The sequence below is a fragment of the Vigna unguiculata genome, chromosome 4 (assembly GCF_004118075.2).
Source record: "Vigna unguiculata cultivar IT97K-499-35 chromosome 4, ASM411807v1, whole genome shotgun sequence".
Classification (NCBI taxonomy): Eukaryota; Viridiplantae; Streptophyta; class Magnoliopsida; order Fabales; family Fabaceae; genus Vigna; species Vigna unguiculata.
Window position 1 is genome coordinate 39,251,871 of NC_040282.1, and position 130,211 is coordinate 39,382,081.

General features: G+C 31.1%; 19 protein-coding genes and 1 long non-coding RNA gene across 27 annotated transcripts; 10 read left to right on the plus strand and 10 right to left on the minus strand.

The window, feature by feature from the left end:
• The first annotated feature begins 548 nt into the window (after nucleotides 1-548).
• LOC114182303 lies at nucleotides 549-2,439 on the plus strand. Its single transcript, XM_028069152.1, has 2 exons — nucleotides 549-731; nucleotides 2,138-2,439. The coding sequence occupies exons 1-2, from the start codon at nucleotides 640-642 to the stop codon at nucleotides 2,340-2,342; spliced, it is 297 nt and encodes a 98-aa protein (XP_027924953.1). The 5' UTR covers nucleotides 549-639; the 3' UTR covers nucleotides 2,343-2,439.
• A 1,193-nt stretch (nucleotides 2,440-3,632) lies between these two features.
• On the plus strand, nucleotides 3,633-7,120 carry LOC114182299 (APO protein 1, chloroplastic). 4 transcript variants are annotated; one of them, XM_028069146.1, is made up of 5 exons: nucleotides 3,633-3,727; nucleotides 4,268-4,352; nucleotides 4,477-4,544; nucleotides 5,514-5,881; nucleotides 5,978-7,120. In XM_028069146.1, the coding sequence occupies exons 2-5, from the start codon at nucleotides 4,304-4,306 to the stop codon at nucleotides 6,810-6,812; spliced, it is 1,320 nt and encodes a 439-aa protein (XP_027924947.1). In that variant the 5' UTR covers nucleotides 3,633-3,727; nucleotides 4,268-4,303; the 3' UTR covers nucleotides 6,813-7,120. The 4 variants fall into 4 exon arrangements, with proteins under 4 accessions (XP_027924947.1, XP_027924948.1, XP_027924946.1 ...); XM_028069147.1 differs by having other exon boundaries at nucleotides 3,635-3,727; nucleotides 4,275-4,352; XM_028069145.1 differs by lacking the exon at nucleotides 3,633-3,727 and adding an exon at nucleotides 3,758-4,014.
• A 1,543-nt stretch (nucleotides 7,121-8,663) lies between these two features.
• LOC114182297 (TMV resistance protein N-like) lies at nucleotides 8,664-12,667 on the minus strand. Its single transcript, XM_028069143.1, has 5 exons — nucleotides 12,118-12,667; nucleotides 10,646-11,753; nucleotides 10,273-10,560; nucleotides 9,372-10,172; nucleotides 8,664-9,283 (listed from the first exon to the last, which is right to left on the minus strand). Exons 1-5 carry the CDS (start codon nucleotides 12,597-12,599, stop codon nucleotides 8,738-8,740), a joined length of 3,225 nt encoding a protein of 1,074 aa, XP_027924944.1. The 5' UTR covers nucleotides 12,600-12,667; the 3' UTR covers nucleotides 8,664-8,737.
• Nucleotides 12,668-13,723: 1,056 nt separating this feature from the next.
• LOC114182302 lies at nucleotides 13,724-15,657 on the plus strand. Its single transcript, XM_028069151.1, has 2 exons — nucleotides 13,724-14,027; nucleotides 15,149-15,657. The coding sequence occupies exons 1-2, from the start codon at nucleotides 13,846-13,848 to the stop codon at nucleotides 15,354-15,356; spliced, it is 390 nt and encodes a 129-aa protein (XP_027924952.1). The 5' UTR covers nucleotides 13,724-13,845; the 3' UTR covers nucleotides 15,357-15,657.
• A 985-nt stretch (nucleotides 15,658-16,642) lies between these two features.
• LOC114182298 (CLP protease regulatory subunit CLPX1, mitochondrial-like) lies at nucleotides 16,643-25,757 on the minus strand. Its single transcript, XM_028069144.1, has 15 exons — nucleotides 24,275-25,757; nucleotides 23,940-24,001; nucleotides 23,646-23,734; nucleotides 23,428-23,507; nucleotides 23,222-23,272; nucleotides 22,544-22,618; nucleotides 22,385-22,462; nucleotides 21,371-21,427; nucleotides 20,492-20,562; nucleotides 20,293-20,392; nucleotides 19,985-20,089; nucleotides 18,405-18,467; nucleotides 17,610-17,732; nucleotides 17,362-17,514; nucleotides 16,643-16,961 (listed from the first exon to the last, which is right to left on the minus strand). Exons 1-15 carry the CDS (start codon nucleotides 25,232-25,234, stop codon nucleotides 16,887-16,889), a joined length of 2,142 nt encoding a protein of 713 aa, XP_027924945.1. The 5' UTR covers nucleotides 25,235-25,757; the 3' UTR covers nucleotides 16,643-16,886.
• Nucleotides 25,758-33,893: 8,136 nt separating this feature from the next.
• LOC114181946 lies at nucleotides 33,894-38,431 on the plus strand. 3 transcript variants are annotated; one of them, XM_028068633.1, is made up of 3 exons: nucleotides 33,894-34,075; nucleotides 34,294-34,419; nucleotides 35,446-38,431. In XM_028068633.1, exon 3 carries the CDS (start codon nucleotides 35,612-35,614, stop codon nucleotides 38,027-38,029), a length of 2,418 nt encoding a protein of 805 aa, XP_027924434.1. In that variant the 5' UTR covers nucleotides 33,894-34,075; nucleotides 34,294-34,419; nucleotides 35,446-35,611; the 3' UTR covers nucleotides 38,030-38,431. The 3 variants fall into 3 exon arrangements, with proteins under 3 accessions (XP_027924434.1, XP_027924435.1, XP_027924436.1); XM_028068634.1 differs by having other exon boundaries at nucleotides 34,315-34,419; XM_028068635.1 differs by lacking the exon at nucleotides 34,294-34,419.
• Nucleotides 38,432-41,934: 3,503 nt separating this feature from the next.
• LOC114181017 lies at nucleotides 41,935-43,739 on the plus strand. Its single transcript, XR_003603720.1, has 3 exons — nucleotides 41,935-42,035; nucleotides 42,153-42,230; nucleotides 43,466-43,739. It is a non-coding gene; the product is annotated as an uncharacterized LOC114181017 (long non-coding RNA).
• A 1,985-nt stretch (nucleotides 43,740-45,724) lies between these two features.
• LOC114181036 (pentatricopeptide repeat-containing protein At1g33350) lies at nucleotides 45,725-47,733 on the plus strand. The gene has a single exon (XM_028067355.1). The coding sequence runs from the start codon at nucleotides 45,777-45,779 to the stop codon at nucleotides 47,343-47,345; it is 1,569 nt and encodes a 522-aa protein (XP_027923156.1). The 5' UTR covers nucleotides 45,725-45,776; the 3' UTR covers nucleotides 47,346-47,733.
• An 11-nt stretch (nucleotides 47,734-47,744) lies between these two features.
• On the minus strand, nucleotides 47,745-48,987 carry LOC114181037 (22.7 kDa class IV heat shock protein-like). The gene has a single exon (XM_028067356.1). The coding sequence runs from the start codon at nucleotides 48,853-48,855 to the stop codon at nucleotides 48,295-48,297; it is 561 nt and encodes a 186-aa protein (XP_027923157.1). The 5' UTR covers nucleotides 48,856-48,987; the 3' UTR covers nucleotides 47,745-48,294.
• Nucleotides 48,988-53,011: 4,024 nt separating this feature from the next.
• LOC114182510 (22.7 kDa class IV heat shock protein-like) lies at nucleotides 53,012-54,077 on the plus strand. Its single transcript, XM_028069394.1, has one exon. The coding sequence runs from the start codon at nucleotides 53,295-53,297 to the stop codon at nucleotides 53,844-53,846; it is 552 nt and encodes a 183-aa protein (XP_027925195.1). The 5' UTR covers nucleotides 53,012-53,294; the 3' UTR covers nucleotides 53,847-54,077.
• A 96-nt stretch (nucleotides 54,078-54,173) lies between these two features.
• Nucleotides 54,174-54,956, minus strand: LOC114180897 (kunitz-type trypsin inhibitor-like 2 protein; the record flags this gene model as incomplete). The annotated part of the gene is made up of 2 exons (XM_028067192.1): nucleotides 54,174-54,617; nucleotides 54,779-54,956. Coding segments are annotated over 2 exons (495 nt in total), but the record flags the coding sequence as incomplete, so codon positions are not given.
• Nucleotides 54,957-58,785: 3,829 nt separating this feature from the next.
• Nucleotides 58,786-60,215, minus strand: LOC114180898 (kunitz-type trypsin inhibitor-like 1 protein). The gene is made up of 3 exons (XM_028067193.1): nucleotides 59,915-60,215; nucleotides 59,686-59,833; nucleotides 58,786-58,999 (listed from the first exon to the last, which is right to left on the minus strand). The coding sequence occupies exons 1-3, from the start codon at nucleotides 60,210-60,212 to the stop codon at nucleotides 58,786-58,788; spliced, it is 660 nt and encodes a 219-aa protein (XP_027922994.1). The 5' UTR covers nucleotides 60,213-60,215.
• Nucleotides 60,216-64,920: 4,705 nt separating this feature from the next.
• Nucleotides 64,921-66,579, minus strand: LOC114181727 (kunitz-type trypsin inhibitor-like 1 protein). The gene is made up of 2 exons (XM_028068262.1): nucleotides 66,244-66,579; nucleotides 64,921-65,371 (listed from the first exon to the last, which is right to left on the minus strand). Exons 1-2 carry the CDS (start codon nucleotides 66,527-66,529, stop codon nucleotides 65,034-65,036), a joined length of 624 nt encoding a protein of 207 aa, XP_027924063.1. The 5' UTR covers nucleotides 66,530-66,579; the 3' UTR covers nucleotides 64,921-65,033.
• Nucleotides 66,580-73,620: 7,041 nt separating this feature from the next.
• LOC114181016 (kunitz-type trypsin inhibitor-like 2 protein) lies at nucleotides 73,621-75,250 on the minus strand. Its single transcript, XM_028067331.1, has 2 exons — nucleotides 74,906-75,250; nucleotides 73,621-74,216 (listed from the first exon to the last, which is right to left on the minus strand). The coding sequence occupies exons 1-2, from the start codon at nucleotides 75,198-75,200 to the stop codon at nucleotides 73,870-73,872; spliced, it is 642 nt and encodes a 213-aa protein (XP_027923132.1). The 5' UTR covers nucleotides 75,201-75,250; the 3' UTR covers nucleotides 73,621-73,869.
• Nucleotides 75,251-81,571: 6,321 nt separating this feature from the next.
• Nucleotides 81,572-82,887, minus strand: LOC114182636 (kunitz-type trypsin inhibitor-like 1 protein). Its single transcript, XM_028069548.1, has 2 exons — nucleotides 82,541-82,887; nucleotides 81,572-81,936 (listed from the first exon to the last, which is right to left on the minus strand). Exons 1-2 carry the CDS (start codon nucleotides 82,830-82,832, stop codon nucleotides 81,617-81,619), a joined length of 612 nt encoding a protein of 203 aa, XP_027925349.1. The 5' UTR covers nucleotides 82,833-82,887; the 3' UTR covers nucleotides 81,572-81,616.
• Nucleotides 82,888-88,269: 5,382 nt separating this feature from the next.
• LOC114181438 (protein PLASTID MOVEMENT IMPAIRED 1-like) lies at nucleotides 88,270-91,236 on the plus strand. The gene has a single exon (XM_028067897.1). The coding sequence runs from the start codon at nucleotides 88,553-88,555 to the stop codon at nucleotides 91,106-91,108; it is 2,556 nt and encodes an 851-aa protein (XP_027923698.1). The 5' UTR covers nucleotides 88,270-88,552; the 3' UTR covers nucleotides 91,109-91,236.
• Nucleotides 91,237-94,697: 3,461 nt separating this feature from the next.
• LOC114180899 (protein PLASTID MOVEMENT IMPAIRED 1-like) lies at nucleotides 94,698-96,674 on the plus strand. The gene is made up of 3 exons (XM_028067194.1): nucleotides 94,698-94,940; nucleotides 95,659-96,035; nucleotides 96,269-96,674. Exons 1-3 carry the CDS (start codon nucleotides 94,698-94,700, stop codon nucleotides 96,672-96,674), a joined length of 1,026 nt encoding a protein of 341 aa, XP_027922995.1.
• Nucleotides 96,675-98,912: 2,238 nt separating this feature from the next.
• On the minus strand, nucleotides 98,913-99,720 carry LOC114182613 (subtilisin inhibitor CLSI-II-like). Its single transcript, XM_028069511.1, has one exon. The coding sequence runs from the start codon at nucleotides 99,687-99,689 to the stop codon at nucleotides 99,072-99,074; it is 618 nt and encodes a 205-aa protein (XP_027925312.1). The 5' UTR covers nucleotides 99,690-99,720; the 3' UTR covers nucleotides 98,913-99,071.
• Nucleotides 99,721-104,768: 5,048 nt separating this feature from the next.
• On the minus strand, nucleotides 104,769-105,526 carry LOC114182768 (subtilisin inhibitor CLSI-II-like). Its single transcript, XM_028069707.1, has one exon. It carries the CDS (start codon nucleotides 105,488-105,490, stop codon nucleotides 104,876-104,878), a length of 615 nt encoding a protein of 204 aa, XP_027925508.1. The 5' UTR covers nucleotides 105,491-105,526; the 3' UTR covers nucleotides 104,769-104,875.
• A 2,336-nt stretch (nucleotides 105,527-107,862) lies between these two features.
• LOC114182286 (U4/U6 small nuclear ribonucleoprotein Prp31 homolog) lies at nucleotides 107,863-112,555 on the plus strand. Of its 3 annotated transcripts, none has more exons than XM_028069124.1 (8): nucleotides 107,863-107,995; nucleotides 108,117-108,182; nucleotides 108,301-108,438; nucleotides 108,950-109,842; nucleotides 109,961-110,031; nucleotides 110,483-110,585; nucleotides 110,742-110,817; nucleotides 111,998-112,552. In XM_028069124.1, exons 1-8 carry the CDS (start codon nucleotides 107,993-107,995, stop codon nucleotides 112,103-112,105), a joined length of 1,458 nt encoding a protein of 485 aa, XP_027924925.1. In that variant the 5' UTR covers nucleotides 107,863-107,992; the 3' UTR covers nucleotides 112,106-112,552. The 3 variants fall into 3 exon arrangements, with proteins under 3 accessions (XP_027924925.1, XP_027924927.1, XP_027924926.1); XM_028069126.1 differs by having other exon boundaries at nucleotides 107,907-107,995; nucleotides 108,301-108,419; nucleotides 111,998-112,555; XM_028069125.1 differs by lacking the exon at nucleotides 107,863-107,995 and adding an exon at nucleotides 108,544-108,624 and having other exon boundaries at nucleotides 111,998-112,555.
• Nucleotides 112,556-130,211: the final 17,656 nt, after the last annotated feature.

Below are 130,211 nucleotides of genomic sequence, written 5' to 3' on the forward strand. Positions count from 1 at the left end.
CTATCTACATAGACATATCACAAAGGTGATCAAAACAAACCTTTATGATCATTGATCAAAGAGTCATAATGATGACTTAAATGACACATACAACCAAAAGAAAGACTGCATACAAGGTAAAATAGTGAAAACCGACATAAAAACAAACACAAGTTCAACTTACAAGATTGAAATAATTGATCAGACAAAAAAGAAAATGCTCTCCAAAAGAATCATCTTAGCACCTCCGATCTTAAAACACATTCATAAAAGTAAAAAAAAATATAATTTTATTATTAATAATTTTTTATTGTGTAATTATATGAATTAAAAAATAATTAGCAAGTGAAAAATAATTGTTTCATATTTTAAATAATTATTTAAATTTAGAGAAGGGATTACTAAAAAGGTAAATTTGAAAAAATTTGTGTACATTAAATAATGAATCCTTCTATTAATAGTAAGTATACATACAAAATTAATTATAAGGTAATTTTTTTTTTCTAAATTTACATGAAGATTTCTTAATTACACTAAAATCAAGTTTAATCTTTTCTGATAAACCAAGCACTGTCTTTCATTTCCTGTAAAACATACCCTAACCAGCAATTGTGTTACATTGTATCAGTGATTCCGCAAAAACCTAAGAAGGGAGAAATAATGAGTAACGTGATCGAGAAATTTGGCGTTAAGATTGTAAGGAACCCTCCTGAAGAGAACCTCACTGAACTTGGTGTTAGGAAATGGACAAAGTATGCATCTTCTTCTCACTTTTACCCTAAATTTCTCGTATTTATTCTTTGATATTCTTCAGCATTGAATACCAAAGGATTGTGTTTGATTTTATTTATGATGCTTTCTATGTAATGAATCTAATTTTTCTGACATGAGAAAATTTTAAATTTCACTATTAAGGTCTGGAAATATGTATTTTGGACTAATTTCTTCAAGGCCTTTCGTTAATTTGAGCCTTTTTCTTAACATGTTTTGATGGATTTGAAACTGTGTAGCAGATGGTTTAATCTGAATGGATGTGTGGATGGTTTGGATCGTTTATTATTCAAATGCAACCTGATTTAGGCATTGATAAACCTTCCGATAAACATTAATAAGATATGAAAATACAAAAGGAAGATTGAATTAAACTTTTTTCAAAGGGAAAAAATTACTTTTAGAGAAGTTAATTGAGATTTTTTTACTGTATTGTGCAAATGTGTCAATATAGAGACAACAAAAAATATCATAGTGATGCCTGACAAAGCTAACTGAGTATCCTTGAAATCTGCGATGGTTAGCTCTAGATCAGTGATGAAATTGACAGTGACATATTTAATTGTGTTGCATTTTTGACTCCTTTTATGATTGCTATCTACTTTCACAGTGATTTTTCTATATTTTTAGGCACAGGATAAATGATTGATATTTGCTAGTTAGTAAGTTTTCTATTACCCTATTAGGTGTTTCATAGTTAATGTTAGTAATGATGTATTCATAGTTGTTGGCCAGCTCTAGTTTGAAAAAAAAAAATCAAACATATTCAGATCTTTCTGCTACACATTTTCTCTCACGATGTTAAACGGAATGAGGGAACAGAGGACCACTAACTGCTAAACAATGTCACATACCATGTTCAGAGATATGAAACCCTTATGTTAATCATGTGCTTTGAATTTGTGGTTTGGTGGATCAAAATCCTTGGTGAAAGGTATATATTTACCAAAAATCTACTGCAGAAACGAGGTTCAATAAATGATGCTCAACTTGTACCTGGAATTCATTCATTACTTTGTCATTATCATGGATGACATTGTAAATTTGAGACCACTAATCCAGATTGGTGAACAAACATGTGAAGAATGTGCGCATGTTTTTGTCTGATTTATAAATTCTTTCTGTTTGCTTTCTGCGAGGCACACTCTGCTTGCAGTTATGCACTCAAATGTAATCACTTATTAATATTTGTCTTGGTTAGTTTCAACCATAAACTTACATTGAGACATGTATTTTTCACTGGAAAGTACATGAATTGATTTTCCAATGAAAAATCAAACGGGCCTGGAACTTTGAAGACGAAGCAGTTACATTTTCTTGAATTATATGTCTGTTCTTCTTTTATGAAGTTCTTTCTCTCTGTGACTTGCATTCTGATGTATAACAGATGGAATTGCCCTCCGAGCAAATTCGGATGGACATATGGAAATAAGGAGACTTGCTATATCTTGGAAGGAAAAGTGAAGATTAGCCTATATGGGAAAGAGGAGTCAGTGGAAATTGCTGCTGGTGATTTGGTTGTGTTTCCAAAAGGGTTGACTTGCACTTGGGATGTATTAGTTGCTGTTGACAAGCACTATAACTGTGGATGAATCTACAAGTTCATATTCATAGAGAATGAGACAATAGGACACATTCATGAATAAATGGCTGTGCTGTGGTTTTGAATGAAATAAGAACTTTGAAGAAGTGTATTTCAGTTTCTTTGGTACTCGTTTTTCTTGTTTGATTTTTCCCATTTGCCCTTAAAAATAATTCATAAAATTTTTTAATTGTTGAACTAACTGAATAATAATATGACATAATTCTTCTGATAATTATAATTTTAGAATTTTAAAATTAATATTAAACGCATACCATCTTCCCATTACAAAACTACTGAATCTTTTATTTAAGATTTGTTGTCAAGAAAATAAAAACAAAAAGGGTAATACTTCCTCTTTACAAGAACCATTTTCTCATTTATTTATAACATTCGTCTATAATAGAATAATGCATTTATTATTTTTTTTGCTAAAATATTTTTTAAACATATAAGTACTGGTAGATAACAAAATTTCTCTTAATTACTTTGCTTTCAAATGTGTAAGCACAATTTTAGAACAACAAATACAAAAGCACTACAAAATTTGTTTATTTTTAACTAATTTAAATAATTTTTTTTTTCTAAAGATGTTAAATTGTTAAAAAGGGTGTTATAAACAAGGACACATAGAGTAAAGTAATATCTAACATTAATGAACAGAAGTAGTAGTTTGGTACTTCTTATTCCTTAATCAGGAGGTTTATGATTAGATAATAGTAATATATAAAGTAATATATATTTGACATTACGATGAAAAAAATATCAATATTTATAAAATTTATAATAATAAAATAGTGTAATATTAAAGGAAAAATTATTAAAAAGAAAAATAAGTTATGAAAAATATATGAATTGTATATTTGAATTAAACTTTAAAAATAGTCTAAAAGATTTGAATTCAATAAGATATTGACTTAAATTAATTGAACTAAACTCAAGTGAATTAAAAATTCATAAACTGTTTAAATGACCAGTGACTTAAAACTTTATGAATGATTTAAATTATTATAAGAGGAAATCTAATGTTGAAGTATATTCTTCAATAAATTTAAAAATCACCTTAATAAATCAATTCAACGTAATTTTTATTTTAAACAATTTGATTTTTGTATGTATCTCAATTAAGTTCAAATATTTTTGAAGATTCATCATAGCACTAGTTTTACGCTGTCATCTCATTAGAAATCTTCATATGAGTTAGTTAATTTTTCCATTAATAATTTTTTAAAAATATATTAAAGTGTTTCAATTGTTTTTAAAGAATGCTCTAAACTAATAAAATTAATTTTATAAGTGAAAGAAACTTTCTGATCGAAATATCACTTTGGCGTGCCACATGTGCTCTGTTTCGCGCACGTCTCAGAAACAGAGAAGAAGCGGCGAAAGACTGAGGTATGGCTATTCATCTTTCTTCATACCCATGATTGGAACTAAGAAACGGCAGCGTTTTGATCGTGGATTAAATTCGAAAGTTCTTGAAGTAAAGAAAAATATAAACTTTGCAAGTATAAGCCTGTAAGATGTTTGTAAAAAGGCCATTGTGGGGAAAATAGTTGTGTTGGTTTGGTTTGGTTTGGTTTGGGTTTACAATTCTTAGAAGTGAGAACCAAAGGTTGTATGCTGTTCGTTTTTTCAGTTTTTTTTTAAAAATTGGACATACCACCTCCGTGGGAACAATGGTAAGGTTCTATCTCTTCTGGTAACATTTAACAGTTCCCCGATTAATTTATGAACGTCCCAGAAGTTTAGGAACATGAATTAGCACTAATCAGTTTCTGTGCTCAGGCAAAATTTAAAAATCCAAGCTCTCATCTTCTGTCACCAGCATCAGTTGCTCCGCTAAATCTATATTATTTTTCCCTGTCTTCTTCCTGTGTTGATTCATTGCTGCAAATACAGCTTTGTTTGATTCCAAAGCCCATCTTGTTCTAGTTTGCAGTGAACTACAGGAACAGAGAACAGACATACATGGGGTTGCCGCTACTTTCTTCTGCGTTATGGGATCCTTCTCATAGCTGTGAGTTACGCTTTGCTCTTAATTTAATTTTATTATATTTTGCTTTTAACAATATTTTGGATACAATCCAAAAAGGGAAACAACAACAACTTTATCTTGTTTTAATGTGATTTTTTATTTGCAGGTTTTTCCCCCAATGTGAAGCTTATCTGGCCCCATCTATCTTCTAAGTCATATTGTCTTGGGTTGAAGGTTGCATTTGCTTTTCTCCCATTTATTTTTATTTAATAATATACACATTTCTAGAATTGTATTGGTTCATTCCTCAAATGGAATTACGTGTACAAGCCTTGGGGAAGCAACTGCTAAAGGAAAAAATAAGCGTCACATTAAATTAATCTGTTGACTGAGAAATGATTTCAATGTCAATGTCTTTTGGAGTCCTCTATCTTAAGACTACATCTTTATTTTATTTGGTTGGCTTTTGTTGTGGTGGTGTGGTGATTGTTTATCTCGGAGGTTATTATGGACTGTTGAGATATTTATAAAGCATTAGCTACAGATCAGTGATTTTTGTTTGTACTATCTTGAAGATGTAGTTCTTGGTTGCTATTACTGTTAGAATTTCCCAAAATACCTTCTATGCTGTTTCAAGGGATATCCCGGTATTTCACTTTTTTGTTTTAACCTTTTCTAGTTATTCAATGCAATTTGTTGTTCCTCAATTGAATTTGCTTCTTGTGCTAGGCAGAGTTGTAATATTCTCTAATCTAACTGCAAAAGCTATTAATCTTCACACAATATTGGTTAGGTCCTGTGCACTTTAATTATTATACTCGGTCCTCCCTTCATATTCGTAATCTACTAGTTTCAACTTCTAAGTGTGGATTGCAATGAGTTCTTCTGGATAAACCTTTGAGAAAATGTTATTTATTTCTAATGTAGTGATTCAAGTCACTTATGTGCTATATATAATGGATGCGTGTTTGTAACTCTAGTTGCCAAGATTCTTAAATTTTATGTAGTCTAATTTTCTTGAAATTCAATTTTATTGTGGCCTTACTCCTACTGATTAGCTGCAGAAAATTCTGATTGCTGTTATCCTTTATCTGACATTGAAGAAAGTATTTTCTTAGTCTTCTAAATGAATTGTTGTCCTTATTTTTTTTCTTTCCAAACATCCTTGTTGGAACTTACAGTTTAGTTTTGCTTATGTTGCAGTTTAAGTGCCAGCAATTTTGCAAAGGTAGATCAACAATGCCGGGAGTTTTAGTTTGTTCCAGTCGAAGGCCCAAAAGCAAAGAAACTGTGTGGAAACGAAAAAAATTACCACAAAATGAGGATTTACCGCCAATTTTACCAAAGAATAAGAAAAAACCCTACCCAATTCCCTTTAAGGATATACAACAGGCTGCAAGGGAGGACAAGAAACTTGCGCAGATGGGAATAGAGAAACCTCTTGAGCCTCCGAAGAATGGATTGCTTGTTCCAGACCTAGTTCCTGTTGCCTATGAAGTGTTTGAAGCTTGGAAGCTTTTGATCAAGGGTCTTGCCCAGCTCTTGCATCACATTCCTGTACATGGCTGTAGGTAGATTATATTATATTTTTTTGATGAATGTCTTAGTTTCTTTGCATTTGTTTTGTTGATACAAGAGTTATATTCTTACCAATTGAATTCATGCAGCGAATGCTCAGAAGTTCATGTAGCTCAAACTGGTCACAACTTTCGGGATTGCTCTGGTCCTAATGGTAGGGAGCGTCGGAGTTCTCATGCTTGGGTAAAGGGTTCCGTCAATGATATACTTGTCCCAATTGAGTCCTATCATCTTTTTGACCCCTTTGGTAGGCGTATTAAACATGATACACGATTTGAATATGACCGGATTCCAGCCATTGTTGAGCTATGCATACAAGCTGGTGTTGATATCCCAGAATATCCTTCACGCCGAAGGACCAATCCCATACGGATGTTAGGGAAGAGAGTAATTGATAGAGGTGGAAATTTAGAGGAACCTAAACCATGGCGCTTTGCGGACCCCTCTTCACTCAATGACTTCGATACTTACAGAGCTTTTGAACGATTTTCTCGACCATCATTGTCAGATCTACCTAAAATTGCCGAAGAAACAATGGCTGCATATGAAATTGTGAAAAAGGGTGTCAGGAAGTTGATGAGGATGTACACTGTGAAAGCGTGTGGTTATTGCACTGAGGTTCATGTGGGGCCATGGGGTCACAATGCTAAGCTTTGTGGTGAATTTAAGCATCAGTGGAGGGATGGGAAGCATGGTTGGCAGGATGCTACTGTGGATGAAGTTTTCCCTCCAAATTATGTGTGGCACGTGAGAGACCCTAATGGGCCTCCCTTGGCATCTGCACTAAGGAGATATTATGGAAAGGCTCCTGCTGTTGTTGAAGTGTGCACGCAAGCTGGAGCACAGATACCAGATGAGTACAAGCCCATGATGAGGCTTGACATTATAATTCCGGACCCTGAGGAGGCAAGAATGATTGCATGATGTGATCTGAACGTGCAGCTATCTTCGTCTGTCATTATACATGCATATTTCGTAATCCTAGAGTGAAAAACGCATTCAATGATCTACTAGAAGGGGAGGCCTTGAAATCAATCTTCAAGATTACATACCTGATTTATATAATAGGTGCTAGATTCCCATATATCCAATGTTAGTGTACATGTATGTAAAGCCAATAGTAGAGCAAGTAGGTTTTATCAGATAACTTTGGTTCGTGAGTTTGTAAAATGTCTTAAACTAGTGAAAAAATATGTTCGAAGATCAATGCATCTGTTAATTTATTGTCACAATTACGGTATAGTCAGATGAGCTTTTATACATGGCTAGTAGTTACATTTTCTACCCAGTCATAAACATAGAAAAGTTCCCCCGTTCACAACCCTTCAATTAGTAATAGGGCAAGTCCGTGGTACTAACATAAAATCTAACTATAGTGATCCTCATTGTAGAGAAAGGTGATTCTGTAGACATGAAATAAAAATTTCTCCCCTGCAACATACAACTTAATGATGTAACATGCTGTAAGTTGGTGTTTCCCTCTTGGAATATCTACATCACTATGTTATCATCACACTGGGTCAGAATTCAGGAGGATCATCTAGCTATAGTATTGATTTGTCAACCATTTCCATCTTTACTTCATCCTAATGTGTTAGTTGAATACCACAGGAATTAAAATCAATACAATAGCTAGGGATCAGCAGGGCTTGAAAAAATTTTATAATGTACTGAAATAAGGCTTCTCAAATCCCTTTTTCCTCTCCTTCCGATGTATATTTACTGTGTTCGTGACCTATTACTAGTGGTTCGTGTATATGCTTTCTATTTATTTTCTTATTGTTTGACTACCCCGACTCCAGTTAAGACCAATGTTTTATATCTTACGTGGTTTAATAAATCCTTGAGATTAGTAAAATCTTGTACATCTTTGGCCTTCTGTTAGTGATTAGCTGATGGTAATACATGGGTTCGTCATCAATATCTCCTAAATCATAATCAGGAAATTTGTCATCCAATCGCTTTTAACTGGAATTTCAATATATTTCTTATTAATATTACGAGGTCTGCGTACATTGATATAATTTAGGTAATACTAATCAATAAATTATTTACATATCTGTGCTGAATAAGTACTTGGTCATGATATTTGGCATGAATTCCTACAAATGCAAGGAGAAAAAGATAGACAAACAACCTCTCCCCAACAAGTTCAAATTCTCAAATTCTCAGTTGAGTTTTTTAATGTTATTTTCTACTAAATATTAATATTGGTACTTTAAAAATCTTTTTAATATATTTTGAAACATCAAAATCAATGCTCATATGTATATTTTGAAGTAAAGCAAAAAAACAACAAAAAAAAATCAATAAAAAAAATCCAAATTCTTCTACAACCTACTATCAGCAAGTGGCTAGAAAGCAAAGCCAAAATGAAAACTTTAACCAACTGTTAAGAAACGGGACAGTTATTTCACTGGCTAGAGCATTCGTATTGCTATTACAAAAGCAAAAAGTCAAATTTGAATTTTCTACTTAATTTGTTCAATTTCTTTTTTCGGTTCCTATGTTGTACTTCAAAATATATTGATTATGATGTTTTAAAATATACTAAAAACCTTTTTAATATACTATTGTTAAGATATATTTAAATATCTTATTTTTCTGTTATTATTCTTCATATATATTTAGGACTTAGTCCATATATTCTTTATTATAAATTAAGTCTCTATATGTATTTTCTACAAGAGAGATTAATCTTAATTCCTATTTTTTCTATATTAATAATTATAAAAAATTTCATTAGAAAGATCTAAGTCTAAATCAAAGTTCAAATCCAAGTCAAGAACCTTTTTAACATACTATCAGAAAAGTTATCAGAAACATCAAAGTCCAAATCAAAGCCCAAATCAAAAGTCCAAATAATCAAAGTTCAAATCCAAGTCCAAAATAATAGATGGAGAAAGAGGAAGGATCATTTCTAGCTCCCTCTTCTTTGTATAAGGATCAGTGAACATGATATCTTCATCGCTATTTTCCTGCTTGAATACATGGATTCCGCTTTGTATAGGCACCGGTGTAGGCATTGAGGCTGCTGTCAAATCAAAACATGTAACCTTCACATGGTTCCATTCATTTTCTAAAGGCACTTCATACAGATTGTTGGTAAAAATTAAATTTCGTAGATCGAAAAGAAATGTGTGTTCTGCTCCCAACTTCAAGAACTTGAGCCTATCAAAGAAACATACATAAACTTTGTCATTGATGAGCAACATGGGTTTAACATAATCACTAATGTCTCTATCCTTCGGTGCAACAAAAAGACAAAGAACTTTGCCAGGGAACTTGTTGCGAATCCAGAAAGAACTCGATGGTCTATAACTTGTGTGATTGAACCATTCAGGGTTCCTAGATCCTGGCAAAAGTAACAGAGTTTTTCGAGTCTCATGCAGATCCTGTTAATCATAAAGGAGTTAATAAGTTTACAAACATTAGGTACAAAATATGTTATAAAAAAAAAATACATAAAAAACAAGACAAAACCTGGTTCAGGAACATGCTTATACTCGAGGATGTCAGTGACAAACAGTTTGTTGCATTGAAATGTTTCAACTTTGGTGGAATTCCTCTGATTTCCCGAAGTTGCCTGCAACAACTGACGTCAAGCTTTTTTAAAAATTGACATTCTTTGATGCATTCAGGAAGGTGTGTGAAATTATTGTTCGATAGGTCTAAATCTATCACATGAGCAAACCGTGTGAAACCTATTTGAAAAAAATCATCACACAGGTTGCATTTTGACGCCCAAAGCAATTCTACTTTTGAAGGTACCATTGAGCCATCTTTTTCTTCATCCTCTTCCCGCTTTGTCCACTGCCACCCTTTCCATCCCCAAGCCTCAATAAGAGTCAGTTCTGGCATCATGACAATGCTGCTTTGTAACTGAACAATTCCACAGAATAGCAAGGACAACTTTCTAAGCCGAGTTAGATTTTGAAATGAAAGTGGCAACTCTTTTATGAGAGTTCCTAGCAACCGAAGTTCCCTTATGTTTTCCATCTTTCCTATAATTTCTGGAAAACTCTTGAGACTAGAACAATGTGAAAGTTCAAGTTTTTCAAGAGAACTCAACTTCAGGGGTGGAAAATTCCTAAGCTTGATGCAACCAGAAGCTTCCAATATCCTAAGTTTATGCAGCAGACCAACCGAATTATGAACTCTAACTAAATTTACGCAATTTTTAAACGAAAGTTCCTCCAAATTTTGGAGATTAGATACAGCATCGGGTATCTGAGTTAAACATTCACAGCAGTCAAAATTCAAAACCCGTAGATTCCTGAGCTTCTGCAAAGAAAAAGAGAGAATACAAATAAGTAAGGTCTGAATAACCTTAAAATGAATTTATTAGTTTGCAAGATGTGGAGAGTGTACAATGTAAACTTGCCTTGCTTAAGCCACCCATCTGAAATGACATGAAGAGGCTATGCGGTAACTTGCATATTGCAAGTTGTTTTGGTTGAAAATAAGATGGTAAACAATGTGAAGGATATCTCCACCATTCCAACACTCTCAAACTATTTGGAAAACATTTGGGATCATCAGAAAAAATACCATTTCTAATAATAAGTGTTTTGAGGTTTTCCGTCTTCTGGAAGGCCATCCCATCCCATTCTACCATTTTCTTTTCAAACAAGGGGAAATCCAGACATATGATTTTAATTTCACTTGTTCCCTGTGAATGCAGAAGGCTTGAATCAGTCAAAAATTACAATGCAAGTATATACAAGACTTCAACACATTAGAAAAAGTTCACTCACAGTGTTGTCTTCCAAAACTTGGATTATAGCATTTGGTAACCATAACCTACTGCGCTTCCCTGGTTCTTCTGGTGATTCTTGTCTGACAATTTCCTTACCCATGTCCTCTACCAAGTCATGCAATGTAACTCTGTCATACTGATCAATCTTTATGAGAGATTTTTCAGCCAATACACATATCTGATATTTCATACAAGCACCATGATGAGCATGAAGTATATCTTCAACTTCTGTTAGTTTATATCCTTTGAAGCAACAAGCAATGTCAAGAAAAACTCTCTTCTCTTCTTCCTGCAAAGCATCAAAGCTTACTTTAAGAGTCTCTTGGATTCGATTGTTTGGAATTATTTTATATTGATCTATGACAGATTCACATTCTTGTATACTTTTTCCACACAGGTTGGCACCTATTACTTCCAAAGCCAATGGAAGGCCACAAGCATAAGTTACTGCACGATTCAACACCTCCACGTATGCCGGATAAACATGTTCTGATTTGAAAACTTTCCATGTAAGTAATTGAAGAGCATGGTTCTTGTTTAATTTCTTCACCTCATATGTTTCTTGAACATGATGAGATGTCAGCAGATGTTTGTCCCGAGTGGTGATGATGACTTTGCTTCCACGACCAACCCAGTGAGGCCTTCCAACAAGTGTCTGTAACTGCTCGTGCTTGTCAACATCATCTAGAATCAAAAGAAGCCTCTTTTTCTGGAGTCTGTGTTGTATCATTGAAATTCCTTGCTGCTCACTTGGAAACATGATTCTCTTATCTCCAAGTATTTCGGAAAGAATGATGCTTTGAAGATGATCTAACCCGTGTTTGTTTGATTTCTCTCTCACATTTTGAAGAAAACAGGAACCATCAAAATGGCCAGCAATCAAATTATAAACTGCTGAAGCAAGTGACGTTTTCCCTACCCCACCCATTCCATAGAACCCTATCAAGTGGACACCATCACCAGATCCAACATCCAAAAGCTTCATCACTTTTAACACTTGTGAATCTAATCCAACCGGGTAATCCACCACATGTAAAGGAGCACGATTAATCTCACCAGAGACCCACTCAACAATCCTCCCAATAAACTTGTATTCATATTCTTCTCTGTTCCAAACACAATTTTTAGAGCATGTTTGGTTGAATTCCTATGTATTTCTAGGAAAAGAAAATAAGAAAGAACAACTAACTAAACATCTATATAAACTAAAACAATCTTATGTATAAGTTAATTTGTAAAAGTTTCTTCATTTAGCTTTCCCAAAATCAGATTTTGAACTTTTGTATAAGCTAGCAGTGAGAAAATTATTTGACCGTTTTTCTTCTTTTAAAAGTGACTAGGGAGAGGTTAACCTAAAATTCCCTTGATCAAGAATAAAAAGTTGTCGAGGTTAACATTAATCTTTAGATCACAGGTGCAGTGAAACCTAATGAAACAAAGAATGATGTAAAAAATTGGTGAGGTGGGTACCCATATTTGTAATGAAAGCCAGAGAAGTTAGCTACTTGATGAAGAGCCATCTTCCATTTCTCCAACTTCTCCTTATTATTATTAGCTTTGAGCCTTTCCTCATGCCTAGCCAATGCTTCACCATAACTTCCTTCTTGGTACCTCACAAAAGAAGGATCCACGTTATAAAAAACTGGCAAAACCAGCAACTTTTTCTCCTCAGCACGTTCAAGGATGTAAACCAGTTCATCCAAACAAAATGAAGAAGAAGCATAGGTGTGAGAGAGCACAGTGATGGCAATCCTGGACTCTTGAATTGCCTTCACAAGTGTTGGTGCTAGTTCATCTCCACCCTGAAGCTTCTCATCATCAATGAAAGTGTGGATTCCCCTATCATCAAGAGCTTTGTAAAGATTGCCAGCAAAACCATAGCGTGTGTCTGAGCCTCTGAAGTTGAGGAACACATCGTAGGTGAATTTTTGGGAGTGTGATCTTATAGCCATGAACAAAAGTTGCTGTGATTAATTACGGTTGACTTGTTATGGCTCTCCAAAACCAAACCTGCTGAATGTGATGATAAATATGAAACGCATAAGAGTAAAGTCTTAACGCCGAAATCTTTTTTTTTTTTCTCTCACCCTACAAATTTTTCCTATTTTACTTTTTATTCTCTTTTTTTTTATATAAATACAAAAGATTAACTTTTTACAACCAAAATTTTGCTTTGAGTATTTTTTTTATTTAATTTTGCTTTGAGTTTTTATATTTTAAAATCACTTAAAAATATCAATTAAATTTGTTAAGATTCAATTGTTATAGTATCATTTTTTTAAAAATAAAAAAAATGGGACAATTATGGAATAAAAATTTTCATAGATACTTATTAAAAATATTCAAATTCACAATTTTTTTTTTTTTTTACTTTTACATGTAAACTATGACCGAAACAAAACAATTACATAAACTGAAATAACGATAAAATCAACGAGCAAAATTTAATTACAAAATATAAGTTTTTAAAATATTCAAATGAAAATAATTGTTTAGTAAATATTCAATTAAAAATGTCAAGAAAATTCAAATCTTCCTTAAGCTGAAATTATAATAAAAAATATTTTAAAATAATTATTATAATCGTTAGCAGTCTTATGTCAGAATTCAATAATAAATGAATCATAATATAAAAGCTTTTTATAGTCATTATTTGCCTTTTAAACATATTTTTAAATCCTGAAAAATTAATATTATTTATTCAATAAAGAGTTAAATATATCATTCTACTTCAAACTATTTTTAAAATTATATTTTACTTTTAATTAAACTATATACTTTATGAAATATAGTGTTTTTATATAATAAATAGAGTATTACATTGGATTATAATAAAACATCAACCTAATGTTTGTTAAAAATATTATTTTACATTACTTTTATAAATATTAGAAAACATATATATAATTTTATTTATAAATAAAATACAATTTTAAAAATAATTTGAAGAAAAAACTCTTAAATAAGTAATACATTGTTTTTTAATATTATTAATAAGTAAAATAATTTATAGAGGGAGTTTATTATCTGCTCTGCAATGAATCATTTGTATTAATGTCTAAACTTTTCTTTATAGAAAATAGTTCCCAAGTGGCATTTGAAATATTCTGCCATCAGAAAAAGTGGAAATTTTTTCCATTCCACACTGTTCAGAACACAACTTTTTGCGAAACACAGAAACTGCAATTTGGTAAAGCAATGAAGCTCTCTGTGCTGCGTTTGTCACTTCTTGTTCTTGTTCCTCTGCTTCTCTCCCTCTTCTTTCTTGCACTCATGCCTAAGGAAACCGCCATGAAAACCTATGAGGTGTTTGGAGTGAAGATAGAGAAGAACCCACCTCAGTCCAAACTCGCTGAACTTGGAGTCTCAACTTGGAACAAGTAACTGTTTCTTTATTTTCAATTTTTTTTCTCTTCTGTTTTTTCAAGTGTGATCTTGTTACTCGTTTTTCACTGCTGCCCATGATGTGTTTCCTTCAAAGTTTCAACCTTTTCTGCTCTGCAAATTCTGGGTCTTGCTCATGTCTGTGTTTCACTCTCCTATCTCAGTGGTTACTGTGGTGGGTAGGTAGAGGGAATTAGCTCATTGTTATGATGGTGTTATTTTAATCCTTTGTTAATCATATAGGTGTGGGTTAAACAAAGAAATTAGTGTGAAGGCATCCTCATTGCTAGTATTGTTGGTTTTTTCTTTTCTATTCTTTCGTTTTATATTTTTTTGCAGTAAACCATTACTATACAGAAGATGGGATGGAATTTTAAGAATACTGTATATTTTAAATTTTTTACGTGTTACTGGATTCTTTTGTTGATGCAAGCAGTAGCTTAGTTTTTAATTATCTGTCTGCACTTGCAAATTTTTACCATTAATGAAAAACCTTGCATTCCATTGCTTATTATCGGAAACACTTTGCACTTGGACAAATGTCATAATTATTTTTTTCTTCTTTCTTAAGACCGACCTTAATGCTTGCTTAGGCAGAAAGATAGATGATTCCTTGAGGAATGAAAAGTTCTTTGTTGAAATTTAACTCAATTGGATATGAAGTTGTATCATCAGTGTCATCAGCTGAAATAATCTGACAGATGAAAAGGATAAACAAGTCATAATTTTATTTTTTAGATCTGAAGGTAAATGGAGTTCACATGTTCCATTCATGATGGAGACCTAAATGTCAAATGTGATATATGAAAAAGTTTGAAGAGCTTTGTGATAGAATCGAAATTGTTCTTCTGAAATTAAGCTAATTAACAATTAATCTCCTGAAATTAAGCTAATCAAATTCCTGTAATTAGGTTATTAAATCTTCTGTAATTACATTGTGCATAGTTACATACCTAATTTAGATAATTTTGTTATATGTATTCATTTTATGCTTGAAAATTGTATGCTTTTATAGTTTGATGCTGAATGATAGAGTTGTAATTTTGTAGTGCTTTGGTTCTATGCTATCTTTTAGATTTCATACTAGCTTTGACACATGGGTCTAAATATTGAACAGGTGGGAAGGTGGTCCAACCAAAATTCCATGGTCCTTTAAAGAAGAAGAAACTATGTATCTGCTGGAGGGAAAAGTGAGGGTTACTGTTGAAGGATCTGTTGGGTCTTTTGAAATTGGGGGTGGTGACTTAGTTGTCTTCCCCAAAGGAATGAACATTACTTGGGAAGTGATTGAAGCTGTGAAGAAGCACTACAGCTTGAAAAAATAATGTATACCAATAAACCCTTCTACTGTTGTGGACTAATGATATGCCATGTATATGAACTTGATCAAGTAATTACCAATAACTACAGGGATGTATCAAAGTCCTCACTTCCATAACATTCCTTGACAATGATCCTGTTGAAAGTAATATCCTGATTGGATTCTCTGCATAATCTACATAGTTGGTTGAATCCATTGTTGCAGATTCATTGTCCATGAGGACAACGTATTCTGCTAATAGATTCTTCTGAATGGTTTGTAGCTATACAATATGTTGTTTGCCATTTCTGTTGGAATTGCTCTAAGTCAATGAATTTAATGCAAAAGAATGCATCTGTCATGTACATGATAGAGAACTAAGAGACAACCTTAAACAACCGTTCAAGTTTTTTTACAAGATTGCTGGAGAGCAACACTAAAATATGAGGATATATCAGCAATGCCATTTGTTCAGAATTGATTAAGGAAATCTTAAACCAGAGTATACACCAAAATGTCAAGGAGACTTTATCACAAATCTATCGCTAGTGGTCGAGAATGTAAAAATCTCAACCAATTGCATAACAAGCAGATTCAAGTTTTAACAATGTACAGAATTTCACTATCAGTACTACTTTGGATGGGCGTCACTTTTTAGAAACTCAATTTAAGTTATCACTGAATGTAAAAACACTTTAGTTAATAATCTTATAATTTTGTTCAGCAATCTCCTATGCCATCTTGGAATGTTGATTATGGGTATAATGTAAATTCCAAACCAGAAAGAAAAGCAACCAATCAGCCTTTTCTATGGTTTTGTCTGGATAACATAGTAATCAATTTTACCTTAGAAGCCATGGTGATACCATCAAAAAGTAGAAACGGTTATTTATTAATTTTACCTTCATAAAAAAAATAATTCATGAGAACTGACTAATTCGGAGCTTCTGAACTCTGAATATCTGGTTTTGGTGGTGTCAACCGTCTAGTATTTTGAGGCTGCAAGGTTAAAGTTTTAACCAATATTGAAGATCATGAATTAGCTTTCTATATACTGATTTTTTTACCCAGATGCAATCTAATAATCTTACAACAGAGAAAACGCTTACTACACCGAACAAATGCAAAAATAAAAATCTTGATGTGAAACATTTTGACAATCTGAAAGAAGAATCCTTGGCACAATAGCTAAGATTAGTGTCATGTCACATGTAAAGAGGTCACAAGTTCAAGTTTTGAAATCAGTAAAAACACTGCCTAAAATTAAATCCATAATAGGTTATTGCTCAGCGGGGCACCAGTAGAAGAAAGTAAAAAAAAAAAAGAAGAAAATACTCATTGAGACTTCCTAAAAAATAATTGAAAATTTTGTATAATGTGCTGCCTAAATTAGCATTGCTGCACTATACCTTTCTTTTTTCTTCTATTATTTCTTTCCTATCCAGTGAACTTAGATATCAGTAGCTATGCTGTTATACAAGGGATAATTACAGCAACTCTTTTTTTAAGAGTTTTGTACAAATAACAATAACAAATTATACACTGATTAATGAGATTACAAACTCATGGCTCTTGATGAAAGCTCCAAATCCCCCTCATTTAAGTCTGATTCGCCCACGTCAACATTAACCTGTAAAAGATCAAGCAGGTTTAGACCAAACTCAATACAGCATCCTCATAGCTCATAATGCATCAAACGAAGGAAAACATCTCCTGTACGGGGCATGTTATTATTACATAAGCAGGGACAACTACAAGGTAACATGAACTATTGAAATTTAGATTCTCGACTACATTTTACTGTATTGTTCCTCTATTGTGTCTTTAAAATACTCTGATGTGTATTAGTTTAGAAGTTTTAAAATATATTAAAAAGATTTCTAAACTATCAACATAGTATATTTTTAATGCTCAACTGATAATAGCATCAAAAAATTGGATAGAGAATCTAGACTCAAACAATTAATAGTTTTTATAACCAATCCTCCAACATAAAATCCAATGCATTAACCAGTGCATGGAGATCATACCGCTGAATCTTTCATCTTAGCTAGGTACTGCTCCAAAGCACCATCTCCCCGGAGAATTTTCCCTCCACAACCAAGGGAAGTTAGTGATCCTACTGACTCTTCATCAACAACAACTGCATCAATTCGATCACTTCCTGTCTTAATATCAGGAATCTGGTGCACATGAGCATGGTATGTGTCAGTAAAAATCTGTAGAGAATTATGACAGTTTCTGATAGATATATAAGAATAAGCAAACTGTTCAATACCTCAAACATCGCCTCAGTTAAAATGCTTTCCAGTAGGGCTCTTAAACCTCTAGCACCAGTATTTTTAGACATTGCTTTCTTTGCTACCAGCCTTAGAGCTTTCTCTGTAAAGTGTAACTTGACCTGGAGAATAGGGGTAAAGTTTGAGATAAATAGATTTCCTTGTGTCCACTTTACAAGCTACCCGCACTCTTGATTGAAAAAAAAAAAGGAATTAATAAATGGACACACATGGGACAATTTGAATATTTTTAGCAAAAGGAAAAAACAAGTTGACAAGTTTGACCCAGCAAAGAAGAAACCCAAATGGCCAAAAACAATGGCAGACTAAATCAACCAAGGGTAGTTTGATCAGTCTTCTATGTCAGGTTCCAATATAGGAAGACAAAAGTGGTTTTGAGACAAGCTCCATGCATCATCAACAGATGAAAAAAAAAAGGAGATTAAGGGATATTTTTATGTCATGGTAAGAATAGGAAGAGGGAGATAAAGTGATTAATTATACAAAAATTTGAAATAAAAGATATATGAAGTGAGTGACTCATTACAAAGTTATATTAGTCTGTCATGGACAATCATTAAATCAATCCTTCTAACCAATGTAAAGTTTGAACAGTTTGCTTCTCAGTATGCCTAAACTTTGTTCCTTCGATATGGATATGGTGGCCACATGAGTTCAGGTTTCACACCAAATAGTAGTCACATGCACAGAATCAGGCACTCAGACCGCCATAGACACAAAAACACACAATGAGAGGCACACACAGAGAGAGAGAGAGAGAGACAGCTGCTTACATTATTCATGCTAAATAATTTCTTGTACTGCTTGCCAAGAGCATTTTTTGGTTCAGTGAGGACCTGCAAACCCAATAGTCATATGACTATATTTTCAAAATCTAAATATGAAGTAACATACTAGAAAGAAAGGGATTCCCATTTTTCAAAATCCTTTCTACTTTCCCAAAAACGTTTCGATATCCATTTTTTTACCAACACTGAAAAGGGAGGGAACAAAGTGTCAACATCAAATAAAAAGAGACCACCTTTTTCATATGGGTGTTTCAATGATTCTAGGAAAGTTACGCAATTTAAGAATTATGAATCACCAAAGTTACAATAGCTCCAAGGAAGTCACACAATCAGTGAACTAATGTTAAGTATCAAGTACTTGCGGAATCCATCATAAAGCTAGCTATTAAGAAGGAAGAACCAGACTCTTTAAATACTCTAACGAGCATCCCATACCACACGATATGGGACTTGGCACCCCAATTTTGCTGTAAGTATAAGTTAAAATCAGTTCAGACCATTTAAGATTTAAATATTATATATACACACACACATAGAGCGAGAGAGAGAGATAGAGAGGATGGATGAGGGCACTGATGGAAACCCCAACAAGGATTTCACTGCAACTGTATTATTTGATGAAAAAGGGAATCTACCACAGTTATTGCATTCACTGAAAAAGATAAACTAGAGCCTATGACTTCTATCCAGAGAGACACCCTCCTAACCACCCTTGTTCAATGTTCTTTTCTGCCTTCCCTCATTCCCCTGCTATTCTATTACTGCAAGCTGTAAAACAGAATATGCTAATAGAATTCTTTCAGCAAATGCAGTAACTGTGTGCCACCTCACTAACTAATTATGCCTATTGAACTCTCTTTCTTCTTTCTAGAGTATTCTTTCATGTGATGGGCTTTTTCCCAGTTCGGTCCAACATCTGATCCCATTCTTGCTCATTATCATAATTGGGCTTGAAGATCCTGTCAGACACACCCTTTCTAACACTTTTTCCCATTGATTAAATTTTATATAAAACTACAAAATCAAGAACTTTATTGAATAAGATAAGATTTGAGACAAAAACAAAATTGCAATTTCAAACTACCAATGAAAGAGAATGTCCCTAACATTCCTTTCTCTGTGACACACATGTATTGACTTTTCCTTTTACATTTTATACCCACATCATAAGTGCCTATTCTAGTCATTAAAATGTTTAAAAAATCCAATTGCTTTCCATGCTATTAAATATGAACCGTGGACTTGACTAAAGACCGTATGACTATACGTTCTTTTCTTTATCAAATTTATTATTATTTTATAAAAATATTGAAGTTCATTTTTAAAAAGCCTCGATTCTTGAGAGAAAATGAAGATTTAAAGCTTTTAGGAGGCTGCAAGACCCATATGGATTCTCAAGTCTTTATATGTAGAAAGCATCACAAATCATAAATGACAGCAGAATTATCATAGGATGGACCACTCAACAGGCAAGCAGAATCAGTCATTTGAGCACTAAATGGTTCAGAGAAATCGGGAAGTAAAAGATATGAGATGATTAAAAGACATAAACAAGGTAAGAATACCATCATAAGTTGGTCTTCAGTTAAAGCTGACAAGCTGACTAAGATGGGGAATCGTCCAATAAACTCTGGTATGAGGCCAAATGCAATAAGATCAGCACTTTCTACCTGTAAAGTATTAAACACAACATTTTAGTCTCACTATGATAGTTTTTGGCTATGACCGTTCTTACTATTGTGCTTTAATCTGGTGTTGGAGTATAGGAGAAAGCACACACCAACATGGTAGTTTAGATGCATTATTTACAAGCTTCAATTATTAAAAAAAAAAAAAAAGATCAGTATTTCAGATAATAAGAGTCAATACTCACTGACTCAAGTAAAGATGATGTTACTACAGAATCTGTGATTCCACCAGTTCTCATATTGGCACGAACTGGTGCTCCAAAACCAATTGAAGAATCTTGTCGTCTGGTGTATTAGATAAATAATACAGGTTAGTGAACACTCTGGCAGAAACAAGGCAATGGTAAAGCATCTATGATTAAGACAAAGGCCAAAAATATCTACCTTTCTGAAATGGTTTTTTCAAGATCAATAAATGCTCCACCACATATAAAAAGAATATTTTTTGTGTCCATCTGCATAAGATAAAAAATGAATGGAACATTACTGAAGGAATTAACAAGTGTTACTAGCAATATGCAAAACTGTACTAGCCACTAGGTCACGAAACTAGCCCACGTAGATCGACTATTGAAAAGTACTATGTTGGGAGAAACAAGAGTTTTCAAAACAAACTCCAGCTATCTATGTAACTTTTAAAGTAAATGTGTTCATCATTATTAACCAACCAATAAGGTGATTGTAACATTTTCATTTTTTTCTTTATTTTTTCCAATAAGGAAAGAAATGATACATTAATCATAAAAATAGAAACATGTTTATAAATTATACACAAGGTAGTATTTTAGCATGTGTAAAGCTCATTATAAATATTAATTTTATCTAAGATTTATAATAAATAAATATTTTTCAATATATAAATTATATTTTTTAACATAATAATTTGTTAGGACATAATAATTTGTTAGGAATAAATATCTTTTAACATATAAAATTATTTTAAATTCATAATAAACAATTGATATCATAAGGTTAATTATAATATTGATAATCTCTTGTAAAAAACATTAAAATTCAATCTACAAATAAAGATAAAAAGGATAGATTGTAAGAGATAAGAGATGAAGAAAAAAAATTCTAAAACTGCTCTTGTTGAAAAATAAGTCCTAAAAACGCTGTTCAAGATAGCTAATCTAGTTTATGTAGAAAGAGTATATCACAGGATTCAAGACAATGTCAAACTAGCATGAGAACACTTGTTAATCACATCCTGGTGCATGCATGAATAACATGATTAGTGATGTTATTTCCAACACAACATACCTGAATGTTATCCCCCCTTGGATGCTTCCTGGCTCCTTTCTCAGGAACATTTACTATCTAGACAATAAGAAATAAGGACAAGTTTAGGATACTGCAAGTAAGAATGGCACCAATTTAGCACCTACCATTCAAAACATTCAGAACAAATAATCAATGAACAAGTGAAAATATGAAAATGTTCCACAAAACAGAAAGGTGATCTTACAAAAAAGAAAAAACAAAACTATTGAATTTGGAATATGAGAATTTGCATTTATATTGCAAACAAAAAGTACAAATAAATCTAAAATTGAAATCAATCTTAAAAATAGTCACTAACAAGGACTAAAGAAAATACAGTTTTAGAATCATAGAAGCAAATTGCTGTGGGTGCTTTAATGGTCTAAATAAAATGGGCATCTTTTTCACTTAACAAGAGACTACTTGGTAAAAACTGCACATTTTCCTCAGATGTCAAGCTAGAATACCAAGTTCTTTTGGTTTGCCCTCAACAACAGTTCGGAACACAATCTTTGGAAAAGAAAAAGCAAATGAGCTATATTACTGTTACTTTATTTTAATTGGACAGAAGAAATTGTGAACACAGCTTTCCTCTGTAGAAAATAAACTCCAATGAATAACCTTTGCTTTTACTAAACCCAATAACCAACACCATTGCATCAATTCAAAAATCTTGTCTCATGTTCCAACAACTCAGTCCTCGATACACAGGAATTATAAAGCACGTCAACTTCATCTCACTGAATATATTAGAGTTCGTCCTAGGAATCTCAAATCATATCCTACCATGCAAAAAAAGAAAATATACAATGTACTTTCTTAACATAATTGAAATTACCATTAATGTATCAATGCTATTGCCTACTATCGATCAATTACCAGTTAAATACCCTAGACACAAGATGAAATACCTATGTGAATAAATTGCTTGTCAAAAATGAAGATTTCAGTTGCAGAATGAATGAGGTAAACCACACCAGTTAGCAACAACTGCATTTAGGATCTTTTACTTACAGTTCCTTCCAGCATTTTTAATAATGCCTGCTGAACACCCTCACCAGAAACATCCCTGCTGATATTTAAGCTCTCAGCCTGTGACAATATTTACAATAACTTTTAAAATCTTTAGTGGGTAAGAAGTATGAACTTGTCAAATTAAATTAGCAGAGAAACCTTCTTAGTTATTTTGTCAACTTCATCAATGTAAATTATTCCTTGTTGAGCTGCTGCAACATTGAAATCTGCTGCCTGTATAGAAAAAATAATCAGTATAACAATGAAATGGGACAAGTGAGATAAAAAATAAATAAAATTGGCACATAAGAACAGTAGATGCAGAGATTCAAACACTAGCTTTCTTCCCTGACATGCATATACCAATGAGGGAAGAAATCCAACCTAACAAGCATCTCACTAGATAACAACCTATATAAAATACAAGGATATAAAGATTAAAATTTAGAAAAGTTAAGAATATTTTAATTTTTACCATTTAGAAATTTTCTAACCAGACAACACAAGTCAATAGTTATTGATTATTGTATAAGAAAATAGATATCCACAGAATAATGAGGGAACAGAGTACTATTTTCTTGTCTATAACTAATGTAAATTGCTAAGGATTTTGGGCTAACCTTTATCATTTTCAATTAAGTTTATAAAGCAAGGAAGCTTCCATGAATGTAATAAACTCTATTATGAGAAAATCCATTAATCATCAACTGTACAATATAAGTGAGCAAAACCTAAGAATTTCTAGGACACTGAAAATTGATAAACAGGGCAATTCCTAGAAGTGAAAGAATTGATAATTTAAGAAAACATCATAATTGTGCAGAACAGCACACATACCGCTAGTAGTTTGTACAGTATTGATTCAACATCTTCTCCAACATAACCAGCCTGCAAATTGAAATCCTCTTTTAGGTTTTGTCCAAGGACAAATGAGAAGAAATCAGATATTTGGCGCAGGAAATTTGACAAATTTGCATCATTTACTTGCCTATGCCGTACTTTATTTTCCAAATTCTAATATGACCTCATCAGTGAATACTTGCCTGTGTTAAGGTTGTTGCATCAGCAATGACAAATGGCACATTCACAAATCGAGCCAGTGTTTTGGCAAGTAATGTCTTCCCTATTTGATAAAATGTAGATTAGCATAGCACGCACACTGTAATTTCAAATGTAAGAATAAAAGAGCAAGCAATGCGGACACAATTAATTCTCATCTTACAAGAAAAGAAGAAAATAAATGAGTCAATGAATGTCATACCTGAACCTGTTGGACCCATCAAGAGAACATTACTCTTTTCTAGATCCACATTATCGTCATCATCTAATACTTCTGAATCTACAGTTGACCTAGTATTGAACTCCACCAATTCAATCATAGTAAAAAGATAATGTGAAAGAACAAACTATGATTTTGACATTTGGCAAAGTCCTCATATATCTATCATGACATATAGATTTCTTTATATACATGAAGCAATCTGTATAAAAACGGGGAAATAAGGAATCAAAAGAATCGGCTGCAGTTCCACCAACTGGTAGTAAAAGAACTAACCCTTTCTGTAAAGTGGCATGGTATATTCTTTTATAGTGGTTATAAACAGCTACAGAAAGTACCTTCAACAGAAACACGAACCATTAATGAGGTACAGTCAAAACAATGCATTTGCAGTGACTTGTAAGATATCAGCAAGTTTAAGTGTTTCATGCAACGAATGAAAGAAAACCATCGGAATCAAATTCAAAACTATGACAATGAATATAGAAAAGACACGCATTTACGCTAATTTTCTTTCTATCATTATTCTGCATCCTAAACTATCCAAAAGGGGCACATTGACACATAATTGCACATCAACAAGGCAAACAAAACTCAATAAAATAGGATACCTTCTTGGCTCTCTCTTGGCCAATAACAAACTTGTCAAGACCCTTACATATCTCCTTCGGTGAGGGCAAATCCTTCCCCAAATTGGATCCTCCCCAGGAAGTCTTCTCACCATCGCCTCCACCACCACCACCACCACCACCTGAACCACCATTCCGGGGGCCCGTAGCCCGGATAACATTAATCCCAGGTGCAAAAGGTGGGCCTGGAGGAGTATGCACAGCCAACCCATTCTCATTCCCATTAACACCAGGCCACGACTCAGGTGGCTCCCCACTACTACCATTACCGCCACCACCACCACCATTGTATGACATCAAAGTCTCCCACAATGACACTTCAAGCCATTTACTTGCATTATTATTACTCTTCGGGCCAGATTCCTCTCCTCCATGAATACCCCTACTAGTACTACTACTACTACCTTCTTTGCCACCACCTTTCCCATGTGTAATCCTCCTAGGAGAATGTCCCTTACCACTTACATTATTAAGACCATTATTGTTAGTGCTACTGACCCTACCAATCTCCACGAAAGTACCTTGCAAAGGTGTAGTGTCATAAGGGCGAAAGTAATAAGCAGTTTTGCAACTCGGGCAAAGGTTAACCGCTTGGTAACCCTTTTCTCTCTCTCCCTCGCCACCCAACTCAGAATTAGACTCACTTTGTGGGGTGGGAAAATGGCGATTAGAGAAAACAAGGTTCATGTCCTTAGTGCAACGTGGGCAATTAGCCTCAGCCCGGATCTTCCGGGTCGGGTTGTCGTCCGACCCGCCACGGTCCCACTTATACCGCTCCTGAACCCCCACCTGAGCCTCCCACCGCCGGTGGCCGGATATCATATTCAGCTGGGTCGAAATTGGGCAAAAATTTAACCCGATTCGCTGGTGCCCACGTGGCAGAAACCCCGAAAGCGACGCCATTTCCTTCGCCTTCTTCCATCTACCAAAGAGTCGCGACATGGGTTGATGACTTTGATCCGAAAAGCCAAAATCGGGAACTTGGGACTGCAACCAGATAATTAGGTTTGCGTTAATTAGTAAAGTAATGCTTTGAATTTGGATAACCCAGTTGTGGAATTGGCTTGGAATGGTGAAAAGGATAAGAATTTTGGATCTATGTGGGCGGATAAGAAAGTGGGTGCGCGTGAATTTATGGGAGGGAGAAGAATACGGGAAGAAAGAGAGAAAATGAAGGAGAAGTTGGATTTGAAGGGAGAGGATTGAGCAAGAAGATAGAGCTAAGGAGTGTTTCTCGGTGAAGGAAAGAAAACTGCCAACACAAAGAACATGACACACGTTTGTGTCTCTCTCTATCTGTGATTTGAGGAAGTGTATGAAGTGGGTGGGTGATGGTTAAAGTGCTGTATTTTTTATTCTATTTTTTAACACTTTCACCATTTTGTTAAAGCTAAATTCTTAACTCTCACCATCTTCTTCTTCTTCTTCTTCACTTCATCTTCTCGTGTTGGATTGCAGCCATTTCCTACATTTCTGGTTTGGTTTCTATAAATAATGGAAAGCAAATATAGCAGCAAAAAAAGATTTTTCAATATTTTTAGTGGCATTTATTGTTGGGTGTGTATGCATGAAGATGTAGATGCAGATCCAAGCTATTACATATGTATAATTAATTCCACGTGGATCACATTAATTGATGAAATTCGAGGCATTCTATATTTTAAAGATAAATCACGATTCCTTTGTGTATACAGTATATACCAAATACTTCTTATTTATTTTGTTTGGTAAATTTTAATCCTAAGATAATGTTTTGATTTAATCTTTTAAGAATTCACTTTTATTACTTCATCTGTATCATTGTGTAAAAAAAAAACGTCTTTTTTCTTCTAACATTTCTTTTATCTAATATTACTTTTAAGTAATTGACATTTTAAAATTAAATTAAATTATTTTAAATTTATATCAATATGTAAAAAAAATCGTGTATATATTTTCCATACACTTTTTTTGTCTTATTTTGTTCTTAAAAAATAATTTCATTTCAATTGAAAAAATTACTTTACCATATTTACTTTTTTGCAGAATCTTTTTTTATTTTTAAATTAACTTTTTCTTCATTTGATCGTTTTTTAAATTTAACCACTTTTTAAAACAAAAATACTATCTATAAAATAACTTAAAAATAAATATAATAAATTGTAAAAATTATATATATATATATATATTATTCACTTTTTTAAACAATTTTATTATTTTTATCATAAAAAAGTGAATATTTTTCCACTAATTATTTATAATCATTTTAAAAAAATAAAAATAAGTAAATATTTTTTCAGAAAAAAATAGTGGAAAATTAAATGATTAAAATTTTATTTTAAGAATTATGTAATTATTGTTAGGTGAAAAGTGTAAATTGATTACATAATAAAAGTTACTTACTTGCTGTTTTAATCTTTTTGTGTTGATTCTATTCCCTGAGTCTAGCAGTTTGTTTCAAGTCAAAGTGTCGGACACTTTTTTCCAAATTTGCTGTTGTAATTTCTATTGAGTATTGTTTTCAACCAGTATTATTTAGTTTACATGTTTTGTAATTCCTTTTAAGGTTTAAGTACAATGCATTGGTTAAGAAAATTTAATTTTTTTTCATTTTTCATTTTCATTTTAATTTTTTAATGATCATTTATGTAAATTTAATTTATTTAATGGGAATTACTTTTAAAGTTAATTACAACTATAAAATTATTAAAAAATATTAGTACTACACAAAATATACATTTTATATATATATATATATATATATTTATTGTCCTTAGTATCAACTAAACAAAAAATAATGATGAAGATCCACTTATACTTGCATCCTTACTTACGTATTCAGTTGTGATCATTACGGAGGGGAAAAAACACAAACAACCAAAAATAGTAACCTAGTGCTAATTTCAAACAACAACAAAAATGGTAAACTAGTGATAATTTCAAACAACCAAAAATTGGAAATTAATAGAATATAAAGTATGTTTTTGTTTCACACCAAATGGATTCATAATTGATTTTGGTGTATATGAAATCATTAAAATATTGTTCATAGGTTGTTTGGTTTGTTTTCCAAAATCAATTTGTAGTTAAAAAATTCACTTTCCAATGAGAAGTCCTTAATTGTAGCTTCTCCATCAACCACGATCGATTCATTCACATCAATTAAAAATGATTTGGCAACGAATATCCACATGCTCAAAATCTACTAACACATATGCTATTCATGCATTCTCATTATAATTCAAACATAATGTTATACACTCCAACTATATTTATTATAGGCTCAAATCCAAAAGATGTATGCATTGAGTTGAATTCTCATGTAGTCCTGCATGTTTCATGTAATGATGTAGCGTAAAAATTAAGATCGACCTAGATTGACCATGTTTAAAATCTCATATGACAATGTTAATTTACTTTCTATGAGTAGACTTCTCGTGCCAAATATTGTCATATGATCTCCTTCAACTCTCACTCCTTAAACTTCACATTCTATATGGGTTTATGGGTTTAGTAAAGTTAGGATGATTGCACCTTAGATACTCCTACTCAATGCACACACAACACTAATGATACCATATTCCTCCTTAAGAAAAACATTGTCCATACAATACACACAATTCTAATAACACTTAAATTCAATAATTCCATTATCTCATCACATTAAACATCTATTATGGAAAGCATTCCTCCAACAACATAATCATTCCTAATATATCACATCGCAATACTGAAAGTATTAATTCACCAAAATCGTTTGGTGGATATAGAGGACACCTGACACTAGATCAGACAAAGAGCTTCTGGGAGAATTTTTCAAACTTACGCCCAATGAGTTAATATTGTTGCCCAACAAGCCGTCCAACGTGCAATGGTATATATGGTGCCCAACGATGACTAAGTAGCGTTCAATGCCAATCACTTATGGAGTTCATTGTCAGGTGAGTATCCAACAATTTCACTAAAGCTCATTGACTTCATATTTAAGGGTAGTGTCGGTACAAATCCAGTACACAACGCCATATAAGAAAACCATTGAACATGAGTATCTCAACTTGTTCAATTAAGCATAAAGTTGCTCCTTACAACTACACTCCTTCATGATGGTCTTCCTTTACAAACAAATTTTCAATTAGAATTTTAGGCATATCCTTATGATCATAAACAAACAAAGTTTCACTTTAAACTATTTAAAGTTACATGTGTTAAACCACAACCCACATACAACTAAAAATGCCGATTAATCTAAAAAAAGGAAAAGTAGTGAACTTACTCTATTACTCTATTATTAATTTTGATGGAATTGATTTGTATATTTTGATGTTATGATCACTTATATGGTTTATGCTAGAAAAATAATGTTTTTTATAAAATTAAACTCTATTAATAAAAATTTTCATTTTTAACTTTGTCTTTTATTAATAAAATAATCAAATTTCATATTTAAAAATTATCAATACTATTTTTTAAGTTTTTTAAATTTAAATTTTATAATTATATAATTTTATGATTTTATAATTTTAATAAAATTAAAATTAATCTTTACAATGAACCCAGAGGACAAAATTTCTCGTGACAAAATATTATGAGGGTCTTTTAAATAGGATGAGATGACATGTTCATTTTCACACCACATTTTTCAAAGACCATATAAATTTAGTAAAGAGAGAATTGAAAAGTTTAAATTTTATTAGGTACTTGCAGTTTAATTAACCAAATAAATATAATTTAACTTTTACACCGAAGAATAAAGAGAATCACATATACATCTAGTCACATTTTGTCATGTACGAAAGAATATTGAGTATTAGGCATGATTTATTGTGATCGTGCTATATTCATGTGATTTAATAATAACTTGTTAATTATGTTTTTTTTTTTTTTATGGAAAGACATGGACTTTTAAGAAATAAAATAGTCAATAATATTTTTGTGTGTTTCAAATTAAGAAAATGATCTACTATTTATGATGAAAATAAGTAAATGGTAGGGACGCTGAATTTGTCTTAATTATTCAATATGCTAAAGCTCAATTTATAAAATATTTACAATTCTTTTTTCGTTTTTAAAATTTGCTAAATAAGGAAATGACTAATTTTTATTTTAAGATTTATAAATTTATCTAATATTTACATAAATTAGTAAAGGGTTGGAATACCAAATTTTTCTTTATACGTCATGGGTTCAAAATACATATTGAAAAATGTTTAATAAAATAATAAGAGTTAATATAATTTTTTATCTCTCAAGTTAAAATTGAAATTAGTTTATTTTTTAACTTTAGATTAATTTTATTTTTTATTTTAAAATTACGTGAATTTAGTCATTTTAATCTATTATTGATAAATTTAGTTGAGTTGTTAGTTTTAAATATGTTTGATAATAGTTGTTGAATTATTTACATCATTTGACACATACTCGCTTAAGTATTAATTAATAAATTATCATAAAACATATTCAAAATATTAAATAAATTTAATAAAAAATAGTTAAAATAACTGATCACACGCAATTATAAACTTGAGAAACTAAATTAAGTTAAAATTAAAAAAAAAAACTAATTCTAATTTTCAATTGGTTGGGGTTAATCCTCAAGCACATATTTAACTCAAATAATAAATTTTTTTTAATTAGTGACACGTCTTTTATTTATTTTATTTATGTATCTTTTATGTAATTCTAAAAATACGGATTGATTCATAAAACCATGATAGGAAAAAGATATTTAGTTATTAGACAATTATGAAATTATAGAGCTAATATCATGCTATTTTAAGAAAATTCTCCTAAATGCATTTATTGAGTGAGATGTAAACGTTTTGGAGTTAATACATGGATTAGAATAACCTAACCCCTTTTTCTCTCTCTCTCTCTCTATATATATATATATATATATAATAATAATAATAAATTTATCCATACCTAAACATAAAGAGAATCATTGTTTTCATTTATATATATTTTTTCAAGTAATTAAAATTAAAATAATTACATTTTCACTTTTTTTCTATATTCTTGTCTAAATTTAATTATTTTATAAATAAGATAACTATTTTATTAATTTACTTTAATAACTATTTTTTAAAAATTCAAATAATTATTTATAAAATAAACTATATAATAAAAGATTATACAAATTATTTATTTTTATAATTATTTTAGTACAAAATATTTTATAATTTAATAAATTTTTGCTAGAATAAAAAAAATGGATACATATAACGAATGTGGTTTTCGGTCTATATGTTATACATTTTTAGATGAATGGATATGGATTATGGAGTTTTTAAGTTTAAGGTTTAGAATGTAGGTTTTCAATTTTATTAAGGAAGTCCTCTTATTTTTTGTTGAATTATATCATCTCCACTTGTATGTAAAATAAATTTGTATACCTATATATTATAATAAAAGTCTGTTTTGGTCTTCATATTTTTTTTTAGTTTTATTCTTTTAATATATATTTCTAAATTAAAATAATTACTTTATCAATATTATTTTTAAGGGGTTATTTATTTAAGTTTAACTATTTTTTTTAATTTGAGTATTTTTTTAAACTCAACAATTTTTAGTTAAAAAATATTAACGAAATAAATAAAAAAATACTTACAATAAAATCATAAAAAATATTTATATTTAATTTTATAATTTTAATTATAATAAAAATAAAAATTTCATTACTTTAATTATCATAAAAAAAAACTGAAAAGCATGTACTTATCATACATGTTTTCACTCATCACAGGGGACTCTTCTTTTTTGTACACATCTCAAAATACCAATTTTACCCTTTAAATATAATAATTTATTAAATTTTTAAAAATTAACCGTTACTTTTACAAATTTTTTATAAAATCGACTATCTCTGCTTTTTCTCTTCTTCTTTATTTATCTTCATCTGTTTTGATATATTTTAATTTATTTTTAATAAATATAATTTTAGTTTATATATTAGCTTAATAACATTATAATATTATTACCTATTAATATAATATCACACATATTTAAAAAATACATACACACAGGCGTCATCACGCCTGTGTTTATGCTGGTATACATAAAAGAATTAATGTATTCATCCTCCAATGAATTATTATTATTTTTTTTCATTTATATGAAAAATAGCCTCAGTATAAAAGTTGTTTTAAATTCCATCATATCAAAACCACATATTAAATCAAAGTTTATCTCTTCAATGTTAAAAACTTCAATCAAGAACTAATGAAAAATATGGATCACAGGTTTTTATGATTGTGTGATGGGTATTGTAAAAAAGAAAAAAAAAAGGAGAAAAACTTAATTTGATAACAGAAAATCAAATTTATAACGTGTTGTGGGAGTTATATAATATATAACATGATCCATTCATTTTAAATTGTCAAGAATTTTTTTTTTGGATATATTATTGGAAAGAATAAACATAAATAAGTGTGTGAATATATTAATTATTGAAGCTTATTTTTTTCAGAAAATTTTCTGAATATTTTTTTTATTGTCAAAATATTATGATGCAATATTAAGTGAACTTACAACTAAAACAAAATCATCACCATAGTAGACTAAATTTAACAATATATTAACCTACTATGTAACTTTTGTAATAAAAAAAAATTAGAGAATCAATTAATAATTACAAAACGCGAAAATATAATATAAAATCCATCATTTAAAACTCTTAGTTTTCTTTGATCTCTTTGTATTCTTACTTATCTTGACTTTAATAATTGCAAAACAGAAAAATATAATATAAAATCCATCATTTAAAACTCTTCATTTTCTTTGATCGTTTTGTCTTCTTTGTATCTATCTTGACACTAAATAAATTACAAATGCTCCTTATATTCACACCCTTATTTATGTTTATTCTTTCCAAAAATATATCCAATAAATTTTCCTAACAATTTTAAATGAATGCATCATATATCTCCCACAATACATTATAAATTTGATTTTGTTTTATCAAATTAAGTTTTTCTCCTTTTTTGGTAACAATACCCATCACAATAATATATATATATATATATATATATATATATATAATTTTCTATTTATGAAGTTCATCTCCATCAAAATATAAACTAGTTATTTTATTATGAAAATATGTGATCTATATTTATCATTAGGTCTTGGTTGAAGTTTTTGACATTGAAGAGCATTGATGCTTGAAAGATAAACTTTGATTCAATATGTGGTGGTTGATATGATGGAATCTAGAACAACTTTTAGATTGAGTTTTTTTTTATGACATAAAAATGAAAAAAACAAAAAAATCACGTGGAGGTTTATAAAACCATATTCATGAATATATTAATTTTTGTTATGTATATAATTTATTAAAAAACTAAACGGCTTATTTAAAAACCGTAAAATTCACATCCATTGGTCTAAAATTTTACGACATATGAAAACCAAAAAATCACAAAAATCCCTGTATTCCGACCCTTTACTAATTTCTGTAAATATTAGATAAATTTCTAAATCCTAAACTAAAAGTTAGTCATTTTCTTATTAATTATATTTTAAAAATGAAAAAAATAATTACTAATATTTTGTAATTTGAGCTTTGGCATATTGAATAGTTAAGATAGATTCAGCATCCCTCCCATTTATTTGTTTTCATCACAAATAGTAGATAATTTTCTGAAACACATAAAAATATTATTGACTATTTTATTCCTTAAAAGCCCATGTATTTTCATAAAAAAATATCATAATTACCAAGTTATCATTAAATCACATGAAATTTCTTTTATAGTGACAACAGGTGAGTGGATGCATGTGTGATTGTCTTCTTCTTCAATGTACAAATTAATTATATTTAATTCAATAGGTGATGCTTTATTAATATAAAATTTATCTCATCCAAACTGATATATTTTTACTACTATTTGTAACTGTTCACATGCTCATTGAATACTTTATTTAAAATAATTGTTAAAAAATATAATGTTGTAAAAGATTTATTAGAAAAACAAGATTTTTTTTATATCAAATAATGAAACTAAAAATAAAATGCTAAATAGTTATATATATATATATATATATATATATTTTATCGTGTGAATTTTTTTATTATGAAGAATTGTTTGAATTTATAAGAATAGTTATTAAAAATAAAATTAGAAAATATTTTTTTATTACGAGTAATTATTTAAATTTGAAGAAGTAGTTATTAAAGGAAATTTAAAAAAAAAAGTTATTTAAATTTTTAAAATTAGTTATGAAAAAAATTAAAAATGAAAAATTATAAAAGAGTGAATCCTATACTAGAATTAAAAGAAAATTAATTATTAAAAAACAAAATTGAAAAATAATTTTTTTATTATGAAAAATTATTTAAATTTTAAAATTAGTTATTAAAAAAATATTTATTTGAATTTTTAAAAGTAATTATTATTATTATTAAGGATAAAATTGAAGAAATTGTGTACACCAAAAAAAGTTTTCATTTATTAATAATATATAAACAAATATATTTTAATTTTATACTTAATTTAAAAAATTTAAAATTACTGCATGTGAAGACAAATTTGGACACATGATTATATAATTATTGGTATTAGTTGACGCCAAATATTATAAATTGTACCAAATTTGTTACAAAATTCATTGAACAAAATAGAAAAAACATATTATTGTGAAGAGAAGTTCCTCTCCAAGTGTGTGACCCTGAAATGAGAGAAGGTAAAAAGGCATGAGCAATTCTCAGCGAAGACACCAAAACTAAGAAGAAAAGAGCGAATGGAACCAAACTGCTTCCCGCAAATTCATTTATTCTTTCTTCTTCTTCAATGATCTTTTGATTCCGTAAGTTTCCACTTTTCTTCTTCTTTACTTCAAAACACAACCTGAAAAAATTCTGCTATTTCTGCTTCCTTAACCCCTTTTACTAAATTTCCTTTTATTCGCTCTTTTCAATTCAAAGTTGTTAACTTTATCTGATTTTAGGGTTGCGCTCTTCTTAGTTTTCCATCATTTCTATTTTTCTCTTGTTAAAGGTTGATATTAATATTTTTATTATTTAGGGTTTTGTTTCCTTTTATCAGAATCTCGCTGTCGGCTATGATCGTTAAGTGCCGGAACTACTTTTTCTGTGGTTTTTTCTGTGGAAGATTCGGCGTGTTGGAGTTTTGAGTTCTTTTCTGCAATTGGTAATTTGGTTATGCTGTTGCTGCTCTTTTTTTTTTTCTTTTTTTTTTTTCAATTTAGTAGGAGGACTGATTTTGTTTCTTGTTTTTGGATTTTTGTGGATGTTTATTTCATTAATGTTACTTGTTGTTTTGATCTTTTTGTGTTGATTCTATTCCCGTGTGATGTGCTGTGCATAATAACATAAACATATAGTGCAATTTGTTTTAAATCGAAGTGCCAACCAATACCTTTAGTTTACATATTGATTGGTTTAATAGGTTAAGTTGATGGTAGTAGGGAATAATGGGAATTGACGGAAAAAAAAACTACGGATTCATGATCTGACTGGTTGGTTTGGTTAGGGCTTTAAAACATCAATTTAGTGTAATGAAACCTTTCCATTTTCTTTTTCTGAAAGCTGTAAATGTAACTGAGATTCTTCTTAATGAAATTTTATGCAATTTTGTGTGCTGCATTATTTTTTTATCAAAACGTTTAGGTCCCACTTTTATAAACTGTTGCAGATTTGTAATTGTTGTCCAATGAAGAGGTGCATTTGTAATCTTGAGCGTATAGTAGCATTACTCAAATATTATCATCTTTGTATTTTCTATAATTGAGTTTCGCAGAATATAATTTGCTGTGCAAGGTGTTAATTTAAGACTTGACTAGTTGAGGGAATCTTGTGAATTTATTCCCTTTTAGTTCTCGGTCTGGGTGTTCTTCTCCCTTTAATTTTTCTCTTTTAATTTATAACTTTGAGTGCTTCGTGGTTTTTGAATTGTTAAGCATTTATAATTATGTGATGTAATCATAAATTACTTAACATATGTTAAGATTTTAACATATTGGTCATCCTACTACAATTAACAGGATTTGGTGTCAGCTGCTCTGTGCTGGTATTTTGTGATTGGCAATTTTGATTAAATTCTACTTTTTGCTTGCATCAACTTTTTGCATCAACTTGGCATGTGTTAATTAGGTTTCTTCCTTTCAATCTACTTTAGTTGTTAATTTATTAACTAAAACTTGCTTTGTCTTTGCAGGTTCGGTTGCCATTGACAAATTTCTTTTCAAAGCTTTATGGGAGTTCAAACTATGTAGAAATGTTTAAAGAAACATGATATTTTTAGATTGAAATGTTGATATTGTTATATCAAAACAAATTATTGAGAAAATAGACAAGGGCATTGAGAAGGCAGGGCGAAAAAAATGGAATGCAATAAGGATGAGGCTACCAGGGCTAAAGAAATTGCGGAGAGGAAGTTTGCTGCAAAGGATATATCAGGTGCAAAGAAATTTGCTTTGAAGGCCCTAAATCTATTTCCTGAACTTGAGGGTATTTCTCAAATGGTAGCAACACTTGATGTATATATTTCTGCTGAGAATAAAGCAAACGGAGAAGCAGATTGGTACGGTGTACTTGGTGTGGATTCCCTTGCTGACGATGATACAGTAAGGAGACAATACAGGAAGTTAGCTCTCATGCTTCACCCTGATAAGAACAAGTCTATCGGTGCTGATGGGGCCTTTAAACTTGTGTCAGAGGCATGGAGTTTACTATCAGATAGGGCTAAAAGAACAGCATATGATAAGAGAAGTGGAAAAGAACGGAAAGTTTCTACCAAGTTTGGAGGTTCATCAGCACAAAAAGGCACTAATGGTAGTTACAATTTTACCAAGACTACCCCTTCAAGTGCAACTGCTCAGAAGAACACCGCTAAAGAACACACTTCATCTTCTGCTCATAAGTCAAAATCTAATACATTTTGGACTGTTTGCACTAGGTGCAAAATGCAGTACGAGTATCTTAGAGTTTATCTAAACCTTAAGCTCTTATGTCCCAGCTGCCGTACAGCATTTGTTGCTGTAGAGACTGCTCCTCCACCTGCAAGTGGTATTAGGCCTGCAACTCAATGGAATTTTACACAGAAGAAGCAAAATTCCAATCGCCAAGTACCTAGTAAAAGCAAATCAAATGTCGGAAAGCATGACATGGCTGCCCCAAATGTTGGAGCAGGGTCTTATAATAATACTGACACAGCCAGTTTCCAATGGGCTCCATTCTCAAAGTCATCTGGTGTTTCCAACGCTGCTCAAGCTGCAAGTGTGGTTCAGCAAGCATATGACAAAGTGAGGCGAGATCGTGAGGAGGCACAAGCGGCTAGCAAAAGGGAAGAGGCCTTAAAAAGGAAGCAGCAAGCTTCTAAAAAGGGTTACTATAATCCTGCTAAGAGAAGAAGAGGGGGCACAGAGGATGCAAGTGCAAGTGGTGGTAAGGAAAACCGAATGGGTGGGGGAACAAACTCATCTAAACAGGCTAATTTTGAATATAATAGGGTTAATGGAATCAACAAGGCTGACAGTGTGGGGGATATCTCCCCGGTTGAACTTCGGAATCTTCTTATGGAGAAAGCTAGAAAAGAAATTAGCAATAAACTCCGGGAAAATCAGTCAAATGCTGTTGATAAAACATTGAAGAAAGAGAGTGGAAATAACTTCTGTAAAGTAAACGATAAAGGAGAAAAAATCCTAAGAAATTCTGAAATGTGTGCTCAAGATAACACTGCCATCAAGTCGTTTGCAGGCTCTACAATTGCTAAAGGTAATAGAAAATTTCTAGAAACAACAGCTATAGATGTACCAGATTCTGACTTCCATGATTTTTACAAAGACCGAACTGAAGTATCTTTCACTGAAAACCAAGTATGGGCTGTATATGATAACGACGACGGGATGCCTCGATGTTATGCTATGATTCGTGGCATCATCTCCCTGAATCCATTCAAGATAAAGATCAGTTGGCTCAACCCAAACACCAACAGTAAACTGGACCCCATTAAATGGGTTGCTTCAGGATTTTCAAAAATATGTGGGGATTTCAGATTGAGCAGACCTGAAATCTGTAGCTCGCCCAACTTTTTCTCCCACAAGGTTAGATGGAGAACAGGTGCTGATGGGGCTATTTGTATATATCCCAGGAAAGGGGATGTTTGGGCCTTATACAGGAATTGGTCTCCTGACTGGGATGAGCTAACACCAGACGAGGTTATACACAAGTTTGATGTGGTTGAAGTACTTGAGGATTTTATTGAAGGGCATGGCATAGATGTTATCCCACTGCTCAAAGTGGCTGGATTCAGGACGGTATTTCACCACCACTTAGATCCAACAGAAATCAGGATCATTCCGATGGAAGAGATGTTTCGATTCTCTCATCAAATACCTTCATATGTACTCACTGGTCAAGAAGCTCCAGATGCTCCAAAGGGTTGCAGGGTGTTGGACCCAGCTGCTACTCCAATAGAGTTTCTTCAGCTAATAGAAGTTGTGAAGGAGGAAGAAGACCTGGCAGACAAAGATGAAACTGATGTCAAAGAACTAAGTGATAACATGAAAAAAGATAGAAATGAGGAAATGATCGACTATATGGGAAAAATTGAGGAAGAAAAGGAGGGGAAGGATGAAGACATGCAGGAAGTAGATACAAGTGAAAACATGACAAAAGCTAATAATGAGGAAATGATCAATGATGTGGGGAAACATGGGGAAGGAAAGCAGGGAAAGGACAAAGATATGCAGTCAGTAGAAACTTTGGAAGAGGACAGAGAGAAACAAGATATGCAGTAGCTTGTAGCGGCGAAGGAATGTAGCATGCTAGATGTGATGAACTTTTGGAATCTCTGGCTCGTGCAAGGATGAACAATACTAGAAAGCCAGAATTAATTTGACAAAACAGGATCCAGATAGAGTTGACATTGTGATTAGTTATTATACAAAGGTAAATTTTTGTCAAATTTTTTCTAGCTATTATATGTTATTTGCTGTCACAAATTCAGGGATTTCACTTCTTTTCTAACATTTCTATAGCTCGTACTCATACACCTATTTAAATTTTTAGGGTCTTACTCAATTTTGTTTTTGTAAATCAGAGTAGTGGTATGTTCTTCAACTGCTGTCTATAAGTTTGTAAGATATTTAGCTCCGTTCAAAATTAATACAGGCCTTACAAATTGATTCCAGTTTCTCAAATCATGTTTTTTTGAATCAGGATCTAAATGTTGTGTTACCCTGATTTCTCTCATTTAATACGTGCTGCGTCTAATATGCGTATTTAGGGCATGGTGCATCAAACAACATCTTTTATGCAGATTATAGGATCTTCATCTTCTCTCTACTAATTAAAAAATTACTTAAAATATCGGCTAGTTATTACTTAGCGTGACTTTAAACCTATCTAAATACCATATTCTTCACTGCATATCAATTTCAAGCATACTGGGTTTTATGAAGTACTATATATAATTATTATATATGGATCTCGTTGTAGGCTTTAAAGTGAAGTAAATTTTTAGGTTTAGCGTAATAGCAATGTCAAAAAATTGGTAACTTGACAAGTTTTTGTCTAAAGTGTTAAGAGATTTGATAAGTCATTTACTAGATATGTTTCCTGCCTAAGATTTTGTACTATCTTTGCTTTTTTATATATTAGATTTTGAAAACAAATTTACGGAAATTAAAAAGAACAGTTGTTTTGTTAAGGACATTACATTTGATAAATATATTATTTTTTGAAAGTTACATGTAAAAGGAAAAAAAATGCTTTTTATACTTTTGTTCTTTGTTTGGAAATTCGTATTTAGTTTTAATACTTTAAATTTTGGAATACGTGATTTCAAATATTTTCATAATTAAACTTAACATTTAAAAACGGGCGCATATATATATATATATATATATATATATATATATATATATATATATATATATATATATATTCATGCTAATATCATCATTTTTGTTAACTAATTAAATAATACTGAATTGTTTATATCTTGTTCCATTCTTCATAGAGAATTTATAAAATATCCCACTTTTAAGCAAAATGGACAATATAATAATAATTTTAAAGATTTTTTTATTAGAAATCTTTTACTTATTTTTCTATTTATCTTTTTCTTTCCCATGACATTTCTTTTACATGTGTTTTTTCACCCCCTTCCTATCCTTCTCCCTACTCAAGACGAATACATTTTCAAGAAAATATACCATCAATTTCTTCATTTTATATTAAAGTTTACAAATATTTTGGTCTTTAACTTTATTTGTATAAATTTATTCTTGGTTGTTTCTTATTTTGTTAAGAAAGACCCACACTTTTAAGTCTATTATCGTATTTTTAGATGTTAATGTTCAGTTCCTCGTAAAGTTACATAATTTGAATTTTTGAACATGAATTTGTGAATGTTATTCATGAGATAAAGAAAAAAGAGACCACCATCTAGACCTCTAAACTTGTTTCGTCCAAAAGACTTAGAGCTATTCCCTTGAAGAGATGAATTTGAGGGAGAGAGTAAATGAATTTGAGTGGATATAAGAGTAAATTGTGTATTATCTTTTTAAAGGGGTTTAGAGGTGATTCTTAGTGAATTTGGAAGTAAAGTTTTTGAGTGATTTAATTAATATGATAAATTAAAAAATGTCTTAATAGATATAAAAGATATATTAGCATATTGCCCTTTATTTAATAAGTAATATAAATTAATATTTTTATGAGTTACGATTATTTTATTTCTTTTATTACTAAAATTGAAAAAAATAAATTATAAACACTACGTTCAGCCTCCTCAAACCCCTGCACTGGCATCCTCCACCACATCCTGAAAAAAAAAAAAAACACGTTCAGTCACAAGCCAATAAGCAGATTAAATCTAATGAATGAAGAACATATCCATTGCATAGGGATCAAATCTACACACAAGGGATCAAATCCCTTTCTCTCCAACTTCACTAGATCTATTCCAAACAATCATGAGATTGGATTTATCTGCTACAAGTAACATGTTGGAAATAAAGCATGACCTAGGGCAAAATATAGTCTTTTCTTCGTGTTGTGTTCCTTTGAGGTTGAGTGGTTTAACGACGATGGATTGTTAAGTTCTTTATCTATTCGCTTGCAAGGTTTTGAGAGGAAGGTATAACAATGATATGCGGGATGCACTAGAATGGTAATCTCGCCACTGATGCGCAGATTTGAGTAGATTGACGAGGTTAATAACAATTTTACTCTCTCCTCTCTCACGTGCATTGCAAAGTTGGAACTCATCCACTCATGGTGTGTGCGAGGTCAACGTGGAAAGATGGGTGTACAAGGGATCCGATCCCACTGCAATGTAAGGGATCCATGTGAAGAGAGGAAATGAGAGATTTGATCCCGACTCTATCGGATCTATGCTACTTTGTGAGGGATTCAATCCCACTTGAATGGATTGGATATGGGCTTCGATCCATGTGTCATGGAGCATATCTATATGCTTGGTTAACTATATATATGTATGTATGTATGTACACACATATTTTTTTTCTTTGTAGTATTTTTTTTCTTCAAATTTAATGGTTAAAAAAAATTATGAAATAAAAATTTATTCATACAAATATCAATTTATACTTCTTATTAAACTAAGGACAAAATGATAATCTTATCAATACTTCTATTAAAACATATTTTTTAATTTATCACATCAATCAAATCTCTCACAAACTTTCACAAAAATTACTTCCAAATTTACTCACAATCATCTCTAAATCCATTAAAAAAACAACACATAATTCACTCTTAAATCAACTCAAACCCATCCACTCACTCTCTTTTGAATACTCTCCCCCAAGTGAACACAACCTCAGTCATGCTCTCAAATCTGCTGGTATTGCACGAAATTACAAAAGTGATAAATCCCAAAAATCCTACAAATCGCGACTTTCGAGTTCACCCTTCGAACGAACATGAAAATCACCTACCAATTCATCTTTTCTTTTCCTTTCAAACAGAAAATGATCGCAAACAAACATAACGTTAGTTTTGATCTATGTGGACTAGAGAAAAAAATTAGGGTAATTTTTATTTTATTTTAAAAGTTTATAAGACTAAAATACCTATAAAAATTCTGAGCCGAAATTAGGATGAAGCTTCTTTTTAACATGAAAAAAAAAATAATAAATCAAAAACCTGAAAATTGATTTGAAATTAACAAGGTAAAATAACGTTTCCCTGTCATCTTCACTTTGCATACACATTACGAAAATACACAACTTCATATATTCTTCTCTCATCAACAACTTTTTTATAAAAAATAGCTTTCACCTCAATAGTTTCATTCCATGTAATTTAAGAGTGGATGTTAAGAAAAATTTAAATGTTTTTTCCTTTTTCAATTTTTAAGAAATTTTTTAAAGAAAAAACCGTGAAATAATTTAACATCCAACTCAAACCAATAATAATATGTTATATTTTAATTTAGGTAAAAAAAATAAACAAACAAAGATTTTAATCAATTTAATAAAAACAATGTAAAACAACTAAAATATAGACCCAAACATCACATAAGATCATCTCTTTCCATGCTTGATATACTAAGTGTAAGCCCCTTTTTCTGTCCCAAAAAGGGTTGGGCCTGGCCTTTCGTAGGCCCAAGGTCAGCCCTTCTGAAGGACCCCAATACCCTGCCAGCCCCCTCACATTCTCACTTACCTCTGTTTCAGAAAAACAATTTCCTCTCACCTCTCTCTATGACAACAAAAGCTCTGCTAGGGCATAGAGAAAACTCCATCTTCGAGCTAGTTCAGTCGTCCTCTTCCGGTAAGTTACTCCTCGGACCTGTAGTGGCCTTTTTCCTTCTCCTTTTCTAGTTGAGTGTTCTGTTGTGTTTAAGACTCATTTACTCACTCTAGTTTGGGTCGTGGGGTTTTGCTTCAGTTCACCATCCTAGTCTGTGGAGCCGTCGTGCCTAAGTCGTGCTCTTTAAGTTGTTGTCCCTTTTCTTGCATCAAAAAGGTAAGGGAAGCTAGTCTTTTTTGTTCGTAAAATTTTAGTGGTTTTCCATATATTTGTGCTCTATTTCGTGAATGGGATGATTTAAAAATGTTGTGCTTGTATGTGAATGAACTGTTTGGTGGATGTTATTTGTTTGTGGTGCTGCATGTGTGAAATAGTGGGGGAGAACTGGTATTCTCGCCTAAACGAGCTCGTCTCGCTCAGGCGAGAATAGCAGAGAGCTCGCCCTGGTGCTGCTCGAGCATCTCGCTCAGGCGACCAAAGCTTGTTTTGAGCAACGCGTTGTCTTGCTCAGGCGAGAATGGCTCGCCCAAGCGAGTACTCGAGGAAAGCCAATGTACTATGTTTGCCTCCTCGTTTAGGCGAGGGGTTTTATATTTTTGGGCGAATGACAATCTCGCCCAGGTGAGCTGGACTCGCCCAAGCGAGGGCTCGCAGAGTGCCACTGTTCCAGGCCTCGCCTAGGCGAGAAGGCCTAGCTTAAGCGAGACAGTTGCTGTAGCTTAGGCGAGGGCTTCTAGCCCAGGCGAGAATAGTGCAGATTTATGTTTTTGGATTCGTGTTTACCTTGGGTGTGGCTAATTATCTCGAACATGCAAGATTAAGGTGTGATTGCATGAGTTGTATGAGTTGTATGCATTGAAATCTGTATGGGAGCATGAGTAATATATGAAATTTTGTTTGGTTGGTTGAGAATGTGCATGAGAAATTAATGTTGAGATAACAAGTGGTGGTTATGAGTTACGAAACATGAAATTGGTGTGAGATAGGCGTAATTCCATGAGTCTCGTGGGGAGACTTTATGGTGGCGTGTAGTGTGTATATTAAGATATGGATTCAAGTAAGGACCGCATCCCGAAATTCTAAAGGGTCAGTGAGTCTCATGTAGAGCAAACTGACCCAAGTGGTGAGAGTAGCGGGAGGCCCTTCTATGACCTTGTGTGTGGTAGGGTGAAACCCATTGGCAATGGCTCTGGAGAGCAGTAGAGGCCACCACAAGTGCAAGCGTCCAGTGAATCCGATCTTAGTATATTTATCTGGATAATTGAGTCATAGTGTCCTGCTTGTTTGCTATAACATGATTCTCTGTGCCTGTTGTGTTGCATGTTAAGGAATGTTTAAGTACTTGTCCGTTATATCATGATAAGATTAAATTGCACTAGCTTACCCTTGCATTTCTGTTTATGTTCCTGTTGTATTTTCTCTTTTGCGATGATCACCCTTGGTGGGAGCAGATGGAGGAAATTCTGGGAGTAGGCCTGGTGGTGGCAGTGGCGCAACTTAGCGGATCTGTTTGTGTGCCTCTCAGGAGCATTCTATGGTCCTAGTGCCTATTGTAATCCCTTGCTCTAGGAGCTTTTCTTTTGTTTAACTGTGAACTTTGTTGTTTCTGTTTTGACTATGACGTAGTTATATGCCTAGAACCCCTTTTGAGTACATTCTTGAATGACTGTAACAGTTGGGTTTCTTATGTATGTTGTTCCAAATCTGACTGCTCTTTATTATGACTGTGTGATGTTTTATTTAGTAGATTTTGTCTATTCAAATGGGATGTCACACTAAGAACATGTTGCGATTATTTTCTTTATTTCATTAGGATATGAATGAAGTGGTATATAGGTAAAGGACTTTTTTTTAATAAAATATTATTAGAATAAGTAACTAAATAATAAAATTCATAGAATCTTATATTCAAATCCATATAAAACATATTCATACAAAATATATTCATTAAGTAGTTCATATCCTTGTTATGGATTATAACTATGTATAACAAAGTTGTTCAAACCACATAAATCATAAAATTTTAAGTTTTCTTTTAAATTTGGTGAGAAGTTTTTTTACCCATTAAGTAGTTTTTAGCACAATTAATTTATATTTTTGTTCGATGAATTTCGCTTAAATAATTCCCTAGATTTTTTTTAACATTGTCTTAAATGCACAAAATGATTTTAGATCCACCAAATGGATTTTTGTAAGAATTTGTAGTACAAAACTTTTCATTTTCACAAGATAAATCTCTACAGCATCTTCAATTTAAAATCAAAATAAAATTTTATTAAATCTCAAACCGAAATAAAATTCAATTTTTTCAACATATTTCAATTTCTCATATTCTCCTATCAATCAACTATTTTAATTCACTTTAAATTAAAAATTTCATACCCACACTCTAACATAAAAGTATCAATTCTAGTTATTTTACAAAAATTATCGTTCCAAATCAACTAGTTTCACAAATTTAATTTCAAACAAAGCTACCTATTTTCTGTTCAATTCATAAAACAAAATTCAATAAATTACATGATATCACTTGTTAAGAAAAACTCAACAAGTTATGTATGTATTGAGCAAGATCAAATCCCATTTACATTTAATGATTTCTTCGCAAAATATACTTCTTAAATTCATCTTTAACTTTTAAATTTTTAAAATAAAAACGAGATTGACTTCTCATATATTGCGATAACTTGCAAACTTAAGAACTAGGGTTGAAATGAAAATGTTAAAATAAAACACTATCAAATCCCTTTATTAGTGAGACTAAACTAACTAACACATTATATTTTCATTAAACTTTCCAGAATTTTAATACATAAAATACTTTTTTATACTATTTGCACTAGTTGACTACTCATTTTAAGTATATTTTGATCGTTAGAAATATTAAGTTTTAAATCTGTAAAAAAAAAATTGAAAAAAAAAATACTAGAGGTAAAGTGTATATAAAATTTTGTTTAAGTGTCAAATCTTTTAATTTTCTTCATGCCCGTGAATGATTTTCGAAAATCAAAACTCATTTTATGGATATTTTGGTCATTAGAAATGTTAATTTTTAAATTTGTAAAAAAAATTTAAAAAAATAAAATTGTGGAAGAAAAGTGTATATGAAAATTTGATAATGTCAAAATAGGAATATTTTTTAATTTTCTTCGTGCCCGTGAATGATTTTCGAAAATGAAAATAAATGTTCACCCTAACCAAAAAGGGTTAACCATATAAATTGGTGCTTATAGTTGTAATAAATTTTTATTTTGATTTTTAAATATAACAAATTATTAAAGGGTTAAATATGGTCTATGTTCCTCAAGTTTTACTTAAATTTGAAATTAGTTTTTTTTTCAAAATATTTAACTAATTTAGTCTTTTATTTCTTAAAATATCTGAATTTAGTTATTTTAACTAAATTTTATTAAGTTTATTTAACGTTTCAAGCGTATTTCATAATAGTATTTGAATGATTTACATTTGACACATTTTCACTTCAATATTAATTCAAATATTATAATACAATACATTTAAAATATCAAATAAAATTATCAAAATTTAATAACTAAATTAAATTCACATATTTCTAAATATAAAGAACTAAATTAATACAAAATTTTAAAAACAACTAAATTAATATAAAATTTATAAAAGTAACCGATTCAAAAATATATTTAATCCATTAATAAATTTATCCATAACGTATCAAGTGTGACAGTGTCACCAACTCGTGTTTTTTAAGTATTTGATGTTCTTCGTCTGAAGAAAAAATTGCAAATGAAGCGAAACCTGAACGAACATGTGTTGGAAACACTGAGCAAGTGCAATCATCTGAACCATCTGAAGCAACTTCAGGGTTACCTCACCGCTCTCGGCCATGCCCACACCCACTTCTACGCCTTCAAGCTTATTCGCTTCTGCGCCCTCACTCTCTCTGACCTCTCCTATGCACGCCTCATCTTCCACCACCACCCATCCCCCAACACCCACCTCTTCACCGCAATCATCACCGCCTACGCCGCCCACCCCGCCAACTACCCCTCCGTCCTCATCCTCTTCCGCCGCATGCTCCGCTCCCAGACCACGCGGCCCAACCAATTTATCTTCCCCCACGCGCTCAAAGCATGTCCGGACTCATGCGCTGTTGACTCCCTGCATGCCCAGATCGTTAAATCCGGGTTTCTCTTCTACCCTGTTGTGCAAACGGCGCTTGTTGACTCTTACTCCAAGATTTCCGGTGGTTTGCCGGATGCAAAGAAAGTGTTTGATGAAATGTCTGAGAGAAATGTGGTGTCTTTTACCGTTATGGTTTCTGGGTTTGCTAGGGTGGGGGATGTCGAGAGTGCGGTGAGGGTGTTTGACGAGATGCCCGAGAGGGATGTACCGTCGTGGAATGCTCTCATTTCCGGGTGCGCTCAGAATGGGGCTTTCACTCAGGGGATTGAGTTGTTTAGGAGAATGGTTTGGGAGCGTAATATGCCGAATGGGGTTACTGTGGTTTGTGCACTTTCGGCTTGCGGCCACACGGGGATGCTCCAGCTTGGGAGATGGATACATGGTTATGTGTACAAGAATGGGTTTGTATTTGACTCGTTTGTCTCGAATGCGCTTGTTGATATGTATGGGAAATGTGGAAGCCTTGGGAAAGCAAGGAAGGTTTTTGGGATGAATCCGGAGAAGGGGTTGACTTCATGGAACTCGATGATTAACTGCTTTGCGTTGCACGGGCAGAGTGAGAGTGCAATTGCCATTTTTGAGCAAATGGTGGGGTCTGGTGGTGGCGTGAGACCGGATGAGGTCACCTTCATTGGTTTGTTGAATGCTTGTACTCATGGTGGATTGGTTGAGCAGGGTTATAGGTATTTTGAGATGATGGGTCGTGAATATGGGATAGAGCCGAGGATCGAGCACTACGGGTGTTTGATAGACCTTCTTGGTCGAGCAGGGAGGTTTGATGAGGCAATGGAAGTTGTCAATGGTATGAGCATGGAACCAGATGAGGTTGTTTGGGGTTCTTTGCTTAATGGATGTAAGGTGCACGGCCGGACTGATTTGGCTGAATTTGCGGCCAAAAAACTGCTTGAAATAGATCCACACAATGGAGGTTACGGTATAATGTTGGCCAATGTATACGGGGAGTTGGGACAGTGGGATGAAGTGAGGAATTTGAGGAGAACACTGAAGCAGCAAAAGTCTTATAAAGTTCCAGGGTGCAGCTGGATTGAGGTCGATGACCAGGTTCATCAGTTCTATTCTCTTGACAAATCGAATCCAAAGATAGAAGAGTTGTACGGGCTCTTGGAAAGTCTAGTTGGTTTTAAAAATGAAGTCGTGGTTGATCTGTAGTCCGTGACCTGAAACTGTTTTGAATTCACCATACATTTGGAGGATTAAACAGAAGACGAAGAATCAATGTACTTCAGTAAATAGAAACCCAATTTTTTGACAAAAGACAGTGCTGACCTTGCAACTGATTCCTGGTACATACAGTCACATCACATGACCAAGGATTTTTCTAGGGACACCAAATTTTTTTCGACGTAATTATTCGCTTGTGTCCTTGCAACTCCGAAGTTTATCAAGAACAGAGAAACAGAGGAAAAGAACGGCCATGATTTTATTTATTTTGGTTTGACCACTGTATCATATCAGCATGCTTTCTAAACCTAGTCCAGTTTTTTATTCCTGGGCTGTTTTTTTGGCAACGTAAACTACAGATGGAAGACATACTCACAATCTTTGAATTTCGTTTCTCTGAAAGATGTAATTGAAGGATGCTTTAGTATATCTGATTCTCATGCAAACATGACAAAATTCTTCAGCCACATTATACAACCAAAGGTTTGCAGTTTACACCGTGTAAATGCTATTGAATGCTAGAATATTTATTTTGCACACCATGTAATGACATAATCTGTGTCATATCTGTTTTAAGTATGTCTCACATTGTCTTGATGGAAGCGAAGATTTTAAAAGCTTTAATAAATGGATAACATTCCCCACTAACGGAGCCCATAGTACTTTGTTACGTGTTTTCTTTTATTAATGTGCTCCATGATTGTGTTATTCCCTTACTACTTTATTTAATAATCAAAGGCTAAAATTTGAGTTAGACCACAAAATAAAATCAACCAGCTAATCAGACAAGACCAGTGTTACATGATAACAACCAAAGATCTTTGCGGAACTCTTTTATCCACAAAATCCTTGCCCAGAGTACATACCCCTTTTTATTGATCATTAATTGGCACACAAAAAGTCCACTGGAGTATAGTTATTATCATTTATTAATAATTCAAATATCTTGCTTGCGTTCATCATCCCCTCCAATGTTAACCACCCTTGAAGCTTTGGTCTTTTCAGGTGACAACTTGGCCATGGTGAGAGTAAGCACTCCATTCTCTAACCTAGCCCTGAGAGAATCAAAATCTACATTCTCTGGTAACTTGAACTGCCTCCAGAATTTGCCGTAAGATCTCTCCATTCTATGCCAGTGATCCCCTTCCTTCTCCTCCTCCTTCTTCCTTTCTCCACTCACTTTCAGCTCTGCATCCCCCTCCACTTCTATCTTTATGTCATCTTTCTTCAACCCTGGCACATCTATCATTATAACATGTCCCTGTGGTGTCTCCTTCCAATCTACTCTTGCAGGTGACACAGCCATGGAAGCCTGATCTTTGCCAACCCCAAATGGGATTTGCTCTAACGCACGAAATGGATCAAGTAAACGATCAGACAATATGTCAGCCAAGAGTGCATCAGGACGATCTGTAAACGGTTGCATAAACCCTTTTGCCTTGGATGGAAAACCAGCAAGAACAAGCAAGATCAGTGGTACTAGTACTAATTTTCTCATCTTTGTTTTGAGATGTGTATGTGCCTTCTGTTTGGAAAATTGAGAAGCAGATTGTGTTTGATTTTGGTTATATCTGAAGTTTGTCTTGAAACTTTATATATACTAATCAAGTTTTACCAAGTCATCTTATTCTTTTCCCTTTATTTATGGGTTTCCATTAGATTTAAGAGTTACCCATAGTTTTCTTATTTATTTTAATTATTTAATGTATTTAATGAAGCCTGTCTAAAGGCTTTTACGTATATTCCGTAACACCAGAAATAATGATTTATTAAATCATGTTTTAAGAAGTTCTATTCCTTATTTCATGCTTTTGATTGACTGTAAATTTTATTCGAGTATTGTAATGTCCCATTGGTATCAGAGCTGATTAGATGTCACATTAATTGCTATTGTAAGCTTAGAGAGTGAGTATAAAAAGTTATAGCAGAAAAAAAAAATATAGAGTGAGAAACAAGAGTGTTGGTAGTGATAAAACATATATTATAAGAGGGAGTTATGATAATAAATTATAATATTATATGGTGAGATTCTAACTAAATGAAAAACTTTATTATAAATATAAGGAGTTGTGAATAACTTCACATTTAAAGACTCAAAATTTAAAACTTCGTTCACTAGGATTTACTAGATGAAGCTAATGAAGAAAATCAAAGGAAAGATAACTTGATACTATCGCGAATCTAACAAGGAGTAGATTATTTTATTTTCGGTAAAACTGTGAATTGCAAAATTGTTAAAAATGTGTAGAACACTTTAAAATGAGAAGACACCAAAATCGAAGTTGCAATTTTTGCAGAGATTATGACAAATGTGAGATGTCAAACTTAGAAAGCATTGAACATTATTTCACTTGTATTATTGGTCTCATAAAGAAGAGGTACGCAACAGAAAGGTAGTAGAGAAAACTTTGCGTACCTTCTCAATTTAATATGTTTTTTTATCAACAAAAAATAAATTAATAAAAAGCATTTAGGATGCTTAAACCTTTTACAAACAAATATAAACTTTTGTCCTATATTATTAAACAATACTTATATGGACACCTTCTCAATTTAATATGATCATATAATGAATATGATAATAAATTTTCACAATATATACTAAAACAAAAAAAGATAAATGAAAAAGCTCTGAATAAGAGATTGTGTCAATTTTAGAGGAAAAGAATGTAGTAATTTCAATTAATGGAAAACAACAATTTAAGTCCATACGTAACATTTCAATTTTCCCCTTTTCTGAGGTTTATAACTAACATGAATATACTTATTAATTTCATAATTAAAAATAAGATTTATCATTAATTTATTTGAACCTCAATGAAAATCATTATTTTACAACTATAAATTTTATTAAAAAGAAAAATATAAGACTAAAAGACTATCTCAAATATCTTTCAATATTGATTACTCTTATTAGTGTTATACATCTTCCTTAATATCTGTACGATCATTAACTTCCGTGGTACATGATCATCGTAAGTGAAAGTCAGTCATACCCACAAAGTAGAAGGATGACCTAATAAACAAGTAAAAACCTCAATTTTGAAAATAAACTCAAAAAGTGTTTAAAATCCCAAACATATGAAAAATAATAACTATTTTCAAAATCATTTTCTTTGTTAAATTTAAAATATAGGGAAGTTCACCAAGTTAGACTCCTAGGAAAAAAAATCACAAATAAACAACATAAAAACTGTCTTTCCTAGCCAAAGTCTTTCTAAGATCATTTTCACACATTTCAACACTTATTACAAAATTTAGATAACTAAAATCAACTACAAATAATTTTTAAAACACAACAAAGTCTTGAGTCATAGAATTCTCAGTCTAGAGACATTTATCTTTTGACCTTAAAACCCAAAATCCAAGTATCAAATATCAGTCAATTGATTTTTATGTCTAGATATATATATATATATATATATATATATATATATATATATATATATATATATCCATCCTCTGACATTAACACTCCAAAGACCCTCACAAACAAACATTAGTCAAAGAGTTTCCATTCTAGAGAAGTTCGTCCTTTAATCTTGACACTTAAGAACATCAAAGATCAATGAATAGAGTTCTCTATCTAGAGAGATTTGTCCTTTAACTTTGACACTTTAAAGACTCTCGCAAATAAGTCTCAGTTCATAGAGTTATTAATCTAAAGACATTTGTGCTATAACCTCGACACTCAAGGACTAAATATCAAACACCAATCAATAGAGTTATCACTAGTGCAGAATGGGGTTTTTAACTCGCCTTATAGGCTTCGGTTACTGCGGGACCGAAGCCTATAAGGAGGCGGTGGCATTTTTGAAATTTTTCTCAGCATTCTGCCTCGGGTCCCAAACTAACCGAAGCATATAACCCATCTGTGTCACCCAGATTTACAAAACTGCCACTGACAGCGCACGCTTTGGCCTCGGGTGACAGAAAAACGAGGCCTATAACAGAGATTTGGCCTCGGGTGGCGAAGAACCGGGGCCTATACACTTCCATTTGGCCTCGGGTGATTGACAACCGGTGCCAAAATGCGTGCCCTTTTTTCTTCTTCTTCTTCCCCGCCGCAGTCTCCATTTCTCTAAACAACTCCATTTCTCTCTTCTCTCTCCCTGCAACCTAGCCAGCCCTTTTTTCTTTTTCTCCTTCCCCGCCGCAGTCTCCATTTCTCTCTTCTCTCTCCCTGCAACCTACCCCTCCACCGTCGCTGGTTCGCTGGTTCGTCCTCGCCGCTGGGTCGCTGCCGCCGCTGTTCGCTGCACCTCCATTTCCTCGCCGCTGGGTCGTTGCCGCCGCTGGGTCGCTGCCGCTGCTGTTCGCTGCACCTCCATTTCCTCGCCGTTGGGTCGTTGCCGCCGCTGGGTCGCTGCCGCCGCTGTTCGCTGCAGCCGCTGGTTCACTGCAGCTCCATTTCCTCCACCTCCATTTCCTGATTCGTTGATTAAATTTTATATGTAGTTTTTAGGGTTTGTTGAAAAGGGTGGTTGAAATGCAAAGTGGAAGAGGGGCTGAAACCAGATCTGGAAGTGGATGGTAATGAGGATGATACCACAGAGGGGTTCTTCCAACTGCAGTGGTGCTCGAACGACTTACCACAACTGTAGTGGTGGTCCAAAAAAATGTCCCCTATGGCCTCGGTTCTTACGTTACCCGAGGCAGAAAAAGCGTTTTATGATTCCGGTTAACACCCGAGGCCAAAAGTCATACCTTTTGGCCTCACCCCAATATGCCTCGGTTCTAAAACCGAGGCAGAATAACAAAAACAACCGGGGCCAAAAGCCCATTCTGCACTGGTGTATCTATCCAGAGACATTTATCCTCTGACTTTGACACTCCAAAATGTCAAAATGATATGGCCAATCTTCTCAAACTTGTTAACACAATGTAATTGGAAGCTCTAATGTTGGATTGTTTATACCATATCAAAATAAGGTAAAGGAAAGATAAAACATACAAACACAAAGATTTAGAAGTTCGATTCTTTGCAATCTACATCCAGTTTTCCTAGCAACCTTAACCAGAGAATTTTTTCACTATTTCAAAAGAATTACAAACATAACATCTAATCAATAATGACTATTTTAGTAATCAATAATTTTTATTTTTGTAAATTGACATCTAAATTGGTCATTATAATTATTAACAATTATTGGTCACTAAATTAGTTTGATTAATATTTAAAATTTTTAAAAATTATTAAATAACAATTAATTTTAAAAATAAAAAATAATTAGTTACTATTTTAATTTAGATAAATTAAAATACTAGATTTAAAAAAGTTAATAATCCAAACGGACGGTAAAAACTATTGAAGATATAACGTATAAAAGTAATAAATTAACAAAATGAACTAGAAAAAAAAATGGATTGTGTGATGTCTGATGTGATAATTTAGCAGACTAATTTTTCTACATATAAGAAATAAAACTCGTAAGCAAATGGTCTCTCAACTCGGTCTATGCTATTTTGATAAAGTTTATTTTGATAACATTTATTTTTATTTTTCAACTCACACCAAAAAAATTTCTTTCTTTTGTTAAATAACATCTTTTTTCCATTATTAAAGTGCCACCACATATTCATTATTATTTGTCAAAAAAAAAACTTTGATTAGAAATCACTGGAACACGTCAGAACATTCTTGCACCCTCTCTCACATCCAGAACCCTCTTCTCCTCTTCCAAATATGAAACACCAGAACCTTCTTCTTCTCTCTACATTATACTACGACACTTCAATTCCACCATTGCATGTTTCAACAACCACGTTAACCCTTCGCCACATTCTCTCTCCCTATATATACAGAACCACCATCCACCTTAATCTTCAACCAGTTTCAAAACAATCTTCAAATACAGCCAAAATCAAACACAGAATCTGTTTCTCTCGACTCTCCAATTCATCAGCGAAAACCCATTCACACATTTCAAAGCTCAGATGAGAAACTTCGCACTAGCACCACTGATCTTGCTTGTTCTTGCCGGTTTTTCGTGGAAGGCAAAAGGGTCTCTGCAACCATTCACGGATCGTCCTGGTGCACTCTGGGCTGACATATGGTCTGATCGCTTCCTTGATCCATATCGCGTGTTGGAGCAAATCCCATTTGGGGTTGGCAAAGATCAGGCATTGTCACCTGCAAGAGTGGATTGGAAGGAGACAGCAGAGGGACATGTTATCATGATGGATGTTCCAGGGTTGAAGAAAGATGAGATAAAGATAGAAGTGGAAGGGAACAGAGTGGTGAGAGTGAGTGGAGAAAGGAAGAAGGAGGAGGAGAAGGAAGGGGATCACTGGCACAGAGTGGAGAGATCTTATGGCAGATTCTGGAGACAGTTTAAGGTTCCAGAGAATGTGGATTTTGATTCTCTCAAGGCTAAGTTAGAGAATGGAGTTCTTACTCTCACCATGGCCAAGTTGGCACCTGATAAGATCAGAGCTTCTAGGGTTGTTAGCATTGCAGAGGATGATGGAGGAAAACAAGATCTTTGAATTGCTCATAAATGGTGAGAGCTATGTATCCTGTCATGAACTTCTTGTTTGTGTGATGGTAAATGATAAATGAAAAAGGAAGGGTTTGAATTTGTGGATAATAAGGTTCTACTAAGATCTTTTGTTGTGAGGATGTTACTAAGTTATCATGTTGCTGTGGTCTTGTTTGATTTACTTGTTAGAGTTAGAATTTTAAAGGATAATGAAATTATAACGAATAAATTTTTACAATTTTTATCTCTAAGTTGTAAAAAGAAGTTGGACAAAATTTAATTTTATTCGAAGTTGAAAGAGATAAAAGAGAATAAGATCTCACAAAAGCAACCATATATAACAATTAATATCTCTTATTAACTTGGATAATGCAAATAACAAGAAGAGCATATGATTACATTAACTCAACAACTATTAAGCACAGTTGAGATATTTGATTCAAAGTACGGACTTAATAACCTCATTTATCTTCAAAAGCCTCTACGAAGACAACATCGAAGGGATCTGGGTCATCCAGCCTCAAGCGTGTTCCATCCTCACCGTTCTTTGCATCAAATCTCCCAATATTCAAACAAGTTTCTCCGCCATCTCGACAAAACACAAGCTTGTACCCAACACCAAATCGGTACTTCTGAATCTGAAATGAGCCACTAACAACTCGTTGCTGAGCACTAATTCCCACGTATGGCACGGGGAATTTGAAGTCCAAAATCACCTCCCACTTGCCGGATTCTGCACACTCTGGCTTATTTACGAACTCGATAACCAGATTCTGACCTATACCATATCAAATTAGTAACCCAACATTATCATTTTTAGGAAAATAATTCAATTTAGAAACTACTAACAAAAAGACGTATGAGTTCAATTTTTCTAATAATATTATATTTCTTTTCACTAACAAAATCTTATAGTAACAAAAAATGATTGATGAGTACCTGTGAGGACTACAGTGCTGTCTCCGCCGGTGGTGAATTTGACAGAACGGCCACGGAAGACTTCTGAGAAATCTTGCAAGACAAGTCTGAGTTGCCGGTTTTGGCAAGTTTCAATCCGCCACCTGGTGGGCCACGGATTGATGGTATGATGTAGTATTGCCGATCTGTTTCCACGGTGTTATTCATTACGTCCAGAACTGGCGTAGGAGCATTATCTGAGAAAGCTGAGGGAAGGTTCGTGAGGAATGCGAGGAAGGAGAAAGCAAGAACTAAGGTTTGCTTCATGCTTGATTCAGTGGGAGGGTGTTCTTGATGTTGTGTTTGTGTTTCCATGAACGGGTTTTGCTTCTTTATATAGAAACAAGGATGAGAAATGCACCCATAAGGGGCATTGTCATTTTTGTTTTAATTTTAATTAAATTCGTGTCAAGTTTAATAAGACTTATTCACCGGTCTTTCCAGAAAAGATTAATAGAAATATCCAAAATTAATGAAACATGATTGTACTTCATAAACACGAGATTTGATGAGTTCATGAGTTTTTTTCTTTACAACATGTCATTATAAGAATTAGATTTTGATATAGATAAATCTTATGATGAATTAGGAAAATACAATATTAATAAAATATGAATTTAATCTATATATAAAATTTATATATAACGAATTAATACGATCTTTTACTCAAAATTTTAAAACACTGATTTTATGAGTCATATAATATTCAACTTTCTTATTTTTTACTACATAAAACTTAAATTCATATTCAAATTTTCAACATTTATATTAATCTAAATTAAAAGGATGTCAATTTGATGCAATTTTAAAATATTAAAATTTTTTTGTTTTAATTAAAGTCATGCTAATTTATCATAAAGTCACGATAAAGTAGTATTAATTTTTATCGTACCAATTTGACACAAATTTATTTTTATATTTTTTTTTTAAATTAAAGACATTTCAATAATTTTAAAAATAAAATTTACTGGTTTAATGATTTTGCCGAATATGCTGTTATAGCACCACGTTTTTCTTATTAGAAAAAGATAGTACATAGTTAGGTATGGAAAGTCCAATTATGAGAGAGAAAAGGAAGAAAAAAACAAGAAAAAGAAGAAAGAGCTCAAAATTGAAACATAGGCAGCAACAAATGTACACGGATGTTAAGAATCGACGTAGCAGCAAAGGTGTATTATTGAAGTGTAGGAAAAATACAGAGGTATTAAAGAGACTGACAAAACATTTATAACATTTTTTTAATGTTTTAATAATTTTAAGACCGGAGGTTTTTTTCTTCTTCTTAATTTAACAAATGAATCTTAGTTATTTATTTGAATAATTAGATTAAAATTATTAAAGTATAGTAATAAAAATATATTTTAAATATAACTCGATTTTTAATGAAAAAACATGTATGTGCAGAGATATTTCAAATGTACAGGTAGAGAAATGTGAAAATTTTTGTGGTTCATATGCCACTTACAATTTGGAGGGAATATAATTGTTTAAAAAAAAAGGAAATGTGAAGCAATTATTGGTAGTTTGATCAATAATGCTGTGAAATATGATATAATCACATTTTTTTTAAATAGCTTTTTTTATCCGAAAACCAAACTTTTTGACCCACAAAAAAAATACATTTTGAAAATTGGAATTTCAATATTTGTTTTAACAGATAAAAAATATATACTAATCGATTTACTTATTTATGTCGTGTCTGATAATATAAGTATTTGTAAGCTTCATAAAAGAATTGGGTAATTATTATATCTAATTATACTTATACTACCCTTTGGAATGGAAGATAATTATGCTCAATTTTATGTATATTTTTTATTCTTTAATGTTATTCAAGTCAAATTAATTCAACTTCTTTTATTATATATATAAAAAAATATCAACTTATCCTATGTGCCAAGTAGGTAAGATATTAGATAAATGCAAGTACAATAATTGGATAAGGATGAAACTCGACCGAGTAATTTTGATAGATTTTTTATAATAGCATAATTGTTAAAAAACTTTTTACCCACATACTATATAGTATGATTTACGTACTACTTTTGTTAATTATTTACTTTCATTTGAAAAAGAAATTAGAAATTAAAAATTAAAAATATAACAAAAAATAATCAATATTTATAACGTTAGTCCTATTTAAATTTTATTTTTTAATAGTTTAAATAAATTATTAAATATAACTGTGATTACCATTTTAATATATAGAAAAGAGAGATTACCATTTTGCCCTTTAAGTAATAAGTAGTATAAATTAGTATTTGTATTAGTTATAATAATTTTTTAAATTTTTATTTAATACAACACTTTAAATAAATACATAAAAAAATTAATAGAATAAATTAATTTAGTTGTAGGAAGGAAGTTGTAAGAATGGAGTCACCACAAAAAAGGAGTCCAATCCACTCTCCACCCCCATATCGAATCCAGCGAAGAGGAGCTCCGTTCCAAAAATTATGAGGGATCGAATCTACAAATTTGGGATCGATCTAACACGTGAAAAAAGAGTAATTTTTGCTACATACAACACGTGGAAAAAAAAAAAGGTGACAAAGGATAATTTGGTGAAACAATCCTTCAAATCCGCCCGATACACACTAGATAAAAAAAATCACTCATCTTCCAAATCACTGCAACTACTCATCCTTGTATGGTTCCAAATGAACATCTACTTTCCCTAATAACATTTCCAAGCTTGGAGTATTACATGTAAATACTCCATCTTGTTTACGAAGTTTATATGAACATATAAAATTCACGATATTCAACGGATTAAACGGTAAATATTAAGTTTTCCTCCATGGGAGGCTTGTGAAGTTCTCCCACACTACCCTGCTACATTTAATGTTTTGCATCGCAGAATCAAGTGGACAGGTGTAGGCGTCTTAACAATTTTACCATAGTTAAATTACTCAAGATACTTGATTTTATATGTTTTGCTTCCATTTTAAAATATATATATATATATATATATATATATATATATATATATATTTATTTATTTATTTATTTTATATTATTATTTTTTACGTCAGACTTAATTATAAGTTTTTCAGTAATTTCCCTTTCATCATCACTATTGTATAAAATAGGTATGATTAATTTTTTAAAATTCTCATAAATGGGAGTATATTTAATTTTGATTTCAAATTTTCTTGGTATTGAATGTATAAAATTTTCATATTTCTAAATTGAGTTATAATATACTCGCTTGATTTTATATTTTCAACGTAACAATACAAACTTTGACATTAAAAAAATGAAATAATGAAAGAAATTGTGAAACCTTAGGTATATTCACCAAATAACATTGTTTCATATATTGTTTTTTTTTCAGTATTTAACTTTAACAAAATTATAATTTTATAAAAATAATTAAAGTTTTAATGGTTCCTTTTTATTGTTATCCAATGAGTTTGCAAATTAATCATTTGTCTTTTTAAAACACGAGTTCGTCTTTATACAAAATGTTTTGTCCAAGTGTGAAAGTTGAACAGCAGAATATAAACATTTGCATCTTCTCTTTCTCTCCTTTCTTCATCACTTTCATGCTTGTGTAAAAAAATACATCATCAATTAAAAATATCATCGTTCTATTAACAGATAACTAAAATCGAATAAAAATCACATGCCCTTTAATTCCATGCACACTTACTCTCTTCAAAATAAAAATTAAATTTATTATATAGCTATAAACACACATTCTCTTTCTTATTATAGAAAATGTAGGACTTTACGACATGCGTATCTCATCGTACTGAACATATAAATGGATGATTTTTGTTTCTGAACGAATTGTAGAGTTAGAATATATATTAAACCTAATATTTTTCTTTCTATGAAATTGGAAAGAAGAAAAGAGAGAAAGATCTCACAGAAGAAAGCATAGTCATGATCTCTTATTCACTTAGGTAATGCAAATCACAACAAGTAGAGCATATACGATTGCATTAACTCAACATTTATTAACCAAATTTGAGATATTTGATTCAAACAACGGACTTAATAACCTTATCATCATCATCATCATATGCCCGTATGAACACAATATCGGAGGCACCATATTCTTCCTCAGTCAGAGTCAAGCGTCTACCCTCCTCACCGTTATAAGCATCAAACCTCTCAATATTCAAACAAGCTTGTGCTGACTCAGTCCTGCAAAACACAAGCTTGTACCCAATTCCATATTTCTTAATGTGAAATGTTGGGTATTGGACTCCCTTCCTATGTGGAGAAAAAGACTCAAAATTTGAGAAGTCCATGTCTCACTTAACCTAGTGGAGAGGGGCTATAAAATAAAGAGAGAGGCAGAACAATAGAATCAGAATACACTGAAAGCCCTAACACATAGAGGGAGAGGTAGAGTGAAAATTCTGTTCACGTTTTTCATAGAGCTGTCGCAGTAAATTCGGCGCTGCGGATTCGTTCACCGTTGGATCGGGCTGAAATTTTTACAGCAGGTTCGGAACTCGTTGCTCTTCATTCTGACCGGTCGGATCTTTGATACGAGGTCTGAGTTGGGAGATATTAATTTCGCACTGCAGCAGTGATTTGTAGAGGTTTCCTCTCTTGTTCTTCTCTATTTGAAAGCTTTGTTGTTTTGTTATTTGGTTGGGTGTTGGCACTAATTTGTACTATTGATTGAGACTCTCTTGTACTCTTGTTGATCATAGTGGAACTATTTCTTTGGTCTGGACGACTCGTGGTTTTTACTCTTGATTTGAGGGGTTTTCCACGTTATAAATCTTGGTGCCTTTATTTGTGTTTTTGGTGATTTATTATTGCTGCTTTTTGATTATTGCTCCTCATAGATTCTTATAAGTTAAGAGAAATTATATCCGCTGCATTTTCTGGTATATTATTTGTTATTGTTTTCCCCATCATGAAATTTCCCATCAAAAATTTCTTGCCCTGGATGGTCTTCGGCACCACCAATTCCCACACATGCCTTGTTTATTGTTACGTCCAAAAACACCAACCACTTGGATGATTCCGCACACCTTGGCTTATCTACGAACTCGATTTCCACTTCCGTACCTATTCTCATGTTTCAAATAATTCAAATGAGTGATAAATAACAAACTATTCAGTTTTCATCCTTGATGAGTGAGTGAGTACCTGTGAATATATCAGAGGTGTCGGTGTCTCCAGCTACGGTGAATTTGACCGGGTTGCCACGATAGAATTGTGAGTATTCTTGAAAGACAGTAAGAGGGCACTCTGAATTCGCAGTTCTGGCATATTTCACACCACCACCTGCTGGGCCAAAGAATGATGGAAAGATGTAGTATTGGCGAGATGGTTCAAGGGGGTCGCCATCTTTGTCCACAACTTGCTCAGCATCATCTGAGAAACCTAAGGGAAGATTGGTGAAGAAAGCAAAGAAGGAGAGAGCAAGAACTAGGGTTCGCTTCATGCTTGATTCACTGGGAGGTGTTGTTGTTTCAGATCTTGTGATGGATTTGTTTTTGTTCTTTCCTTATATAGAAACAAAGATATGCTGCTATGTACCACCCACCACGTGTTTGTACTTTGGAAAAAGATAAGATACTGCATGGGTTAGATATGTACACTTCAATTTTGGTCAGTGATGTGGAAGAGACTGATAAGACAGTTGAAATTACTCGTAAGGGTGTATTTGTAGAATATTATCACTTCCATTTCTGGAAATTTTTTTTTATAAAAATGGATTTTAAATCTAATTTAATTTCATAAAATTATTACGTTGAGGTATATTTATTTTATGTGTGAGATAAAAAATTAGTGGGTAATCTATTAGCGATTTGATATGGGATTTGGAATAAAATATCTAAAAAAGTTCGTTAAGATAGACTTCGACCTTATTTTGATATTATGTTAGAAGTGGACTTTAAGCTTAACTCAACTTCACAAAATCAACTGGTAAGGTAAAGATTGCATCCACTTATATATTGTGAATTAGTCTTATCGACTAATAAGACTTTCGACATAATCTTAAATGTTATTTTTAATTGATTTTTTATTTTTAATATTTTAAAACTATTATCTCATATAAAAACAAAATTATCAAAAATTTAGTAATTAAAATATTATTATCTTCCATTTTTTTAAATCTTATTCTTGATATCTTAACGTAATGTGTAATTACGTCGGTAAGTAAAATATAAAAGTGAAAAACAAAAATTATAATATAATTTTCCTTTCTGGTGTGTGTCTGCAGAAATGTAGAATTATTGGCTTAGATGGGACATACAATTTCGAGAAACAGACTTTTGTAATTGTTAAAAAAAAAACAAATGTGAAGCAATTATTGGTAGTTTGATCGGTCATGTTGTAAAATATTATACCGCCAGATTTTGAAACAAGTTTTTTTATCTGAAAACTACATGTTCTTTAACCCTTTGAAAAAAATCAGTATTTTCAATATTGATTTTAACGAAAAAAAAATAGAATCAATTTTACTTATTTATATGGTGTCTAATAACTAAATATTTGTAGAGATGATGACGGAATTAGATAATTATCATTTCTAATTATAGTTGTACTTCCCTTTCGAAGATAATTATGCTAAACTTTTTTTATACTTTTTATTCTTTAATGTTATTGAAGTTCATTTATTATATGAAAAAAAAATCAAGGAGAGTCTATAAGATGCATTATTTGAGTGCTGAGTAGGTGGTAAGATATTAAGTGGAAGTTCAATAATTGGATATGTTTGGTATTTAAAAGTTGTGCATTGCAGAAGTATACGTGGGCGTTTGTGGGCGTTTGTGGGCGTCTCAATTATAATTTTCTAATGTCTTTCATTCAAGTTTCAAAGAGAGAAAAGAAAGCATATCATTGCATTAACTCAACACTCATTAGCTGTACAGGGGTGCTTGTCAAAATTATGGAGGTGTAGGAAGAAAAGGCATTCAGGTTGTTTATGATATGAGAGCACGTGTTTCTCCTTCTACTTCCAATTTTTCTTCGACATCCCAAATTCTTTTAAAATACTTAAAATGAGTTTTTGATTTTTTGACAAATACACTCACATACAGGTACTGGATTTGAAAATGTGGTTGAAGAAGTATCAGATTTTGAAATCCAGTTAAAAAAGTAACTAGATTTTGAAATTCCATTAATCTGACAAATTCAAATATATATATATATATATATATATATATATATATATATATATATATATATATATATTAAATATATATTAAAAAGTTTCAAAATATACAAATTTTAAAAAAAGAAACATTAAAAAATAAAAAATAGAAAAACAAAAAAAAGTATAGAAAAAGTATTTAAAATTAAAAAAAACCTGTAAATAAAATTAACAAAATCAAACAAAATAAAAAATTAAATTAAAATATATAATTATATATTTTTTTAAGTTTAATAAATGTATAATAAAAAAACATAAAATGTAAAATAGTATATATATATATATATATAATTTTTTTCTTAATTTTATTTAAATATTAATTATTTTTTAATTTAATTTTATTATTTATTCATAAATGTGTGAATTTAATCTTTTTTAATAGAATTTTATTTTGATTATTAGACATTTCAAACACATTTTATAATAGTGGTTGAGCATTTTTTTAGCTAATATTAAAGCGAAGATGTGTCAAATGGTATAAACAACTTCAGTTGTATAATAAGATGCATTTGGAACGTCAAATAAATTTATCAAATTTTGATTAAAATGATTAAATTCACGCATTTATAAAGTCGTGAGATTAAATTGAACAAAAGTTTTAAAAATTGACTAATTCAAATTTTCACTAAAAGTTAAGGACCAAAAAACATATTTAACCCAAATTTTTATATGTCAAGCACGTTTTAAGATGGTGTTTCAATTACTTACACTATTTAGACAAGTTTTAACTCAAATGTTGTTTAACAAGTTCAAAACAATTAACGTATTTAACTTAAAAAGACTACATTCATTTATTTCTATGATTTGAAACCAAAATGTATCAAAATTTTGAACAATAAAAAATTCCAAATTCACATCCATTTTTAAAGACTAAAAATATTTAACCTAATATAAATAATTAAATAGATCAATACATAAATTAAAATAAATATAAATAATAAATAATAAATAAAATGAGATTAACGACATGTCACTAAGTAAATATAAAAAAGAAATTAAACATAAATAAATAAGTAAATAAATAAAATAATAAATGTCAAGTCTCATTATCTCAATGATCGTTGAAAATCTAAAAATATGTGTTCTCTTTCTCTTATCTTCTTCTATTTCTTCCCTTTTCTCTCTTCTTTCTTCCTCTCTCTTTCTCCTTTCCTTAAAACATTTTTCTTTCGAGCCCTCCTATGACAACTTATTTATTATGTACCAAGGTATCCAACTCTAATAATTTCATGAGTTTGTTTTTGTTTTTGGTAAGGTTCAAGTGATATCGATCAATGGCAAGTGATGAAGCTTTAGTTTTGTTGTCATGATAACAAAAATTTTTATAACTAATATTAATAACTACTTTAAAGTTTAATTAATCATTAATTATATATTTTTTATTTATAATAGTAATTATTTTAAAGATCAATAATTTTAAATTTATAAATTAATATATAAATTAATTATAGTGATCGATTATTATTTGTCTTTAAAATAATTGTTATTTAAGGATTTTTTTTAATAAATTTACATGATTTCTTTGTAGTAAATTTACACTATTTTTCTTGGAGTAAAAAGTTGATTCCATTCTATCCTCAGATTTTAAAAATGTGATAAAGGATTATTATTATTATTATTAATATTGAGGTGTAGTATTCATTACAAAATAAGTCTTTTGATTAGGATAAGATTTTTTTTAGGTGCGTAGCATTTATTTAATTTGTTTTTCTTTTTCTTTTCATTTATAAATTTAATTTATAATATTACTTTTAATGAATTAATTTATATCTATAACAATAATAAAGAGAATTTCCTCTTTTGTGTCCACATTTCATAATACCAATTCTATCTTTTATAATATAATTATTTATTATTTTTTAAAATTAATGGTTATTTTCACCTATTTTCTATAAAATTGTTTATCTTATTTTTTTTATTCATCAACAATTAACTTTTCTATTCATTTCACTTCATTTTTAATAAATATAAATTTATTTTATATATTAACTTAATAACATTACATTATTATCACCTACTAAAATACTATCATTCATTATTTATATATTGTATTTTAAATTTTTAAGTATTACATTGGTCATGGTTTGGTCTTTGTTGTTATTTTGGTCTTGTAAACTTTTATGTGGAATTTGTAGTTCTTGATGGTTTTTTAGCCCTTATATTAATATTAATATTAATATTATTATTATTATTGTTATTATTAGTTAGTTAGTTAAAATAATAATAATAATATTAATACTAATTTTTTTAATAATAATAATAATAATGTTAATCGTAGTATATAATAATAATAATATAAATAATAGTACTAACCACCTTATGATAAACCCAAAATAAAAACAAAGTAATAAAAGAAGTGTGAATGCCTGTGCAGTAATTACTCGTTTTAAGGAAAGGAAAGACGATGAAACCCACAAGAATCAAATGGTGGTGTTGGATCTGCTTTTCAAAACATCACAAATCACACAACAACCACTCCATGAGACACATCACGCCATTTCAGAATAGATAGATAATTGAAGTAGATAGTTGAAATCAAATCATTGTATCATTCCATTTGACCACAAAATTAAATAACACATATGTTTAATTAAAAAATATAATTATTTTAGACAGTCAATATAACCAACTATTATCATAAGGTGATAATACTTTTTTGGTCGGAAAATGAAATGAGAGGTTTCTTTAAAAAAATATATATAATCTTTTGATAATTCAAAATATTAACATTTTAGTATTAATTATTGGAATATTATTAAATTGTTACAATAAAATTTAAAATTGATGCATTTTTTGTTTTATATGTAGTCAAACTACAATTTTTGTATGGTCATGTTGAATTTTCTTTTTATACTTTTATTTGACACTCCTAAAAAGTATTATTTTATTTTTATTCATGAAGTATGATATTTTATTATTATTAATTAAGTACAATAAAATTTATTTTTATTAAACCTAATACTCTTCTAATGACTTTGAAATTGGAAAGGAATGAAAGAGAGAAAGATCTCTCTTATTGACTTAGGTAATGCAAATCACAAGAAGAAGAACATGTATATGATTGCATTAACTCAACATTTATTAAGCATAGTTGAGATATTTGATTCAAACAACGGATTTAATAACCTTATCATCATCTTCAAATGCCTGTACGAACACAACATTGAAGACATCTTCCTGAGTGAAACTCAAGCGTCTTCCATCCTCACCGTTCTGTGCATCAGACCTCCCAATATCGAAACAATTTTGTGAGTCATCGACGCAGAACACAAGCTTGTACCCGAGTCCTTGCTTCTCTATTTTAAATTTCCCATCTAAAATTGGCCCCGTTTGTCCACTAAGTCCCACATATGGCGTGTAGATTTCATTGTCCAAAAACACTATCCATTTGGGGGATTCTGCACACTCTGGCTTATCTACGAACTCGATATCCAGGCTGCTATCTATACCATTTTTCCAAAAATTTTAATTAGTAACACAACATAAATTCTCACTACAATTTAGCCACTCAAGAACATTGACACAAGTAAATCACTAACACATTTTTGTTAGAGTTATGATTCTCTACTGAGTTTTTTGGTGTTATTTTCTAAGCATTAAAAATATATCGATGAACACTAATTTTAATGTTTTAAAACATATTAAGAAAATGTGTTAAATATATATTGAGTCCCTCAACTTTAATGTAAAATTGGAATTCATCTCAGTCTGAAATTTTAATATATTTTGGTCCCTAAACTCAAAAAATAAATGGATATAATCTTTTTAATTCAATTACGTTAATTTTTTGTATGTATCAAACACGTTTCGTAATAGATATTGAAGCGTTAACGTGTCAAATTGTACAAACAACTCAAATACTAACACAAAAGTATCAAAATTTTAAAGTCTGAAAATCAAAATGCATCAAAATTTCAGACATGAACAAATTCCAATTTTGCGTCAACTTTCATGGACTAAAATCATTCCTTAACCTAAAAGAATTTTTAAAAGAAAAATGATCTTTTGACTACTAAATTTTGACAACTTTCTCTTACAACTTTAGCTGTGATTTTTTTAGTGATTTTCTATTTTTTCATTTTCTCAATATTCAAAAATCACTTAGAAGATAACATCTCGTATTATAAGAAAAAATTGTCAAAATTTAGTAGTCAAATGATTACTATTTTTAAAATATCAACGACATTATGATTGATGTATCTTAAACAGTATGTAAATGACAACACCAACAAGTTCAGCCAAGAACCTGAAGTCGTTTGATTATTAATTTCACTGTTGATTAGCGTGGCAAAAGAACATGAAAGATGTTAATAACCTGTGAGGATTAGAGGGGTTGGTTCAGCTACGGTGAATTTGACAGGGCTGCCACGGAAGACTTCTGAGTAATCTTGCAAGACAGTAAGAGGGCACTGTGAGTTTCCAGTTTTTGCAAGTTTCAATCCACCACCCTGTGGCCCACGGATTGCTGGTAAGATGTAGTATCGCCGATCTGTTACCACGGGGTTCCCCGATATGTCAAAAACTGCGTCATCGGAGAAACCTGAGGGAAGGTTCGTGAGGAAAGCAAGGAAGGAGAAAGCAACAACTAGGGTTCGCTTCATGCTTGATTCAGTCGAAGGTGGTGAGCTTGTGTTTTCATGAACTGGTTTCGGTTCTTTATATACAAACAAACAAGGACACTGTTATAAACCACGTTTTTCTAATTCAAAAGACACACAGGACATAGTTTGTTGAGTTTGGTGGGTTTTAAAAACTTGAAATTTATTTATGTTTTGGAAAAAAAAATTATGATTACCATTTTTATGATATTGATTCTTTATTTATTTTTTTAACGTGGTTTAGTGTATGTATTTGATTAATGAATTATTATTTTATTTTTTGAAAAAATCAATAATTTATATTAAATTACGTTAAAAGATAAATAAAGGATGAAAATAAAAAATAGAATCATACCATAATTTTTTTAATTTTTAATAAGAATTTAAATGTAACTTTTTACATTAGGATTATTTCTTTACCCAGTGTTATTGTTCATTTTCTAATTTCCTTATTACAATGTTACTTGTTTATCTTCCAAACTTGTTAATATTCAAAACTTTCAGATTCAACAGATATTTGCACGAGTTTCCAACCAGAAATATCTTATTCAAAATAAATAAATAAATAAAATGAGGAAACATTGGCAAACATTTTTTAGATGCCAAATTATCGGCCTACATAGGTTGTACGTAGAGTTGAATTGGATGACAGAAAAGAAAAAAGAAAAAAGAAAAAAGAAAAAAGAAAGGGGCTAATTGAAACATCGGCAGCAATAAATATAAACAGATGCTAAGAATCGACGTAGCAGAAACAATTTTTTTTTTTATTTAACAAATGAAAATTGGTTATTTAAATAATTAGATTAAAAATAATAAAATATACATTATAAATAATTAGATTTTTAGTGAAAAATAATGTAAAGATATTTCAAATTTATAGGTAGAGAAATGTAAAAGATTTGTCGGCAAGATGGTCTTTCAATTTAGAGAAAGAGGAAACAGTTGTTAAAGAAAAGAACTCTGAAACAATTATTGGTACTGTGATCAATAATAATGCTGTCAAATATCATATACCATATAATTACATTGTGAAACCAGTTTTTTTATTCGAAAACCAAATTTTTTACCTTAAAAAATACTTTTTGAAAATATGTATTTTAAATATTGGGTTTGAGAGAAAAAAAGAAAATATAATAATCATTAATTATATTTGTAAATATATGTAAGCTTCATAATAAAATTCAGTAATTATATCTCTAACATCATATTTTATACAATTATATTTTATTTTCCAACTCATCATCGTACTATAATTTTATCATTATATACATTTTTATTTGTTGCAATAAAAAATTTTAATGTAATTATGATGAATTCTTTTTAATCACCATAGAACATATATCAAAGTTTAAAAGATACAAGATCTATGTTAAATTTTTATTATTATTATTTTAATCTTTATTTTTTACATGATTTTGTTTAAGTGAAGTATTTTAACTTTTATTAGTGTATAAAAAATATATTCATTAGAATTTAAAAAATTGAAGTAAAAAAATATTTTTAAAAAATATTTTAATTTGAATATTTGTTTTCCTTTCATATCTTTTAAAATATTTTTAAATTTTATCAACTAGGTTTCATTAATGTTTGCAAATTTGATAAATATTTTGGTTCTCATGAAATTTTATTTGGTATTTTAATTTGAAATGTATATGATTATAATTTTTTTTCTAAGTACTTGATATCAAAGAAACAACTCTCCTTTTAATATTGAATATTTGATAATATTATGTTTTCTTTTCTGTAACTTTTTATTAATTTATAAAAATTAGTTAATTAATATTTGAAACAATAAGAAAACGGGTATGAGTATGGATACGAATATACCCATTACTTGATAGAAATGAGACAAAAATTTGATATCCGTCAAATTTAAATATAAAATGAAAATGAATTTTTTTCATAAAGATAAATATAAGATAACAAAATTTGTACCGACCTATCCCGTCCCTACCTTGGGAGGAAGGTTATTATAACATATCTTTTTATGCTTTTTCTTTCTTGAATGTTACTCAAATCAAATTATTTCAAATTCATTTATTATATAAAAATAATAAATGAAATCAACGAGAGTATATAAGATGTATTATGCCACGTGATGAGTAGGTAAGATATTATATCAATGCAAGTACAATAATTGAATAAAGAAGAAATTGGACCGGTTAATTTATAGCATTATTATTAAGAAGATTATTTTTTGTAATCTTTTTACTTTCATTTTCGTCTATCTTTATAAAGTAATAGGTTAAAATTTGGTGATTAGAAATTGAATTCTAATATAATTTTTCAACTTCCTTTTGAAAATGAAGTCATAATAAAATTAAAAAATAAAAATGTAATATTAAAAATAATCAATATTTCATAAATTTATTCCAATTTAAAATTTATTTTTTAATAGTCTAAATAAATTATTAGATATAACTAATAGTGAGATTTTGTATAAAAAATATTACAATAAAAAATTAAAATTTAAAATAATAATTTTATTTTATTTTATTCATAATTAAATCTACTTAGTAATTTAATTACATAAAAATATTTCGAAAAGCTATTGGTAGAGAAAAATAAAGCATTTATAACTAAGATATGGAAAAAAAAATCATTATCTCTAGACAATATTTGACTATGATATTTAGAAAAAAAATTTATATATTCAAAATGCTTTCGATCTTATCATATATTTTATTGTATATTTTTTTATTGTGTTATTTTGTTTAATATGTATCAAATTATTTATAAAATACACATATTTCATATATTTTTTAATATTTTTATTGTTTGTTTTCTTTAATCAAGCATAACACTATTTTGGTAATTTTTTATATAATTATTTTTATTTTTAATTTATTATCAAAGGGTAATTTTATCACCAAATGTATAAAAGGTGTTTTATTTAATATAATTATGTTTATTATCATTCATCCTAGATTAAAGTTAAAAAGATATAAAATTTATATCTAAATTTTAATTATTATTAGTTTAATATTTTTTTCAGTCCAATTTTATTGAAGTGATGTATTATAACATTTAATAGTTCATAAAAAGAGAAATATCATTAGAATCCAGAGAAAGGAAGTAAAGACACAATTGAAATATTTAAAAACTTGAATATTTAGTTTTCTTTTATAATTTTTAAAAATATTTTTAAAATTTATCAATTTTGTTTCAATAACCATTAAAAAAAATTATTGTTATGAAATTTTATTTATGTGTGATGGTGTAATATTTAATATAGTTCTTTCACTTTTTTTTTCAATTATAATTGATACTTTGATTACAAATTTATGAAATTATATATTTTTAAAAATGTTTGATAGTGAATAAATGAGAATATTTGATAATATTATATTGAATAGTTAATTTTTTATTTGATAATATTTGATAATATTATATTGAATAAATGAGAATGTTTGATAGTCAATTTTTTTTATATTGAATATTTGATAATATTATTATCTTTCTTTTATCATAATTTTTATTTTTTTATAAAAATTAATTAACTAATAAAAAAATAGTAAAAAAATGAATATGACTACCCGTTTTCCATATATATATATATATATATATAGGGATGAAGCAAAAATTTATATTTATCGAATATGAAGATGAGGATACATTTTTTTACTACAGATATAAGAAGGAAATAATGAAACGTGTCCTTGTCCCATTTCGTTTCATCCCCAAGTGAAATACTTCTAGAGAAAATATAAACAAACCTTAATGTAATATTTGTTTTTGGGTTAATGATGGTTAAAAGGACTTGATAGATTGTAAAAAATTGAACATAATCTCACGTTGATCTAAATCAATATAAATTGTTGATGTTTATATATATCTCTTCCATGACATATTTGTTGAACTGATTGTGAAGTTCCATTAAAACAAATCAAAAGTTTCTTAAAATTATTGTCCATTTATTTTGCTTTATCACTTGACCAACTTTCATACTTTTATATATTTATTCTGGTACATGACAAACAAATCACAACACTTACTAGTACAAAATCCACATTTTATGATAACTTATTAAGTCAATTCTAATTCACTTGTCATAATATGTGATGTGACGGTAGTACTGTAAATATGAGAATACTTTATATGTCGATTATCACTAGAACCGACATAAAATGTTAGTGTGTTAATAGTTTTGTAATAAAGTAAAATTATTTTTATATTGATTCTACAAAAAGTTGGCGTAGTGATAATCATATAGGTAAAAGACTTTTTATATCAGTTCTAGCTATAACCAACATAAACAATTGCAGTATGGACCTAAACCTGTCCAGGGGTAGCAGAAGAGGAACGAGGAGGCGGTGAGACACTAGGGTGCTGCTATTTGAAGGTGAGACACTGAGACAGAACATGGCCCTTGACATTGCACCATTGGCAGCGACCAAGAAACGGTTTGCGGTTGCCAGGGCGTGAAGTTGAGGATACAAAAAATTGGCCATACCGAGTTTTATCATAATGGTTGGGTCGAGCATGTGCATGCAAGGCTGTCATGGGAGTAGGAACCTGCCGTTGAACAGCAACAAGAGAGAGTTCATGAATGAGAAGCTTCTCGAGAAGGTCATAAAAAAGAATGGCAGTGTCCCTTGCATTGACGCCATCAATGACAACTCTATAGCCGTCGTCGAGACCACGTAAGACATGGTCAGTCATGTCTTCAACGGAGACAGGAGAGCCAAGTGATGCAAGGAGATCAGCAGTTTGCTTCAGAGAATGCATGTAGGTGGTGATGGATTGGGTACCTTTGGATGCCGTGTGGAGACGCTCTTTCAACTGTCGAACGTGACTGCGGGATGCCTTGGCATAGGTGCGTTGGAGAAGAGTCCAGAGATCATGGGATGTCGTTTTTTGAGACACCAAGGAGGCCACTTCAGGGAATAGAGTGGTGAGGAGAGCACCATATATAAGACGGTCTTGGCGACGCCAAGTTTGATAAGCAGGATTTGAAATTGTCACTGGAGGGTCATCAGTGGTGGAGACCGTTGTCGCTAACGCAGGAAAGGATCCATCGGGATATTTGAGAAGATCATGACCATCAAGGAGAGCTTCAACTTGAAGTTTCCAGGTAAGGTAATTGGAGGGAAGAAGCCTGGTGACACTGCTGAGAGTGATGCAAGTGAAGGGTTTAGAGGGCTCATAAGGGTTTCTAATGGAGGAGTTGTCGGTGGCCATGAGAGGAAAAAAAAGAAGAAAAAAAAAGAAAAGAAAGGAAGGAGCGGCGTCTTGTGCTAGAAAAGTAAGGAATGAGAGGATCATGTATTAATTTGATACCATATAGAGATATAGTTTGAATTGATATTTTATTCTTGGATTGCAGTAGTATAAATATACAGATTGGTAACGTAAATTGGAAAGAATCAGGGAACAAACTCCACCAATTTAGCACTAACAATTAACCTAAATAAAGAGAAAATCTGATATATAAAATCTGACTAATAAAAACTCATTATTATAATTTAAAACTAATTATTATAATTGATAGGGGTCTGGTAGAGATGAGAGGAAGGGTGTGCTCTGTGTATGAAATTGGAGAAAATTTGGAAGGAGAGGTTGGGCATGTGGTTTGTAATGGGAAAGAAAATACCTTTTGAAAAAATTGGAGGACAAAGGAGATGGATAATGGCATTAGAGATTTTTTGGGGGTTCTATTAGACGATGAAGGAAAGGTTGGGTGCCTTGTTGTAGGTGAATAAGCCAACCCTATCACTTTCTATACCGATTATGGTGTCATAGAATGTAAACTTGCTAAATCAATTTCAAAATTGTAATGAAAAATGAAAAGTTTATATATTGTTTGTATTTATGTTAGTTATGGAATCAATATAAAAAATAGGGTTAAATATGTTTTTAGTCCCTTAATTTTTAGGGAATTTTGGAATTAGTCAATTTCAAAACTTTGAACCAATTTAGTCCTCTATCTTTCGAAATACATGGATTTAGTCCTTTAAATAAAATTTTGTTAGGTTTATTTGATGTTTCATACGCATTTCAGGATTGTATTTGAAATGTTTATACTGTTTAACGCATTTTTGCTTTAATGTTAAGTCAAATACTATTATGAAACACGCTTGAAATGTCAAATAAACTTAACAACATTTGATTAAAATGACTAAATTCATGTATTTCGAAAGATGAACTGAAGTGAGAAGACATCCTTACGCAAATAACTTTTCAAGACAACATAATTCTAAAGGACTAGAACTATATCAAATTATTTATACTTTAAACATATGATTATACTAAACTATGTAACCAATATATGTAAATATTATGTAAATGGATTAGTAATATAATTATATTTATTCTTTGTTGATTAGATAAAAAAAAAAAAAAAAACTTACGTTGCTGTTTGTTGGTATAACTGTGTGTTTGATCAATGATAATCCCTACCATGTTATGTTAATTGACCGTTTATTCCACCAAAAGGTCCACACATTAAATCATGTATTCTCTCTAAATATATGATAGTAGTCTTTATTGTAATGACTTTCTCCATAACTTTTAAGAGATAAAAATAGAAATACATAAAGTTGTTCATAAACTAAAATGGCATTATACGTAACTTAAAAATAATTTTGTTAAGAAGCTACGTTAAGAAAACTCAATAAATTAATTTACGAATAAATTAGTTTTCATTTATTGAGATACTAATTTCATTTTTTTTCCTCCCCAAAAGTTCTTGAAGAGAAATTCGGCCATACATATTGTAAGTGGTGTAATGTAATAATCATAGCGATGATATCTCTTCTCGTAGTGTAATATTTTCTTGCTACAATTAAAATAGAACTCACACACTCTTCCACATTTTGATTTATTATAACCTATTGTTTTTAATTTGAGAGCCAGTTTCCACTAATGTAAGTAACAATGTAAATAATAAAAAAAAAGTATGACCAAGTATAAAATAATCAAACCACATGAGCATAATTAAACGTTACATAGAATTGGAATCACTAAGGGCACAACACAACACTTTCAAACAGTCAACAAAAAAATATAAAATACAATAAACTATTAATGAATATAACGATAGCTCGAGGGTCACGAGGACTAATATTTTATTATATTTATTTTATATATGCTATGTTTGGTGTTTAAAGTTGTGCATGACAGAACCACGTGCGTATCAGAATATTAAACCTAAGATTTTTCTAATGTCTTCCTTTCATACGAAGTTTGAAAGAGAAGAAAGAGAGAAAGATCTGACTCAAGAAAGCATAGCCGTTATCTTCCTTATTCAATCTATGGATGAGTTTCACTTAGATAATGCAAATCAAAACAACAACAACACATGATTGCATTAACTCAACACTGATTAACTAGAGAAATTAGGTTCAAACTACGGACTTAATAACCTTATCAGCTTCAAAAGATGGAACGAACACAATATCGAATGCTTCATGCTCAGTGAGATTCAAGCGTCTTCCATCCTCACCGTTCCGTGCATCAAACCTCCCAATATCCAAACAAGTTGGTGAACCAGTGATGCAGAACACAAGCTTGTACCCAAATTGGTATTTCTCAATGTGAAATTTTCCATTAAAAGTTTGTTGCCCTGGATGACCTTGGGCACCACCAATTCCCACACATGCCTTCTGGATTTCTTCGTCCACGAACACCGACCACTTGGAGGATTCTGTGCACCATGGCTTCTCTACGAACTCGATATCCAGTTTGGTACCTGTAGGGATGTTTTCAAAAAGTTTAAATTAGTAGCAGATGAGAGTCTCGTCACTGTATTTTTCTTTACTTGGAAAATACAGTTAAAAAGTGGACTTTTGATCTAACTCAAACTTACAAAATTAATTTATAACATGAGATTTACACCCATTTATATACTATAAACTCATTTGATCAGTAATTAATGTGGAACAATACATTAATGTGTACTTCAAGAATGGGTGATATGATAGATTTAACAAATAATAAATTTTTCCATAACTAGTTACAGAATAGGGATTTTTTTGTATTTTCATATCTAATTAAACTCAAATTTGTAAAAATAGATCTGTTAAACCTTTTTTGGTAAAATAGGATAAAGTCGACATGATGGAGGACGATTTCACCTATAATGTCGTCCTCCACCACGATAGCTTAATTCTATTTTACAAAAATAAATTCAACTAACCCGTTTTTACAAATTTTAATTTAAATGAACCCTGAAATACAAAAAAATCCAAAATAGGTCCAATAAAAAAAAAACTTCATTAAAATTGACTTTAACACGTAACTCTGATATCATATTAATTTAAATTTAACTTAATCTTATAAAATTCACTTATAAAGTTTGTAATTAATTACTAATTAGCTAGTGTAAATCTTGGCTGCTGCATAGAAAGATAATTAAACTGATAAACTATTGATGAGTACCTGTGAAGATGATTCCAGGGCTGACTCCGGGGATGGTGAATCTGACAGGGAGGCCACGGAAGACTTCTGAGTAATCTTGGAGGACAGTGAGAGGGCACTCTGAGTTCCCAGTTTGGCCAAGTTTCAATCCACCACCGGGTGGACCACGGATTGCTGGGAAGATGTAGTATGTGAAACCTGGGAAAATGGGGTTACTGTTTATGTCCACAACTTGTTCAACATCATTTGAGAAACCTAAGGGAAGGTTGGTGAAGAAAGCAAGGAGGGAGAGAGCAAGAACTAGGGTTTGCTTCATGGTTGATTCAGTGGAAGGTGTTGTTGGAGATGTTGTTGTGGATTAGTTTTGGTTCTTTATATAGAAACAAAGATGGTGCTATAGCAGCACGTGTTTCTTCTACTTGAATAATGATAAGATAATGCATGGTTTAGGTATGCACAGTTCAATTTTCAAGAGAGAGAAAGAAAAAAAAAAAGGAAAGAAAGAAAGAGCTCAGAATAGAAACATGTGGCAGCAACAAATGTAAAAGGATGTTATGATGGACATAGCAACAAACCTTTATGGGAAGAATGGACAAAGACTTGTGAAAGGGATTGACATGACATTCATAACATGTAGGTAAATTATTTTAATATATATATTTTTTTAATTTAACAACTGAATAATGGTTATTTATTAAAATAATAAAATATATTTTTTAAAATTACTCAATTTTTAATGAAAAAAATAATGTGCGTGTAAACATATTTCAAACGTTATAGGTGGAGAAATGTAAAGAATTCGTGGTAGTTTTAAATAAAGAAATGTGAAGTAGTTATTGGTAGTTTGATCCATAATGCTGGGAAATATGATATCATAAAATTTTGAAACGAGTTTTTATCTGAAAATCAGCATTTTCAATGTTGGTTTTAGCAATATATATATATATATATATATATATATATGTACGAAGATAATATATTTGTAAGTTTCATAACAGAATCGGTAATTATGATTTATAATTATACGAAGATAATTATGGTAATTTTCTTTTAAAAATTCTCATATTACATAAATTTTTTTATAAATTAATAAAGACTTTTTTTCTGTTATTTTTTAAAAAAAATTTAATTGATAAATAATTTTTTTATGAATAATTATTTTTTACAAAATTATAAAATTTATAAATATTTTTAATAAAATTTGTTGTAAAAAATATTTTATACAAAATATTTTATAAAAAAATTGACATCAATTTTCTGAAAAAAGTTATAACAAAATTTATAAATATTTTTTTAAAAAAATTTTAAAATAAAATTAACAAAAATTATAAGTTTTTCTTAGTAGTGAACTTTTTATTCTTTGATGTTATTCGAATAAAATTAATTCAAATTCATTTATTATAAAAGATTAAAAAAATAAATCGAAGAGACTAATGCGACATATTTAGTTAGTAGGTAAAACATTAATCAGATCAATACGATGCAAGTACAATAGTTGAATAAGGACGAAGTTGGACCGAGTTATTTTAATGTAATATAACTAAGTTAAGAAAGTTACAAAATTGAAATTTATATATTTTTATTTATTATATAGTTTTTCTAATATTAATATATATATATATGGGTTTATTTTGTAATTTGAAATCGTAAAAACTTACTTGATACAAATTAAAACAAGATTTTTACTTTATTTTTAATTTTACATCTTACACTCTTACCAACTTAATTAGATTTATTTTATTGAGACGAGTGTCACAAAAGAGAGCATAACCTTCTTTTAATAATTAGAAAAGATATAATATAAAAAAAAAAATTAGACATCAGAGATAACATAACTAATCAGCTTTTGATGAAAAGCGAAGTTTTATTTCTTATTTTAAGAAAGGTTAAAATCCACGAGCTTCACGAAGCACAGCAATAATAATAAATCAATTATAATATTAAAGCTCGTGGCGAGGAATATTTTATGTTTCCCGTGCAACACGACCTTATTTGTTTTGAAGAGGGATAGGATTTTGTTTCTCTCTAATAAAACATTATGTTGAAGTATAATAATAAAGTCCCGAGTGAATATATATTTAATGAACTTTATTAAATACATTTTAAGTTTAATTTAATTTTATAAAATTGAATTATAAAAAAAAGATTTATAGTTAGTAAGAAGTGGATTTTGAATTTAATCGATTTAAATTTAATGATGAGGTTTATATCTATTTATATTTATATTTAGTAAATTTATTGATTTTATTTTTAGTCAATTTAAAGTTTATAACACAATCTATATATTAAAATAATAAATATTTTAGTTTTGAAAAATAAAAGAATAGGAAATATAAAATTATTTAGCGGAAAATTAAAAAGTAATTTCATCCTCTACCATATTAGTTAGATTCGGTTTGCCACCAAAATATTTTTCTGTCGATTTATAATTAATTTTGTTTATAATTTCAACATATTAAAAGTTACAAATTCATAAAAACAAAATTCTGAAAAATTTCTCCTAAACACAATTATATAATCATATATGTAAAGCATTTTAGCACTTCTATTCTCTCATCCAATGAGTTACCTTGGAAGATAGACTCGCTTAAGGATGTCAACAAAATCTGTATTTGCGGGTATCTGCGGATAAAACCTGCAACGGGTTGAAAACAAATATTAAAAATGGATATCCGTTACCTGCGGGTACGAGTATTTTTGATACCCGCATGTTAACGGGGCGTGTATGGGTATCATAGTATCCATACCCGTGAATACCCGTACCCGCTAAACTTACACCTCTTGACATTCTTCTCTTTCCTTTCTTTGAAATTGGACATATACATCAAACCTTATATAGACAATGACATTTATGATATGTTTGTTGTCAAATGATGAAATCAAAATAAGAATATTTGGCACGTGGCAATTGAGGTTTATTATTTGTTTATTTTTCAGAAATCAATTGAAGAAAGTGAGTTTGTTGATCAAAACACTAATTAAAGAATTTTCATTGTGTTGAACGTCATTTTATATTTACTTTTACAATTATTTGGACTTGTATCAACTTGAGTTTATTTGAAATTTATTTAAAATTTATAATAGTAATGTATTTTATTTGAATTTATGATTAAATATTTGTTTTTTAAATAATTTTGCAAATACCCGCGGATACCCGTGGATACTCGCGGATATGAAAAAAATAGGCAGGTACCCGCATAACGGATACTCGACGGATATGGGTACGGGTATGGGACAAATATTTATCCAGCATGTAGGGTACGGGGCAGCTACTACTCGTACCATACCCGCCCCGTTGACATCCCTAGACTCGCTCAGAAGTAGCATGGCTCACCTAGTGAAATTATGTTATTTTTCAATTAAAAAAATTGTTTTGCATGCTAGGAGCATATTTCTAACAAATTCGACCAGATGCCAACATTATTCTGTTCTCTAGATTTTTAAGAAACTGTTTTTGCCCAACGATTTCCTCTCGCTTAACAACCCAACTCCTGAAAAATATTTACTTGCGCTTAGTGAAAAGAAAGCTAAGAGCTCTTTAGATTGAAAAATATCTACTCACATTCAATATCACTGAATTCTCACTCAACAAGAATGCATAATTCAAAAACATATATATATATGTTGTTCTAGTCAAAAGGATAAAATATGATTCAACCAGACAATACAATGAGTGATCTGCCTTTCCGTAACATCAATGATCCCTTTATCCTTATTTTTCTTGACCTCTTAGCTTCACCCTCCTTTATTTCTCCTTAACCTCCTTTTTAATTTTGTCATCTGCATCAGTTGTTGCTCTTAAATTGTCCAATCCTTCAGGTCGATTGATCAGATTTTACCCTTTTGACTAAAATATATGTACTTAATTAGCTTATTGGGTTTACCCAAATCATTTACTCTTTTCTTATCCAAACATCAAATCTAATACAAAACACACTCCACATAGTCCAATTGACAATACATATACATCATAGATCAATTCACTCAATAAAACAACATAAATACCCAATCACAAACAATTTCATATATCTCATTCATTTATCAATCTTATCATCGTTATCGTCATAAATCCGAAATCAACAATAGTATAACTTTTACTAGCTTTTCTTACTTGATATTAACTTTCCGCAAGGCTAGGTTCTAGAACTCAAGAAATGGAGTTATTTACAACTAGGGACCTATAGCAAAGTTTCCAAGACATAAATTTAGTTTATAGTAAAACATGTAACTTTTTTTAAGTCAAAGTCTAAATAGCTAACTTTATAAATTGATTATAATTTTTTATTCTTAATAGTGACGGGTTAGTGACTAATAATTTGTAGTTTTGTAAATTGGTATTTATACCGATGACTAACAATTCTGAATCATTAAAATTAGTTATTGTATAAGAATTTTTTGTATAGTTTTTATTTTTTTTCTTTTAAAACAAATATTAATAAAATAAATTAAAGTTATATAGAAATGTAAATTTATATTAAAAATTTAAAATTCTTTAAATTCATTGAATAATAAAGTAAATTTCAATATTATTTCAATTTTACAAACTAATTATTTTAAAATTTTAATTAGTACTCCCTTTTAATAAAAAAAATTAAATATTCTTTTTGTAATTTGTTATATTATTCAATTAATTTAATTTTTTGGGTATATCAATCAAATCAACTACAATTTTTTCATAATTTTTTTTCTTAATCCAAACAATTATGTAAATAAATTATTTATTAATAGTAAACTAATAATTTATTTTTCACTTGGAATATTTGATTTGAGATAAAAAATAATAATTGAATTAAATGCACTACATAACTACATTATGCATTAATTTGTTATTAATGCACCTCTTTAATAACAGTTATTACTGCAATTAATACGATTAATTTTCACATCAAAACATTTCTTTTCTAAAACGTTCTGATTGTGAAATAAATTATTTATTAACTATTAATTAATAATTTAGGGTTTGGTTATTTATGATAAATATTAACATGTTTAATTTTTAATACAATAAAAGAAATTATAGCCTTTTTTGTAAAATTTTAGTTTCATTAATTTTGTTTGAACTCCATTAAATATTAATGTAATTGAATATGTATTTGGTCTTGATTAAAAGTGGCAAAACTAATATAAGGTTCACGGATTGGGTTATGAGTTATTCCTTTATTATGCTTTCAAAATATAGAATATGGGATGATTTTGATATTTTGAAATATGTTAAAAAAGAATTTTAATATATTAATATTAGTATAATTTTAGTGTTCAATAAATGATAACACACAAAAAGAAAAATCCAGAAGACAATATTGATAAGAATTTAATTTTGAAAGAAGCACTAAGGATTTTAAATTTACAAAATAAAAGTAAAGATTCGTGGAAGATTATCTGTGTATTAATTGTAACGTCTTATTTAATAATATAATACTACTAAAATAAAATATTTCATTATAAATATTTAAAAAACAAATAATTTAAGATATGTAATATATTAGTATTTGAAAGAGAAGACTATATATAGTAATATAACATATATATATATATATATATATATATATTATAGTTTGGTTTGTTCTAAACACTATACCTAATATGATCTAATATCGTCCAATGACTTAATGTCTCTACACCTATATCTTCATATGTTCACACCAATACGATGATCATTGTAAAGAGAAGAAAATAACACACCACTACACTAAGAAACACATGAGGGTAAACTAATTTGCAAAAGAAGCATCATACTTAAATTAAACATGTTATGTTGTATCAACATACACAATAAGTTAAACAATGGTAAAAGACATAGCCACACAATTAAAGACTCTTTTATACTCAATTTATCCAGATCCATGCATCTATATCAGATTTTGACAAGTTGTGCACTTGTGGTGTTATACTCAATTTATCCAGATCCATGCATTTATATCCCTCGTCTTAGGCCATGGGAAAGTTCCTAGACTAGGACCTCATACTATTCTCACCACATAACTCATCCTCCTCTATATGAGTTTGGATGATTATTAGAGTGTCAGATGACCTCCAATATTGAATCATGTTGGGTCTTTCGAGAGAAATACAATACCAATGAGCATGAACCCAAAGGGATTGACATCATCTTAAAACGATGGGTTTGAGTTTTTATATAGTGGTCAACTTTATCATTTTTACTCAATGTGGGATTTAGACTCGCATTTGGATTCCGAACAAATTCCTACATTAATACATACACTAAGTGATTATTCTAATAGTCGATTATAATTTTTTATTCATAATAGTGACTATTTTAGTAACTAATAATTTTAATTTTATAAATTAATATCTAAATTGACCACTATAATTCTTAACAATTCTTAATCACTAAAATTGTACTAATTAAGAGTTTTCTTACCATATATATTCAAGACAAGTCAATTTCTACCATAATTTTGTCTTTAAAAATATATTAGATAGTTAAAGAAATAATGTATATTTAAATTATTCTTAATTTTGACTCTTTAACTCTTGAGCCAGACATTAACCATTAAAAATCTCTTAGACGTTATAAGTATTGAAAAAGAACCACGTGGTACCATAATTAAATTCGAAGTCTCGATATTCTTAATTTTGGATAATTGTGTTGTGTGTGAGTCTATAGTTAGAATATTAAACCTAATATTTGATTGAAGTTTGAAAGAAATGAAAGAGAGGAAGATCTGAGGCAAGAATGAAAGCATATATAGTAATTATATGTCTTATTAATTAAACTGTCTCTATGAACTCAAATTCGAAGGGTTCAGTACGAGTGAGATTCAAGCGTCTTCCATCCTCACCCTTGCGTGGATCCAAGAGGCCAACATCGGAACAAGCTTGTAAACCATCGACGCAGAACACAAACCTATACCCATGATCGGATTCTTCAATGTGAAATGTGCCATTAAAAATTGTTTGCCCTGGATGCCCTTCGGGACCACCGATTCCCAAACCAGCCTTATTCGTCTCTGGGTCCAGGTACACCAACCAATCCGGGGATGCTGCACACGGTGGTGGTGTATCTATCACCTTGATCACAATACGGGTACCTATACCAATGTTTCCAAAAGTCGACAATTAAATATCGGGTTAAATATGTTTTTGATCTCTTATGTGTTTCAGTGAATTTTGGAATTAGTTCAGACCAATTTAGTCTTTTATCTCTCGAAATAAGTGAATTTAATTTTTTTAATAAAATTTTGTTAAGTTTATTTGACATTTGAAGCACATTTGACTTAACACTAAAGCAAAAATGTGTCAAACAGTATAAACAATTCAAATACAATTCTGAAATACGTATGAAACATCAAATAAACCTAACAAAATTTGATTTAAAATGACTAAATCCACTTATTTCGAAAGATGAAGGACTAAATTAGTCCAAAGTTTCGACTAATTCCAAAATTCACTGAAAAGTTAAGGAAAAAAAACATATTTAACTCTTAAATATTTAAACTATTCAAATATTATTGAATAATATTATAATATTTTTTAATAATTAAATTTTGATAATATTCTCTTTTAGTCCGAGGTGACATATTTTAACTAGTTTTTTATTTCTTTATATTTAAAATCATTTAGAAGATGTCATCTCAAATTGTAAGAGAAAATTGTCAAAATTTAGTTGTTAAAATATTATTTTTCGATGAGTACCTGTGAAGATGATTCCAGTACTGATTCCAGGTATGATCATTCTCATAGTGAGGTTATGGGCCTGACGTGAGGGATTTTGCATGAGAGTAAGAGGACAGTTTGATAACCCAGTTTCGGCAAGTTTCAATCCACCACCGCTATTTTTGCTACCGAAAGCTGGAAAGATGTTGTATTTGAGACCTGGGAAAACGCCATTCCCTCTTATGTCCCTGACTTGATCAACAGAGAAAGTTAGGGGAAGGTTGGTGAGGAAAGCAATGAAGGAGAGAGCAACAACTAGGGTTGGTTTCATGGTTGATTTAGTGGATGTTGTTCTTGGAGATGTTGGGGTGAATTGATTTTGGATCTTTATATATAGAACAAGGAAACTTCTATCTTAGACATCATAGTTTTTTTTTTAATAACATTTGACACCGTCGATTATTATTATTCATTTTATTTTCCTTTAAAAAATATATTAAAGTTAATTTTTGTGAAGAACATTTTACTTTTATAAAAATTGTCAAATAATAATATATCAAACAATTTTTTATATAAAACAAACATGTCGTTATAGCATTATATTTTTCCACCTAAAGAAATAATAATCAAAAAACATATTGGAGTTCAATTTCGATAATAAATGCACAACATAACGTGTCATGTCAAGATAAAATAACACTCAAGTCATCTAATTAGTTAAGAGAAAATTTGGACTCATTAAAAAGAACAAAACCTTCTATTAGAGCATAAAAAAATATTTAGGGCTCAACTGAACATAGTCAAATTTAGTTAAATTTATCTCAAATTTAAAACTTAATTAAATCTTTATTTTATAACTCAATAAATTAATATTTTTAAGGCTTAATAGGATTTCTAGTCACCAACATTTGAGAGATTTATTCAATGTGGTTCCTCAATTTTTTTCTTCTTCAATTTCAATTCTCATTTTATTTGAAAGGAAAAAATGTTGTCCTTTTGTTAAATTGATGCTGAGAGGTTAATACTTTGGAAGTTAATAACTACGAGTGAATCTAAACTTCTCTAACCAACCCTTCACTCCCTCAGAAATCATGGAAATGCAGTGATTAGAAACAAAGAATGAAGGGTCAGTTCGGAAAAGCCTAGAGTCATTAACACTTAATCACATTTCAAATAGTATTAATGTCAATCCAATAAAAATTCTAGGTTAATTTCTTTCAAATTAAAATGGAACTAAGAAAACAAAATTGAGGAATCACATTCAATAAAATTTTCAAATATTAAGACAAAAAAATCTATTAAACATATTTTTAATTACGTATTTTTTTCTTTTTTTAATTGAGCATATTAATGTATAGTATAATATTACTAGAAAAAGGTTATAAATTTAATTAATGCATTTATTGTATAAGTTGGCAACATATTTTTTTTTAATGAAAGAGAGTTTATATGTTTACAAGACAAAAATATATACTTAATAACTAAGAAAATCAATGTTTCCATTAAATTTTATTTTGTAACTTAAAATACTAGAATATATTATAATATTATTAGTATAGGTTCTCAACTAAATGTATCATTGTTTAAGGTGTCGAAGTTTTTTTTTTTAAAATTAAAAGACAATTAATATTTCACCACAAAAAAAAAATAAAACATTAATTTGGTTTCTATTTTCGTTCAGTTTTATCAATTGTGTTTAGGGATGGTAAATAAACTCGTCCCGTGGGTATTGCCCATACTCATCTCCATTTTGACGGAGAATCCTTGCATTGGCTCAGCATAGGTACGGGGTGTTGAAAGGGGGAGCCCGCTTAATAATACAAAGCTAATTTTGATGATGTTCAAAGTCATTGTATCACTATTTTAGTGTTTTAGACTTAATTCTAAACTTATCTTGTAAATAGGTGATGCATATATAGGATTTAATGTAAACTAAGTTGAGTTGTATAGATTAGTTGTCAGTCTATTAAATATGTCATATGCAGAACTTGCTGATGGATTGGACATTTTACTAATGGATTATTAGAGGACACAGCATTGATGCAGTGAAAATTCACCCACGATACTCGATTTGGTAATTCCTTAATCCATTAATTTCAGCAGCAGAACTCTGATTTAAAAACAGTTTTGAAATCAGTTTGGGTTTTTTCACGAATAACTGAATCACGAAGAGACTTTTTGAGGGATTTCTTTATGGGATTAAGATTCACAAAGTTCTTACTTTCTTGGAGATCATTCATTTGAATATTCAAGAGGACTGATAATGGATTCAATCTTGGAGGGTCAAGCTTGGATCTAGGATTAAGGGTTACATATGCACATCCACTAGGTGTATTCGTTCCTTGCTCCTTTTTATTGTATTTCTGTTTACAGTTGATTCATTGTGTGAGTGAAGGTCTAGTTGCAATTGTGTGGAGGCATCACATCTCTTGATTTGTAGATCAAACTTCTTAATCTTTAGGGTCTTGAATTATATAGATGCTCTTGTAATTCTTGTAACTCTTTTGATTTAGTGGAATCCTCCTAAGCTTAGGTTGCTTAGAAGAATATTGGACGTAGATGCATCTTGAATCAAACCCGTATAAAAATTGTTGTGTTCTTTGCTTTTTTCATCTTTTATGCCATTCCTAATTGATTAATTGAGTCCATTCCTAGTTGTTTGGGGTCATAAAGATTGAAAAGGATTTCACGATTCATTTAAAATCAGTAAAAGATTGGATAACCAATTCACCTCCTCTTGGTTGAGTTATATATATATATATATATATATATATATATATATATATATACTCTTTTAAGTGTTTTTGTTAGAAAATTAATTTTTTAATTTAATTTATTTCAAAATATTATTTGTGTCATAGATTATATGAAAATAACTTAATTATATATTTAAATATAAATATCTATTAATATTTTATTTTATTTTTAAAATATATAGTAAATAAATTAAAAGGTTAAAATAAATATCAAATTTATAAAGATTAACGGTACAAGATAAAAGTAAATAAAAAATGAATTAGAAAATAAAATAATAAAATTAAAGAATATATATATATATATATATATATATATATATATATATATATATATATATATATATATATATATATATATATATACCGGATGTCCACATCCGGTAAAGAAAAAACAAAATGAAGTTCTAGATGTTAACATCCGTATAACAAAATTGAATACTGGATGTCAACATCCATAACAGGTTAAAATTGAAACAACAAAAAAATACCAGATATCAACATTTGTAGAACAAAATAAGGTACTGGATCGTGACATCCATTTAAAAAAAAAAATTGGTGTGGATCAGTCAGAGAAAAAAAGTAATTGCTTTTAACTGAAGGGTAAAGTGGGAACTTAACAAATTTTTTGGAGGTACAAGAGAAGAGAAGTAGTTGGAGATGCACCGAGAAGCTCCCTTGAGAAAAATCTTTACCAACTTTACTTATATGTTCTTTATTTAATGGGCCTTTTTCATTTCTTGAGTCTAAACGAGGCCCAATCACTGGTGATGGGTTTTATTAGTAAGCTAAACAAGGTCCAATCACTGTTATTTTTCTTTCTTCAAGCAGACCAAACTCTGTGTCAACACATTTTTAACCATTTGGTCCCATTTCCTTGAAAATCAAAGATTGAGAAAACAATTGAACTGTTTGGTAGGATCTTGAGTTCATGCAGCAGTACCATTATGACCGACAAATTTCTTTAATTGATGAATCAAAGTAGTGTACATAATGCATCAAATTGCCAAACCTAAATTACTTTAAAAATAAAAATGGAAAAAAAATGACATTAACGTTGATCTAATGAAAAATTACATTAAATCATTTAAAAAACCTAAGAAAAAAACATCATATCATCGTTACAAATACTATTAAGCCTACGTCATATTAGGTTTCAAGATATTCTAGCTTGCATTTATAGATTTTTATTAACATGTACTTCCTTTACATCTCACGAATCCAAATTCTCTATTATTTTTTTTACTATCCTCTACTGAGCATTAAAAATAGAGAAAATTTCCTATCAATACAAAGTTTATCAAGTGAAGAATTAACCATGCATATTCAAGGGAAAACCAGCATTAAATTTACTGGGGCCAATTTGCCTATTAATTTTCAGATTGGTCTTGGTAACCAAGACCACCGTCCATGTTATATCCACTTCAAATATACTGCTTCAGATTTTCTTGGTTCACAAAGGTCCACCACTTTCATTGTTTCAATCATCGTTAATAACATGGTCCTTCCACCTAAAGTTAATTAAGTTGTATCGCATAAAAAGATATATAATAAATACGTTTTTAGTCCTAAATTTAGACGTTTTGAAATTAAAATTTGTCATGTTTCAACTTTTGATACATTTTAATCTCAACACTTTATAAGTAAATGAATACAGATCTTTTAAATTAATGACACTAATTTTTTTGAACTTGTTAAATGGTGTTTTAGACTAACATCTAAGCTGGATCTTGTTAAAATGATGTAAACAATTCAAATATTATCCTAAACGTAATTGACGCATCAAAATAATTTAACACAGTTGAGTTAAAAAAATTGTATTCATTTATTATTTAAAATTTAAAGATCAAACTGTATCAAAATTTAGGACACTACAACAAAAATGATTTTAGACAACATTAAACGAGACCACATATATAAAAATGTCATCTAAATAGAGTAAATGTAACATTTTGTTAGACGTGACTTAAAAATTATCTTAAACAACATTTATAAAAATTTTGCTTGTAAAAAGTTTGGGTTAATCCATAAAAATGTAGTCTAAAATACATTGAAAATTAAAGTTTTTAAATTAGAAATATTCCCTCTCTCTTTTTTGACTGAAAATGCAAAACCTTATTCTAAAAATGCAAAAATTTGAATTTTTTCCCTCCATTTGATTTTAGATCGAAAAGTCTAAGAGTTCACAATGTTGAAAATGTGAAATTTTGTAAAATATGTACATAAAAACTGTTGTCTTTTATGAGAATTTTAAATAACGATTTTGAAATTGTTATCGTCTTGCAAACTGTGACCTATTACTTACAGCTATGCTCATCTAGACTATACCTAAAAAGTTGTTATCTAAACTTTAACCCACAGTTTTTGTGATTTAATTTACAATTTTGTATTATTACCTAAAATAATTTTTATTAAAATAAAATTTCGCGTGAAAATTTAAAGATAAAAAATATATTTAACCTTATTTTCGACCGAATGTAATATAATAACATGAAAAACTACTGATTGAGCATTTGCCCTGCATTATTGAGAAATTATTACGGTTGTTAGATAAAGGCCAAACACAGTATTTTTTAAGTAATGTTGTATTTGAGAAAGTTCAGAAGATAAGGACGTGAAAAAGAAGGTAATAAATCCCTAGAGGCAGCAGTACCTGATGCAACCAGAGCTTCATGGACTGTCAAAATCGTCACAGACAAATAAACTATACTATACAACTCTTGAGCAATTTGTAAGTCACGATCATCAATATGTAAGAGGAAAATAATTGACATAACCTGTTAAAATTGCATGGACCACATGTAAAGTTTTCAATGCAAATACTTTTCCTTCACAAGCTCATGTGTATCGTGATCATCAAGAACAGACAGAACTAAGAAAAAATAAATGCCAACAATTATGATCAAATATAAAATACCCAAATTCTGCATATTTGGTCTTTGCCATATCAACTAAGATACCCCTCATTACATATTCTGGTGCTGTATTAAATTCAATGGGACCCTTTTGGCTATGAATTTTCAAACTTGTCTTAGCCATAAAGGCAATGCAATGCCAATGCCATCGTTCATGTTTCATCCACCACAAGTTACCTCTTCACATCCTTGGTTTAGAAAGGTCCAGCACCTTCTCTTTTCCACCACCAATGAATAGTACTTCCACCAACCTTCCAACCATGTGAGCTTCACCTTTTCTTCTTCCTCGTCCAAAATCTCTTTCTCACTCTCAATCTCTCTTCAACTGTGACATAATAATCTTCAAGACCTTTTTCATAGCTACAACTTCTTCATTCACTATAATGATGGCAGAAGATAACTCTACCAAGAGAAACTCCAACGTTCAGCTCCTAGAAGAACTAGAGGCTCTCAGTGAAAGCCTTTACCAATCACACACCTCAAACACAACTAGAAGAACTGCTTCATTGGCTCTACCAAGAGCTTCTTCACCTCCTCTTGTCTCATCTGCTGAAGATGACAATGACACTGCTAAAATTGACAACAAACAAAGCAACAAAACTCGGTCTCGCCGCATGTCCTTGTCTATATGGCGATCAAAGCCAAAGCCTGAAGATGCCAAGGCAACTCTTGCTCAGCCAGAAGCCAAAAAGTTTAATGACACGGAAAATTCAGATGAAAAGAAAGGGTTTTGGAGCTGGAAGCCTGTGAGGGCCATTTCCCATATTGGAATGCATAAACTCAGCTGTTTGTTTTCTGTTGAAGTGGTCACTGCTCAAGGCCTTCCTTCTTCCATGAATGGACTGAGGCTTTCTGTTTGTGTTAGAAAGAAAGAGACCAAAGATGGGAGTGTTCAGGCCATGCCATCAAGGGTTGATCAAGGTGCTGCAGATTTTGAGGAGACCCTTTTCATAAGGTGCCATGTTTATTGCAGCCATGGTAGTGGAAAGCAGCTTAAGTTTGAGCCGAGGCCATTTTGGATATACCTTGTTGCAGTTGATGCCAAAGAGCTTGGTTTTGGAAAAAACTGTGTGGACTTGAGCCAGTTGATTCAAGAATCCATTGAGAAAAGCCAGCAAGGGACGCGTGTGAGGCAGTGGGACACAAGCTTTGGCTTATCAGGGAAGGCAAAAGGAGGAGAACTGATTCTGAAACTTGGCTTCCAAATCATGGAGAAAGATGGAGGAGTTCAGATATATAACCCTGAAGAGAATTTTAAGTCTAGCAGGTTCAAAAATCTCACTACTTTTGCTCGCAAGCAATCTAATTCATCATTCAGCATGCCTAGTCCAAGAATAACAAGCAGAAGAGATGCTTGGACTCCTTCACAGAGAAGGTTAGCAGAAGACATTCAAGGTGTTGATGATTTTAACCTCGATGATCCTCCCTCTACCCAGAAACTTGATGGTGGCAAAGAGAAGGTGGAGGATTTTGATCTGCTGGATTTTGAGGTTGTTGATAAAGGAGTTGAGGTTCAAGAGAAGAAAAAATATGAAGGAGAAGGGTCTGAGAAATCCATTAAAGTGAAATCAGCTACAAGTGAGGTCGTCAAGGAAATAGTGCATGATCAGTTTCGCCAGACTAGACTAACCGAGCTTGATTCAATTGCCAAGCAGATAAAGGAGCTTGTGTCCATGATGGAAGATAACAATACTTCCATAAAAGGTGATGAAACTGAGTCACTAAGATTGGATTCTGATGAAGAAATTGTGACAAAGGAATTTCTTCACATGCTTGAGGATGAAAACATCAGAGGTTTCAAAACCAACCAATCTGAAAAATCTCCATCAGAAGTTGCAGAGGTAGAATCTGAAGTGTATCTCCCAGATCTTGGCAAGGGCTTGGGGTGTGTGGTTCAAACAAGGGATGGAGGCTACTTAACATCTATGAATCCTTTGGATAAAGTTGTAGCTAGAAATGAGACTCCAAAGCTAGTAATGCAGATGTCAAAGCCTTATGTGCTGCCATCAAATCAGTCTCTAAATGGGTTAGAGTTGTTTCAGAAATTGGCTGGCATTGGTCTTGATGAACTCAGCTCACAAGTTTTCTCCATGATGCCCTTAGATGAACTGATAGGTAAAACTGCAGAACAGATAGCATTCGAAGGCATTGCTTCAGCCATCATACAAGGAAGAAACAAAGAAGGAGCCAGTTCAAGTGCTGCACGTATAGTTTCTGCCCTCAAGGGCATGGCAAATGCAATGAGTTCAGGAAGACAAGAGCGGATCTCAACAGGACTTTGGAATGTGGATGAAACTCCACTTACAGCAGAGAAAATTCTAGCCTTCACAATGCAAAAGATTGAGTTCATGGTGGTTGAAGGGTTGAAAATCCAAGCTGATATGGCAGAGAAAGAAGCTCCCTATGATGCTTCACCACTTAAAATGGAAGGAAACAAAGACAATGATCTATTAGGTTCTGCTGTTTCACTGGAGGATTGGATCAGAGACCAAAGCTTCACTAGCACTGGTAGAAGTTCTGATGGTGAGCCCTCAAATATCACACTCATATTTGTTGTCCAACTAAGAGATCCTATAAGAAGATTTGAAGCAGTTGGAGGTCCTGTGATGGTGCTCATTCATGCATCAAGTGAAGAGACAAGAGGGAGTGATAATCACCAAGATGATGAAGAGAAAAGGTTCAAGGTAACAAGCATGCATGTGGGAGGATTGAAGGTGAGGAGTGCTACAAAGAACAACAATGAATGGGACAGTGAGAAGCAAAGACTAACTGCAATGCACTGGTTGATTGAAAATGGGTTGGGGAAGGCAAAGAAGAAAGGCAAGCATGCATTGGTGAAAGAGCAAGGATTTTTGTGGAGCATTTCATCAAGTATAGTTGCTGACATGTGGCTCAAAACCATGAGAAATCCAGATGTTGATTTGTTTCAGAAGGAATAAGCATATATCCACTGTGCTGTTAATTATGCAGGTAGTTTTAGCAGGTTACGATATATACAACTACACAATGTTGCAAACATGTCTCGTGCATGGGCTCCAGAAAAAAATTGGAGAGAATATTCTTGTTAGTTGTTAGTTCTTGAGGTTTATAGATAAAATAATTGTGCCAAATAATTATTCATGGGTCTTAGTTGCTTTTTGAAGAACTAATAAAAACCTGGTACCAATTTTCTCACATTCCTCACATCAAACCATTGATAACAACTTTTTGTCTCTTCTGTGATTAATTTGAGAAAAGGCTGTGCATGTAGTGTATATAAAATTTCTACTCTCGCTTATATAATTGATGTTGGAATCAAATGTATTGTGTGACTTAGTAAGATAATTTTGGTTAAACCAACAAAGCGAGCATGCTTTTTCCTTCAAATCTTTGCACTACAGAGGATAAAGCGATCATTTTTCTTCCCATTTCAGATCTGAACGATGGGAGGAAACACTTGAGCCTAAACATATATGTTATCAATCCATTGTATTTTTTTTTTTTTGAGGAAACTCAAGCAGAAGTATCTGATGCAAGAGCTTCATGTTGAGTAAATTGTAAGCCAAGATTGATATATAAGAAGAAAATAATTGACACCATCCAGAATGTACCATCCATGTTCTTTAAACTACAGGAAGAAACATCTCGGTCAAAGAGATAAAAAAATATATATCTGGGGACACCGAAACAGAAAAAAGTCTTGTAAGAACATCTTATAATTTCACACAACAACAATTAATTATATACACCACACATTTTATTTAAATTTAGTTATTTTCAAAAATTAAATAAATAAAAATTATCTACTAAATAAATAAAAACAATCTATAATTAAATTATAAAAATTATTTATGTTTATTTTTATAATTACAATAATTTTGTTATTTTTCTATCACAAGAAAGTAAACACATATACGTATATGTTTTCAATAGTATATGTAATACAACTCCACCATGTTTTCAATAGTATATATAATACAACTTCACCATCAAGAAGAACTTGGGCTTCCAACAAAAGTTAATGCCCAACAAACTACAATCAAACAAAAATATCTTTGTACGGTTTGCAAGTTAAACATATCTGTGTATAGTTTTTAAGCGGGTGCTAGGTGTTTCATGCAACAGATTTCATTCCTATGCCATTAGCCTTGGTTACAAGAAACTGAGTTTATAGACCATTATACTTATTATAATAGGTCTGGTGATGATGATTTTATCATATGTTGGAGGTAGGTCCCAACATAAATTGAAGGCACGTTTAGTTAAAGGCTTGATCAGACAGACTTGAGACTAACAAACAAAATTTTAGGAATGCAGATTCACCAACACTTCAACACGCATGCAAGATTACATGTCAATTTTTACCTCGCTTTCTATTAATTGTTCTTCATGCATAGCAGTAAAACAGAGGGGTGGAGATGTCTTGAGTACCGTATGGTGGGTAGTCTTATATATCCTATGATTTATACAAGACCAAACATTAAGCAATGGGAGTGGTTAGTAGGTTCTGTTAGCACTTTGTAAGACAACAACTCTATAATCTTGTAAAAAAACTTTATTCACCTATTGTGTTGTTGTTCATACAATACATAATATATTTATAAATCCACATTTCTTGACCATTGTACTCTCAACGGCTATAAACAACTATAAACGGTTAATTCATTAACTACCTAGACTCCAACGACTAGTGCATTAACCACTCACAACAGCTAATTTCTTATAACGACTAGTTACCCATAGTGGTTAATACATTTAAGTTTATTAAAAACCCAACAAACTCAAGTGGAGAGCATTGAAGTATTGTTAAGTAGAGGATCCTAAGATACATTAAAGGTATCTCGGATGTTACAACATGATGGCAAAAAATAAAATATATATGGTATGAAGAGTTGATTAATTTCATCAAAATATGTAGGTGGGAGAATGTTAGAAAAGAAGTTTCACATGGTGAGAACTTAGCTTAAGACTTGCTTTTCATGTTATAGAAAATAGTTTAGTGTTTTATTAGAAGAACATCTCAAAATTTTTTGATTTTCATTTCTTTTACTTTATTGTTCGAGAGAAGAATTAAAAGAAAAAATTAATTTCTTTTTTAAAATAGAAAATTAGTGACCTCTAGAATAAAAATTAGTTTCTAGATTTTTTTCTTTATATTTATTATTCTCTGTTTTCAAGAGAGATTGTCATTATTTTTTCTCGAAAATTTTTCTTTCTTTACTAAAGTTATATTATTTATCTATTATTTTTAATGTATATTTTATTTTCTATTTTATATTTTATTATTTTTAATGTATATTTTATTTTCTATCTTATATTTTAGTAGTGAATATTTGTGTTATTACTGTTACTCTAATATCCAACATAACCCACTTGACCGATCAGGTATGATAAACTCATATCTTGAACAATACTACCCATCCAACGTTTGACCCTATACCCGAAAATTTTTTATTTATTTTTTAATAGATATAATTTTTTTAATAATTATACTGTATTCAAAAATGAATCATACTACTCATATGAGTTGAGTAATAGGAAGTTAAAAAACCTTTTTTTTTTCTTGTTAAAAATACTGGTCGAGAGGGTTTTCACAAAATTATTTAGAAATTGTTATGCAGTATTCTCAAGAGGAAGTTCAGAAGGATAAGGACACGAATATTCATTGACACAAAATTTTTACATTTATTTGTGCTATCTTTCTTTATTTTTTCTTTTTCTTACAAATATAAAATTTTTACTTTCTTATAATATATCAAATGAACTTAATGTATATCAAATAATATCCTTACTAAAAAAATCCCAAAAGATCAGATGCAAGAGCTCTATCAATTTTATGTCAACATCGTCACAGACAACTCTTGAGTAAATTGAAAGCCAAAATCTTTATAAGAGGAAAATTCCAGAAAGAGGTTAACAATTGTATGCACCACGCATGTTCATATAAACACCTCCACCATCTAGAACAACTAGGGCTTCCAACAAAAAATTAATGCCCAACAAACTATAATCAAATAAAAAAAAAAAAAAAAAAATTGAGTACTAAATTTTGACAACTTTCTCTTATAATCTTAAGTATTATTATTTTTTAAGTGATTTGTCATTTTTTCAACTTTTCATTCTCAATTTTCTAAAACCACTTAAAATATGTCATATCATATTATAAGAAAAAATTATCAAAATTTAACAGTGAAAATATCGTTGTCTAATAAAATATCCATAAAGTGTACACGTGTGACTTTATTAACAAATAACTACCAAAATTAATATTTGAACTTAGACATGTCAACTAAAATATTCCTCATAAAATATTCAACATTAAATTCGATTGGACCATTTGCCTTCAAAGTTGTTTTATCCACCACAAGATATACCTCATCACATTCTTGGTTGAGAAAGCTCCAACACCTTCACTGTTTCCACCACCAATGCACAACTCCTACACCAAATTTAACTAACCAACCTTTCCAATGTGAGCATCATTTTTCTTCTTACTCATCCCAAAACTGTCTCTTCGTTTTTGGTAGCAACAATTCTTTGATCACAGTGATGACAGAAAATAAGAGAAACTCCAATGTTCATGAGCTCCTACAAGAACTTCAAGCTCTCAGTGAAACCCTTTACCAATCACATTCCTCAGACAGAACCAGAATAACAACAACTTCATTAGCTCTACCAAGATCAGGCGCGTCTCCTTTTGTCTCGTCGGCTGAAGATGGCAATGACACTGCTAAAGTTAACAACAAACAAAACAACAAAATTCGGTCTAGAACCAACTTAAAAGTAAAGCAGGTAAAATATTCGTTTTAGACTTTTAATAAAAAAACTTTCAAAAAAAAATTATTTTTAGTATTAATTTTTTTTTATTAAATTAATTATAAAATTATTTTTTTTAAAAGAAAGCTTAAATTCTTTTGATACTAATATATTTCTATTGAATTAATTATAAAATTATATTTAAGAAATAAAAAAACTTCAAATTTTCTATTTTTAATACTAATATACATCTATTAAATTAAGGGTTAAATATGTTTTTGGTCTCTCAAATTTCAGTAAATTTTGGAATTAGTCCTTCTTCAAAACTTTATATCAATTTAGTCATTCATCTTTAGAAATGCATGGATTTAGTCGTTCTTACCAAATTTTGTTAAGTTTATTTGACATTTTAAACGCATTTTATGATAATATGAGTTAAAATTGAAACAAAAATATGTCAAACGGTGTAAACAATTCAAATACTATCATGAAATGCGCTTGAAATGTTAGATAAACTTAACAAAATTTGGTTAAAATGACTAAATTCACACATTTCTAAATGTGAAAGACTAAATTGGTCAAAAGTTTTGAAGAGGAACTAATTTCAAATTTCATTGAACCTTGAGGAACCAAAAACATATTTAACCCTTAAATTAATTATAAAATTATATTTAATAAAAATAAATTTCAAAATTTTTTTATTACTAACATACTTCAAAAAGAATAAAAGTGATAATTTTTAAATTTGTTTTAGGTCTCTCAAACTTTTAAGCCATCCATGGCTAGGTCTCGCGGCATGTCCTTGTCTCCGTGGAGATCAAGGCCAAAGCTTGAAGATGCCAAGGCAACTCTCACTCAGCCATATACCAAGAAGTTTGATAACATGGAAAATGACAAGATAGGAATTTGGAGGTGGAATCCTTTGAGGGCAATTTCTCATATTGGAATGAAAAAACTGAGCTGTTTGTTTTCTGTTAAAGTGGTCACTGCTCAAGGCCTTCCTTCATCCATGAATGGACTAAGGCTTTCTGTTTGTGTTAGAAAGAAAGAGACCAAAGATGGGAGTGTTCAGACAATGCCATCAAGGGTTGATCAAGGTGCTGCAGATTTCGAAGAGATTTTTTTCATAAGGTATTGTTGATATTATTTCTCTGTTAATAAGTTGGTTCTTGAGATAAATATGGTAATGAAACGTGTTTGAAATGTCAAATAAATTTAACAAAAAATGATTAAAATGACTAAATCCATGTATTTTAAAAAACGAAAGACTAAATTGGTCAAAAGTTTCGAAATGAACTAATTCCAAAATTCACCGAAAATTAAGAGATCCAAAACATATTTAACCCTTATTTTTTTTCCGATAGGTGTCATGTTTATTACAACCAAGGTAGTGGGAAGCAACTTAAGTTTGAGCCAAGGCCGTTTTGGATATACCCTATTGCAGTTGATGTGAAAGAGCTTAGTTTCGGAAGAAACTGTGTGGATTTGAGCCAGTTGGTTGAAGAATCCATTGAGAGAAGCCAGCAAGGCACGCGTGTGAAGCAGTGGAACACAAGCTTTGGGTTAACGGGAAAGGCAAAAGGAGGAGAGCTGGTTTTGAAACTTGGGGTCCATATCATGGAGAAAGATGGAGAAGTTGAGATGTACAAGCAGGAAGAGAATTTTTTTAAGCCTAGTAGGTTCAGAAAGGTTACATCTTTTGCTCGCAAAAGATCCAAGTCTTCACTCAGCTTTACTAGTCCAAGAATAAGAAGTAGAAGTGATGCTTAGACTTTTTTGAAGACAATTTAAATGGATAATAATACTTTAACTCATTTTTTTTACATCATTAAATCATCACATCACATGATTAAAAAAAAATCAAAATAGGTGATCTAATGACGATTGAAATAGTGGGTTAAAAGTGGATAAAAAAATGGATTAAAATATCATTATTCAATTTAAGCATATATCTTAGTTATGGGTGGATCTTGGAAAAATATATCAAGGGTGTTAAAATTTTCTTTATAAGTGTATTATAAGCATATGTCCTTAGACTTTTATATTATTATAAGGGTTAAATATGTTTTTGATCCCTTAACTTTCAGTGAATTTTGGAATTAGTCCATTTTGAAACTTTGGACTAATTTAGTCTTTAATCTTTCGAAATACGTAGATTTAGTCTTTTTAATCAAATTTTGTTAGGTTTATTTTATGTTTCGTAGGCATTTCAGGATTGTATTTGAATTCTTTATAATGTTTGACATACTTTTGCTTTAATGTTAAGTCAAATACTATTATGAAACGTGCTTAAAATGTCAAATAAACTTAAATATATTATTATCTACTATAAATATATATAAATATAAGAAAAGATTATATTAGAAAATTTATTTTATTATCCATATTTATCATATTGATATGTGTTCTTAAAAATAGTTTTTCAGTCATTTAATATTAATTTATCTATTTATTTATATTTATTTTGTTGTTACGTATGTCTACTGAGTTAATTTATACTTTTATTCATATTCTCTCCATAATCACCTTGAATATAATATATATCCATTCATATAAAAAAAAATCAAAAGAACATCAATAGGTGTGTAAACACCGTTTTAAAACTATTTATTATATAAGAAACTACGAATATTATAGTTAGAACTAATATAAGGTCATCCAAAATGTCTTTTTAGTGTAAGGTTTGATATTACTTCTGTTCAAAATAATATAAATTTAACAAAAAAAAAAAATAGTGTGTCAATGTGATCAATCTTATAGTATTACCATTCATATATTACTATAATTGTCATCGCTATCATCATTGACGAGAGTAGCAACTATTATTCTGGTATTTTCCATTTTCGTTTAATCATCATCATAAGTGTATCCTACTTTACCACATATTTCGATCTATAATTTCTTTCCTACTTTGTCAGAGGTTTAAAATGCATCTTCAATTTCTATTTCATGGTTATTGAATTGTGCGAAGCATGTGCTACAACAAAAAATAAAAACTATACAGTTCAGGAGCGTTAAAAAATAAATAAAAAATATATAAACGACTATATCTATTTTTTTTTTATTTCACGGTTCACTACCCAAAAAACTTATATCTCTTGTAAATTTTGTTTTAAATTTTCTTTTTAAATAATAGTTACAAACTTTGTTATAAAAAAAATTATAAAAAGTTGTTACCCATTTTTTTCAAAAATATTGTATATAATTTTTTTTTTGCAAAATAATTATACAAAATACTTATAAATTTTATAATTTTTAAAAAATAATTATCCATGAAAATTTATTTATCAATTAGAATTTTTAGAAAAAAAAAATTCTTATAAATTTTTTAATAAATTTGTAGAAAAAATCATATGTAATATAATTTTTTTTAATAGTGATTAAACTAGTATAGTGTTTTAGTTAAATTAGTATAATTATTGATTTATTTTTATATATGAAAAATATATTAATAGTAACACATTCAATTATTTCATAATCTGTTTTTAAACATTTATAATCATTTCCTATGTTGCGATAAGGTGAAAATAAATTCCCACTTAATTATAATGAATATATATGACACCGATTTTTATTTTAAAACCACAATACTTTAGTTCAATTAGTGATAGGTTAAATTAGTACCATTTTAAATTATAGTACGAATAAATAATGTGAAGTTGGTACATAATACATTTTTCAACCGTCCAAAAGATAATAGAGTACACTATTTTCAAAGTCTCGTATCAATGAAATAGAAGGCGAATTTATAATACATAAATGAATTCAAGCTTCATTTTACAAATTAGATTTAGAAGATTGAGTTAAATTTAAAATTTACTTCTTATTACTACAGTATAAAAAATCATTTTTAAAATCTCTTGTAAACTGATTTATGATTTGTTGGTATGTATGACTAAATCTCACTTCTTCACATATCAATTTTAAAGTTTGTTAATTTAATCTACCGGATTAATATTATTATAACATGTAAATATAACTAGATGCACCGATATACAATCATTTGAAGAACGGATTAATATTATTATAACATGTAAATATAATTACATGCACCAATATACGATCATTTGAAGAACGATACAGTAAAAGTAAATCAAACCATATTCTATAGTTGGTCTTTTATTGTAAAACAGAGGTTTTATAGAATTCGTGGAACCTCCAACAGCATTAACTACCATTGATAATCGAAAACTCAAAGGGTTCATTGTTTAACACAAGACGCCTTTCTTGCACATCATCGTGTCTCCCAATGCCATAACAAGTGCTGCTGTCGCTGCTGTCGAAACAGAACACAAGCTTGTAACCCAAGCCAAATTTCTGAACGATAAACTTTCCGGGCACTACCTTCTTCCCCGGATGGTCTCCCTCGCCACCAATCCCCACCCATATCCCCGGAAAATCATCAGAAACCACCACCCAGTTGAAAGATGAAGCACACGAAGGTTTATCCACAAACGCAACATCCAAAGGCGTTTCTGTGAAGATGTCGCCGGAGCTTGTTCCTCCGGTGCCGAACTTCACAGCCAGGCCAGGGTCAGTCTCGTCGGTAGGTTGTAGAACAGCAACAGGGCATGCTGAGTTCTCAGCTTGACCTAATGTTATAGCGCCACCTTCTGGGCCAGGAAAAAATGGCAGAAGGTAGTATTTTGCAGCGGAAGAAACGGGTCTTTCTTGTGAGTCCACCACTTTTTCGGGAGCTTCTGAGAACGATGGTGTGAAGTTGAGGGTGGTGATGCCAAAGAGGAAGAAGAAGGAAAGGGTGAGAGATGGTGCAGACTTCACCATGTTTCTGCGTTTTGCTGGTTTAGGTTTATGTCGATGATGTTTTTTGTGTTGCTGGTTCAACCTCCTTTTATAAGGATTCGCTTAGGGTTTCATATGAAGCAATTAATTTTTTTTTTCGAATTTGTTGGTTGATGGTCCAAAATAAATACTTTTGATTAGTAGTTTTTTCAAAGGTGTTTCCAAATTGTATAGTGTTCTATTAATGTAGTAGATCTAACTTTAGTAATGTAATTAGTGAGTCTTAATTAATGTATTTTTTCATCTTACTAATTAGTCAATATAATAATAAGTCTTTAATAACTAATCATTTTTTTTTGTGGTGAATGCATTAATAATTATACGTTTCATCTATAATAATATAGGAAGATATTCATCCACATTTTAAAATAACAATTTTATCATTTAAAATATAATTATTTATAAAAATTTTAAAAATTAATGGTTGTTTTTATAATTTTTTTTATAAAATCGTTCATAAGTTTTTCTCTTTTTTCTTTATTTATTAACAGTTATTCTCTCATTTTTTTTTTGATATATTTTACTTTATTTTTAATAATATAATTTTATTTTATATATTAACTTAATAAAATTACATTATCATCATCAATTAATATAATATCATGTATATTTATATACACGGACCTGTACGCCAGTTGAATTTAAAGTGTTTCATTCATTGTAGATATATTTTCTTACAAACTAATTAATCGACCAACTGAGAATATCCTTTTCCGATTTCAGTTTTATATATGTGTATTTATATTTTACTGTATTAGAATTATGAGATTGATATATTTGACTCACAAAACGTATTCAATAAAAGATATTAACTATCTTTAATGTGTTTGGATTCGTTTTAATACTATGCTATATATATATATATATATATGCACAAATAGCATGAAAAGAAGAAGATAGTTCGAAAAATTTAACTAACCAAATTTAACATACCTCATCACATTCTTGGTTGAGAAAGCTCCAACACCTTCACTGTTTCCACCACCAATGCACAACTCCTACACCAAATTTAACTAACCAAACTTTCCAATGTGAGCATCATTTTTCTCTTACTCATCCCAAAACTGTCTCTTCGTTTTTGGTAGCAACAACTTCTTCGTTCACAATTATGACAGAAAATAAGAGAAATTCCAATGTTCATGAGCTCCTACAAGAATTTGAAGCTCTTAGTGAAACCCTTTACCAATCACATTCCGCAGACAGAACCAGAATAATAACAGTTTCATTAGCTCTACCAAGCTCAGGCGCGTCTCCTTTTGTCCCGTCGGCCGAAGATGGCAATGACATTGCTAAAGTTAACAATAAACAAGACAACAAAACTCGGTCTAGAACCAACTCAACAGTAAAGCAGGTAAAATATTTGATTTAGATTTTTAACTAAAAAAATTCAAAAAATTTATTTTTAGTACTATTTTTTTTCTATTAAATTAATTATAGAATTATTTAGAAAAAAAAAGCTTAATTTTTTTAATACTAATATATCTTTATTAAATTAATTATAAAATTATATTTAAAAAATTAAAAACTTCAATTTTTTTAATATTAATATACCTTTATTAAATTAATTATGAAATTATATTTAAGATAAAAGAATTTAATTTTTTTTATAATTAATATATTTAAAAAAAATAAAAATTGATAATTTTAAATTTGTTTTAAGTCTCTCAAATTCTTAAGTCATCCGTAACTAGATCTCGTGGCATGTCCTTGTCTCCAAGGCCAAAGCTTGAAGATGCCAAGATAACTCTCATTCAGTCACATACCTGTTGGAACTGTCTAACACTACAGGTCACGCACACACACAATATGCAGAGAAAAACAGGATAAAAATTTTCTTATTAACTGCAACAGCAATACACAAATTATATAAACTGTCAGGATGACAGTTATTACAATCACACACGAAATATTATAGTTATTGCAACTATAAAAGAAACAAACAACTCTTTGATTAATTTCAACAATACCAAGAAGTTTGATAACATGGAAAATGAGAAGATAGGAATTTGGAGGTGGAACCCTTTAAGGACAATTTATCATATTGGAATGAAAAAACTAAATTGTTTGTTTTCTGTTAAAGTGGTCACTGCTCAAGGCCTTCCTTCATCCATAAATGGACTAAGGCTTTCTGTTTGTGTTAGAAAGAAGGAGACCGGAGTGTTCAGACAATGCCATCAAGGGTTGATCAAGGCGCTGCAGATTCAAGTCTAGCAGGTTCAGAAAGGTTACATCTTTTGCTCGCAAAAGATCCAAGTCTTCACTCAGCTTTACTAGTCTAAGAATCAGAAGTGATACTTAGAGTTTTTCAAAAATAATTTAAGTTGATAATGATATTTTAATCCATTTTTTTTTTACTTTTAACCTATCATTTTAATTACTATTAGATCATCATATTATATCATTAAAAATAATCAAAATAAATGATCTAATGACGATTGAAGTAGTGGGTTAAAAGTAGATAAAAAAATGGGTTAAAATATCATTATTCAATTTAAGCATATATCTTAGTTATGGGTGGATCTTGGAAAAATATATTAGGGGTGTTAACATTTTCTTTTATAAGTGTATTATAAGCATATGTCCTTAGACTTTTATATTATTATAAGGATTAAATATGTTTTTGGTCCCTTAACTTTAAGTGAATTTTGGAATTAGTCTATTTTGAAACTTTGGACCAATTTAGTCCTTCATCTTTCGAAATGCATGGATTTAGTCATTTTAATCAAATTTTGGTAGGTTTATTTGATGTTTCATATGCATTTCAGGATTGTATTTAAGTTGTTTATACTGTTTGACACATTTTTGCTTTGTGTTAAGTCAAATATTATTATGAAACACGCTTGAAATGTCAAATAAACTTAACAAAATTTGATTAAAATGACTAAATTCACGTATCACAAAAGATTAAGGACTAAATTGATCCAAAATTTCAAAATGGACTAATTCCAAAATTTACCGAAAGTTAAGGGACTAAAAACATATTTAACCTTCTTTATTATAATAGTTATTATTATTTACTATAAATATATAAATATAAGAAAAGATTATATTAGAAAATTTATTTTATTATCTATATTTATTACGTTGATATGTGTTCTAAAAAATAGTTTTTCAGTCATTTAATATTAATTTATTTATTTATCTATATTTATTTTGTTGTTACATATTTCTAAAGAATTAATTTATATTTTTATCCATATTTTCTCCATCTCCAAATCTCCTTGAAAATAATAATGTTCATTCATATAGAAAAAATTCAAAAGAACATCAATAGGTGTGTAAACACCGTTTTAAAACTATTTATTATATAAGAAACTACGAATATTATAATTAGCACTAATATAAGCTCATTTGAAATTGTCTTTTAGTGTAAGGTTAGATATTATTTCTTTTCAAAATAATATAAATTTAACAAAAAATAATAGTATGTCAATCTGATCAATCTTATACTAAATAAAGAGAAACACAATTCAACCCATTTTTATACACATTAAGTGAAGACCATTGATTCATTACATTTTCATTAATTATTATTATTATCCTAATAGTATTACCATTCATATATCACTATAATTGTCATCGCTATCATCATTGACGAGAGTAGCAACTATTATTCTGGTATTTTCCATTTTCGTTTAATCATCATCATAAGTGTATCCTACTTTACCACATATTTCGATCTATAATTTCCTACTTTGTCAGAGGTTTAAAATGCATCTTCAATTTCTATTTCATGGTTATTGAATTGTGCGAAACATGTGCTACAACAAAAAATAAAAACTATACAGTTCAGGAGCGTTAAAAAATAAATAAAATATATATAAACGACTATACCTATTTTATTATTTCACGGTTCACTACCGAAAAAATTTATATCTCCTGTGAATTTTTTTTTAAAAAAAATAGTTAAAAAAAATTGTAAAAAGTTGTTACCAATTTTTTTCAAAAATATTGTATATGAAACCTTTTTTCGCAAAATAATTATACAAAATACTTATAAATTTTATAATTTTTAAAAAATAATTATGCATGAAAAAATTATTTATCAATTAAAATTTTTAGAAAAAGTAATAAGAAAAAAATTTCTTATAAATTTTTTAATAAATTTGTAGAAAAAGTTATGTGTAATATGAAAATTTTTAATAATGATTAAACTTGTATAATATTTTAGTTAAATTAGTATAATTATTGAATTATTTTATATATGAAAATATATTAATAGTAACACATTAAATTATTTCATAATCTATTTTAAAACATTTATAATCATTTCCTATATTTTGTGATAAGGTAAAAATCAATTATCACTTAATTATAATAAATAAATATGACACCGATTTTTATTTTAAAACCACAATACTTTAGTTCAATTAGTGATAAGCTAAATTAGTACCATTTTAAATTATAGTATGAATAAATAATGTAAAGTTGGTATATAATACATTTTTCAACCGTCTAAAAAATAATAAAGTACACTGGATTGAAAATCTTATATCAAGAAATTAAAAATAAGAAAAATTTATAATACCCATAACAATATATAACAATATATAAAGGAAATTTCTTTTTTTGTGTCCAATTTTCAAAATACCGATTTTATCCTTTAAATATAATAATTTATTAAATTTTTAAAAATTGACCGTTACTTTTATAATTTTTTATAAAATCATATGTCTATACTTCTTCTCTTCTTTAATATTTATCAATGGTTATTCTTTTATCTATTTTGATATATTTCACTTTATTTTTAATAAATATAATTTTAATATATATATATATATATTAACTTAATAATATTATAATATTATTATCTACTAATATAATATCATGCATATTTAAAAAATATATACATACAGGCGCGATAACGTCTGTGTTTCGCTAGTATCGCGCTCGTATATATATATATATATATATATATATATATATATATATATATATATATATATATATATATATATATATATATATATATATATAAAAGTGAATAGAAATCTGATTTTATAATAAGACAGGTTTATATAATTAATATTATTATAACATATAAATATTATTACATGCATCGATATACAATCATTTGAATAACAATCCAGTAAATCAAACCATATTCTATAGTTGGTCTTTTATTGTAAAACAGAGGTTTTATACAATTCGTGGAACCTCCAACAGCATTAACTACCATAGTTAAACGAAAACTCAAAGGGTTTATTGTTTAACACAAGACGCCTTCCTTGCACATCATCATGTCTCCCAATGCCATAACAATTGCTGCTGCTGTCGAAACAGAACACAAGCTTGTAACCCACGTCAAATTTCTGAACGATAAACTTTCCGGTCACTACCTTCTTCCCCGGATGGTCTCCCTCGCCACCAATCCCCACCCATATCCCCGGAAAATCATCAGAAACCACCACCCAGTTGGAAGATGAAGCACACGAAGGTTTATCTACAAACGCAACATCCAAAGGCTTTTCTGTGAAGATGTCACCGGAGCTTGTGTTTCCTCCGGTGCCGAACTTCACGGCCAGGCCACGGTCACTCTCATCGGTAGTTTGTAGAACAGCAACAGGGCATGCTGAGTTCTCAGCTTGACCTAATGTTACACCGCCACCTTCTGGGCCAGAAAAAAATGGCAGAACGTAGTATTTTGCAGCGGAAGAAACGGGTCTTTCTTGTGAGTCTACCACTTTTTCGGAAGCTTCTGAGAACGATGGTGTGAAGTTGATGGTGGTGATGGCAAAGAGGAAGAAGAAGGAAAGGGTGAGAGATGGTGCAGACTTCATCATGTTTCTGTGTTTGGCTGGTTTAGGTTTATGTCGATGATGTCGATGATGTTTTTTGTGTTGCTGGTTCAACCTCCTTTTATAAGGATTCGCTTAGGGTTTCATATGAAGCAATTTTTTTTTTTTCGAATTTGTTGGTTGATGGTCCAAAATAAATACTTTTGATTCGTAGTTTTTCAAAGGTGTTTCCAAATTGTATAATGTTCTATTAATGTAGTAGATCTCATCTTAGTAATGTAATTAGTGAGTCTTAATGTATTTTTTCATCTTGCTAATTAGTCAATATAGTAATAAGTATTTAATAACTAATATTTTCTGTGGTGAATGCATTAATAATGATATGTTTAATCTATAACAATATATAAAGAATTTCGTGTACATTTTAAAATAACAATTTTATTTTTTAAAATATAATTATTTATAAGGTTTTTAAAAATTAATAGTTATTTTTATAAAGTTTTTATAAAATCATTTATCTGCTCTTCTCTTTTTTTTCTATTTATTAACAGTTATTCTCTTATCTTTTTTTATATATTTTACTTTATTTTTAATAAATATAATTTTATTTTATATATTAACTTAATAATATTATATCATCATCATCTATTAATATAATATCACTTATTAATATAATATTATGTATATTTAAAAAATGCGTAACAAAGAAGCAACGATGCTTGTGTGTACATTAGTTGAATTTAAAGTGTTTCATTCATTGTAGATATATTTTCTTTCAAACTAATTAATTGACCAACTGAGAATATCCTTTTCCAATTTCAGTTTTAATATATGTGTATTTATATTTTACTGTATTAGAATTATGAAATTGATATATTTGACTCACAAAAACGTATTCAATAAAAGACATTAACTATCCTTAATGTGTTTGGATTCGTTTTAATACTATGCTATATATGCACAAATACCATGAAAAGAAGAAGATAGTTCGAAAAATTGTGTAAAGACAACAAATAATAAAAGTTTAATTTTAACTTTTCTCATTCAAACGAATTTGCCAATTAAATAAATAAAGGAGTCACCGATTATGAATTCAATACATTATTGCAATACATAATAATTATATTAAAATTATAATTAATTATATGTACAAATAATTTTTTTATTTAAATTTATATATATTTTATTATTATTGTTTTACTAATTATATATATTTTATTTTATATATATATATATATATATATATATATATTATTCTTTAATATTGTAAGTCACTACTATTGATCTCGGTAATATGTAATTTTAATATAAAAAGTCAACAAACTGTTCCAAGTCATGTCAATAATATATTTAATATAATGAGAATATCTAACACTCATGAAATGTGAAATGTTAGTTATCTATCTTAAAATGAATGCTAGCGATACAAAGTAGCGATTTTAATATTTAGAAGGGTGAAAATTAGGGGAAAATATTTTACAAAGAGAAAACTTTTTTCATTTTTTGTAAGGACTAAAATTAATTGACCAAAAACTTTTAAAGGATAAAAAAATTAAGATTTGTTTCTTATAAATATTGAAATCAAACCTTTTTCATTTGACAGTGTTTAAAACTATATTTAAGGTGAGTTTGTTTTAGCTTAAAATTAAAATTGAAGAGCTTTTGAATAATTAAAAGTGTTCCTCTATGTTTTTGAAAACAACTTTACCAATTTATTTTTATTAACTACTTTGAATAGTTTATAAAACTAAGTAACTTTTAATTTGTAATTTTCTTTTAAAGTAAAAAATATCTAAAAAGATTATAATAATTACTTTTTGTATTAATTTTCTTAAAAGAAAATTTCATTCAAACCCATCCTTAACCTTTTACTTTATTACGTGGAAGACGAGGATTTATGAAAAGGACAATGATACTTTAATCCACTTTTTTTGACTCACTTTTAACCCACCACTTCAATCACCATTAGATCATACATCACATCACTAAAAAGAATAAAAAAAGATGATCTAATGGTGGTTAAAGCAATGAGTTAAAAGTGGGTCAAAAAAAGTGGGTTAAAATATCATTTTCCTTATGAAAAAACGGGATTAGTTAGGTATTTCATCCAAGAGAATTTCTTTATCACCCCCTGTTTAGGTTCGATTATACTATCTGTAAAAATATTTTGATTATACAATCCAAAATTTAAAAATATTAATTTTAAACATGTATAATTCAAAATATAAATTTACATTACATAATATGAAATACAAATTTGGATTATAAATTAAAAAAAAAAGTCCCGAAAGCTGAGGTGAAATATTAGGGTTTTAAATAATTTTTGAACGAAGAATACTTAAGTCATTTCACTTGAGTTGTGGAGTTGCAGGAAGAAAAGAAGAGGGTGCAGGAAGAAATACCCTTCATCCAAATAAGTTGAGCCCATTACGTTCACGCTCGTGCTTTCATCCTTGATTCTCTAATCCTATTTTCTGAGTTCTGGAAGGTCACTAACCAGAATACCAATTCACAACAACATCGATTCTACCAACCTCGTCCATAGACATGGTTTGTTTTTGTTATTTTTTCCCGTTTTGTTTTCTGTGTTTTAATTGACATTTTCAGTTTCAAATTTTAATTTTGAAGTATGAACATTTGGGATTTTATTATTGTGCGTATTTGATTGCAGGCTACCCTTGCTGATTCTTTTCTCGCCGACCTCGATGAACTGTCGGATAACGAGGCAGAAATTCCGGTAAGCTTCTTCTTCTTCTTCTTCGTCTTTTTTTTTTTTTTTTATCTAAACTGCCAAGTTTGAAAGAATTCAGGAAAAGTTTTGTTACGAATAAGGTGGTTGGTTCCTTTTGTTTCAGGAGGATAACGATGTTGATGCTGCTGACATGGAAGAGGATGTTGATGGTGATCTGGCTGACCTAGAAAACCTCAACTATGATGACTTGGACAGTGTTTCCAAGTTGCAGAAAACACAGAGGTACATTGATATTATACAGGTTAGTTGCTCCTCATTTCTTTTGAAGCGATTGACCGCAGTGAAGCATTTAAATTGTGGACGCTGTTTCATCGTGTTCCTTAATATTACGCCAAATTGGGGACAGATGTTGTTGATGCAGCCACCATTGTGATCTTGTTAGAGTTGCAGACACCCTATAAAACTTGATGTTGCAGCCAAAATCATGGTCAGCTTAAAACCTTGCTCCCAGTTGTTGTTGGTGGGACCTCCAAAATTGCTACTACTACTACTGTCACAATTTAAAACCAGGCTTGTCTGTGAATAGTCATTGTTATTGCTATTGCTGTTGGGTGCTTTATTGACTTTTGTAGAATCTAAAATCAGTTTGTCTAAGCTGGGATTTAGGTTTCTTTCTTTTTTATGTTGTAAATGGTGTTGTTCTGTCTTTTTAGTTTCATTTTTTTCCTGATATCTAGGGTGTTTTATTTATTAAGACACGTACATATTGACATTGGTGTATGAATAAGGTATAATGTTTCTTTTTATTGCAGAAAGTGGAAGAGGCCCTTAAAATGGGGTCAGATGTCTCGACTCAGGGAGTGGATCTAGAAGATGATCCTGAATATCAATTGATTGTGGATTGCAATGCTCTGTCAGTTGACATTGAGAATGAAATTGTCATAATCCACAATTTTATTCGTGACAAATATCGATTGAAATTTCCTGAGCTTGAGTCGTTGGTGCATCACCCGATCGATTATGCACGTGTTGTTAAGAAGATAGGAAATGAAATGGATTTGACTCTTGTTGATTTAGAAGGGCTTTTACCCTCAGCCATTATAATGGTTGTGTCTGTTACTGCTTCAACTACAACTGGCAAGCCTCTTCCGGAAGAAGTCCTTAGTAAGACTGTTGAGGCCTGTGATCGAGCACTTGATCTTGATTCAGCGAAGAAGAAAGTTCTAGATTTCGTTGAGAGTAGAATGGGCTACATTGCACCCAATCTCTCTGCTATTGTTGGAAGTGCTGTTGCAGCTAAACTCATGGGCACAGCTGGTGGTCTAGCATCTCTAGCAAAGATGCCTGCTTGTAATGTTCAGCTTCTAGGTGCCAAGAAGAAAAATCTTGCTGGGTTCTCCACAGCCACATCTCAATTTCGTGTAGGTTACCTCGAGCAAACAGAGATATTTCAGACTACTCCTCCATCTCTAAGGATGCGAGCATGTCGACTCCTGGCTGCGAAGTCGACACTTGCAGCACGTGTAGATTCAATACGGGGGGATCCATCTGGAAATACTGGAAGGGCTTTCAAGGATGAGATTCACAAAAAAATTGAGAAGTGGCAGGAGCCCCCTCCTGCAAAGCAACCAAAACCACTTCCAGTTCCTGATTCTGAGCCTAAAAAGAAGAGAGGTGGTCGACGGCTTAGGAAGATGAAGGAAAGGTTAGCATAGTCTTAAATTCTTGTTTGTACTGGATTTTTAGGTAGCTGTGTTGAAGGTATACTGCCTTATGCCTTTTCTTTTGCTTTTTAATTTATGACCTGTTGATTCTAATTACAGGTATGCAATAACAGATATGAGGAAGTTAGCCAATAGGATGCAATTTGGAGTCCCAGAAGAGAGTTCATTAGGTAATTTTACCAGTTTGTTCTTGTCCTTATCTGATTACATTTGCATAGCAATTTTTTCCTTTTGATTTTTTAATTTGATGCTTGAATTTATATTTATTATATTGAAAATTACAGGGAGTTAGGGATTATTTAGATGGAATAAAAAGAAGAACGGGAAGTAATTAGACTTTTAATAATTAAGTTGTGATAGTGATGCAAAACCGTATGATAAGAACCAATACCGATCACATAAGGAAAGTGAAGGATTAGTGGGAAAAATAAGGGAGGGAAGTGAAAATATATCCACCCGCCAATGTAGTTGGTGGTAGTCGGAAAAAAGGAATGTGATATTCTATTAGGCTGTTGGTGAAAAAGAGGATTGAAGAGAATATGAAATCCTTTTGAAACTTAAAATAGAAAAATTTTAATCTCTCCTTTTATTCTTATACTTTTATGCACGTGTGAATTATAGGAGATGGTCTGGGTGAGGGCTATGGAATGCTTGGTCAGGCTGGCAGTGGCAAACTGCGTGTGTCTGTTGGTCAAAGCAAACTTGCTGCAAAAGTTGCAAAAAGGTAAGTGCTTCTCATTGCTTGAGTTCTATATTATGTTATAGTTACTTGATATTCTGATTTTGTTGCAAGATGATAAATTACCATCTATGTCTCCAGTACATTATTTATCTGACTGACCACGATGACAATTCTGGTGGACTATTTTTCATTTGTCAGATTCAAGGAAAAGAATTATGGTAGCAGTGGTGCTACATCTGGTTTGACATCAAGTCTTGCATTCACACCAGTGCAGGTTTGCTCATCTTTTTGTTGTTTTTGTATATTTTCTCCTGCTCTCTAGTACCTAACTAGTGCAAAAGTAGCGAATTTTTCACAAAATTGTTATGAGAAGTTGTAACTGGAAACATTGTTTAGCATTTAAATTATTTAGCATGTACCTATAGTCTTCGAAATAGCAGTCATTCCGCCATCGATGGAAAATTAGTGAATTTCTCCCAAATTGGATGTGGGAAGCTGTGAATGAGAATATTGTTTAGCATTTTAAATGTTTTAGCTTTTATATATCCATAGTATTGTGAATAGTAAGATTCACTATTAATATAATAAGTTGAACATACTTGAAAAATTGAGTAGGAAATATGATTCAATTCCTTGATTGTAAACCAGTGCAAGAGGGTACATTATATAAAACTCTACTACCCTTGAAATAATTACAATAATAAGTAATAACTCTTTGTATACCTACAATATCTTATTGTGAAGGCATCAAAATATAGTGTACAAGACACAGCTTATGGTGGATACTTCCAGCAAATATTTCTATTACTTCTTAGCTTTGGCAAAAACGTCTTCTTGCCCTAGGTTAAGCTTTGGAAAGTTGTTCTGTCCTTATGTGCCCTTGTGAAACCTTATGCCTATATTATGTATAAAACAGTGGAAAGACTTTTGAGTTCGAAGTTCCCTATGTGCTTCTGTTCTGCCTTCTGTTTGCTTGGTATTTCCAACTGATGATTTCGGTACCACACTTTTGGTTTTGATTGATACTAAGAGACGTAAAAGATTTGTAGACTGGGTGTAATCTAATGCATCTTATAACTATACTTAGTAAATTCAGTTTGAATTTTGGATATGTTTTACTAGGTTAGAAAACATGAGAAGCATCCTTCTGTTTTTTCAAAAAAAGAGAAGCAGGTAGTAAAGGAGGCAAGAAAATAATCTTAAACACGTTAGTTGTGAAATCCTATTTTAAATTAGACAACAATATAAAATTGGGATAAATGTTCGCAGGATTTATATCGGATAGCATATACACGTGTTCTTTCTTATGAGTTAGTTCATATCAATAATTTAACTGATATTTATGATGGACAATGGAATACTTGATTTTGATAGCACTTTTAGCACAATAATCAGTTACTTTTTTTTTCGTTTAAGTTTTGCATTAACATTGAGTTACTTGTATTGTTTTTCAGGGGATTGAGCTGACAAATCCACAGGCTCATGCACATCAACTTGGTAGCGGAACTCAAAGCACCTACTTCTCTGAAACAGGAACATTTTCGAGAATTAAGAGGACATGAAACCGTGCATGAATTCAAATTCTCATTCAGTCCCAACAATCCTTGGTTAACATGCCTGGAAACTGTTGATGCCGATGGATATTACTTCACAGTTTTATCATAGATTTTTGAAGAGTAGCCGTGTTATGTTGTTGATAAGTTCGCTTGTATATGACTTCTGCTATGCCTTGTACCAGGTTGCTTTTCGTAGTAACATAAATGATGATCGATATAGTGACCATTTTCATGAGTTAGCTTGAGAAAAAAAAAACATTCTCATTGGAATGGACCAAGTTTTGGTATTTCATGCACCCCAATGAGACTCAAATCAACACCCTTTTATCAATGAATAGGGTAACCCGGAATGTAGTTTTATATTTCAGATTACCCTTTCTGGACTGAAAGTGTGTTGCTGTATTTTTTTTTATCCCAATTTTTGTGTCAATTGAGATCAAGCTTCTTTGCTAACAATTTTAGCAAATTCTTGCTGCACCCCTTATAATTTGTCCATCTCGACGAATATGAAAATGATTTTTGTTTTTTTTGGAAGCAGAAGATTATTTTTGTGTTACACAATTTGTAAGTCATTTTTTTTTCTTAAAAATAGATTTCTGAATTACAGAACCTAAAAACAAAAAGATTTTTAGATTGTACAATTTTAAAGTAATTTTTAATTTTTGGATTATGTAATTTGAAAGATTACTGGATTATAAATTTGAAGTCATTTTTTATTTTAGAATTGTACACTTTAGAAATGTTTTTTTTAAAAAAAAAAAAAAACACTTTCAGATATTGTACAATGTGAAAGCAAAAATGAGAAATGACTTTTGGAACGGATAATCTGGAAGCCAAAAATGTCATTTTTTATTTGCACAACTTGAAATTCACCTGACTTGTATATCATGTAATGCGAAAATTTTTTTAGGAAAATAATAGTTTCTCGGCTATATAATCTGAAAGTCATTTTTAACTTTTATATTGTGCAATCAGGAAATTATTTTTTATTTTTATATTGTGTAATTCAATTTTTTTTTTTTAACTTTTGAGTTACATATTATTTAACTGTTATAGCAATTATTTGGTTAGTTAACCGTATAAAATAGTATGTTAATGTGTTCATAACTAAAAGCATAATTGTCATAAAGTTATTGTATAGATACCTAAAATAATATTTTGTTATTAAAATATAGAATGTGACTGATAATAATTACAAAATTAAAAAAAAAAAATTGAAGAATTTTCTTTTAATATTTACTCGTTGGGGTAAGACATAGTGCTGCTTAGGAGAAAGAAAGGTTTTAACTAAGATAATAAAATAAATTTATGGAATTGGTAATTGTGTAAGATATATATTAATGTGGTGGTTGGAGTATGAATGCAGCGATAACATTTGATGAGAAAGTTGTGTCAAATAGATGATTGTGATGAGATTAAAGTAGAATGACTTTTAAGGTAGAAAATATTTCACTTTTATGCAAGATTTATTGAATAGGGACTTGGTAGGAAATTATTAAGATTATCCAGACTTCATTGAATATTATAACTTACATAGAAAAAGATATTTAGTTAGTGAGAACTGATGAAGTTTCCAATGACGAAAATTGATTTGAAAAAGAATATTTCTGGCATGTTATAGTAATAGTTACTTAGAGTAGTAGAGGCTTTTGAAACTATTTGTGTATAGTCTATGTTGTATTACACTGAATCTTCCTTATTTTCATGAACTATTATATCTCGAAAAGCTGAGTATGTAAACAAATTGAGGAGCACTATAATGCATGGAGTATGCTTAACTAGTTTTTATGCTTAATGTCAATTTGAAATGTTTTACATTATATATTTACTTAAGTTTGCATCCCACCTAAATTCGTATTTGGAAAGATAAAATTATTGGATCAAGTTTCGAATGACTTTTTCCCCAACTTCGTATTCTCGAGCAATACTTCACATGGACTACGGTTTGGATTGCTCTAACAAAACAATAATCTCATAATCTCCAAGTGTTGACGATCATTTAGATGTACATCTTGGCATTTGCTATTCATGCCTCCCTGATTGCTCATCTTTTGCAATGAAGTGAATTATTTTTTTCGATAAATATAGGGTTTATTATATGATCCCTTATATTTCATAACTATATGATTTCTCATATTCCATAACTATATGACTATAATATTCTCTAAGTCCGTTCCAAACTTTCCATATCAAAATACGAACTTGAACTTAAGTGAGTGTATACTATAATTAGTAGATAATTTCTACTAATCCGGATGCTACAATGATAAGTCTCACTTGTAAATAAAAAAATTAAATCATGTTTAGGTTAAAAAGGTTTACAAGAATAAATTAAAAAAAGTCAATAATTGTAAAATTTTAGAGAAATTACATGATGAATAACTAAAAGCTAAAAAAACTATAATTTTTTTAATTAATAGATATTCACCCATAAGATATTATGTGATATATACATATCAAAGTTAAATATTTTTTTATTCACAATTATCAAAATATAATATTTTTCTGTTTATTTAAAGAGCATGTAAAGCCAAATTAATTTTATCATTAAAATTTTCAAACATCGCATTAAAAATATAAAAAATAACATTATAAGTATTTCATGTAATACTAAAAAAACATAATATTCGTTATTATTCAAACATAAATTATAACTAAACAGTATTATAAATATACTTTTCTAACATAATTCTATATTTAAGTTTGTTCTACAATTTTACATTTTTCAAACATCGCATTAAAAATATAAAAAATAACATTATAAGTATTTCATGTAATACTAAAAAAACATAATATTCGTTATTATTCAAACATAAATTATAACTAAACAGTATTATAAATATACTTTTCTAACATAATTATATATTTAAGTTTGTTCTAAAATTTTACATTGTTATTAATTTTATTTTAATTTTTTAAAATTGAATTAATGTAGTATCTTTACTTATCAAATGTCTAATTAATGGTAACTACGTCTGTACTTACGTACACACAAACATATATATATATATATATATATGGTTAAATTATATTTTTAGTCTCCATTTTCGTAGCAAAATTTGAATTTGGTTCCTCAATTATTTTTTATCTCAATCTGGTCCCTATTTTGGGAAATTTGACCCAATCAAGTCCTTTCCGTTAGTAGTAGAGTAACGGTGTTAAATGGGGTGCCACGTGTCAGCTTCTGGATTTTTTGAAATTTTTTTATTTTTATTTTTTTGAATTTTTTTTTTTTATTAATTTTTTTAAAATTTTTTAAAAAATTAAAATTTCGCCACGTGTCAAGCGGACATCGTGCCACGTGGCAGTGACAGTGCCACGTGACAGTATTTGGGAGTTGTCATTTTCTCATTCTCAATTTGGTCCCTGTATTTTATTTTTTATCTCAATTTAGTCCCAATTTTTGTAAAAATTGTGCAATTTTGTCCCTCTCCAAATTGAAACCAAATTTAATTTCTATATAAATATGCAGAGATATTTCTATCAAAATTGATATTTCAAGTAAATATTTTTAACAAGATTAAGTTTATTTTAATTTATATTTTACGTTAAACTTTATTTAAAATTGTTTTAAAGTTGTTAATAGAAAATAATATTAATAAAAAAATTCATAAATTATATTGATATTTTATTACATTATATTTTAATATTGTTTTTTATTTGAATTTATATTTTAAATAATTGCATATTTTTAAAATGTGTAAAATTCAATAATTTCTATACAAATATTTTAGTTAGTATAAAAATAAAAATTATATAATTTAAGAAAAATTAACTAGTTTATGTAACAATAAAAAACAAATAAATTTAAAATTTGAAAACAATTTTAAGTAAAATTTAATGTGAAACAAATTTAAAGAAACTTGGTTTTATTGAAAATATATAATAAAAATATCAATTTGAATAAAAAAAAATCAAATTTAATAAAAATATTTGTATAACATTTTATAATTTTTGTTTCAATTTGGAGGGGGACGAAATTGCACAATTTTTACAAAAATTGGGACTAAATTGAGACAAAAGATAAAATACAGGGACCAAATTGAGAATGAGAAAATGACACCTCCCAAATAGTGACACGTGGCACTGTCACTGCCACGTGGCACGATGTCAGCTTGACACGTAGCAAAATTTTAATTTTTTAAAAAATTTAAAAAAAATTCAAAAAAAATAAAAAAAATTCAAAAAAAAATTCAAAAAATCCAGAAGCTGACACGTGGCACCCCATTTAACACCGTTACTCCACCACTAACGGAAAGGACTTGATTGAGTCAAATTTCCCAAAATAGGGACCAGATTGAGATAAAAAATAATTGAGGGACCAAATTCAATTTTTGCTACGAAAATTGGGACTAAAAGTATAATTTAACCTATATATATATATATATATATATATATATATATATATATATATATATTCCACTATTAATAACAAATGTCAATTAAGGGTGGACAAAAAATCTAACTTTTATGATCCAATCCATTTTTTCTATGATCCAATCCATTTAATATCCATTCTATTAAAAATCCAATCCATTTAAAATCCATTTTATTGGATCTGGATATCAATCTAATCTACATTTTATATATTTTATGAATTGAATATCCATTCTCGAAATCTAGATTTTCAAAATGGATAATCCAAAATATCCAATCCAAATTTTCACTTTATATTTTTTTGTTAGGTTAGGCTAAAGGTTGAGACAGACTAGCCCAAATTTAGTCGTATTTGATTGAGTTGGCGTGACCCTGTACAAAATTTGGCCGAATTAGGCCAAATTCTGTCAAGTCGGTCCCGATTAAGATTTGACCCAGTTGGTCCTGGACAAAATTTGGAAGTATTCGGCCAAATCTGTCAAATTCTTCGGTGTCAGCCCTATGGACACAAATTTGGATCCACATCCATTATTTGGATCCAAAATGGATGTGGATTAGATTTTCGATAAGGCTTACACTATAAAATTTGGCAGATTTTTTGTCAAGGCCAACGAGGCCAAATTTAAGCATGGAATGAACTTTGATGACTTTCGAACGAATTTCGATCGAGGACGACATGACCAAATTTGGGCTAAGGTCGGCTCGACAAAATTTCAGTCGAGATCAACTTGACTAGACTCAACTGAATTTCTGCCAGGGCCGATTTTGCCTAATACGACCAAATTTTGACCAGAGCCGACTTGGCCAAATATGGCCACATTTGGGTCACGACCTGATCAGTCAAATCTTGGCCAGGGTTGACTCCACTATTGTTAAAACTTATCCTTACTACAAGTATTAATTGTTGTTATTACTTACTTTTATTAGTCTACTTATCTTGCATTTCTCCTTTACAAGAAAAATGTAAGAACAAACAACTTGCACCTCTACTTACTAGTAGAGACTACAAACATGGAAGACACCATACCCAAGGTCTTGACAGAAGGAACTGCTCTGATACCACTCAATGTGACGCCCTGACTATTATACTAAATAATTATTATTTGATAAAAAGATATGGAATCAATTTTTTTTTCATACGATTATCCTTGAGAGAACATTAATAATAACATAATTTCATATTCATATATGTAGTTTGCATCTATGTAATTGTTCATAAAATATTACAAAAATATGTATTTGTAAAATATTAAGAGTTCTACATCAGAATAAAAGATTATCTATATTTTTAATATCTCCTAAATATATTAATAAAAATTATCCATGAGTCAATCTTCAGAAGATCCACCAATAATATCCCGAACAACTCTCACTGAGCAGGTTCCTCTTCTGCTCATGCAACAGGTACATATGAAAGAAAAATATGAAAGGAGTGAGGTCTTTATAAGCCTTAAATATCAATCTTAATAAACTCAACAAACAATGCAGACACCGGGGGCCTAGACCTACAACCACAAAACTTGATCTTGTTTTACCAGACATATGGATCCATATTTCACTTTTGATGATCCAATCTGAACATCAAAAGTTACTTTGGGAAGTGATTAGGTAGTTGAGTATTTCTCATAAAACATTGGTACAATCATAATTATTTCTTTCTCGAGAATATTAGCCATTCATCGGCTCACAAAAGAGATATATACTCACTACCTAACCTTGGCGATGCCGAGCAGGTATCGGATAGTCCCAAGTTTGACCTATGAATATCCTAGTCCAGGGCGCTATTCTGAACTATCCAGATATTCACCTACTTGGTAAAACTTCCTTAGACCCCACCATGGTCCCTGCCTTTCATCCCGCAGTGTACCAAACTGTGACTTCCCAAATACGAACACTTTGACACTGGTTTAATCTCAACTTATTGAAACCAGACTTAACTCTTACTTAACCGACATACTCTTGGATATTTTCAAAGGTCATTAAATGTGATGACTATCAATTCATGTCATCGTATAACCTATACAAAGAATATAAAACAACGATAAAATGTACATACAATTTTCTTATATCCAAGCTCACTAAATAAAATAATATATACTTTCACTTCACATTTATTTATTTTTAATTGTAAAAATAATGATAAAATAAGAATCAAAGCAAGAACTTTAAATAAATAATTAGATAAGGGTAAGAACGTTATAAATAAACAAAAATATAAATTAAACAGGAGCAGTACGTAATTGGAGATTAAATAAAATAAATAAACAGGACCAGTGCGTAACTGGAGATAAATAAAATAAAATAAAATAAACAGGACCAGTGCGTAACTGGAGATAAATAAAATAAAATAAATAAAGAGGACCAGTGCGTGACTGGAGGTAAATAAAATAAAATAAATAAACAGGATCAGTGCGTAACTAGAGATAAATAAAATAAAATAAATAAATAGGACCAGTGCGTAACTGGAGGTAAATAAAATAAAATAAATAAACAGGACCAGTGCGTAACTGGAGATAAATAAAATAAATAAAATAAATAAAATAAATAAATAGGACCAGTGCGTAACTGGAGATAAATAAAATAAACTAAATAAACAGGACCAGTGCGTAACTGGAGATAAATAAAATAAAATAAATAACCAGGAACAGTGCGTAACTGAAGATAAATAAAATAAAATAAATAAACAGGACCAATGCGTAACTGGAGATAAATAAAATAAAATAAATAAATAGGACCAATGCGTAACTGGAGGTAAATAAAATAAAATAAATAAACAGGATCAGTGCGTAACTAAAGATTAAATAAAATAAATAAACAGGATCAATACATATTTGGAGATTAAATAAAATAAATAAATAAACAGGATCAGTATATAATTGGAGATTAAATAAAATAAATATAAGAGGATAATAAATGAAAATAAGTTAAATGAAAGTAAAAAGAATAATATATGAGTCAAAATAAATAAAAGATTAATATAAAACCCATGAGCTTATCAAGATTAATATATAAGAGCTTAACCTCACTCCCCCTTACCTTATTGATTGAAGGGCACACTAATAATCTTTGAAGAAGACTAAGATATCTTTGAATCTTTGCTCTATACTTTCTTTCCCTCTCTTCTTTCTCTTCCTCTTTCTCTCTCTCTCCTTTCTTTCTCTTTCTCTTTTTCTTTCTCCTTTCTTTCTCTCTCTCCCTCCTTTCTTTCTTTCTTTCTTTCTCACTTTCTCACACTAGTGCAGGGAAGGGAAATGACAGCCGTTATTTTCAGCTTTTGGCTTCGGGTCCGCAACCGCTGCATATACGACCGAGGTAAAAAGCCAGTAGTTTATGCCTCGGTTACAACCCGAGGCATATAAAATATTTACTGCCTCGGTTTCCGCCCAACCGAGGCCTAATGCGTACTAGAAATTCAAAAAATAAAAAAAATTTAATATACTTTCTGCCTCGGGTCTGTTTTGACCGCAACAGAAAGTGCACTTTACTGCCTCGGTTCTGGTCTAACCGAGGCATATGGCCATTTAAAAAAAAATTAAAAATTCGATGATCTTCTGCCTCGGTTTTGGTTACAACCGAGGCATAAAGCTATTTTTTTTTTAAATTCTAGTCCTATTTCATTCAAATCTAGCACATTTAACCTGCAAATTTTGAACCAGAAATACAAACCCAGCCAGAAACAATATCATATTATAATTGATGGACTCATTACAATACTTAAATACTATTCATATTGTAGCACTCATTACAATATCATGTGCTTCCATAAACAAATATACTAAGTACTATTGTATATTTGAATAATATACTTTGCCAAAGCTATCCTTAAATATTTGATGGACTTGACGGGGATTGATGTACTGGTACCAAATCTCTGCACACAAGAGAATAATTTAAATTAGTATATAAACTAAGCCAAAATTGCATATAAGTATTTCATATAGTGAAACAATTACCGTTTCCCAACCACTTGTGATACGAGCACGTACAATGGTTGATATCCATTGCATTACATAGTAACCGCACTCATATGAGCCGGTTTGTAAATTACACTACAATGAATGCACATATATAAGTAATTGATGAAGAAAAGAAATTGAATAATTATAATACTATAGACCAAAATAGCAAACCTTGAGGCTCAACCATGCTAGCCTTTTTGTCATAGCAGTTGATTTCCCTAACAACATGCTATGTCCAGCGATTGAACTATGAAAAAGGTAATGTGTTAAGATACAATTATATAAGAAAGAAAGTTCATAAAATTAAGGTTCTTACCAATCTATAACTTGTCTCAGATGGTTAGGAGGAGGCCTGTGCAAGGAACAAAGCCACACAGCAATGTTGTCCTTCATGGAAATTACAACTAGTTGCCAATGACGCCTGCAATATAAAAAAATTCGTTGTTGTACCTTAAAATAATATATTATAATTAGAAGTCAACAAACTACACTTACCCAGAAATATAAGGGACAAAATATATTTGTTTCCCTTGTCCAAAGCATTCAGTGACGTATGCTTGAATGTCATCAAATTTATTGCCTACATGAGTGAGTTGGGGGTCTATGAACCCATATACATCACTCAACCCCATATTGTTACTGACACTAAAAATATACCTGGACAAAAACATTTATTTAATATAAGTTACTATATAAATTAATTAAACATAATGAATAGTTTAGATGCTTACATCATCCATAACTGAATAAGGGTAATATTCAGTTCTTCTGTACCCGACGCAAGCTCTAAGACATCTTGCTTATGCAGGTACATTGGGATGTCACTATCTCTCCCAAATACATCAGAATCCCATGGAACTACCATCGCCTTATCACTAATGATGTCAGCAAGCTGGTGTAATGCACCAAGAGGATCGTCCAAAGATATTGGAATCTTCATAGGTTCAGGACTTTCCACTTCATGCGACTATTAGTACATGGAAAAAATAATTTGATTGTGAACATAAATAACATGTAAACTTAAAATGCAAAGTACTATAAGGTGAGTTTGGGGATCCATAGCGAAGGGTCAGAAATAGAACCAACTAAATCTTTAGGCCAGGCGAGGAAAGACTGAAATGCCTGTGCCACAGTATATACCTCATCTGTTGGCACAGGAACTAAAGCATCTGGTATAATAACTTCCTCTACAGTGACCTTAACCTCATCATCCGCCAGCTCCATACCATGAAGAATAATGGCTGCCTCAAATTTTGTTCCACGAGCAACTAGTGTCTTCCCTGTACCATGCAGAACATATAGTTCACATCGATGAGTGTTGTCTGCATCATCCCCTGGTACAGCTGGACCCGAGCAACTCCCCTTTTTGCTTCTACCTGTTGGGGGCACAAAAGGTTCTGCTTGGGGAATTAGTTGCGGAGGGTTGCCATGACCACCAAAATGTTGCTCGAATTGACGCATAACCCTTTCAGTGATTTGTTCTGTCAACCGTTGAGTCAGTTTTTCTTCATACTCAGCACTATGTGTCCATGAAGATTGACTAGAGGAGCCACCAAAAAATTGACGAATGCCGACTCCTGATCCAGCAGCACGCACACGTCCGGGGTGCTCAGGTTGTCCAATTGCAGTAGCAAGAATATCATGACGACCTTCTGGAATGAAAGTACCTTGGGAGCTCTGCTCAACCAAGGAGTCCTACAATATAACACAAGAAAATTAAGAGAAACTCGGTATAAAATGATATTAATATTTTAGTAAAGTTAACTCTTACAATTTTTTCAGAGATTTCTCGTGCAGTTTCGGAAGTGTAGGTGCCCGATGATCGTAGGCGGGCTAACTTCCACTTTTGATGACGAGATGGTGGTGAAGGAGGCGCAAGACAATCATCTTCAGAAGGTGGGGGCCTAGATTTTTCTTTTTCCTTCAATATCTTTTCTTCAAGCTTTCTATACCCACCACGAGACAATATGTGTGGGTTTTTATTTTTTTTACTTATTGCTTGGGCTTTTGTCCTTATTTCCTGTAACATATAATTGATTTTATGAATTAGTTCAACTTGTAGACAATTTCAACAAATTTTTGAATTCAAGTAAACTAACCTTCCATCGCTCAGATGTACGAGACTCAACAAACTGACGCCAAGTGTCTTCATCAATTGAAGTGTATAGCTCACGTGGATCTTCATTCTTTTTAGATCCATAGACATACCTAGACGTTAGTTTTGTCTTAAAACCACGAAAATCTTCGGCGACTGCTGCCAGACATCTATGTTTAAGTGTCGGCACATTTGGAATATCAAATGTCGTCTGCAATAAAGAAAATGAACATCAATAAGTGTTTTACCAATATAATAAAAATATAAATTAAAAAAATTACGTGACATAATTTACCGTTAGATCCTGCCATATCATGTTCCGTTGAACTTCAGACACATGATCGAAACTAGGAGTAAGGATGGATATTCTTTCACGTGCCAGTACTCCTAAATAGCTTCTAAAGAGGTCTCCATTACGACCTGAAGCTTGACCAGTGATGACGTCAATAATGACATGAGTCTTCTTACCTTTAGCTTTTCTCAACATGAGCTTCCTCAATCTAGTGGCTCCTTTGGTGGTTCTCTTTTTAGGCAATTCATCCTCCGATGATGATGATGATGAAGTCTGATGGTCAGCCATATATCTGTTGTTAAAACAAAAAAATACAAAAGATTAATAACAAATAACATATTATTTCACAAAACACGTAAATTTATATAAACAATTCAGATTCATACATAAAGTTATGGATTGGTCATATGTATATTCCCTCATTGTGATCTTCCCGAATTGCTTGTACATCGTCAAGTACTGGGGCCTCATCAAAATTTATCGCTGTTTTAAATGAATGAGTGTCAGCAATATGAAGGTTACTCAAATTCTCTTCATTAACATCAATTTGTTTCTTGCCATGAAGAGCAACAAACCAATGTTCAGTTGCAAGATCTTTTACATAAAAAACTTGAGATGGTTGATGTGCCATGATAAAAGGCTCGTCTCGATAACCCACCTTTCGAAAATCAACTAGAGTCATACCCGATTCATCAATTTTGACACCACTCTTATTATCAATCCACTTACATTTGAAGAGTGGAATAGTGAACACAGTATAGTCAACCTCCCATATCTCTTCTATTACACCATAGTACGTCATTGACCCAATTACCGGATTTTGATCTTTGGATGTGGAAAATTGCAGCGACTCAGCTTCAAGACTCACTCCACTATTTTGTACTGTGCTTTTATCATCCAAAGACTTTGTGTAGAATGTGCAATTATTAATTTCATAACCTGTAGAAGTTACGACATCAAATTTCAATCCATTTGCTAGCCACATCAAAGTCTCAGAAGATTGTGAATCTTTCAAAACCTCAGATTTAAACCAAGGCATGAACGTTTTGTTATGCTCCATCAACTGCCATTTCTCTTATTGTCTTGGATGTTGTTTCTTTACAATGGCTTTGTGTGCAGATAAGTAAGGGATCACCTCATCAGTGTTGTTCAATATGTATAGATGTGCTTGCAATAGTTCTGCGCGAGATTTGGTTACCACATTCACACCCCGGATGTTGTTACTTATAGAACACCTGTTCAACCATGATCTAGGAGGAACTCCTATCGGATTTGCTTTTGTCATGTAATCTGAACAAAACTCAATACTTTCTTCTGCTATATACCTTTCAATCATTGAAGCTTCTGGACGATATTGATTTTTCACGTACCCTTTCAAAATCTTCATATAGCGTTCAATAGGATACATCCATCTTAAGTATACTGGCCCACAGAACTTGATTTCTCTTACCAAATGAACAAGCAAATGTACCATAACATCAAAAAAGGATGGAGGGAAAAACATCTCCAGCTGACACAAGATGATAACAATCTCACTTTGAAGGTCATCTAACTTTAAAGGATCGATGACTTTACTACAAATTGAAGAGAAAAATGAACACAAACGAGTTATAGCTTGTCGAACATTTTTTGGCAAAATTCCACGAATAGCCACCAGTAACAATTGTTGCATTAAGACGTGACAATCATGAGACTTCAGGCCAACAAGCTTCAAATCCTGCATTGACACTAAACTCTTAATATTTGAAGAGTATCCTTGTGGTACCTTGACACTTTTAAGACAAAGGCAAAAACTTATCTTTTCTTCTCTAGACATGGTGTAACATGCGGGAGGCAAATAAGTACGCTTACCAGCGTCCCTTGGTGCCAAGTCTTTGCGAATATTCATTTCAAGCATATCCAACCGAGCATTTACTCCATCTTTTGTCTTTCCTTGAATGTTAAGTAGTGTACCAATCAAGCTATCACACACATTCTTCTCCACATGCATTACATCTATGCAGTGTCTAACCTCTAACTTCGACCAATATGGAAGATCAAAAAATATTGATTTTTTCTTCCAAGGGCTCGTTGTAGATGATTTCTTAGAGGTTTTCCCAAATACATGATGTATTTTATTAACTTTTTCATGAATTTGAAAGCCATTCAATGGAATTGGTGCATCATCATTCTCTTGATGTCCATTAAATGATTTTTTTAACCTTCGATAAGGATGATTCGATTGCAAAAATCTTCGATGGCGCATATATACTGTTTTCCTTCCGTATTTCAATTGATGAGCTGCAGTATTTTCTTCACATATAGGACATGCTTTATGACCCTTGACACTATATCCTGACAAATTACCGTAAGCTGGAAAATCATTAATTGTGCAAAATAACATTGCACGCATCATGAAAGTCTTAGAAGTAAAAGCATCAAATGTTTCAACCCCATCCTCCCACAACATCTTCAAGTCTTCAACTAGTGGACTGAGATAAACATCTATGTCATTTCCAGGCTGTCTTGGACCGGATATCATCATAGACAACATCATGTACTTTCTCTTCATGCAAAGTCCAGGAGACAAGTTGTAAATAAATAATATAACGGGCCAGCAGCTGTGGTTGGTACTTAAATTACCAAATGGATTCATTCCATCAGTAGCTAAACCAAAGCGAATATTTCTACATTCTTCACCGAATTGGGGGAACTCGTGATCAATATTTTTCCATTGCATTGAATCAGCTGGATGACGAAGCAGGCCGTCACATCTTCTCTCATCTGCATGCCATCGAAGGTTTTTAGCGTCTTTTGGATTCGCAAACAAACGCTTAAGTCTAGGTACGATTGGAAGGTACCAGACTACTTTCAAAGCGGGTCCATCCTTTTCTAACTCACCTTTATCTTCATTGTTGATTTTCTCCTTGTACCGTGATAAGCCACACTTCGGACACTTTTTCAATCCTTCAAATTCTTTCCTATAGAGTATGCAATCATTAGGACATGCATGTATCCGTTTATACTCCATACCCATCGGACAAAGAATTTTTTTGGCATCATAGTTGCGAGTGGGTAGTGTATTTCCATCTGGAAGCATTTCATTCAACAACACTAATAATTCTGTGAAACTCTTATCGGTCCACCCATTAGTCGCCTTCAAATTCATCAATCTTAACACCGCTGACAACCTTGTAAACTTAGTTGAACCAACATACAACGGAGTCTCTGAATCAGTAGAGATTGTCTCATACACGTGCGCTTGGGCAAAAGCTTCAACGCCAACATCACGAATCATGTCCTCTAATTTGTCTTCTTCATGTTGATCTTCCACGATGGAATCCACAAAATTTTCAGTTCGGGAGACAGTTGGAAAGTCTATTAATTCGCCATGCCATGTCCATATTGTATAACTTGGAAGGAAACCATCGCAAATAAGATGTTCCCTAATTGCAGTTGCATTCAACTTTCTCGCATTCAAACAATTCACACAAGGACATCTAAACTTCACTTCATCATCACTTCTACCTTCATAACGTTGCGCAAATTGTATAAATTCTTCTACTCCTTTCTCATACTCAACACTGATGCGTGGCAAGTAAATCCAGTCTCGATCCATACGTTTATATACTGAAATTGTGTGAACAATTTCAGTAATCTTTAAAATTTCAGTACCCACAGTCGGACAACAGGGATACTACGTCAACACTATCAAAAGTTTAAAATAAATTCTCATGAAATTGATACATACTAACTCCTAGGATCCAAATTATCTTCTAGTACAAACAATCCAAAATTTCTTCCATATTTTTAATAATCTCAAATTCAAGATTGAAAATATAAAAACATACAAGCAATCCAAAAAAATTAAATCCAGCGGATCCAAAAATAATCCAAATCGTAAAAATAAACATACCAAGGAGCGGTGGATTGAATGGAGGCAATGGCAACGGCACCAGAAGAACCTCCTCGAGCTGCGTGCAGTGGCGGTGGAGGCAGACTGAACAGAATTGCAGTAGCCGTTGGTGATGGTTGCTCAAAGAACAAACACGCTGCGGCTCCGGTGGCAGTGCACGACTCCTCAAAGGTGCAGCGACGGTGGTGGTTGGTCGAAGAAGAAGAAGAAGTCGCGGCGGTGCGGTGCTGCGACGAAACGATGCCCTGGAACGTCGGAGGTGTGCGGGACGGTGGCGCAGAGCTGCGCTGGTCGTCGGAGAAGGGCGGAGCAGTGCGGTGGTGGTTGGTCGAAGAAGAAGAAGCCGCGGCGCTGGAGCGTCGAGACGGTGGCGCAGAGCCGCGCTGGAGCGTCGGAGGTGCGCCGGAGGTGCGTCGGACGATGGGACCTGTGCGTGAAGGTGGTGTTGGTCGTCGGAGAACTGAAGGTTGGCCGAAGAAGACGAATTCGCAGAAGAACGGAGAAGATGAAATCGCAGAACAACGAAGGAATTGGGGTTTTTTAACCCTACGAAGAGATACTGCCTCGGTTATTCGAAACCGAGGCATATATTACACTTACTGCCTCGGTTATTAAAGAACCGAGGCATATTCCTTCAGTAAAAAAAAATAAAAAATTCAAATTAGGGGTCAACGCAGTGGTCAAAATAATTAAGTGTCTCTACTGCCTCGGTTAAGAGAGAACCGAGGCATATTGCATCAGTGAAAAAAATAAATAAATTAAATTAGTGGTCAACGCGCTGAGTCAAATTTTTTTAGCACTATATGCCTCGGTTATTATGACAACCGAGGCATAAAAGTTCAATTTAATTACAAAACTGCCACCGCGTGCTTTTATGCAGCGGGTCCGCATGAACCGAGGCATATACAGCGCTGTAAAAGCTCTAAAATACATTAGTGTCACTTTCTCACTTTCTCACCTCACCGTAACTTCTCTCATTCCATATATATATATATATATATATATATATATATATATATATATATATATATATATATATATATATATATATATAAAGCAAACCATGTACATGTTTATCCAAATCATCATTATCTTCCTTTTTTTTTTCTTCTTATCTTTTCTTCTTATCTTCTTATCCTTTCTTATTCTTTTCTTTTTTTTTTCTTTTTCTTTTCTATATTATTTTTGTTCTCTTTTAAAAATTCTTCATATATATATATATATATATATATATATATATATATATATATATATATATATATATATATATATATATATATATATATATTTCACACACACCTATTTAATTAAAATATTTTTACCTAATATATACATATACATATATATATATATATATATAATATTTGTTTTGTTTTATTCTTATTATTTTCAATAAGTAAAATTACATCATGATAAAATATATTTTTTAATGTTTAAAATGCATTTAGATAAAATATGAAACATTAGTAAAAATATAACATTTTCTAATTGTTTTATTTAAAATAAATAATACAGTTTATTAAAAAAAAGGGATGTTACAGGAAGTGGCATGTGGGACGTGGGACGTAAGACGTGAGACGTGAGATATGAGACGTGTAACGTGAGACGTGTAACGTGAGACGTGTAACGTGAGATGTGGGACGTGCGACGTGAGACGTGAAACGTGAGACGTGGGACGTGCGACGTGAGACGTGAGACGTGGGACGTGGGACGTTGGACGTGGGACGTGAGACGTGAGACGTGGGACGTGGGACGTGGGACGTGGGACGTAGGACGTGGGACGTGAGACGTGAGAGGTGAGACGTGAGTCGTGGGACATGGGACGTGGGACGTAAGACGTTGGACGTGAGACGTGAGACGATAGACGTTGGACGTGAGACATGAGACATAAGACGTGGGACGTGAGATATGAGACGTGTAACGTGAGACGTAAGACGTGATACGTAAGACGTGAGAAATGGGAAATGGACGTGAAACGTGAGACATGGGACGTAAGACGTGAGACATGGAACATGGGACGTGGGACGTAAGACGTGAGACGTGAGACATGAGACATGAGACATAAGACGTTGGACGTGAGACATGAGATATGAGACGTGTAACGTGAGACGTAAGACGTGAGAAATGGGACATGGACGTGAAACGTGAGACGTGGGACGTGCGACGTGAGACTTAGAACGTGAGACACGGGACGTGGGACGTGAGACGTGAGACGTAAGACGTAAGACGTGATACATGAGACATGAGACGTGAGACGTGAAACGTAAGACGTGAGATGTGGGACGTAAAACGTGAGACGTGAGACGTGAGTCGTGGGACGTGAGTCGTGGGACGTGAGACAAGAGACATGAGATGTGGGACGTGATACGTGGGACGTGGAACGTGGGACATGAGACGTGGGACGAAAAACATGGAATGTGGGACGTGAAACGTGAGACGTAAGACATGGGACATGAGACGTGGGACGTGGGACGTGAAACGTGAGATGTGAGACCTAAGATGTGGGACGTGGGCCGTGAGACGTAGGACGTGGAACATGGGACGTGGGTCGCTGGACGTGGAACATGGGACATGGAACGTAAGACGTGAGACACAAGACGTTGGACGTGAGCCGTTAAACGTGAGACATGAGACGTGAGACATGGGACGTGAGATGTGAGACATGGACGTGCGACGTGAGACGTGAGGCGAGAGACGTTAGACGTGAGGCGAGAGACGTTAGACGTGGAATATGGGACGTGGGACATTAGACGTGAGACGTGAGACGTAAGACGTGAAACGTGGGACGTGAGAGGTGAGATGTGAGAGGTGAGAGGTGAGACATGGGACGTGAGACGATAGTCGTAGGATGTGAGACGTAGAACGTGAGACGTGGGACGTGAGACTTTGGACGTGAGACGTGGAACGTGAGACGTGAGATGTGAAACATGGGAGGTGAGACGTAAGACGTGAAACGTAAGACATGAGACGTGAGACATGAGACGTGAGACGTAGGACGTGGAACGTAAGACGTTGGACGTGAGCCCTTGAAAGTTAGACATTAGACGTGAGACGTGGGACGTGGAAAGTGGCATGTGAGACGTGGGACATAGACGTGCGACGTGAGACGTGAGACGTGAGACAAGAGACGTGAGACGAGAGACGTGGGACGTGAGATGCGGGACGTGGGACGTGAAACGTGAAACGTGGGACGTGGGACGTGGGCGTGGGACGTGGGATGTGAGACGTGGGACGTGAGACGTCAGACGTCAGACGTGGGACGTGAGACTTGAGACGTAAGACGTGAGACGTGGGACGTGAGACATGAGTCGTGGGACGTGAGACGTGGAACGTGAGACGTGGAACGTGGGACGTGGAACGTGAGACGTGCGACGTGCGACGTACGACGTGCGACGTCCGTAAACACTAAACCTTGAAATTTATATTCATAAACTTTAAAGCTTACAATTTAATTGAAAATTTTAGAAGTTTAATAAAAGAATTGTTAATGTATC

Coding starts and splice junctions, on each gene's coding strand:
- LOC114182302 (XM_028069151.1), top strand. CDS start 13,846: ATGAAGCTCTCTGTGCTGCGTTTGTCACTTCTTGTTCTTGTTCCTCTG. Junction 14,028..15,148: donor GGAGTCTCAACTTGGAACAA/GTAACTGTTTCT, acceptor AATATTGAACAG/GTGGGAAGGTGGTCCAACCA.
- LOC114180899 (XM_028067194.1), top strand. CDS start 94,698: ATGACAGAAAATAAGAGAAACTCCAATGTTCATGAGCTCCTACAAGAA. Junction 94,941..95,658: donor CCAACTTAAAAGTAAAGCAG/GTAAAATATTCG, acceptor AATTTGTTTTAG/GTCTCTCAAACTTTTAAGCC. Junction 96,036..96,268: donor GAAGAGATTTTTTTCATAAG/GTATTGTTGATA, acceptor TTTTTCCGATAG/GTGTCATGTTTATTACAACC.
- LOC114180898 (XM_028067193.1), bottom strand. CDS start 60,212: ATGAAGCGAACCCTAGTTCTTGCTCTCTCCTTCTTTGCTTTCTTCACC. Junction 59,834..59,914: donor CACCTCTGATATATTCACAG/GTACTCACTCAC, acceptor ACATGAGAATAG/GTACGGAAGTGGAAATCGAG. Junction 59,000..59,685: donor CAAGAAATTTTTGATGGGAA/ATTTCATGATGG, acceptor CCAATACCCAAC/ATTTCACATTAAGAAATATG.
- LOC114181946 (XM_028068633.1), top strand. CDS start 35,612: ATGGAATGCAATAAGGATGAGGCTACCAGGGCTAAAGAAATTGCGGAG.
- LOC114182510 (XM_028069394.1), top strand. CDS start 53,295: ATGAGAAACTTCGCACTAGCACCACTGATCTTGCTTGTTCTTGCCGGT.
- LOC114182299 (XM_028069145.1), top strand. Junction 4,353..4,476: donor ATGGGATCCTTCTCATAGCT/GTGAGTTACGCT, acceptor TTTTATTTGCAG/GTTTTTCCCCCAATGTGAAG. Junction 5,882..5,977: donor ATTCCTGTACATGGCTGTAG/GTAGATTATATT, acceptor GAATTCATGCAG/CGAATGCTCAGAAGTTCATG.
- LOC114181037 (XM_028067356.1), bottom strand. CDS start 48,855: ATGAGAAAATTAGTACTAGTACCACTGATCTTGCTTGTTCTTGCTGGT.
- LOC114182286 (XM_028069124.1), top strand. Junction 108,183..108,300: donor ATAACGAGGCAGAAATTCCG/GTAAGCTTCTTC, acceptor CTTTTGTTTCAG/GAGGATAACGATGTTGATGC. Junction 110,818..111,997: donor TTGCATTCACACCAGTGCAG/GTTTGCTCATCT, acceptor ATTGTTTTTCAG/GGGATTGAGCTGACAAATCC.
- LOC114181016 (XM_028067331.1), bottom strand. CDS start 75,200: ATGAAGCAAACCCTAGTTCTTGCTCTCTCCCTCCTTGCTTTCTTCACC. Junction 74,217..74,905: donor CCCTGGAATCATCTTCACAG/GTACTCATCAAT, acceptor ACATCCCTACAG/GTACCAAACTGGATATCGAG.
- LOC114182297 (XM_028069143.1), bottom strand. CDS start 12,599: ATGGCTATAAGATCACACTCCCAAAAATTCACCTACGATGTGTTCCTC. Junction 11,754..12,117: donor GGCTTTCATTACAAATATGG/GTACCCACCTCA, acceptor TGTTTGGAACAG/AGAAGAATATGAATACAAGT. Junction 10,173..10,272: donor AGATGGGTGGCTTAAGCAAG/GCAAGTTTACAT, acceptor TTTTCTTTGCAG/AAGCTCAGGAATCTACGGGT.
- LOC114182303 (XM_028069152.1), top strand. CDS start 640: ATGAGTAACGTGATCGAGAAATTTGGCGTTAAGATTGTAAGGAACCCT. Junction 732..2,137: donor GGTGTTAGGAAATGGACAAA/GTATGCATCTTC, acceptor GATGTATAACAG/ATGGAATTGCCCTCCGAGCA.
- LOC114181036 (XM_028067355.1), top strand. CDS start 45,777: ATGAAGCGAAACCTGAACGAACATGTGTTGGAAACACTGAGCAAGTGC.
- LOC114181727 (XM_028068262.1), bottom strand. CDS start 66,529: ATGAAGCGAACCCTAGTTGTTGCTTTCTCCTTCCTTGCTTTCCTCACG. Junction 65,372..66,243: donor AACCCCTCTAATCCTCACAG/GTTATTAACATC, acceptor AAAATGGTATAG/ATAGCAGCCTGGATATCGAG.
- LOC114182768 (XM_028069707.1), bottom strand. CDS start 105,490: ATGATGAAGTCTGCACCATCTCTCACCCTTTCCTTCTTCTTCCTCTTT.
- LOC114182298 (XM_028069144.1), bottom strand. CDS start 25,234: ATGTCGCGACTCTTTGGTAGATGGAAGAAGGCGAAGGAAATGGCGTCG. Junction 22,619..23,221: donor TACTGTACAAACTACTAGCG/GTATGTGTGCTG, acceptor TTTTCTATACAG/GCAGCAGATTTCAATGTTGC. Junction 20,393..20,491: donor GAAAAAACCATTTCAGAAAG/GTAGATATTTTT, acceptor CTAATACACCAG/ACGACAAGATTCTTCAATTG.
- LOC114182636 (XM_028069548.1), bottom strand. CDS start 82,832: ATGAAACCAACCCTAGTTGTTGCTCTCTCCTTCATTGCTTTCCTCACC. Junction 81,937..82,540: donor TACTGGAATCATCTTCACAG/GTACTCATCGAA, acceptor ACATTGGTATAG/GTACCCGTATTGTGATCAAG.
- LOC114182613 (XM_028069511.1), bottom strand. CDS start 99,689: ATGGTGAAGTCTGCACCATCTCTCACCCTTTCCTTCTTCTTCCTCTTT.
- LOC114181438 (XM_028067897.1), top strand. CDS start 88,553: ATGATGGCAGAAGATAACTCTACCAAGAGAAACTCCAACGTTCAGCTC.